Source organism: Gorilla gorilla, chromosome 4, assembly GCF_029281585.2.
Source record: "Gorilla gorilla gorilla isolate KB3781 chromosome 4, NHGRI_mGorGor1-v2.1_pri, whole genome shotgun sequence".
Classification (NCBI taxonomy): domain Eukaryota; kingdom Metazoa; phylum Chordata; class Mammalia; order Primates; family Hominidae; genus Gorilla; species Gorilla gorilla.
Genome location: NC_073228.2, coordinates 118,914,596 through 119,058,774, shown reverse-complemented (window position 1 = coordinate 119,058,774; position 144,179 = coordinate 118,914,596). Strand labels below are relative to the sequence as shown.

The following is a 144,179-nucleotide window of genomic DNA, read 5'->3' as shown; positions in this document are numbered from 1 at the left end:
GAGCATCATTCATTTATTCACTTGCTTATTTTTATGGTGTTCCTAGAAAGAATTTCCTGGACTAAAGGATTTATGCTTTAAAAATATTGGTAGTTACTGCCAAGAATTGCCATCCACAAACAGTATAGCCATTCATAAACTCAACAACAAGGTATGAGAGTGCCTGTTTCCTCATATCCTTTGTTACACTGAATTTTATCAAGCTTAAAGTTTTTTTCATTCTAGGTGGGTGAAAATGGTATTCCGTTATTGATAATGTGTGGAAATCAAGTTCTAATAAGTTTGGGGGGAGGTTAATTCTTTATATGTGCTGTATGAATTAATGCCGACTGTATGCCTTTGAGAGTGAAATCAGAATAATGTCTCTCCACTAAAGCAGGACTTAGAGCACTAGTTTTCCAAATGTGGTCTACAGATGGAAACACTAGCATCACCTGGGTACTCGTTAGAAAGTGCAGATTCTCTGGCGGTACCTTAGACCTCCTGAACTAGAAACTTTGGGGGTAGGGTTAGACATTTGTGTTTTAAACAAGCCCTCCAAGTGGTTTCAATGCACACTCAAAGTTGAGAACCAATCACTGATAGAGAAAAGGCAGCTTGGGTAGAAACAGTTGATTATTTGCAAATTTATATTTTAAAAAGATAGGATTCTTAACAGTAAGCTCTGTATAATTCAACAATGTGAACTTTACTCCTACCCCCGAAAAGCTAATATGATTTTAGTGTGTGGTAGCAGGATCGAAAACATAATAACTACTCAGATATGCGAAGAAAACATTTTCTAAAATGGATTTCATTTTTATTTACCCATATCTTTGGCTATTAAGGGATGGAGGGAGGCTAAGGAAAAGGGCCATTTGAATGTGTTAGCTAACAATCTCAGTCTCTTACGATTTCAGCAGTGTCTTTTTTTCCTGCTCCTTGCTGTCTGGGTATGTATGAGTCTTTGCAGGGCATGGGAGGGTCTCTGTTGCACACTGCTGCTCTGGTCTGGTCCCTGGACTGGTGCCTACTGAGGTGTCTGCTGCTAGTGTGGCCTTTTGAGGTGGGTTACTGTTTGCCTCTGATTTCAATTCTAAGGCCTCTTCACTCCAGTCCCAGGCCTCTTTCTATCCAATGGATCTTAGTGACTCCATCTCGGTATCCTCTGCTCTCCCCCACTTCCCCTCCCCATGCACATTTACTATCTGGCAAATGCAGAAACTCTCAGATCTTGTTTATGCCCGAACACTGTCTCCTCTTCCTATAGCTACCTCCCTTCCCACCTTAATGCTACCTGGACACTCTGGATAGATATGCCAAAAGTCTGATTCTTTTAGGACCGCACACAGCCTTTTCTAGGCTATGCCTGGAGAAGCAGGTCACAAGGCCACCCGACATTACCATGTCTAAATTTTAATTTTTAAGTTACAAATAAAACTAGCAAATTCTTATGTTCTATATTTTTAGGTTGGCAAATATATCTTCATAATGACAATTGAAAAAATAGCAAATCATATCAAATAACTGTGAATAGCACAAATTCAAAATTTACTGCATTTTCCACTCTAGGCCATGATTTGGCAGTGGCTGCTGCTGGGCTGGAGCAGAGTAGACAAAGGGAAGAGATTTCTCCCTGGCTTGTTGACTTGCCAGCCCTGGCTCCCTGCAGTCACTGGGCATATCCACAAGATAAACATATGCTTTCTCTTCTTATAGAGGGAGCAGTGGTGTGGTCCCTTCTCTCCTGCTTAGTCTTCTCTGTCCACCTGCACCCTCTCCATCTGAGCACAGGCTTCTTTTTACTCCACCCAGCCCGACTCAGGCAATCTTCACTCACAATATGTGCCCAGCCTCCAGCCCCCACCAACACCACCCTTTCGCGTGCTTTAAAGGAACCGGAAGTTAGAAGGCCAGGTTCCCATTTAGAAATCTTGGCCTTATAAAGTTCCCAGCACACTGCTGGCCCTTGTACTGCCATCCCAGAACCCCTTCCATGATTTGAGAGCTCCCTTACATTTGTGAAGGAATCCTAACCCCTTTGTCTGAGCTCCATATTACCTCCAGCTCCCCCAAACTGCTCCTTCATCATACCTTGGACCTAGGGGTCCACATACTTTGGCAGCCTAATCAAAAATGACCCAGGGAAGAAGCCCATGCAGGTTCTGTAAGTGGACTGAGATAGGGAATTCCAGTATCTCTGGTATGTGGGGCAGAGTCTAGAAAGGGGCCCCACTGATTCCTTACCTTATGGACAGAAGCACCAGAATGGCATCCTCTTAAGTGCAGGAGACCCTCTTGCCCAGATCTAAGGGCAGCACTGGCAGGCCACCAGCCTCTGTGTTCTTAGTTTCCTTCATGCCTGTCTAGACCTTGTTACTTCCACACGTATCCTCTCCTTTTCCCATCTTTCATCCTTCCCACACTTTCCAGGGGTGGGAGTAGGAGGATTTCCCCTCTTCCTTTTTCTCCATTTCCTGAGTTCTCTCTACTACTGATTTTCATTTTAATTGGAGTTTAAGAAACTTAAAAAATCCTTTCTCAAGTGACAAAGTCTGACTATGATTCTTGTTTTGCTGCAAACTCAGAAGCTGCATATTTCCTCACTTTATCCTTGCTGTAATATTCTAAACCTCTTAAGGTAAATGAATGCCTCTGATGGAATGGGAAATGCAGAGGTAAAATGCACATTCGAGTTTTTCAAATTTAGTATCCCTGCCAAAGTAATAGAAGTAGGGTAGCTAAAATGAAGAGGGTGATGATACCACTGTCCTCTGTACTGTCCGGGTACCACAATAGGTTCAAGGTGCCACACATTAAAAAGGTCAGAGAAGATCAGGCTTTCCAGGAGGGCAAGGAGAAATAGACCATATTTTTCACATTCAAATATATAAAGGTCTGTTCTCTGGAAGAAGGTTTACATTCAGTGGCAACTTTAGAATTCCTGTTTAGGAGGGGCTTAGGGGTGGCCATCAGTAAGAAAGTGAAGCTTAGAGGGCTTGCCATGAAGGTGATTTGCATATAACTGTACTTCTTATTTATTGTGTATTTGAGGTGGCTTTTGAGAGAGCAGGTGAAGATTACAGGTTAATCTTAATTGTACATCCTTCCATGGCCACACTTTGGCTTCATCAGTAACTGGACTTCTCAAAACGTTTAGCATGCACAACTAATAGTATTTGTTGAATAAAGGAATTAATAAATGAACTCATATTTAAGAACTATAAAGAACTTTGCGACATTAGAGTTGCATGAGGCCGGAATGGGTAGCCACAGCAAGTTCTCCATTGCTACTGCTGCTGCTGCTGGAGAAGGTGAGGCTCATTCTGGAAATCAGGAAAAGAGCATGAAGACTGCAGGATTGACTCACTTTTGGTTTTGGCAGGGCAATGTTTTACACACACACACACACACACACACACACACACTCACTATACAGCATCAACTCATTTCTCTAAAAAAAAAATTATATTGCTCGTTTTAAAGAAACTGCATCTGCAGAGAAAACAAATTATCCTAATGATAAGGGAAGTTTCCTTTTTCAAAAAGTCTCAGTTCATAAATGGAGAAGCAATAATGGGGTTAGAAAATAACTATCTCACAAATGCTAATAGATTTTTAGGCTACAACAATCAATGGATACTGAAACCATCAGGAGAAAGGTTGATGGAGAACTTAAAAGTGGAAGGCTCAAGCTGCCACCACCTGAATCCACTGATCAATGCTGCCATCTCTAAAAGTGACTCAAGACATTGCATGCCTCCTGCTATAATGCAATGTGAGGTACACAAGGTCATCTATAAAATATCCTTATCAAAAAGTTGAGACTGAATCTAGTCAGTCTGATAGATCTAACATCTAGATCATGGATGTCCAATCTTTGGCTTGCCAGGGCCACATTGGAGGAACTGTCTTGGCCCACACATAAAATATACTGATACTAATGATAGCTGATGACCTAGAAAAAAAAAATCTCAGTGTTTTAAGAAAGTTTATGAATTTGTGTTGAGCCACATTGAAAGTCATCCTGGGCTGCAAGCAGCTCCCAGGCTGTGGGTTTGACAAGTTTGGTCTAGATCTAATAAGTGAAATGGGAACAAGTAAAATGACACCATGAGGAAGCAATCAGCTATACCCTAAAGGCAGATATGCTAAAGACAAGTCTGGTTTTTTCAACGACTTAATGACAAAGAAATGGAGGGGAGTAAAGGTAGACTGTTCTAAAAATGTAAGAGACACAGCAGTCAAATACAACATGTTGACTTTGGGTCCTAATTTGAACCAACTTTTGAAACACTTTTGAGATAATTAAGAAAACGTAAATATGACCTAGCTATTAGGTATTAAAGAATTGTTTTTAATTGTTAGCTGCTATAGTCATTTCTATTATATAAGAAAATTTTCTCATATTTTTAGAAACATTCAGAATTTGGACTGGCATGATGTCATAGCTTTACTTCAAAGACTGTAGTGGAACTTCTACTTCCAACCAAGATGAAGTGGCAGGACTGGATTTTCCTCCCTTGTAAAAAAAAAAAAAAAGTTAAAACCTGGATTAAATACATAAACCAGTGGTTATCAAGACATTGAACATAAGGAAATGGAAAGTGATCCCAGAGAGACAGAGAAAAAATGAGGTAAGCCCTATTATTGCCCTAGCTTACTGCCTAGAGATTTTCTAGGCCATAATACAGGGCTAAGAACCCCAGATGGAGAAGGTGAAGCTAAGGGTTCTGGGAATCCAAAGTGGCTAGCGTTCACAAGGCAAAGTGTCAGGAGAAAGCTGCACAGAAAGTATATATGGATATCTGCAAGGTATCCTTTTTGAGAGTTCAGTGTGTGGGGGAAGAAGACTACCCAAGACCAGAGAGAAAAGGAACATTACCTACAGCTTACACAGGTCCAGAAATAGTTTCTGTTCCAACCAGACTGACTGGAAAACTTCCAAACTCAGAGAATTGAGTAGAACACTCCAAATGATCTTGACTCAGTGGTGGTAATAATTAGCTATTGACTAAATGCTACTCTAGTTCCACCCAATAAACCTCAAAAATAAGCCACCAAACACTCAAGCTGTTTTCAAGCAATTTAACTGCATCCCAGAACGAAGCTCAAGAATAGCTGTAGGAATACAAAAATATCCAGTATTCAACAAGGTAAAACAGTTTCTGGCATTCAGTCAAAAATTATCAGACATACAAAGTAGAAAAATATGACCCCAAATGAGGAGGGAAATCAATCAATAGAAACTGACCCAGAAATGACACAGATGTTAGTACTAGAAGACAAGGACATAAACATAGTCATTTTTCTATATTCCATATGTTTTAAAAGCTGGAAGAAAGATTGAACATGTTAAGTGGAGACATGGAAAATATGAAAAAGACCCAAATCAGACTTCTAGATGTGAAAACTATTGTGTCTGAGATTTTTAAAATACACTGATGGTATTTTCAGGATATTAGATATTGCAGAAGAAAGGGTTAGAGGAACTGAAGGCATAACAATAGAAACTATGTAAAATGAAATGGAGAGAAAAAATATTTCAAAAGTGAAAACATCAGTGAGCTACAGAACAACTTCAAGCAGCCTAGTGTACATGTAATTGGAGTTTCAAAAGAATATTCGAAATGGCTAAAATATTCCCAAATTCTATTAAAAAGTATAAGTCCACAGATCCAAGAATCCTGCAGACTCCAAGCACAAGAAACAAATTGCACAAAGCCAGTAATAAAGAGAAAATTTTAAAAACAGCCAGAGGAAAAATACCTTATGTATAGAACAAAGTATGACAGATTTCTCACCAGAAACAATGCAAGTGACAAAACAGTGGTGGAGTATCTTTAAAGTACTAAAAGAAATAAACTGTTAGCTGAGAATTCTATATCCAGTGAAGATGTCTTTTTAAATGACTACAGAATGAGAGAGAAGAAAAAAGAGATTGATGTAACAAGTATGGCAAAATATTGTTAATAGTTCTATCTGTGATCTGCATGAATGGGCAACCATTATACTATTGTCTCTGTTTCAAAACTCTGATAACTGCAAAGTTTTGAAAATATTAATTTGATTGTGTTAGAATCCAGGATCTCATCATTCTCAGTTTTACCACTTTCTTGGGTTTTACACAGGGCTGCCTCTCACACTTCTGTTAAGTGGCTGGCCACTGAAGGCATGTAAGTTTATGTAACAGCTAAAATTTTGAACTGATTATTTCTAAACATCTGTCTGCACAATGAAAGGTTAGTTTCATTAGAATCACCTAGTAAATTTATAAAACATACAGATTACAAAGCCTCACCTGTGAAGCTTTTTATTCAGAAGGCTATGGTGGAGATAGAAATTTTTTTTAAGTTCTACAGGTAATAGTGATAAGAAGCCAAGTTTAGGAATCCCTATATTAAAGAATTCATAAAGCCGTTTCTAACATGGAGAGTCCATGATCTTAAAGTGACTTCAGGCTGGTAATTATTGTACTATGTGTATTATGCATCTTAAATAGTGGTTTGAAGCAGTGTCTTTGGGAGGCAGTTAAGTTTCTGTCAAAAGTATTCTTTTCCTAGGAGGTTCATCAGTAATAGGAAGCCTGAAGATTAAAAAAAAAAAAAAAAAAAGTAAAGACCAGCAGCTCTTGACTGTCTGCTTCAGGCCTAGCTAACTAGACTACTATGTTCAATACTGGAGACGGAAGGTGTTTTTATTGAAAACAATTACAAAGTGGGGTTGGTTCAATGTTAGTTATATTGAAAACGTTTATTGATTGATTGATTGACTGAGACAGGGTCTTGCTCTGTTGCCCAGGCTGGAGTGCAGTGGTGCAATCTCATCTCACTTCAACTTTGACCTCTGAGGGTCAAGCGATCTTCTCGCCTCAGCTTCTTGAGCTGGGACCACAGGCACATGCCACAACACTGGCTAATTTTTTGTATTTTTTGTAGAGACAGGGTTTTGCCATGTTGCCCAGGCTGGTCTCGAACTCCTGGGCTCAAGCGATTCACCCACCTCATCTTCCCAAAGTGCTTGGATTGCAGACATGAGCTACCATGACCAGCCAAACGTTTATATTTTATCTCTACCTTCCTTATAGATGAAACCTTAAAAAGTAATTTCTAAATGGGAGGATTATAGTATATAAGCAGAAAAATGAGTTTCAGGAAGCACTGCTTTTAAGTCTTTTCAAACAACTTTGGATGTGAGGTACCATTGAATTCATCCTGCTCTTTGTTGCCTGTGTACCTTTGTGTTTTTTGTTATTTGTTTTTGCTTTTTAAATTGTATTTTTGTTTTATAGGTCCTGTGTGACTTATGCTTTAAAGAGGTTCTGTTTTGATGTGTTTCCAGGATTTGTTTCAAGATTTAGAGCTCCTTTTTGCAGTTCTTTTAGTGGTGGCTTGGTAGTGGCAAATTCTCTCAGCATTTGTTTGTCTGAAAAAGACTGTATCTTTCCATCATATATGATGTTTAGTTTAGTTTCGCTGGACACAAAATTCTTGGCTGATAATTGTTTTGTTCGAGGAGGCTGAAGATAGGGCCCCAATCCCTTCTAGCTTGCAGGGTTTCTGCTGAGAAATCTGTTATTAATCTGATAGGTTTTCCTTTGTAGGTTACCTGGTACTTTTGTCTCACAGCTCTTAAGATTCTTTCCTTCATCTTAACTTTAAATAACTTGATGACAATATGCCTAGGCAATGATCTTTTGCAATGAATTTCCCAGGTCTTCTTTGTGCTGCTTGAATTTGGATGTCTAGGTCTCTAGCAAGGCTGGGGAAGTTTTCCTCAATTATTCCCCCAAATATGTTTTCCCAACTTTTAGATTTCTCTTCTTCCTCAGGAACACCAATTATTCTTAGGTTTAGTCATTTAACATAATCCCAGACTTCTTGGGAGCCTTGTTCACATTTTCTTATTCTTTTCTTCTTTGTCTGTGTTGGATTGGGTTAATTCTAAGATCTTGTCTTCAAACTCCGAATTTCTTTCTTCTACTTGTTCAATTCTATTGCTGAGACTTTTTAGAGCATTTTGCATTTTTATGTGTGTCCAATATTTCCTAAAGTTTTTATTACATTTTTCTTTATGCTAAGTATTTCCTAGAACATTTCTTCCTTCACTTCTTGCATCATTTTTTGGATTTCCTTGCATTGGGCTTTGCCTTTCTCTGATGACTCCCTGATTAGCTTAATAACTAAGCTCCTGAATTCTTTTTCAGGTAAATTTTTGGTTTGGAGCCATTGCTGATGAGCTAGTGTGATTTTTGGGGGATATTAAAAAGCCTTGTTTTGCCATATTACCAGAATTGGTTTTCTAGTTCCTTCTAATTTTGATAGGCTCTGTCAGAGGGAAAGTCTAGAACTGAAGGCTGTTCAGATTCTTTTGTCCCATGGGGTGTTCCCTTGATGTAGTACTCTTCCCCTTTTCCTATGGATACAGCTTCCTGTGAGCTGAGCTGCAGTGATTGTTATCTCTCTTCTGAGTCTAGCCATGCAGCAAGTCTACCCGGCTCCAGGCTGGTACTTCAGGTTGTCTTCACAGAGTCCTGCGATATGAACCGTCTATAAGTCTCTCAGCCATAGATTCCAGCACAGTATTTGGGTGTCTCCTGGGTCCTGCAGGAGCAGTCCACTTTCTTCAGATGTTCTGTGGGTCCTCTCTGGATTTCTGGTTTGTTCTTGCAGTCGTTCTGGAGCAAAATTCATGATGAAAGCCTCTGCATGCTGCTCTGAGTCGGAGCTGCAATTTAGTCCTACCTCCCGTGTGCCATCTATTTTCACTGCAATTTATTAAGATGAAATTTTATGTAAGTCATAGGAGATTGCAAACTGGGTTATGACTGTTGAGTGTTTAATACTCATAGTATTTGTGGAAGATAATGCTTCTTCTATGCTTGTAAATTTGTAATAGCATAATGGAAGTTATCCATTAAATGTTGCTAGTCTACACAACATGTATCTGGAATGTGCTTTCCTTCAGCATTCTATGATATTATAGTTGGGGGAGAGAGAAGGTGGACAGAGGGGCATCAATGAAGATGCTTGACTGCATCAAATGCAAATGTTTTTCCCTCCAGTTCTTTTTGTTTTGTAATGCTGCATCTCATTTTATGTTTCACTATTGTCTGAAGAGGGGGCAAAAATCATCAACTGAGAAAACAACTGAAAAAAATTCTTACGGGGAATTTTTTTATTTCAAAAATTGGTTTCCTTACTAACAAACTTTAGGTAATTTAGCTTAAACTGGGCTTAAACTTCAGGAGACCTAAAGGCATTAATCTTTTCTCCTTAAACACAGTACAAAAAGAGTTTCAATACTAGATGACCCAGAGGAAAGGTATTATATTACCCAAACTTGCAAGTATTATCATACTTTTCAGTCATTGAGACAGTTCTTTCTTTTGTATTTTTTAAGTTAAGCCATCATATTAGAAAAAAATTTAAAACAGAAGAAGTACTATTGCCCAAAAGATCTCGCAGAGCTGACCCTTCTCCCATTCCCCACTTCTCTCCAGAGGCAACACCTGTAAGCAGTTTCTTTTCTAGAAATTGACCTGCAGGTACAATCTCCTATGTGTGACTATGTTCCTACACACATACTTATATACAACGTTAACCTAAAGGCCAACTGACTCCACAGAAATTCACATTTCTTTCATTTGATACAGTCTGACATTTTCCTATTCCAAATGTCTATTATAGGTTGTTAGGAAAAGTGACCAAATTAGTAATCATTGTCACAGTTTGAAAAAGGGCTAAGGAGTGACTTGGCAAAATGACTTATAATCTCATAAAAATAATTAAGCAATAATAACTGAAAGGTCATAGAACAAGAGTTTTATGTTTTAATTCTACTCCTCGTTTGTTGCCACTGCATGACAGAATCTTTGGACTTTGAGCCTTGGCAGAGTTGGACTACTGCAGAAACCACCACAGTCTGGCATGAATTAAGTCCCACTGCAGAGGTGAACTGGAGCCAAGATTTCAATCTCCAAATGATTACTACTGGGGGAAAAAGGCTCTGGGCCATGCTGACAATGAATATCAGCTGCTTTGGGTAATTGGGACTGTTTGCACTCCTCTCCCCGCAGCCAAAAAAACCAAATTGTGGTTCTTATAGTACTGACTGGATTATTTGTGCTACATTGCTTCCCCACTGTCTTCACATCATAGAACATGAAGAAAAAAATTATTGCATTTGTAGGGCACCCGCAGTAAACCCACGAGGCAACTTATAGGCAGAATTCACCATCCTGGAAGCTCTAGTTGAATCGTGTCCCAGTTCCTCTCAAGGGCTGAAGGTATGTCTTAGTATATAGAATTCATTCCAGGTAATAGAATTTGTAATTTGTAAATATTTGCTACTTAACACATGGTCTGTAGACCAACTTTATTGTAGCAGCACATCATCTGGGGTATTTTAGAAAAGCCGACGCTCAGGCCCCACCTGAGACCTATCTATGCTGCCCAGGCTGGAGTGCAGTGGCTATTCACAGGCATGATCATAGTGTAATAGAGCCTTGAACTCCTGGGCTCAAGCACTCCTCCTGCCTCAGCCTCCTGAGTAGCTGGGACTACAGGTGCAAGCCACTGTGCCCAGCTAGCATCTATATTTTAACAAGGTCCCCAAATGAGTCATATGAGCATTAAAATTTAAGAAGTGTTGGTCTACAGGGTAATGTCTACCTCCATGGCATGCTTTAAAAGGCCTTGGAGATCTACTCCCTACCTACTTTTCCAGCCTCATCTTTGGTAACTGCCTCTTTCCAACCCAATGATAGTAAAGTATCTAACACCTGAAGGCACTGTACTCTCTACCCTAGTGCCTTTGCACAGGTGGTTCTTAGCCTAGAATTAATTCTCTTTACCTGCCCTTTTGAACTCTTACTTATCGTTCAACTCTCAGTTTAAAAGTCAAGCTTCACCTGCCCCAGCAGATCTAGGCAGAGGGAGCGACCAGCCTATTATAAAGCCTTCCTTCCTCTTGCTTCCTAGTTCTGACTATGTTCTTTTATTATGGTACTTACCACATTGTACCATAATTCTGTTTATTCTCTATTTTCCCAAGCAGTCTCTGAGCTCTTGGTGTCAGTATCTTTGATTTACTCATTTTTTAATTTCTAGGAGGTAAACACAGTACATGATAGGTATGCAGTTCATACTTACTGGAGAAATCAGGTAATCTTGTTGGCCATTTCTGCTGGAAAATTACTTCCTCTTAAAAACGATAGTGTATATAATATTTATAAGTCATTTCAAAATAATTGTTTGTAGTCATCTGATTTGTGGCCAGTTTCACAAAATGCCAGAGAGCATATAAATCCATTTCTTATCACTCAGACCAGATATAAAATCAAGGTCCATCTTTTCAAAATTTAATGTATTTTAATGGTCAGTTTATATAATAAAGTGATAGCAATGAGTAACTAAACCATGTCAAAATAAGTTATGGAAGAAAACATCTTCTGATATGAACACTGTCTAATAAATTGTTGTTCAGTGCTTTTTACCCACCAAAAATGTAGATATTGGTCAGTCTTTTTTTTTTTTTTTTTTTTTTTAGATACTAAGAAGTTCTTTCTAATTCCTAGCTGGTCTATGTCCACTTTAAAAATCATGTTCTTGGCCGGGCACGATGGCTCACGCCTGTAATCCCAGCACTTTGGGAGGCCGAGGCAGGCAGATCACCTGAGGTCGGGGGTTCGAGACCAGCCTGACCAACATGAATAAACCCCATCTCTACTAAAAATACAAAAAAAATTAACCAGGCGTGGTGGCACATGCCTGTAATCCCAGCTACTCAGGAGGCTGAGGCAGGATAATCGCTTGATCCCGGGAGGCGGAGGTTGCAGTGAGCCGAGATCGCGCCATTGCACTCCAGCCTGGGCAACAAGAGCAAAACTCCATCTCAAAAAAGAAAAAAGAGGGGCATCCTACAAAATACCTGACCAGTACTCCTTAAAACTGTCACAGTCATCAAGAACAAGGAAAATCTGAAAAAGTGTCACTGCCAAGAAGAGATATGAGAATTATTTGTAACGTAGTACCCTGGATGGGATCCTGGAAAGAAAAAGGACACCAGGTAAAACCTAAGGAAATCTGAATATAGTTCATAATAATGCATCAGTATTGGCTCATTAATTGTGGCAAATTTACCATGCTAATGTAAGATGTCAATGAAAGGGGAAACTGGTGCAGAATAGTTGGGAACTCTGTACTATATTTGCAATTTTTCTGTAAATCTAAAACTTTTCTAAATTAAAAAGCTTATTTTTTTTAAAAAAGTATACACCATGTAGTAAAGTCCTGTCCTATTTGTGGGATTCTACTGTGCTGGCTAATATACCATCTTCTTTATAGAAACCTTGAACCAAACACATCCTTCTCTCCTCTGAAGAGCTTAGGGCACTTTATAGACAGGGATATATGTTTTTATTGTTTCTACTGATCCAGGTGGCAACTTTTATGATTCCTGGGTTATACAGTAATGATATCTGCCATAGGGAAGGGCTTAGTAAAGGTCACCAGAATGGCAGCATAGCTGGGTGTGGAGCCTTGTATGGTACTTGTTCCAGTGCCATTCCAGGCTGGGCAGGAAAACTGGCCAGATGAATTCAATTCCATTAAATTCAACAAATATTAACTAGCTCCTACTATGTATTGTAAGCACTGGGAAGCTATTAAGTTGGTGCAAAAGTAATTGCAGTGCAAAACTGCAATTACTTTTGCACCAACCTAATAAAACTGAAAAAGATTCTGTTTCCTGCTCAAGGACAGTGTGGTGTAATTGGGGAGAGACAAATGTATCAATAGACAATTTCAGTACAAGAAGTTATATATCACGGCAGATGTGTAAAAGGTGTTGAGGGAGCTTGGGAGGAAAGATACCTCACCAGGCAGGAGGTTAGTATTGAGCCCTAGGAAAAAAGTCCCAGCCTGAAGTGCAGGTGAATCCTGGTTAGGGGGAAATGTGTTTTAGTTCTGTAGGGGCTCTGCTATGTCTGATTTCTTAAGCCTTGAGGGCTCTTCTGAAAGGTTTACTCAATAGCAGTAGTGGGACTACTTTAAAGCCAATTTTCCTGGCAGGGCATCAATCTTACTTTCGGGAACTCAAGTTTTGTGAGAACATGAAAGCGCTTTGATATATACGAATAGCAAAATCATAGTTCAAATAACTTGGCTTACTCTTCTGTCTCTGAGGTATGAATGGGGAAGGGAGATTTGCGCCGGATTTTGTGGACTGTAAAATATGCTGGCACTCCTAGGAGGGTGGTAACCGACCTGAATTTTCTGTTTATACCTTTAGGAGTGATTAATCAGGACAATGGAGATTAATGCTATTTTCTTCTACCCTTTGATAGTAAGGCATAAGCATTTTTTTCCTTAGGCTGTGAATCAGATCTGGGAGACACTTCCTGGGCCCCTTTCCTCCCTGTGAGAAATTTAATAATCCACATTCTCATTAGATCTCTAGGTCTCAGTGTGAGGCACTGTACAAAGCCCATTTTGCAAACATGAGAGACTTTTTTCTTTTCAGTAGTAAGTCACTGCATTAGAGAAGCAATTTCCCGATATGGAGGTTCCAAATAAATTGCCTGTGCTATCTAAATGTTTTTCCATGTATTTTGAAATTATTTGCTCTCTTTCCATGCCATCCTCTGAGGGATGAAGAGCAGCCAGCTGTTGGGTCCTCTTCTCCTTCTGCTTGCTGTCAGCACCACCTCCCCTCATCCTAGGAGGTCCTTCTGTCAAAGGGAAATGCCCATGACATATCCTGAGACAGTTAACATCCTTCCTTTCATACCCACTTTCCTAAGCTAAGAAGAGTAGAGGAAGTATTTGCTTGGCTGTATTCAGCACCTTGTGTCTCACAGGCTACAATTCTTTGGTAAATTACACCACTAATTGTTTAGCCATCAGGGAAAACTGGTCTTTTATAACATTTTCCTTTTCTGAGTCTCCCTAACACAATGAAAAGGCCCTAGTGTCCAGACGAGGATTTAAAAAGTGGAGTCTAGGGATAAGTTTACAATGCTTGGGGAAGAAAAAGGATACCCCACGACTGAGAAGGCTGAGGCAGGAGGGGTGCTTGGGCCCAGGAGTTCGAGGTTACAGAACAACCTGGGTAGCTGATGCAGTGGAAGACATCACCTAAGGGATTTTATTATCTTTTGTGAGTAATGCAAGACTGGCATGTAGAATAACAAGATTCAAATATGACCACAATCAAAGGCACCTGAGCAAAGAAACACACCCAGGCCCTTCCGAGTGGTTGAGGCTTGAAAAGTAAAGGCAGATAGTGGAGAGTTTTTAAATATGAGACAAGAGTAGTGGGTGGTGGCTAGGACCATGGGGTCTCACCTGGCTCTGCCACCACCCCTCCTAGTGACTTTGAGTAAGTAGGTCACTCCACTGTTTGTGCCTCAGGGTGATTATCTCTAAAAGGCAAATACAATAGTACCTTGCAGAGTTTTGTGAGGAATAAGTAGCATGATATGAGTAAGCACTTAAAATGGTGCCTCACCTATAATGAGAGCTTAAAAAATATTAGCTGTTATCATTATTATATTAAGATGTGAACAGAGCTCACTGGGGAGTCATCCTAAAGTTAAGACCCAAAGGCTCAGAAGGCTTTTAAATAAATTAGCTGGAGGAAAAAATAGATTCCTTGAAAAAAGTCAGGAAATTTCCCTTTAAAAAACAAACAGAAAGGCTTAGTTACAACCCCCACACACCTGCTGGCAGGTGGAGCCAGTCACAACAGGAGAAGGAAGATGCCTGCAGCTTCTCAGGAGCATGGCTCAGACCTCCTCATGTCTTCTCCCACACGATTTAAATTTAGAATCCTATTCAGAGGACAATTAACCAAAGCTAAGTATACTGTAGTGCCTAGGGTCATGAACTAGAACCAAGCCAACTTGGCCTTTATCGGAACAGTGAACTTGGGGCTCCAGCTCTTGAGCCAGCAAGCAAATGACCTGTTGACTCAAGCAAGTTTCAACTTTCACCCTCATCTCAGAGCTCTGGTAAGGATTAAAACAACTCGAGTATCTTTACAGAATGACCTGTAATCTGCAAAGTGCTTTTAATTGAGAAGTATGATGTGTTATGTGTTCTGTTATGCGCTTTACCCAGGTCTTTCATCTCTGAAGAAGGCAGTGGGAAACAAATGTGATTTCTCCTCTTCATACTCCTTTTCTCATTTATTCTGCAGGTATTATATTATAGGTGGTACAAGTGAATAATAACAATAGAGGATTCATTGAGCCTTTAGTCTGTGTTGGCTACAATTCTAAGCTGTTTACATATATTAACTCATTTAATCCTTATAACAGCTCTCTGAGTCAATACTGTTATTGGGTCCATTTTTACAGATGAGTAAACTGAGGTATAGAGAAATTAGTTGCTAAAAGTCTCACAGGTATAACATGGCTATATTAGTTGTGACTAGGCTTGGTTGTATGTAAGAGAAAACTCAAATAACATGGTTTAATCAATTAATCAAGTTATAGTTTAATTGTCTCTGGAGTAAATGAAGATAGAAGGTAGGTGGTCAACAGTTGGAATGGAAGCTCCAGCATCCTTAGATTCAGGCTCTTCCCTCTTTCCTCTCCAGCCATTTTAGTGAATGACTTCTATCCTCAGGTTCTCCTCAGTAGTCCAAGATGGTGGTTGGATGCCACGTATCAGAACTGTATTTCAGTTAGAAGGAAAGGAAAGAGAGGGCCAAAAGGCTCTCCCAGAAGCTGGACATAAAAACTCCCATTGATACCTCTTTGGTCAACCCTTTCTGCAAAGAAAGCTGCAAAAGAAGTTTTCCTTTTCTTTTTAAGTTGGGCACATTTCTCAAAGTTCTGTTACAAAAACGGAGGAAAAGTGAATATTGAACCCATATACCATAAAATACAGTTCATTGGACTATAACTGTGGTGTTGGTTGGCAGGTGAAGACATAACTGTATTACTGTATTTATTTCCCACTTGGAATAGTCATTTAGAAAATATAAATAAGGTGGTGCACATAATGTTAAAAATTAGAAACTTACTAAAGCTTCCAGGTTTCCCTTAAGCACAATTTATTTATAATTAAGAAAATTCTTTAACTTCATAGTATTTAAATGGTTATTTGAGACTCTTGAATTTACGAGTAAAGGAAAGGCAAAGTGGTGTTTGGGTAAAATTATTTTTCTCCTTATTTTTATTCCGAAATTTTAATCTGAAGCTTTTCTCCCCACAAGGCATTATTCTTGGGTTTCTCTTTCAAAATGTTCAGTACTAAAGCTTTCATTTGTCTTCTAAATAAAACAAGGGAAAAAAATACTTGAATTAGATAGTTAGATAGTTTTTAGTTGGATTATAGTATACTAGATTGTGGCTAACACTTTTCTTTTGACCTCAGTTTCTCCCATTGTAAAGTAAGTATATTTATTCATTTGTTCATTTATTCATTGAGTAAACACTTTTTGGACTCAAATATGTGTTAGATATTAACACTTAATATTTGATAGTCATTTTTGTTTCATTATTAACCAAAAAATGGGATAATACGTAACAAATTATTTAAAGCTTGTTACTCTTACTCAATGAGTACTTTTACAGTTAAATAAAAAGTGTTTCTTTTCATAAGGGTAAACCAAATTTATCTTAAAAGAATACTGAAAAAGAAAGGTAAAATTCCTTTTGGAATTATAGGAAATTCAAATAGTTCAAATAAATACGTATCACACGAGAATATTTTATATTATAAATCTTTAAAGATAAGCATATTGGAAGGAAAATGTCAACAATTTTCCTTTTCAAGAGTAAACAAATGCCTTGTGAAACACAAAGTTCTCCCCTAGCAAGCTGGTGAAATGCTGAAATAGATATATTTGCAGAAAATATGCTTCTCACTTATATTAATGTATCCATATCGTTTCTCTAATGGAATATTTATAAATATTGCTACCGCATTCCAGAAATGTGTTGAGAAGAAAATCATAGTGGAAGATTCTTCTGCAATGGAAAATATAATAAAAATGTTTCCCCTGATAGCGTTCAAAACCATGCATGTCACAGTAAATGAAGAGGTATAAATTCAGAAAAAGAGCCTCAGGCTGTGGCTGGGCTGTTGTGGGTTATATTCAGTCTGCTATTAATTCTGATTACCTTCTGACCCTGGACAAGCCATTCAAACTATTGAGCTCTTCATCTTTGTTCGCCAGAGTGCACAGCCAACAGAGCTGTGGGAGGAACTTCAGAACACCTAGGAGCTGCAGAGCACCAGTCAGAGATGTGCTTAAATGTTGTGGGCATTGGGGAAAGGAGCCACAAAAGTGGTTTGAGTCCTTAAAATAGGGTATATTCACTTAAAATTACAAAAGACACAGAAGCCTCCATTTCAAATACGGATTCAGAAAAGAAATTAATGAAGTAAAGCAGAGTCTGTGAGAAGGGAAGCATCAAGAACAGCAAGACTTGGAAAAAGATAGTTCTCTAGGAGGAGAATATGGTAGTTATTTTTTTTAGGCAGAAAATCAGTTAATAAATACAATTCTCAACATACTTTCCCATTTGTGCCCTTGATTTTACTCAGAAAAATGTGATTTAAAAACAAACAAATGACCGGGCGCGGTGGCTCACGCTTGTAATCCCAGCACTTTGGGAGGCTGAGGTGGGCAGATCACGAGGTCGGGAGTTCGAGACCAGCCTGCCCAACATGGTGAAACCCCGTCTCTACTAAAAATACAAAAATTAGCCAGGCGTGGTGGCATGCACCTGTGATCCCAGCTACTCAGGAGGCTGAGGCAGGAGAATCGCTTGAACCTGGGAGGCAGAGGTTGCAGTGAGCCGAGTTCGCGCCACTGCACTCCAGCCCAGGTGACACAGTGAGACTCCATCTCAAAAAAAAAAAAAAATCATAGCTCCCCACCTTGCATTGGCTGATCAGTGTGTAATTTAGGGACAGATGAAAAGATGCCAGCCTCTCTGCCAAGAACTTGTCCTTCCTGCTTCTCAAAGTCAATGTTATTTTTATGGTGTGATGTGTATAGAATCCTTTCTTAGCACTTTTTTTCTATTCTGTGAATTTCTTCCCAGATATTTTCCTCTTTTTGGTAGAGCTAGAATAACAGTGCTCAAGCTCTACCAAATACTCAGTTTAATCAATAAGTCGGTAGCATATATTGGTGTTATTAACATTTTAAATTTCAATTTAATGGAGATAAGAGCTGTGCCTTTTATTGAGGAACCCTGGCACAACAAGATTTTTAAAATATGTGTGAGTGGCAAAATAGAAAAATAGATATGATTTATCATTTTGCTGGAGCCAATGAACTCCATGTTTGTCCATCAGACAGTAGCCAACCCTATACTAATTACTACCTCCTAATATACCCTATCTCCTCACTCACTGCCCCTAAAAGGAATACTCGAACTGAATCTGAGATCCTATAAATTATCCCTCTTCCTCTCTCTAGCTTGCCTCCCTCTACACCCACGTAACAAGCAATCTTCTAAAATAAATAAAGAACAACAGGATGATAGCTCTTAGGGTCAGCCTAATAAGAAACTTCATTATTTCTGGTTTAGAACATTTCAAAGCAACACCCAGGAACCTTCAGAATGGTAAAAAAACATTGATGCTTAGCTATGAGCCATGAGGCAGGAGGAGTAATACAAAGTGGACCTTTGCCCCAGGATGATGACTGAGGTATGACTAGAAGGTTCTTCATCCTCTCAAAGAGCAAACCTTTGTGGCAGTAACACAACCAGGCAAGATGAGAGAAGCAGATCAAAGAAACTAAAAACAGAGTAAGTGGTTAAATTATTTATGATGATGCTGCAGCTGTATTGATCAGAGGCAGATTTCTCTCTTAACCCTACTTTCCTTGTACCTATAGAAGTTGTCATCGCCCAAAGAATTTTTGACCTAATGTGAAAGTGTGGGGGTTGATGGAGAGAGAAGTGGGGGGAGGGAGTGGGTGAATAGCTAGTCAGGACCTTAGTTAAGAGAACACTGGTTATCCAATATGGTTCTACCATATCTAATGACAAACTAACTGATGATCTCCACATATCTCATTTCCTAGGAAAGAAATGGTGTATCATTTCACTGTGTACCCTGCAGGGAAATAAAGGTTCTGCCCTACCTACCAAGATCATATTGCCTTAGCATCAAAAAGCCCAATACAAAATAAAAGCTTTCAAAACACAGCATGGTATTAAAAGGACATTTGTATTTTAAAAGTCTCGTTTATTTTGTTTACTGCTGAATCTCCATTGCCAGACACTGCCAGGCACACAGTAGGTGGTGACTTATATTTAATGGACTATTTAATAAATGAATGAATAATATTGGCACATTGGGATTCCGTAGATCTAGTTGAGATTCAGGCACAGAGGGACATGAAGGCCATGTGCTCAACAGCATGTCTTAGGAGGCCACTGGCTCCTGTGATAGCCTGGGCTGGCCATCCTAGGCTTGTTCCTGGGCAAAGTCTTGCTTGCTAGAGAAATATCATCCCCTGACAATGAGGATAGCTTTAGGATATGTGCACACTGTTCTAATTCTACCATTTGAGCAACTCTAAGACAAGGAGTGATCCTTTGTTGTGACACAAACAATCCCAAGGAATTTTGTTGCTCTCTTTAAGCCAAAGATTGTGTGTAATAAATTTCTGGAGAAAACACACTGTTAAGGCTGGGCATGGAGGCTCATGCCTGTGATCCCAGCACTTTGGGAGGCCAAGGCTGGAGGATTGCTTGAGCCCAAGAGTTCAAGACCAGCCTAAGCAATATAGTGAGACCCCCTATGTCTACAAAAAAAAAAAAAAAAAGAAAAACTAGCTGGGTGTAGTGGCATGCACCTGTAGTCCCAGCTACTCAGGAAGCTGAGGTGGGAGGATGGCTTGAGCCCAGGAAGTGGAGGTTGCAGTAAGCTGTTATTGCACCACCACACTCAACCTGGGCAATAGAGCAAGACTCTGTCACAAAAAAAAAAAAAAAAAAAAAAAAGAGAGAGAGAGAAATAATCAACTTTACCTGACATTTGTAGAATACTTCATCCAATAACAGCAGAATATACACTCTTCTTAAGCACACATGGAATATCATCCAAAATAGGTGATATTCTAGGCTATGGGTTAGTAAATTACAGCCCAGGGGCCAGCTGCCTAGTTTTTTTTAAACCACTTTTAAGTGTTCAACTGAGTGACATTAATTACATTCAAAACGTTGTACAATCATTACCACTATCTATACCCAAAACTTTTTCGTCACTCCCAATGTAAACTCTATCCATTAAACAATCCATTCCAGACTCTCTCCAGCCCCTCTACTTTCTGTCTCTATGAGTTTGTCTATTCTAGATATTTCATATAAGTGAAACTATATAATATTTATCCTTTTATTTCTGGCTTATTTCACTTAGCATAATGTTTTCAATGTTCATTCATATTGTAGCATATGTTAAAACTTCATTACATGTTATGGCTGAAAAATATTCCATTATATGTATATATATTTTGTTTATCCATCTATTGAGAGATACTTGAGTTGTTTCTACCTTTTGGTTATTGTGAAAAATGTAGCAATGAGCCCTGGTGTACCAGTATCTGTTTGAGTCCCTGTTATCAAGTTGTTTGGGTATATAACTAGGAGTGGAATTGCTGAGTCATATGGTAATTCTAAGTTCTAAGAATTCTAAGAGCATTCCAATTTCTCCACGTTGTCATTAATACTTGTTATTCTCTCTGTTTTTGATTCTAGCCATTCTAGAGAGTATGAGGTAGTATCTTATTGTGGTTTTGATTTGCATTTTCCTAATGACTAATAATGTCGAGCATCTTTTCATGTGCTTATTCAGCTGCCTATTTTCATAAATAAATGTTTATTGAAACATGTCCACATTCATTTGTGTACCTATTTGTGGACCTATTGTCAATGGTCCCTTTCATCCTGTAACAGCAGAGTTGAGCAGTGATATAGTTTGGATATATGTCCCCTCCAAATTTACTGTTAAAATTTGATCCCCAATGTTGGAGGTGGGGTCCAGTGGGAGCTATTCTGGTAATGGAGGTGGATCCTTCATGAATATCTTGGTGCTGTCCTCGTGGTAATGAGTTAAGTTCTTGTTCTATTAGTTCTCATGAGAACGGATTGTTAAAATGAGCATGACACACCCCCTCCTTTCTTTCTTGCTCCCTCTTGCCATGTGACATGCCAGCTTCCCTTCACCTTCTGCCATAAGTGGAATCTTCTTGAAGCCTTACTGGAAGCATATGCTGGCACCATGCTTCCTGTAAAGTCTGCAGAACCATGAACCAAATAAACCTCTTTTCCTTATAAATTATCCAGTCCCAGGGTAATCTTTTGTAGCAACACGGACTAAGCCAAGTAGTAACAGAAATTATATGGCTTCAAGTCTAAAATGTTCGTTAATATCTTACCCTTTAAGAAAAAGTTGCTGACTTCCACATTAGACTATTAAAAAGCCTGAATACATTTAAAAACATTAAAATCATTCAAAGGATGATCTTCGCTCAGAACAGAATTGGATTAGAAATCAACACACAGAAAAATAGAAAATCTAAACTATTTGGCAATTTGAAATAATTTGGAAATTAACATATTTGTAAATAACCCATGGGTCAAAAAAATCACAATAGGAAATTTTAAAAATATTTCTAACTTAATTTTAAAAAAATCAAAAGTCATGGAATGTAGCCAAACCAATCAGTACTTAATGGTGAAAGAATGAATGCTTTTTCCCCAAGATTGGGAATAAGGCAAGGATGCCCACACTTGCTGCATGCATTCAATGGAGGTTCTCCTGGAGGTTCTAACCAGAGCAATAAGGCAGAAAAATAAAGGCATACAGATTGGAAAGGAAGAAATAAAATTGTCTTTAATTACAGATGATATTATAAGGAATCTGAAAATAAAATCTGGAATTGATAAGTGAATTTTGCCCCATTGTAAAACACAACCTTATGCAAAAATCAGTTGTGTTTCTATATAACAGTAATTTACAATCCAAGAAATGACACCAAGAAATCAATTTTATTCACAATAATATTAAAAGGAGTACCTTGCAATATGTAATACAATAAGTACAATATCTGAACATTAAAAGTGATAGAACATTGCTTGGAAAAATTAAAGAAAATCTCAATAAATGAATATTCCAATATTGTAAAACCAGATTATGAGATGGTTTTACAAATCCATAATTTAATAAAAATAACTAAGCAGTACACTGACAATTAGTGAATTTTATGGTATATAAATTGTACCTCAATAAAGCTTATTCAAAAAATAAGATTTTTTTTAAAATGACCTTTTTGAGTACAGGTATCAGTCAAATTTTAGGTTTACATTTTTGAAATAAAAACTGAGAAAATGTGAGAGTTTATTAAAAGTAAGATATTTTAGGTTTCTTCAGTCTCTAACTCTTAAAAAGCTGAACATTCTTCACAGATTTTAAATTCAAAACCTTCAAAAATACAATTTGTGTGTCACCATTAAAAAGAAAACTTGGATTGTGTATTTTGTTGATGTTATTTGTTAAAGCTATTATGTATTATGCTGGTTGCCATCAGAAGGAGAAAATAGAATGTTGTAAATCTCTATGTAATACTTATTTCAATAATTGGCATGGCAATAGAGCAGTTGAAGAATTTTCTCCATTTGATGAAAGTTGGCAATTAGCAGATTTTCCACAGCAAGGGACCCTTTAATATTGCTGGTCTTCTCAGTGTGAAAAATTCACACATCATATAATCCCTCTATTAAATATCTTCCTCTTAGGTGGGGAAGTCCCCTGTGAAGCAGCATCTGTCATGTTAATTTCATTCTTATTTTTAGAGAAATATGAATTAACATTTTTCTTAATTTTGGTTCTTTTAGGGAGTGAAGTTTTAAATTTATATGATTTTAATCTTTTTTTTAGAAGAAAGGGAAATAATAAAGCAACTTTTATTTGGTACCTATTGACAGTCTGACCCTGTGTCTTTGAAGTGAGTGCATGCATAGAATTTCAGAAGAAATTTCAATGTGGTCTTCATTTTTGTATGCCTATCTTCTTTGAAAGGTCTTTAATGCTCCAGAGTGTTCTTCACACAACGACAATAAAGAGTGGTAAATACCCCCAGGCATTGGAGTAAATAAATGCTCAGGACCCAACTTATGTTCTGTAAAACTCTTGCCTCCACCACTTTCTTGGTCTTGGGTAGGAATCTAGGCAACTGATAAGGATATTTTGCCTGGAATATTTTCTAGTAGCAAGTGATCAGGTGGACAGCCCTTTTTTAACAGCGATTTTTTCAGGGAGGAGAATGGCAGCTAATGAGGCCAGATGGCAAAGGGATCCTCAGATCAGAGATCTTAGGGTTAAGAACAGGAAGGGGTTAGAGACCATTTAGTCAAAACCAGTCATTTTATAGAAGAGAAAACTGAAGCTCTGAAAGTTGAATGGACTTACTCAAGGTTAATAGAAACTAACAACTTTCTACCCGATATCTGTCTCCTCTTCTTCCTTACTAACAAATCCTTGATTTTGTTTAGAGTGGCAATGTTCCCAGAACAAAATAATCACCTCCCCAGCCTTCCTTGGAGCTAGGGGATGCATATTACCCATTTCTCACAAAGGTGTAAGTGGAGGTCACTGGATGGGGTTGGGGGAAGCTTTTTAAGGGGAAACAAATGTCTTGTGTGCTCTTTTGTCTCTACTTTCCTCCTTCCTGCTTGTAATGCAGACATAAGATTAGCTGTTCAGCTCTAACACTGTGGTTTTTAATCAGGTGCCAGAATCCATTCTGGGTGTGAAAAAATGTTCACTTTTAGAGCAATATCTCTTTCTGGTAATCCATCAAGTGTTGCTAATGGTAGGCAAGAACCCATTTATGGATGCTACAGACCTTAGTTGAATTCTACTAGTTTTCCTATGGACGCAAAGAGTATACATGAAGTTCTACAGAACTTAAGAGGGACAAGAAGCTTCTAGCTGTATATCCAAGAAGCATTACGATTGTGTCTTGCCTCCTACAGAGCCCTAATTGTGAACATCAGCATGTTAACTTTTGCTGCTTGTTCTAAGAGGTTTTCAGCACCAGCTCATAAAGTAAAGTAACACACCGAAGCAGCAAAGTTCTGGTAGAACAACAGTTACAGAGCAACACTATTGGAGCTTTACGGAGAGGTGTGCTGAAAAAAGAAAGAAATGTGCATGCTTCTGGATTTCTGGACCAAAGTGGAGAAATTAGAAAATGACAAAAGGAAGAGGCAAAAAAGAAAACCCCCCACGTCTCATTAAGCCTGCAAAACTCTTGTACACCTGTAAAATAGGTCATTTCGACACACCACCCTGCCCACTGGTGCTGAGCGCAGCGCAAACTCTGCCAACTTGCTTAAGGAAAGTGGTTTCACGAACCTTGTAGTAAATCTTATTCGTGTCTAATCTAATTATTGCTGGCAGCTTTTTTCTTTTCTTTTCTTTTCTTTTTTAAAGAAAAAACATCAAGCCTTTAATCGCAAAGACTGCTTAGAGCAGAGTGATAGACTGGGACTGATTTTGTTCAGCCAAGTTTTCTTTTGAAGAGAAGCAAAGATTGTCAGGTATGGTCTGAGGCCATTTCAGCTGTAGCCTCCTAGGGAAGCTGCTGTTATAAAAAGAAGTATAGAAATGTGAGAAGCCTGCACTGAATGCTTTAACTCAACCAAAGAAACAAATAATTAGAAAAGTGGACTTGTGGTAACTAACGGTCAGAGTGTCCAGGAACCTGGCTGGCAATATTTTTTTTCTTTTCTTTCCTCTTCTTTTTTTTTCTTTTTTTTTTTTTGTTTTTTTTTTGTTGTTGTTGTTGTTGTTGTCGTTGTTAAAGGAAAGTTGGGTATCAAAAGGATATGGAGATACAACAGACCTTACACAGAGTGTTTAAAATACAATCCCTGTATTTGTTCTCATCTCCAAAGCGCGGGGCTTGGTCTTTATTACCTATTGGATTTCAGGAAGGCTGACTTGAGATGCGCCGTTGCCATTTCCTGGCCTTCACTTATGTATTTATTTATTTATTTTCCGGCGCTGGCAGCCAGCCCCTTTGTTGCGCCTCCTCTGTATTCGTTTCTGTCTGCCCTCGCACCTCCAGACAGTGAGATGGGGCTTTTTTCCAGATCTTCGAGCCGAGAGCCGGGGACGGCCAAGCTGCCGGCATGCGATAAAGGCCGGGGAATGTCTAGCTGGCGCCGCGCTGAGCCGAGTGCGGACCCGCTTTGTGTGCGCGTTTGTTTGTCTCCGCTGCGGTCCGAACCGCTGCCGCGACCCCCGAGGAGGCGGGGCCTCCGCGCGCCCGGCTCCGCCTGGTGAGGGTTTCACGGCCGCTGCCGCCGCCGCCGCCGCCGCCCTCGTTTGTTCCGTTAGATCGCGCAACCCCGACCGCTGCACCCAGATCCTAGCAAGCCGGGCGTGGCTGCCCGGGAGCCCTCGATGGCCTTCATTTCACCCAAGCCCGCTTCTTGCTTTCCCCGGCCCTTCCCCTCTTTTCCTGGTTAACAGCTTATGGGCGGGGAGCTCGGCAAAACTCAGACTAAAAACAGAAAAAGAGAAAAGAAAGGACAAATTCGATACACCCGCGTCGGTCCTCCAGAGTTTCTGAAGGGGTGTAAACATGTCGGAGTCTGGGGAGATGAGTGAATTTGGCTACATCATGGAATTGATAGCTAAAGGCAAGGTAAGTGATGAGGCGCGGGGCGCCGCGGCCTGGGCCCCCGACTCCGGCACTACCTGGCCCGCCACTGTGGGCGTCCGTGTCCATTCCAGTGCCTGGGAAGGGCGGGAGGCTGGAATCCAGGAGCCGCGCTCGCAGCCCGGGCGTCCCAGCAGCTGCGGAATGCAAAGTAGCCGCCTTTTCTTTATTGCGTGGCATCTCTGAAATAAGCCAAGAGGGGACTTTCGGGCGCTTTTGGGGCCAGCTGGGCAGCAATAGGGGCTCTCGGACGCCGAAGGGCGAGAGCCCAGCGTCGGAAGATGGAGAGGAGGGCGGGGCGTTGGCCAAGGGGGCGCTGCCCCACCAACCAGGGCTACTCAAACATGGTCACTTCGAGTGGGTGACCTCGCCTGCCTGGGCGCGGAGCGTGGAGGGAGGGGTCTGCCCAGCGAGTGAATAGGCTCGAAGTGTGCGATCAGGGTCAGCCCGCAGTCAGAGCGTGTGGCCGGTAAATAGGGACAGCATGTTCGTTCGCCCTGCCCTGGCCTTTTCAGGCCTCTTTCCAGGTCCTTAGCTGCTGCTGCTCCAGGCCGGGAATATTTAAAGCAGCCTTCTTTTGGTAGGGAGGGGAAGATGCTGGAGGAGCGGGATTTCAGCCCCACACCTGTCCCGGAGCCTTTAGGAACCCAGGCTGGCGCCGTCGGTGGCGCCCGCGACCACGCCCTCAGCAGGCGGGGTGGTGCCGGGCCTGAGTCAGTGCGGGAGGCTGGGCTCCGCGCTGCATCCGAGAAATTGCCAGCAGAAGCTCCCAAGTGGTTTGCAGGCGGAACGTGTCGGGAAGTACGGAGGCTGCACAGTGCACTGCCCTCCGGAACTCGCAGACGGAGAGAAGGCGGGAAAGGGCGTCAGCGTTTGCCCTCTGCGCCTGGAGCTTCGAGAAGAGGTGATGGCACAAAGGAGCACTCGACTCCCCGTGCGCGGTTAACAGAAGGAGGATGATTCTGTAGCCCTGATGTGAGCACCTGAAACCCTGCAGTCCCACAGCCCACTGACTCCAACACCGCAGATATAGCATATGGAGTAGTTTTAGATTCATGCCCGACAGTCCTAGGGCCCCAGGGCTGGGGAGCTGGTTTAATGCACTCTTAGCCTAAAAAGTCCCAAATGAACCCTACGCCTCTCTGAATTCTCTTGTTCTACCGGCACTGAATACATTCATCAGAAACAGAATACTCATTAACATTTCGAAAGTGGAGCTGTGTCTTGGGCCTCCCCTACCGTTTACAACCCCGGGCCAGAAGTACAAATGGAGAACCCTCCTTCCACTTTTCTTCCAAGCCCAGACTCCATCCTGCACCTTAAGGGGCCTTCAGCACACACTGTCCAGTATATCCGAGCTCTTTGTCGCCCCAGCAGCAGCCCCTTGACCACCCTTCGGGCCTAGGGTGCGTATTGCGGCCCACCCTTCCCTCTGAAGAATGGACCCTGAGAAGAGAAGTCCCCGAGAAAGGGCTGGCTCTGAGCAAAGAGGCAGGCAACCAGAGGAGGGCCAGAACCACGGCCTCTAAAGAGCGAGAGGTGCAGCAGGACCCCGACTGCCCAGGTCTAGGGGAATGCCTAACAGGGGCATCTATTTGGGAACGTTGAGGGGCTAGGGGGCAGGGAGGAAAAAGAACGCCTTTGGTTGAACAAAATAAATGGACTACTCTTGATAGGATGGAGAATAGGATGATCGATAGGTGAATTTTGTCCTATGGCGCTCAGATATTCTTCAAAGTAAGCCAGAATTGTATTAGTTGGCTATGCTTTCCTTCAATAGCAGACAAATCCTGAAATTCTGAGAGAATAATTTCGGGGTAGGACCCAGGGATTTGCATGTGAAGAACAGCCCAGGTGACCATGAAGCCGACTGATGGATGTCCTATGAACACGAAATGGGGAAGTAGGGCAGGACCATTAAAACTCCTTATAATCAAGTCAGGTAAACAAAAACAAAACCCTCTCAGAATACCAATGGGTTCATCACAGTATGCTCACTATAATGAAAAAACACGAACTAACTTTCTGGCTTCATTTACTGGATTTTTCTGCTCTCTCTCTCTGTCTCTCTCTTCACTAGGCTTCAGCAATGGGCCTGCAGCAAACCCATGAGCATTCCCGGTTGACTTCTAAAGGTGGAGAGGCCCGCTGTCCCTTTGAAATCTCTCAGGTTGGAAAGCAGTCTCTCCCAAGAAGAACTTAGGACAATTCCTCTCTCTGTTTTGTGGGGGTTGGAGGGGGAGAGTTGGTCAGGAGTAGCCTCCTAACCATTTCAACTTAAGCTTATTTCCTACCCACTCTCCTCAGGCTCAAATCCTGCCCCGCCCCGCAGCCCTAGCACTAGCCCATTTAAGACCCCTGTTTTGTGTGTGATTATACAGGATTTGAACACTGAATATTAACCATGGAATAGCAGACCTTTGAGACTGACTTGCTTTATTTTCCTCTGTGGGGTTAGGTTCCACTTTGTAGTTCGGGTTTGTAATGTAAAGAATAATGGGAAACTGGTCTAATTATGAGAGTTAAGAGAGCAGAGGCCTGTAGTTGGCCTGCCCTCCGCCCCACCATCCCTCAAAGTTGAGACCACTGAGTTAACCATCCTCTTAATTTCTCTCACTTCTCCCCCAGATTTGTTTCATCCTTGTACTGGACTTCTCAAACTCTGTACATAATTAAAAATACATAGCTTTACATTTTTACAAACTTAATACCTGAATATATGCTTGTTGTAAAGTATTCAAACTTCACAGAAAGTTTCACAGAGTAAAAAGTCTAAGTTCATGCCCACCTCCAATCTCATTCCTTCTCCAGTGGCAGCAGTTTGTGTGTCTATTTCAAATTAAATTAGCATACCGTTTGTTCTCTGAAATGTGGGAAGTAAGCCTTTTTTCTTAGGGTAACCTAAAACCTACAGGACAAACTGGATCAGCTTATTTACTCTATTGTGATGGCTACTTTAATATTTAAAGTACACAGTGATATCTGCCATTGTGACCTTTCTGCTCATCAAGCAATACTGCATAAGTGTAGTTAATACTTACGATCATTCTCAAGAGGCTTAAAAATGAAAATGTATTTCCTTATATTTCACTAGCAGTGAAACTTTTACCATTTCTGAAAGCTGTCTTTTCGTTTCTTTTGCAGCTAATCTCTTTGGATTAAAAGAGAGGTTTCCAAATCTGTGGTCAATATCTAAGGTTACTCAAAGCAGTATTTTCCAACTGTTTTGGTCTTTTGAAAGATTTGCCTCACTAATTTTTTTATCCCGCTTCTGGAATCATGTAATGAAGATTTGATGACAAGGAATATAGAATTCAAATTTTAGTATATCTCTTTGTATTTAGTGTATTTAGCATATTTACATTTATGTGTAAATAGCCAGAAGGTACATTCGGTTCCCATAATTTAATATTTACTGTTTAGGCACATCTAAGAAGTATAATGGTTTCAGCAAAATAAGAGAGGCTTTGTAAATCTTATATTTAATTTTGATAGAGAACTAGGCAATGATACCATTACTTGGTGAATTATTTTAACTTTGAACATCTTTGAGGCACAAAAAAATCAAGAATTTTTACAAACACAAACTTTACCTTAAAAAAAGAAGACACTTACACTCTGAAAGAATTAGTCTTGGAAAGTCCTCAAATCTAGCCTAATAAAAGGTCTTAAACATCTCCTGGGACCAAAACAAAAATACCACCAAATGATCTGTTTCAGAAGGACGAATAGATAGTTGCTCACACAACTAAAATCTAAACTGGGGTGATAATGGTAAGGTTGTGCCCACTGCATAAGTATTTTTATTTTTATTTTTATTTTTTTTTTTTTGAGACACAGTTTTACTCCGTTGCCCAGGCTGGCGTGCAGTGGTGCAATCTCAGGCTCACTGCAACCTTCACTTCTGGGTTCAAGCGATTCTCCTACCTCAGCCTCCCTAGTAGCTGGGACTACAGGCACACACCACCATGCCTGGCTAATTTTTTGTATTATTAGTAGAGACAGGGTTTCGCCATGTTGGCCAGGCTGGTCTCGAGCTCTGACCTCAAGTGATCTACCCGCCTTAGCCTCCCAAAGTGCTGAGATTACAGGGGTGAGCCACCGCATCCGGCCTACAACGTATTTTTTAAAGGTTTTTTAAATATATATATTGAAATTGGGTGAAATGTATGTGCTCTGGGGAGTAGGGAAGGCAGGCAGAAGATTTAGATTTTTGTAATATCATTTGAAAAGAGCTACTTTCATAAATATCATAATTTTCCTCTGATTTTTTTTTTACTATATTGCGCTAAAGATAATTTGAAAAAAAAAAAGGTGTCTCCTAAACTACTTTGTAAAAGGATGTTTAAATCAGATTTTTAGTGAAATTGTAAATTCTGTGTTGTATACTCACCTGTGGGCAGTGCAATAAGGATGCTGGACTGAGACCCAGGTTTGAATCCTGGCTTTTTAGTATATGGCCATGTAGTATATAGCCCATAGATTAAGCATATTACTTAATCTATGGGCGGAGGTGGAGAGGAATTTTAGTTGTTACATGTCTTCTCTTAAAAGAATTATACCTATTTCACAGGGTTACTGCAAGGGTTAAATGAATCTTTTATGCAGGTTTCCTAATACAGTTATCGACACATCGTAGGCCCTCAATAAATGAAAGCTATTACTTCTAGCTTTTATGACAACAGAGTTGGGCCTTGAGACACCTTATATCCACATTGTGATCATTAAGAAGTGGAGGTAGGGCTGACAGATAAAATACAGGATGTAGACTTGAATTTGAATTTGAGATAAATACTTTTTTTTTAAGAATATGTGCAATGTGATATTTGGAACATATACTAAAAAACTATCATGTATCTGAAATTCCAATTTAACTGGGTGTATTGTGTTCTTATTTACTAAATCTAGTAACCCTACAGGGAAGAATAATAAGATGTGGTCAACAGAGAGGGACCTGCTAGATTGCCTCAAAATATTACCAGTTTTGTTTACCTCAAGTTGGCCAGAAAACTTCTTTGCCCACTAGTTATGCAGCTAATACACTCATCATTAATGGAAAAATGTCCGTGAGAGCAGCACTGGGTTCCTCTCATCTTCCTAATTGCAAATTGTTGCTCTGGTGCTATGGTTTAGTAGATAAATGCTTACTAGATTTTGTCTTAAATAAAAGCTTAAATGGTCGAGAAGACAAAACATCAAACATCAGTGTACAAAGACTAGGTAGTTGTGTTAAACTGAGTGCTAAAAGAATTCAGAATAGAGGGAGATAATCAATGAAATCAAAGCTAATAAAGGAGGCTCCAGAAGTGCAACTTGAAAGATGAGGAGGATTTGGCCAGGTAGTGGAAATCTGAACTTGCTGGCTCTCTGGACTCCTCTCCCCTGACTTTGTTCCCATAGAAACACTTTATGACTGGTAAGCTTGGCCTGTCAGTAGCCTGAGTCAATAATTGATAGACAATACCATTCATTATCCCTTCACTGGTAACCTCCTGATACCCAGCAGTATAGGTGGTCTGTGTGCCAATCTACTGGAAAACCCTGTAATTTACTTTATTTCTGTACTTTTTATTTTCTATAAGTCCAGGTGCTCTCTTGATTTTATACCTATGGTTGCTTAATTATTAGGGGTTCCCAAAAGGGGGCAGAGTTTAGGGAATATGTGGCCATATTACCTTGTTTCTATTTCTTGTTTAGTATATACCAATAGAATGGTGGTACCCTGCCTGTCTGATCTCAGAGCAAACCAATAAATATGCACCATGGTCATTAGGACTTGACCCAGCCATGAATTTAATCTCTTGTTGGGTATTAGGAATCAATATGGAAAAAGGCCAAGTCAGCTTATGGAGTAGTATATGATTTATAGGGTAAGGGGTTTATATTTTAAATATCAAGCAATGAACATTGATTGAGGCTCTGTTTTATCAAAGCCTGAATTGTGTGTGTTTGGAGAGGGGAAACTTGACCTTTTGGACTTCATGAAGTAGATGGATGTGAGAGAGCTCATGCCCCTGTGATAGAAGAGCAATTAAGTAATACCAGAAGTAGAAAAGTAGATATCACAATGAAGGCAAGAGTATTGAAGGTCTGTGGACTTACGGGGATAAGAATAGGATAGGTTTTCTTGTTTTGCATTTTAACCCAGATTTTAAAATAAATTATTGAAAAAGGAGGTGCTAGGATACTCCAAACTGCGGAGGAATAGGCACCAAGGGATAGCATATACAATGTAAAATAGGGGAATAATGATTTTTTTAAAGTTCAGATATTTCATGCCATTCCTGCTAAAAAGCCTTCAAAAGCTGGTCAGCATCTACAAAAGCATAGAGGCCTTCCATACTTTACCAGACTTATTTTGTTACCACAGGTTTACCACCCTCTAACTCCTGCTCTTCAACACATGCGCGCGCGCGCACACACACACACACATTCAAATACACATGTCCACACACCCCCCACCCCCTTATGTTCCAATACCAAGCTGCCTGTGGTCCAGGACTGTAGCTTATTCTGCTCCTTGTGCAAATACAGGCATGAGGACAGGGCTACACATATGGAAAATCATCTGTAAATACTGAACTTATAGGCTACTGTTGTAATCTAGGCATGTGGAGAGGGGGCTTAGAGTGAGCACAGGAATCAGCTGTGAGGATGAGAAAGAACAGAATCTGATAACAAACTATGATTTAAGGCTGACCAGAGATAGACAGGGAAGAAGATAGGAAGATAAAAAGCAAGCAAACAAAACCCACCAGGATTTTAACTTGAGGAACTGGGAAGGGTCTTGGTATCCTGGGAGGCTGGGATATTTGGATGTTGAAACAGAGAAGTTGATGACTTGACACAAAGCACGACAGCCCAGGGAGACAGAAATGATCAGGGAACTGGGAAAGCAGTGGTTTAAAATGGCAGTTTTCGTATTTGTCTTCTTCCCCTCATCTTTTGTTTTTAAAAGTTTATGGATAGAAAGGATTTTTAACATTAAAAAGTTTTAGAAGTATAACATGTACATATAAGATGGAAAGATAATACAATGTGAGTGAAGAGTTAAATCTTGTATAGCTGACTCCATCCCTTACTTCTCCACAATGGTTATCATATTTTGTGCTCTATTCCAGATGCTTATTTTTGTTTGCCTATAATCAGATATACCTAGTCTTTTGGCCAGAGTGGCAGCATTCAGAATCCTTACGGTTTTGTACTTTTTTTTTTTTTTTGGGACAGAGTCTCGCTCTGTCGCCAAGGCTGGAGTGCAGTGGCACGATCTTGGCTCACTGCAACCTCTGCCTCCTGGTTTCAAGTGATTCTCCTGCCTCAGCCTCCTGAGTAGCTGGGATTACAGGCATGTGCCACCACGCTGGGCTAATTTTTGTATTTTTAGTAAAGGGGGGGTTTCACCATGTTGGCGAGGCTGGTCTCGAATTCCCGACCTCAGGTGATCCACCTGCCTCGGCCTCCCAAAGCACTGGGATTACAGGTGTGGGCCACCGCACACATTATATTTTAGAAATCCTTTCTCATCCGTACATTGATTTTAACTGCTGCATAGTATTCCATGGTATGAATATATATTATGGATGATGTTTAGTTATAAATAAGGTCTCAATAAGCTCTTTGTACATGTTTTTGTGCACGCATGCAAGTATTACAGTAGGAACATTCTTAGATGTGGAATTGCTTAGTCAAAAGGTAAAAATATTTAAAATTTTTGATAGGATTTGTAAAATGTCCCTTCAGATAAGCTGTACCAACATACGATATCACAAAAAGGTTTGAGCAAAATAAGAGAGGCTTTGTAAATCTTGTATTTTTGATAGAGAAATAGGCAATGATACCATTACTTGGTGAATTATTAAACTTTGAACATATTTGAGGCACAAAAATATTCAAAAATTTTTACAAACACAAAATTAAAACAAGAAGACACTTATACTCTGAAAGAATTAGGCTTAGAAAGTCCTCAAATCTAGACTAATATAAGGTCTTAAACATCTCATGGGACCAAAACAAAAATACCACCAAATGATCTGTTTCAGAAGGATGAATAGATAGTTGCTCACACAACTAAAACCTATGCTGGGGTGATAATGGTGAGGCTGTGCCCACTGCATAAGTATTTTTATTTTTTTGGAGACACAGTTTTGCCAAGTGTATTAACACTTGCCAAGTGTATTAACATCATGTTTGAATTTTGTGGATCAGGTAGAAAATGATAGCTCAGTGAAGTCTGATTTGCAAAATGGAAGGCCATAGCAATGTATTTTCACCAAAATATTGTCTATACAGATTTTATCTTTAATTCCTGTTAATGGAGCCTTCTAATCACTTTTACTGTGTCAACTAATAAGTTTTGGATCAAAGCAGGTGTGCGGATGTGAAATTACAGCCCAAGGGGAATTATTTAGCTCAAAGGCCAGTATGAGAAAGACTTATAATGCTTTCTAATGGTTGAGCCTTTAAATATATGTATATATATAGGCACCTAATTCACGCAGGCATTTGTTAGTCTCCTCCTGATTAGCACTTTTCAGAACCTGTGGGAAGGAAGCCTTCCCAAGTCTAGCACCTGCGGCCACGCAACGGGCATTAATCCGGATCAGAACAGCCCAGGCATTATTACCCGGCAAAGCTTTCGTCCTCTGTTCACCTCATCTGTAAATGGAGGGTATTCCATTAGAGAAAATTGCTATAGTCCCTCAGTGTTCTTAATTCTACACTCCTTATTTAGATGCCGGATTGGAGACGAGGCTACCGCTGCAGACAGGGCTGTGGGAAGACGACGGAACTTGCCACAGCGAGAGACTTCTCCCAAACAGGAAATAAAAGTGGGAAGCATTTTAAAACCTAAACGAGATGTCTCGCTACAGCTCTGTAGTCCCTACTTACCCAGCAATTTAGGGCATCTGTTCTTAAAGCCTAATACATAGGAATGAATTGTTTAGCTAGCCAGAAAGGCAGTGGCGTGATCTAATAATCCTAAATTAATTTGTTCTCCGTGTGTCCTGAAAACAACACCAGAAACACACTTGGGCCGTGGCAGGTGAAATGTGCGCCGCCAGTCCTTGAGCTGGCGCGCGCCTTAACGTTCAGCAGCACTCCCCGCGGGGGTGCGGGGGTGCCGGAGCCGCTCAGGACCCTCTGTCCTGGTCCTCAGGAAGGAAAGCGTAGGCCCGGGTGGCGGGGGGTCGCTCCCTTGCCGCGGCCTTTTAACTTCAGTCCCTGGCCAGCAGCCGGGAGAGGAATCTCCACCCTGCAGGCGGTCCCCGCGCCACTGGGCAAGAACGTGCGGTGACATCGCGACTTGGGGGTATAGAAGCAGAAAGCGGGATATGACTGCTCGATGCCCAGTCAGGGACTATTAAGTTCACCCAGGAAGTGAAGCCAGAAGAGAACTGGGACAAGCCGGGCGGGGCCAGGGAACCCCAGGCCGCGCCTGGCTGGGGACGGCGGAGAGGGCGGGCGGGGTCTCACTCTGGTCGCCTCGCGCAGCTCTGCCGTGCTCGCCCCGGCCATTCAGTGAAGGTGGCTTAGGCTCGCCCTCGCCCGCACCGTCCTGTGCTGAGCCTGGAAGCGGGGCTTCGAACCGCGAGTGAAGAAAGCGCAGTGAGAGCAAACTGAAGGGCGGAATGGCAGCGCAGGTCCAGGGGCCAGGGCGCCGGCTGCTCTGCCGAAGCGGAGCCTCCCCGCCCCGGCGCCGCCCTCGGCACCCGCCCACCGCTCCCCGCTGCCCTCACTTCCGTTCCTCAGAGCCCCCCAGCCTGGCATAGGGCGACAGGCGACTACCCGGGTGGGAGGGAGGGGCTGATGCGTAAGGGGAAGGTGGCGGCGGAGGGCGCCGAGTCCCAACCCCGTGCCACACCCACGCCCAGCCGAGTCCCGCTCAGCCTACCACTCAGACACTCGGCCTACCAGCCCCAGGCGGCCCCGCCTCTTTTGTGCGACTGGCGCTGTTGCCTGGGCAACGGCCAGGCCACGCCCTGTCCACGCCCCGCGGTGCCCCGCCCAGGTCTCTGCGCGGCGCCGTTCCCAGCCGCAGTCCGCAGGAGCCGCTGCCGCAGCCGGCAGCTGGGCGGGATTCCCGGGGTAGTCGCTGGGAGCAAAGCTCGCTTCTCCCGCGCCTCTGCTTTTACCTGCCCCGGCTTACTTCTCCCCGCGTCGATCCGCTGGCCAGGTACAGCTGACCAGCTCATCTTCCAGCTTCGGACCGAGGCTCCACGGCCGCCGCAGGGATCCGCCCACCAGACCCTGCGCTCGGTTGCCGGTGTGTTTGAGTGGAACGTGCTGCTGATGACACCTGGCAGAAGGCAGCCATGGAGGGCGATGGGTCAGACTCGCCGGTGAGTGCGGAGGGGACCGCCGCCCCCACCTCGAGGGCGGTGTGCCGATCGCGGCTCTTTCTCTTTCCTCCGCCGGGAGCCCGGAGGGAGCCTCCTTCCGAGAGAGCAAAGGCAGGCGTGTGGGGATCCCGCTTCCTCTTCCCCTTCTCCCGCCCGGGGCTAGGTTCCGCAACCCGGGGCGTCCCCTTTCTATCCCCGAGAGCCGGACGTGGGGTCCCCTGGGCCGGAGAAGAGCGCAAATCCGATGGTTGCCCACCTGAGCACCTCGGGGAATCATGGAGGGTCTCTCTAATGGAGCTCAGGCTGTAGAATTAATTAGCGTTTGGGAGTCGGGTGCGGGCAGAAAGCTGGGGCGCGTGCCTCGCGCTTGCGGGGCCGCCCTTTGTCTAGGCGTCTTGACCCCCGCGGGCCCGGCCGGCTGCCGCCGCCTGGGCCAGAGGCTCCTCCCCGGCTTCGCCTGCCCGCGGGGGGCGGGCCGGGGCCCGGCAGCTGTCAGCCTACAAGTGTTTTTGTTTAAAGGTGTCGAATGTGCAATTCTTCCGAAGTTTCTCGAGGAACTGCTTAATTGAGGGAGCCGCCACATCACACTTAATCAGTTTGTTTCTCCCTCAATGACAGATGAACTAAATTTTCTCTTGGGTAAGAAATACTTTATGTCCATTGTGATTAAAAAGTCAGATTCAAGACACTGCTTTATGTACAAGAAAATGGAAATGATTTTAGATCCTCCCCCAGTGAGAAGTAAACCTGAACTGACCGTATTTATACATAAAATGGAATGTAAGAACCTATTTTGGATATCCCGGACAAGATTTTTTTTGAATTAGGTGCCAAACCCTTTGTGAAATGAGATAGGATGTGAATATTCTGTATTCTTTGATGTGAATTGTGAGGTTTAGTTATCTTATTTCCAAATCTGTGAACAGTTGGGAGGTGATATGGCTCTTCATCACATATTTGAGTGATGCAGCAAGAGACTGCATGGAAACACCCACTGACAGTGATAAAACCAGTTGGCTCTAATGCAGTTAAATTGTCAGAGATTATTGAAGCACTTGGTGTCACTTTAGGGAGAATAGGTTAGCATACATTTTAAAATTTCATTACATTTAGTTAAGTCAATTTTAATTTTCTATGTATTTCTAGTAGCTGAAATGATTGTACAAGGTTATAAGTACTTTGAAGTTGGGCTGTCTTTAAAATTGCAGGGATGCTGACTATAGGATTCATAGATATGAAGTCTGGGATACATGGAAAAAACTACGTAGAGAAATGATGGGGAAACTGGTATGAGGTCATCAAACTTTTTTAATTGTGATGAGTCTAAAATGCTTCTCACTTAAAATAATGAAAGCCTGTAGTATTGAGAGCATTTGTAGTGGTGCTTATACACCTTTTTAAAGAGTCCCCTACATTCTTTTAATATTCTGTTATGGTTAGGCTTTGTGTCCACACCCAAATCTCATCTTGAATTGTAATCCCCAGGTGTTGAGGGAGAGACCTGGTGGGAGGTGATTGGATCATGGGGGTGGTTTCCCCCATGCTGTTTTCGTGATAGTGAATTCTCCCAATATCTGATGGTTTTATAAGGCAGTATTCTCTGTTCTTACTCTCTCTCGCCTGCTGCCATGTAAAACGTGCTTGCTTCCCTTTCTGCCATGTTTGTAAGTTTCCTGAGGCCTCTCCAGCCATGCAGAACTGTGAGTCAATTAAATCTCTTTTCTTTGTAAATTAGCCACTCTTGGGTATTTCTTTATAACACTGTGAAAATGGACTAACACAGAGAATTGGTACCAAGGTAGTGGGCACTGCTGTAAAGATACCCAACAATGTGGAAGCGACTTTGGAACTGAATAACAGGCAGAGATTGGAACAGTTTGGAGGGCTCAGAAGAAGACAGGAAGATGTGGGAAAGTTTGGAACTTCCTAGAGACTTGTTGAATGGTTTTGACCAAAATTCTGCTAGTGGTATGGACAAAGAAGTGCAGGCCAAGGTGGTCTCAGATGGAGATGAGGAACTTGTTGGAAACTGGAGTGAAGGTGACTCTTGCTATGCTTTAGCAAAGAGACTGGCAGTGTTTTGCCCCTGTCCTAGAAATTTGTGAAGCTTTGAACTTGAGAGAGATGATCTGAAATTGCAACTTACGTTTAAAAGGGAAGCGGAGCGTAAAAGTTTGGAAAATTTGCAGCCTTACCATGGAGTAGAAAGGAAAAACCTATTTTCTGGGGAGGGATTCAAGCTAGCTGCAGAAATTTGCTTAAGTAAAAAAGACTCAAATGTTAATCACCAAGACTATGGGTAAAATGTCTCCAGGGCATGTCGGAAATCTTGGCAGCAGTCCCTCCGTTTGGCAGGGCCAAACAGGTGCATTAATGAAGACAGCCCCATCACAGGCCTGGAGGCCTAGGAGAGAAAAATGGTTTAGTGGAGTGGGCCCAGGGCCCTGCTGCTGTATGCAACCTTGGTATCACAGGATCCTTAGGGTGTCACTTCACCAGCCAGAAACCTCTGTGGCAAGTGTTGCCTTTGCCCAAGTTTTGCTCAGGCCCACTGGGCTTGTTCTGCCCACTTGACCCAGCAGGCTGTGCTTGGTTTTCACTACTGGCCCAGATCCCACGGCTGCCAATGGCAAGCCAGGTGCAGAGCAGCAAGGGGTGCATGAGTGAGCGAGCACGGGGTACAGTGTGCACAGCTAGGCATGGTGGCTTTGGCGGGGCAGGCAGGTCCAGGTGCCAGTATGGGCGCCAGCTCCTTGCTGTGGCTGGAACAGGTGTACCACAAGTGGCTTCCACTACAAGCACTGTGGAACATGGTGGCACCCAGAAACTTGGAGATGCCAGGAACTGCAGAGCCACAAAGAGGATGTCACAGCCCTGGCTTGGGGAGCTCCTAAGTCCAGGCTCCCTGAAGGGCTTCAGCTCTTCTCTCCTCTCTTGTCTCCTCCTCGTCACCCATAACATGGCGAGCAGCAGGGTGTATTTAACGCAGTTTGTGTTACAGCTTGTTTAGTCCTGCCATTTGGCAGGTCCAGAGTTCCTGTACTGTGTCCAGGAAGAATGAGCTACATGGACAACTGGAGGGTGAACAAGGTGAAGAGGTACTTTATTGAGCAAAAGAATAGCTCTCAGGAGACCTGTCATGGGTAGCTGCTTTCTGCAGGCAGTTCCTCCCAACAACTGCAGCTCTCAGCAGAGAAGAGACCTGGAGTGGGTACCTCCTCTCTGCAGGCAGGTCATTTTGTCAAGTGTGCAGCCCTCAGTGGAGAGGAGACCCATGTGGGTAGCTCTTACCTGCAGGCAGGTCGTCCTATCATCTGCCAGAGTCTGGCTGAGTTTGCGGTTTTTATGGGCTTCAGAGGGGAGGAAGTTTGTGCTGATTGGCCCATGGGTGGCCATGGGTGGGCCTGGAAAATTCACTGTAAGTTTTCACTCCAGTCAGTGGAACTGGCGGCCTGGACCCTAGGCTTCAGGCTATCCCTGGCTTGAAGGTGGGGTTTCAGCAGGGACCTGTCCCTTTCCTCCCAGGAGCCTATCTCCCTCCCACTGCCGTTCATGGTGCCCAGACTGTTTTAGCTGAGGGACGCCTGCAGTACCACGTTGAGTCACCCTCAGCCCTGCCCTTGGCCTCCCTCCCACGTTCATCAGTGCCCAAAGTCCAGAGGGAGCTGAGGTGGCAGGGGGCTGGTGTGTCAGCATCTCCTGAAGCACACACACACCTGGCCAGGTCATGTCAGTGCCCGGGCTTGGCCACAGCTTTTCTCCAAAGTCAGAGTGGGCACTGGGAATGGGGAGAGGCCAAGCAGTAGGAGCAGGCACTTCTGAGCATGTGGGGGAGGAGAGGCATCCTGGGCCCCCGAGAGCATAGGAATGCCCTAGTCCACAGCTGGGTGGCTGCAATTGCACCCAGGAGCATGGGGCTCCCTCCACACCAACTCGGAAGGGAGAAGGGCTCCTGCCTGTTCCTGGGTCCCGCTGGCTCTGCAGAGCAAGCAGGTCTGGCTGTGCCTTCCCAACTGCAGCCAGCATCTTTGCAGCAGCTGCTCCAGATAGGCTGCAGCTGCCATCACTGGGACTTGGTGCCCTGTGTCCCAGCTGTTCCAGTACCAGTTGTGGCTAAAAGGGGCCAAGGTACAGTTCAGACCATTGCCTCAGAGGGTGCAAGCCTTGGTGGCTTACACATGGTGTTGGGCCTACCAGTGCACAAAAGTCAAGAGTTGAGGTTTGGAAACCTCTGCCTAGATTTCAAAGGATGTACAGAAACACCTGGATATCCAGGCAGAAGTCTGCTGCAGGGGCGAAGCTCTCATGGAGAACCTCTGCTAGGGCAGTGCAAAGGGGAAATGTGAGATATAAGCCGCCACACAGAGTCCCCACTGGGGCACTCCCTAGGGGAGCTCTGAGAAGAGGACCATGGTCCTCCAGACCTCAGAATGGTAGAGCCACCAACAGCTTTCATCATGCGCCTGGGAAACCTGCAGATACTCAATGCCAGCCATGAAAGCAGGTGGTGTGTGGGCTGTACCCACACCCCTGTGGGCAAAGCCACAGGGGTGGAGCTGCCCAAGGCCATGGCAACCCACCCTTTGGATCAGCGTACCCTGAATGAGAGACATGGAGTCAAAGGAGATCTCACTTGTGAGCTTTATGACTTAATAACTGTCCTTTTGGGTTTCAGACTTTCATGGGACCTGTAGCCCCTTTGTTTTGGCCAATTTTTCCCATTTGGAATGGGAGCATTTATCCAATGCCTGTACACCCATTGTATCCTGGAAGTAACTAACTTGCTTTTGATTCTCCAGGCCCCTAGGCAGAAGGGACTTGCCTTGTCTCAGATGAGACTTTGGACTTGGACTTTTGAGTTAATGCTGAAATGAGTTAAGACTTTGGGGGACTGTTTGGAAGCATGATTGGTTTTGAAATGTGAGGACATGAGATTTGGGAGGGGCCAGGGCCACAATGGTATGGTTAGGTTCAAATCTTATCTTGAATTGTAATCCCAAGGTGTTGAGAGAGAGACCTGGTGGGAGGCCATTGAATCACAGGGGTAGATTTTCCCCATGCTGTTCTTGTGATAGCGAATTCTCATAAGATCTGATGGTTTTGGCAGTATCCCTGCTCTTGCTCTCTCTCACCTGTCACCACGTAACACAGATCTGCTTCCCCTTCTGCCATGATTGTAAGTTTCTTGAGGACTCCCTAGCCATGTGGAACTGTGAGTCAGTTAAATCTCTTTTCTTTATAAATTACCCAGCCTCAGGTAATTTTCTTTATAGCAGTGTGAAAATGGACTAATACATACTCATAAAGTGCTTTTAAGATAATTGCTTTGATATACAGCATGAGAACCTCAGGCATTAATGAAAAATGGTCGCATTTAATGTAGAAAATTGCTGATAATTCAGCTTGTAAATAGATACCAACTAGGTTTCCATGAACATACTGACTCAGCTAGTGTTTAATAGCTCCTGTTATTTGTCAGTCACAGTGTTAATTCACTAAATAAGAATATAGTCTTACTCTTAGTGCTGTATTCAAAATTTTTATTGACATGATCTGCTTTTAGGATTTCACCGAAGTCCTAAATCAGTGCACTGGTGATGGAGATTCGAATGATGGCTTTATAATTTTTGATAAAATATCATGGTCCCCTAATATTTTACATAATTTTTCTCTTCATTTTTGCCTTTTACTATCTCATGTTCCTTCAGTTCTGGGTTATGGGTGTTGAGGGCAGTTGATGGTATCAAATTTTATTGGGGAAAAGAAATTTAAAATTTGAAAAATCATTTTCTTAATTCTTTTTGGAAAAATAAACACATGTACTTATTCAGGAGGTATAAGAATGTTAATATATTTACCCACTAAGAGCCTTTAACTTGGATTATTTTACTCTCAAGGTTACCATTAAGAATATCGAAAGGGAGCTCATTTGCCCAGCATGCAAGGAGCTGTTTACCCACCCATTGATTCTCCCTTGCCAACATAGTATCTGTCATAAATGTGTAAAAGAACTCCTGCTGACTCTTGATGATTCATTCAACGATGTGGGATCAGACAACTCCAATCAAAGCAGTCCTCGACTTCGGCTCCCCTCCCCTAGTATGGATAAAATTGACCGAATTAACAGACCAGGTATGTGTTAGAACTGTGGGCTGGGATGGTAGTGGGGGTAAGCTTATAGATATATATTCAGTGGTAACTGGAAGGAAAATTATTTTTGTCATCTTGAGAGTTAATTTTTCCAGGTGAATAAATTAAAACTGTATTTATAAAGGGGCCTCCGCCACTGTTAAAATGTCAAAATGAACTCTCGTCTTTTGATACATACTTGAAGTCGATATTGGATATTGAACATGAACTTTGTGTTAAACTCCTTATTAACTGTGTTTGTAAATCTGGGCACAGTGGCTCACACCTGTAATCCCAGCACTTTGGGAGGCCGTGTCGGGTGGATCACCTGAGGTCATGAGTTCAAGACCAGCCTGACCAACGTGGAGAAACCCCATCTCTACTAAAAATACAAAATGAGCTAGGTGTGGTGACGCGTGCCTGTAATCCCAGCTACCTGGGAGGCTGAGTCAGGAGAATTGCTTGAACCTGGGAGGCGGAGGTTGCAGTGAGCCGAGATCGTGCCATTGCACTCCAGCCTGGGCAACAAGAGTGAAACTCTGTCTCAAAAAAAAAAGCCTATGTTTGTCTTTAGGAATTATTCTGACTGTGCGATGTACTTGATACATAGAATAATGGACTACTGAAATACTAACTAGGAAAACATTCATATATGGTAATAGGAAAATAAATACTGCAGAGTTAAGGAGTGGGACTACCTAATGGCTAGTCCTAGATAACTTTTAAGGGAATTATTTTTTGTCATTTTGTCCCATCTGGTCCCATTTGAGGGTTTCATTTTCTTTATCCCTCATCTTTTTTTTTTTTGGAGACAGAGTCTCTCCCTCTCTCTCAGGCTGAAGTGCAGTGGTCCAATACTGGCTTACTGCAGCCTCCCTCTCCTGGGCTCAAGTGATCCTCCCACCTCAGCCTCCTGAGTAGCTGGGACTACAAGTGGGTGCCACCACGCCCAGTTAATTTTTGTATATTTTTGTTTCACCATGTTGCCCAGGCTGGTCTCAAACTCCTGGGCTCAAGCAGTCTGCCCACCTTGGCCCCCTAAAGTGCTGGGATTATGGGCATGAGCCACTGCGTCCATCCTCTCTATCCATTTTTGTCTATTTTTAAAAGAAGGATTTTGAACGTCATAAATAGTAGTAGAATTCTGTGGTAATGTATAGAAAATGAAATTGACGTACAGTACATATATCTTTATTACATGGCCAATGTTTAAATTGTTTCTTGTTGGGATAATGTTACTTTTTCTTCTAGACAGACATTTCAGGATTCATGTAGAACAAAATTAATTTGAAATCATTGGAGACACTGAAATTCAGGGCCAAATACTAGTACAGAAGTCAGCTGCAAGGACCAAAGTGAGTGGAAACAGCACAGTCTCATGTTAGGCATGTCCTTATGGAGGAGAGTCAGTGGTGGTCCTAAGTATCAGACTTCAGAGTGGCGCTTCCCATTTTGGGCTTTGAGGTTTCAAATTTAATCTTTTTGTCCACTCTGTCAGTGTCTCCCTTTTAAAGTATAGGAGTAAGTTTTTAATCTTGTAAAAAAAATACTTTTCAGAAATAAATCTAAGTTATATTTTAGAGAATGTTATCTTCTTTTGGTCTGTCTGTGATAGGGAGTCTCCTTGGGTGATGCTTATGTGTGCTGCATCAGAGAGTGGAGAAGAGTAGATATGCTGTTTTTAAAACATGGTTTTTTTTTTTTTAAATGGCAAAATGGCAATCACTAGTTACATGGATGATGTTTTGCACATATGGAAATTGTATGTATATACAAAAAAACAAGCAGCATCGCATCAGGCAAACAGAAAGCTCAGAGAGTATGAAGTTATAAAGGGTCATGATCATTGTGAAGTCATCACCTTTATGTTTCCTCCCTTGCTGCCAATCTGGCGCACTGAGGAGGGAAAGACAGCATCGCTTGAAATCAGTCCTACTAGATAAAACTTGATATTCTGCTGGTAGATCTTCATTGGCTAATTGGGAACCCATGCTTGATTGACCAAAGAAAACTTTTTGTATATTAATATTTAGCACAAACAAATAAAATTTTAGTTATGTACTAGATATTTCTACTTATAATTAGATTGCACTTATATACATATTTAACAAAATTCTGTAGGCTTTTAATGTTAAGATTTGGCTAGTTTTTTATGTGATTCATATGAAGAACAAGATGAATGATTTTCTGTTTTCAGGAATTTACCTGGCATGGTACTCTGTAGATGCTTAATAAATATTTGTTGAATGGATGTTGAATGAGAAACCTCTGCCACAGGATTTGTACGGAGCGTGCCACAATGGCTTATATTCAGTAATAATGGCATTTGTCTTTTGGAATATGAGCTCCTTTACACCATACATTTCACTGTCTAGATCCGAAATAGAATTACTGGGATGTTTCTCCCTCTTCTTTAGGAAGAACCCTATGAAGTTAGATTATGTCCTGAGAGGGGAAACTTAGAATGGTGGAGTTTGAGAACTTTTCTCTGTAAAGAACAATTACAGGAGATGAGAAGGGACGACTGCAGAATATGATAGTTTTCTTATGGATAGAACGAGTATGCTGGATATCTCTAGCAGAGGTTCCAGGTCAATGAGTAGATGGAATAGGAAAGCAGATTTAACTTAGCATGAAAGAAGACACACACACACACACACACACACCCCACTAAGGCTGTCCAGAAATGAAATGGGCTAAGTATATCAGACTCCTGCCACTAAATGTGTTTACATCAGGTGTCAAATTTAGATGCTGCAGGGCCAAACGGGTGCATTAATGAAGAGAGCCCCAGGCATAATAAATATAGGACTCTCCTTCATTTTAGTTTTTCGCTGTAAATATGGAGACAATAAATATTTGATTTTCCCTTTAGCTCAACTACTGTAAGAAAACCATCAGCCCAAAGTGACAGCAGCCAACTGATTTTAGGACTCCTTATTGGAGAAGTAGGGTGTGGTTTGGGACTGTGGAGACTGAAACGGATGCCTTGTTAAAGGGGGCAGTAACCACTTGGCGGTGTCAGGGTTGAAGATGCCAGATTGTCAGATTTATTGGTTTTTCACAAAAACTTGATAGTGGTTTCCATGTGAAATCTGTTTTTTAAATATTTTCAATTCAGATTATTTAAAAATACCACACCAGCTCAATAGGGCAGGACAGCCAAAACATATCTTTGGCTGTGACCCATGCAGCATTTGGGCCATCAGTATCTGAAGACTTTGTTTAAAACAATGGGTTCTGTGGCCACTGTCTGCAATATTGTGGAGGGTATTTCTGCTGTGGGTGGTAGGTTGGGCCAGTTGTTCTGTCACATGCCATATCTCCAGCACTGAAGTTCTATGCCTTATTAAATACCAGTGGCATTCGTTCATTCAACAAATATTTGAGTACCTGCTGGTTACCGGATATGGCTAAATGGTTAAGAACAATGAGCAAGATAGACCCACTTTCTTTTTTTTTTTTTTTAAAGACACACACCCCTTAGCATTGTGCAAAGCGTTATAACAGCTGTAATTACTAGAGCATAGTCCTTTATCACGAACACAAACAGATCAAGTTAACAAAGAGAGAGCACCCAAAGGGTGAGAATGCTGCAAGTGTGGAAATCATTCCTGGAGGTTTTAATGCAAATTTTAGGATTGTCCCTCACCAGTTTTAAACTAGTAGAAGTCATTGCAGTGCAAATGTGATGTTACTTGCCATCTATTTATTGGGCATTTGCATATAATTCTTTTTTTGGTAGATTCATGAGTAATATTCATTTTTTTCTGACAGCTTTCTTCTTAAGTTTTTATCCTTTAGACATTTATTTGAGACAGGGTCTCACTCTGTTTGTTACCTGGGCTGGAGTGCAATGGCTTGATCATAGCTCACTGTAACCTCTAACTCTGAGGCTCAAGTGATCCTCCTGCCTCAGCCTCCTACATACCGGAGACTAGAGGTGCATGCTACTCACTCGCACCCTGCTAATTAAAAATTTTTTTTGTGGAGATGAAGGTCTCACTTTGTTGCCTAGGCTGGTTTCAGACTCCTGGCTTCAAGCAGTCTTTGTGCCTTGGCCTTCCAAAGTGCTGGGATTACAGGCGTTATTCACCGCACCCAGTCTAGTTTTGCCACTGGTCTAATAAAGGGATTAATTAAACCCAGATTGTCCAGTATGGTAGCCACTAGCCACATGTGGCTATTAAGTGGTTGAAATGTGGCTAGTCTGAATTGAGATATGCTGTGAGTAAAAATACACAGAATAAAAAAGACTGTGAAATGATCTTTAATAATTGTTATATTGTTTATATTTTGAAATCATAGTATTTTGGATATAGTGGGTTAAATAACATTAAAATTAATTTCAGTTTTTTTAATATGGCTACTGGAAAATTTAAACTTACGTATATTGTAGTTTTGGCTCATATATTTCTTTTGGATTATTTTGCATTAGATTTTTGACAGTTTTTTTTAAAGGGTACCTTGAAAGGAGAGTAAGATTTGTGTGCATAACACAGTAGCATATTAAATTATGTACAAATAAAAGCCATATTACTGTATACTTTTGATCATAAAGTATACAGTAAGCTTTCCCCCCATTTTGTATTTTCTGGTTGTCTAAACTGAATATGTTCATTTTAGTTTTTTTTTTTTTTTTTTTTAACAGTTATTAGGGCAGTAAAAAGTCAAACAAAAGATGTTTGATTTCACTTTGTATTTGCAACATTTACATTAAGTATGATTGTTTAAAAATACAAATCTATATAGGACAAAGTATTGTCTCTTAAGTGCTGTACCCACAATGATTATAATAAGATTGCTTGATGTATGTTGTATGCTACTGGCTTCATAAATACTATGTATACCAGGAAAAACACATTTTTACTGTTAATTCAATAATTGTATTATCTTCAGGACACAGTTACCGCTTTCTCTTTTGTTAACAAGTTGTGAATCTTCTCTTTGAAATTAAATTCTAAATCCAGCTTTCTGTTCATTGTTCACAGCATCACAACGGAGATCTGTGGGGTGGAGAGGTAGAAAATGTTTTATTGCTTTTGTGGCCGCAGGCAATATAGTGTTAGATTTAAATTAAATAATCTTGTGTAAGATTCTTAAACATCAGTGGTCAAGTCTTCAGAATTGTGTAGAGAGTGAACGAATTGGGCTGAAACGACTTAAAGGTCAACAGGACTAAATTTCCAAGCAAGTTCTGATGTTTTTAAAAGAAAACACTGATTATTGGTGCTTGCATTTTGTCAGTATACATGACAAGATATTTTTGAAGAAAATGATTTATACTGCTTTTGTTTTTTGTATATGATATCTTAAAAAATCCTTTACATTTACTTAGTGAACAAAGCTTGATATTGCTACATTTAAAAGATTAAATAAGCTAATGCTTTCTTATGTATTGAAAAATTTGATTAAAGGTATTGATTATTTTTCTATTTAGTGATATCTTTGCTCGTTTTATACATATAGAGTCTTTTCTTTGTTGATGTTTTAAAGTACTTGGCATCAGAGTTTTAGCATTGAGGTCTTACCCACTTGTGGGTAAATGTAAACTCCTTTATTAGACTTTCTGAAATATTTGATTCTATGTAAAAGATGGGGCAACCTATCTTATTAAAATTTATTTTTACTCCAGTTGACCTTTAAAAATAACATTGACTGCTTTTTAATGGAATGCTGGTGATACCACCATCTATTTCATGGGAGAATACTTAACACCTGAAATTTATCCCCTTTCTGTCTTTCTCTCTTTCTTCTGCATTTCTTGATTTAAAAATCTTATAGCCACGATTAGAAGCCACGTGTAATTCTTTTTCTTACAGGTTTTTGAGAATATAAATTTTAAGTGTTGAAATTTAGTAATTAGAAGGAAAGATAGGAGCAGTTTGCTTTAAAAAAGCTACTACCCATTTTTGGTTCAGAGGGTAGTTGAGAGAAATAAATTTTACAGGGTGAAGAATGCTGATATAATACCCAAAAGGTAAATGTAACTCATAGGCATCAAATAGTCAGAATGTACCAAAAGAAGCATTAAGGTGGCAGCATAAGATATCAGGCCACTGCCAAACACCAAAAGCCCAACAGTAGTGTCCACCATTGGGAGAGGTAGTTCATGAACTGTCCAGGGATAGCGATGGGGAAGTCGCAGCCAGAATACGGGAGAGGATGCAACCGGCAGAGGTTTGGAACCTGTTAGTTATGAACTGACTCTCTTCTCTTTGTTTTGAAATACTTTATTTTCTCTTTGATATTTAAATGGGTAAACAAATGACTGAAAGCTGACTTTTTTAGGGGATTTGCTATAAACCAATTTGAAAATTTTTAGAGTCTTTATTTTAAAATTATGCTGACTTTTTAATCTACCTTCAAAGGAAAGATTTGTGGGAAAAAGAATAGATTCTGTAAGGTGCTAGTATATAATTTGCAAATATTATTGTCCCCACAGATTCAGTTTGATGTATAAAATTGCATTTCTTGGTCTACATTACTTCCTTACCTTTCCAAGCCATCATTACTTTTCTTTCTTTCTTTTATTTTTTAAATTTTTTTATTTCCGTAGTTTATTGGGGTACAGGTGGTGTTTGGTTACATGAGTAAGTTCTTCAGTGGTGATTTGTGAGATTTTGGTGCACCCATCACCCAAGCAGTATCCACTGCACCCTATTTGTAGTCTTTTGTCCCTCACCCGCTTCCCACCCTTTCTGCCTGAGTCCCCAGAGTCCATTGTGTTATTCTTATGCCTTTGCATCCTCATAGCTTAGCTCCCACTTATGAGTGAGACCATATGATGTTTGGTTTTCCATTCCTGAGTTACTTCACTAAGAATAATAGTCTCCAATCTCATCGAGGTCACTGTGAATGCCATTAATTCATTCCATTTTATGGCTGAGTAGTATTCCGTCGTGTATATATACCACAGTTTCTTCTCAATTCATAGGCATTTGGGTTTTTTCCACGTTTTTGCAACTGCTACTTGTGCTGCCATAAACATATGTGTGCAAGTATCTTTTTTTGTATAATGACTTCTTTTCCTCTGGGTAGATACCCACTAGTGGGACTGCTGGATCAAATGGTAGTTCCACTTTTAGTACTTTTTTTTTTGAGATAGAGTTTTGCTGTTGTCGCTCAGGCTGGAGTGCAATGGCGTGATCTCGGCTCACTGCAACCTCCGCCCACCAGGTTCAAGCAATTCTCCTGCCTCAGCCCCCTAAGTAGCTGGGATTACAAGTGAGCACCACCACATCTGGCTAATTTTTCTATTTTTACTAGAGACGGGGGTTTCACCATATCAGTCAGGCTGGTCTCGAACTCCTGACCTCAGGTGATCCACCCACCCCAGCCTCCCAAAATGTTGGGATTACAGGTGTGAGCCACTGTGCCTGGCCTCTACTTTTAGTTCTTTAAGGAATCTCCACACTCTTTTCTGTAGTGGCTGTACTAGTTTACATTCCCACCAGCAGTGTAGAAGTGTTCCTTGTTCACTGCATCCACGCCAACATCTACTGTTTTTTTTTATTATGGCCATTCTTGCAGGAGTAAGGTGGTATCACATTGTGGTTTTGATTTGCATCTCCTTGATCATATAGTGATACTGAGCATTTTGAAATATGTTTGTTGACCACTTGTATGTCTTCTTTTGAGAATTGTCTATTCATGTCCTTAGCTCACTTTTTGATGGGATTGTTTTTGCTTATTGATTTGTTTGAGTTCATTGTAGATTCTGGATATTAGTCCTTTGTCAGATGTATAGATTTTGAAGATTTTTTCCCACTCTGTGGGTTGTCTGTTTACTCTGCTGACTATTCCTTTTGCCATGGAAAAGCTCTTTAGTTTAATTAAGTCCCAGCAATTTGTCTTTGTTTTTATTGCATTTGCTTTTGGCTTCTTGGTCATGAACTCCTTGCCTAAGCCAAAGTCCAGAATGGTTTTTTCAGTGTTATCTTCTAGAATTTTTATAGTTTCAGGTCTTAGGTTTAAGTCTTTAATCCATCTTGAGTTGATTTTTGTATAAGGTGAGAGATGAGGATCCAGTTTCATTCTCCTACATGTGGCTAGCCAATTATCCCAGCACCATTTGTTGAAAAGGATGTCCTTTACCCACTTTTATGTTTTTGTTTGCTTTGTTGAAGATCAGTTGGCTGTAAGTATTTGGGTTATTTCTGGGTTCTCTATTCTGTTCCATTGGTCTATGTGCCTATTTTTATACCAGTACCATACTGTTTCAGTGACTATGGCCTTACAGTATAGTTTGAAATTAGGCAGTGTGATGCCTTCAGATTTGTTCTTTTTGCTTATTAGTCTTGCTTTTGCTATGCGGGCTCTTTTTTGGTTCCATATGAATTTTAGAATTTTTTTTTTAAATTTGTGATGAATGATGGTGGTATTTTGATGGGGATTGCATGGAATTTGTAGATTGCTCATGGCAGTATGGTCATTTTCACAATATTGATTCTACCTATCCGTGAGCATGGGATGTGTTTCCATTTTTTCGTGTCTTCTGTGATTTCTTTCAGCAGTGTTTTGTAGTTTTCCTTGTAGAAGTCCTTCACTTCCTTGGTTGAGTATGTTCCTAAGTTTTTTGGTTTTGGGGTTTTTTTTGCAGCTATTGTAAAGGTGGTTGAGTTATTGATTTGATTCTCAGCTTGGTCGCTGTTGGTGTACAGAAGAGCTACTGATTTGTGTGCGTTAACATTGTATCCTGAAACTTTGCTGAATTTTTTTATCCGTTTTAGGAGCTTTCTGGAGGAGGCTTTAGGGTTTTTGAGGTAAAAAATCATGTCATCAGCAAACAGTGATAGTTTGACTTCCTTTTTACCGATTTGGTTGCCCTTTATGTCTGATTGCTCTGGCTAGGACTTCCAGTACTATATTGAAGAAGGGTGGTAAGAGTGGGCATCCTTGTCTTGTTCCAGTTATCAGAAGAAATGCTTTCAACTCTTCCCCATTCAGTATTATGTTGGCTGTGGGTTTGTCATAGATGGGTTTTATTATATTGAGGTATGTTCCTTGTATGCTGATTTTGCTGAGAGTTTTAATCATAAAGGGATGCTAGATTTTGTCAAATGCCTTTTTAGCATCTATTGAGATGAGCATGTGATTTTTGTTTTTTATTCTGTTTATGTGGTGTATCACATTTATTGACTTGCATATGTTAAACCATCCCTGCATCCCTGGTGTGAAACCCACTTGATCATGGTGGATTATCTTTTTGATATGTTGTTGGATTTAGTTAGCTAGTATTTTGTTAAGGATTTTAGCTTCTGTGTTCATCAGGGATATTGGTCCGTAGTTTATTTTTATGTTTATTTTTGAGACGGAGTTTTGCTCTTTGTTGCCCAGGCTGAAGTGCAGTGGTGCGATCTCGGCTCACTGCAACCTGTGCCTTCCCGGTTCAAGCGATTCTCCTGTCTCAGCCTCCTGAGTAGCTGAGATTACAGGTTCACGCCACCACACCTGGCTAATTATTTTTTTAAACAGTGTTTTGCTCTTGTTGCCCAGGCTGAAGTGCAACAGCACGATCTTGGTTCACCACAACCTCCGCCTCCCAGGTTCAGGCGATTCTCATGCCTCAGCCTCCCGAGTAGCTGGGATTACAGGCATGCGCCACCATGCCTGGCTAATTTTTTTTTTTTGTATTTTTAGTAGAGACGAGGTTTCTTCCTTGTTGGTCAGGCTGGTGTCCAACTCCTGACCTCAGGGGATCTGCCTGCCTCAGCCTTCCAAAGTGCTGGGATTACAATCATGAGCCACCACGTCCAGCCTGGTCTGTAGTTTTCTTTTGTTATGTCCTTTCCTGGTTTTGGTATTAGGGTGATACTGGCTTCATAGAATGAGTTAGGGAGGGTTCCTCTTTGTCTATCTCATGGAATAGTGTCAATATGATTAGTACCGATTGTTCTTTGAATGTCTGGTCGAATTCTGCTGTGAATCCATCTGGTCCTGGACTTTTTTTGTTGATAATTTTTAAATTACCATTTCAATCTTGGTGCTTGTTACTAGTCTGTTCAGGGTATCTAATTCTTCCTGATTTAAGCTAAGAAGGTTGTATCTTTCCAATAATTTATCTGTCTTTTCTAGGTTTTCTGGTTTATGCACGTAAAGGTAGTCATAGCAGCCTTGAATGATCTTTTGTATTTCTGTGGTGTCAGTTGTAATATCTCCTGATTCATTTCTTATTGAGCTTATTTGGATTTTCTCTCTTCTTAGTTAATTTTGCTAATGGTGTATCAATTTTATTTGTCTTTGAAGAATCAGCTTTTTGTTTGATTTATCTTTTGTGGGTTTTTTTTTTCATTTGTTTCAATTTCATTTAGTTCTGCTCTGATCTTGCTTATTTCCTTTCTTCTGCTAGGTTTGGGTTTGGTTTGTTCTTGCTTTTCTGGTTTCTAGAGGGTTGTCCTTAGATTGTCTCTTGGTGCTCTTTCAGACTTCTTGATGTAGGCGTTTAGGGCTGTGAACTTTCATCTTAGCACTGCCTTTGCTGTGTTCCAGAGGTTTTGATAGGTTGTGTCACTACTGTCATGCAGCTTGAAGAATTTTTAAATTTCATCTTAATTTCATTTTTTTTTTGACCCTGTGCTCATTCAGGAGCAGGTTATTTAATTTCCATGTATTTGCATGGTTTTGAAGTTTCCTTGTGGAGTTGATTTCCAGTTTTATTCCACTGTGGTCTGACAGAGTGCTTGATATAATTTCAATATTTTTAAATTTATTGAGGCTCATTTTGTGGCCTATGATATGGTCTGTCTTGGAGAAAGTTCCATGTGCTGTTGAATAGAATGTGTATTCTGTGGTTGTTGGATGGAATGTTGTGCATGTAACTGTTAGGTCCATTTGTTCCAAGGAATAGTTTAAATCCATTGTTTCTGGCCGGGTATGGTGGCCCGGCACTTTGGGAGGCCAAGGTGGGAGGATCACCTGAGGTCAGGAGTTCGAGACCAGCCTGGACAACATGGTGAAACCCTGTCTCTGCTAAAAGTACAAAAATTAGCTGGGCCTGGTGGCACCCACCGGTAATCCCAGCTACTCGGGAGGCTGAGGCAGGAGAATCTCTTGAACCCACGAGGTGGAGATTGCAGTGAGCTGAGATCATGCCACTGCACTCCAGCCTGGGTGACAGAGCATGACTCCATCTCAAAGAAAAAAAAAATCATTGTTTCTTTGTTGGCTTTCTGTCTTGATGACCTGTGTAGGGCTGTCAGTGGTGTATTGATACCTCCCAGTATTACTGTGTTGCTGTCTATCTCATTTCTTAGGTCCGTTAGTAATTGTTTTATAAATTTGGGAGCCCCTGTGTTAGGTATATATATGTTTAGGATTGTGATATTTTCCTGTTGGACAAGGCCTTTTATCATTATTTAATGTCCTTCTTTGTCTTTTTAAACTGGTTTGCTTTAAAGTTTGTTTTGTCTGATATAAGAATACCTACTCCTGCTGGCTTTTGGTGTCCATTCACATGAAATGTCTTTTTCCACCCCTTTACCTTAAGTTTTTGTGAATCCTTATGTGTTAGGTGAGTCTCTTGAAGGCAGCAGATAGTTGGTTGGTGAATTCTTACTTATTCTGCAATTCTTTGTCTTTTTTTAAGTGGAGCATTTAAGCCATTTACATTCAGTTGGTATGGAGATATGAGGTACCATTTCATTCACTGTGCTATTTTTTTGCATGTATACTTTGTTTTTTTTTTTGTTTTGTTTTTTGTTTTTTAAATCTTATTTTTGTTTTATAGGTCCTGTGTGTTTTATGCTTTAAAGAGGTTCTGTTTTGATGCGTTTCCAGGATTTGTTTCAAGATTTAGAGCTCCTTTTAGCAGTTCTTTTAGAGGAGGCTTGGTAGTGGTGACATCTCTCAGTATTTGTTTGTCTGAAAAAGACTCTTATCTTTCCTTCACAAATGAAGCTTAGTTTTGCTGCATATAAAATTCTTGGCTGATAATTTTTTTTAGGAGGCTGAAGATAGGGCCCCAATCCCTTCTAGCCTGTAGGGTTTCTGCTGAGAAATCTGCTGTTAATCTGATAGGTTTTCCCTAGGTTACCTGGTACTTTTGTGTCACAGCTCTTAAGATTCTTTCCTTTGTCTTAACTGGTAACCTGACGACAGTGTTCCTAGGCAGTGATCTTTTTGCGATGAATTTCCCAGGTGTTCTTTGTGCTTTTTGTATTTGGATATCTAGGTCTCTAGCAAGGCTGGGGAAGTTTTCCTCGATTATTCCCCCAAATATGTTTTCCAAACTGTTAGATTTCTCTTCTTCCTCAGGAACACTGATTATTCTTAGGGTGAGTCATTTAACGTAATCCCAGGCTTCTTGGAGGCTTTGTTCATATTTTCTTATTCTTTCTTCTTTGTCTTTGTTGGATTGGGTTAGTTCGAAGACTTTGTCTTCGAGCTCTGAATTTCTTTCTTCTACTTGTTCAATTCTGTTACTAAGACTTTGCAGAGCATTTTGCATTTCTATTAGTGTGTCCAGTATTCCTGAAGTTTTCATTGTTTTTTATTTATGCTATCTATTTCCTTGAACATTTCTTCCTTCACTTCTTGTATCATTTTTTGAATTGCCTTACATTGGGCTTTGCCTTTTTCTGGTGTCTCCTCGATTAGCTTAGTAACCTCCTGGATTCTTTTTCAGGTAAATCAAGGATTTCTTCTTGTTTGGGTCCCTTGCTGGTGACCTAGTGTGATTTTTGCTGGTGTTAACCTTGTTTTGCATTATTACCAGAGGTGATTTCCTAGTTCCTTCCCATTTCGGTAGGCTCTGTCAGAGGAAATGTTAGGGCTCAAGGTTGCTGTTCAGTTCCTTTTGTCCCACGGGTTGTTTTTGATGTAGTACTCTTCCCAATTTCCTATGGATGTGCCTTCCTGGGAGTTGAGTTGTAGTGATTGTTCTCTCTTCTGGATCTATCCACCCAGCAAGTATACCAGGCTCTGGGCTGGTATTGGGTGTTGTCTGCCCAGAGTCCTGTGATGTGAACCATCTTTGGGTCTTTCAGCCATGGATAACACCAGCACCTGTTCTGATGGAGGTGGCAGGCAGTGAAATGGACTCTTTGAGGCTTCTTAGCTTTGGTGGTTTAATGCACTATTTTTGTGCTGGTTGGCCTCCTGCCAGGAGGTGGCACTTTCCAAAGAGCATCAACTGTGGTGGTATGGGGAGGAACAGGCAGTGGGCAGGGCCCTAGAACTCCCAAGATTATATGCCCTTTGTCTTCAGTTACCAGGGTAGGTAGGGAAAGACCACTGGGTGGGGGCAGGGTGAGGTGTGTCTGAGCTCAGACTCTCCTTGAGCAGCTCTTGCTACAGCTGCTGCGGGGATTGGGGGATGAGGTTTCCAGGTCAATGGAGTTATGTTCCTAGGAGGATTATGGCCACCTCTGCTGTGTCATGGAGGTTGTCAGCGAAGTGAAGGAAAGCCGGCAGTCACAGGCCTCACCCAGCTCCCACACAGTCCGAAGGGCTAGTCCCACTTCCACTGTGCCCCCAACAACAGGACCAAGTTTGTTTCCAGGCAGTGGGTGAGCAGGGCTGAGAACTTGCCCCAGTCTACCCGCCTCCCAGCTGCAAAAGCAAGTATGGCTTTACTTCTCCCGCCTGTGGAGTCTGCACACTGGATTTACACCCTCCCCCAAGTTCTGGCCAGGAGGCTTCTCCATCAGTTCAAATTGTTACAAACTTTAGCTGGAGGTTTCCTTATCCCTGTGTCCTTTTCCCAGAGCCTCTGGCCGTTCTCCGGAAGGACCCCTGTGAGGCCAGGCAAAAACGACTTGATGGGGGCCCGGTGAGCTTCCAGGGGTTTTCCCACTGCTTCCTCTACCCTTGTATTTCACTCAGCTCTCTAAATTGACTCAGCTCCAGGTAAGGTCAAAATCTCCCGTTATCCAGGTCTTCAGTTTCCCCAGCAGAGGTGTGTTCAGGGGCAGACAATCTCCCTTTCCCACTTCCACAGTTTGGGCCCTCGCAGTATTTAGCGTGTCTCCCAGGTCCTGTAGGAGCAGTCTGCTTCCTGCAGGGGGTCTGTGGGTCCTCTCAGCTTTCCTATTTCTGTAGTCATTCTGGAGCAAAATTTCACAGTGCTAGCCTCCACATGCTGCTCTGTCAGAGCTGCAATGTAGTCCTTCCTCTAGTTATAGTCCTTCAATCTAGTTCGTGATGATCCCTCTGTTTTTGTTTTTCATTGTCTAATGCAATTGAGCAATACTATGCTATAGAACTTTCTACTATAATGGAAATGTTCAACCGTGTGTCATATAATATGGTAGCCATTAGCTACATGTGTCTCTGGAGAATTTGAAATATGGCTATGGTAACCAAATAAATGAATATTAAATTTTATTTAATTTTAATTAAATTTTAAAAGTCACATGCGGCTAATGGCTACTGTATCAGATGACACAGCCATGGAAAGTAGAAAGTTGACTCTTCCATTTTGTTCTTAATTCCATTGCCTTGATTTTTTCATTAAGGATATTACTTCCCAGAATATCCTAAGATTCTCATTTTCTTTATTGCTCTGAACATCTACTGTTTGTTTTTATGAAAACAATGAAAGAAATATAAGACAGATGAAATAAAAGTTCTTTAGCATTTGTAAGAAATATTTAAGCACATTGGGCCAGGCGCGGTGGCTGAAGCCTGTAATCCCAGCACTTTGGGAGGCCGAGGCGGGTGGATCACGAGGTCAGGAGATCGAGACCATCCTGGCTAACATGGTGAAACCCCATCTCTACTAAAAAATACAAAAAATTAGCTGGGCGTGGTGGCGGGCACCTGTAGTCCCAGCTACTCGGGAGGCTGAGGCAGGAGAATGGGGTGAACCCGGGAGGCGGAGCTTGCAGTGAGCCGAGATCGCGCCACTGCACTCCAGCCTGGATGACAGAGCAAGACTCCATCTCAAAAAAAAGAGCTTTCAAGATCTGTTTAGAAAGATAGCCAAGGTATCTATTTGAATGAGTTGTGAAAAATTACATGTCTTAATTTAATGTCTGATTTAAGTTTAGCGTTTCACACCTTTTTTTTTTTTTTACACTGTAAAAACACATTAGCAGAGGTATACAGAAAAGGGATGAAACTTTTTTTTTTTTTTTTTTTTTCAAATTTCTGAGGACCCAATTCTGGGTGTCACCAGCATACATGTTAAAGCTTGATTTTGTTGTCATTATTTACTTTTCATTATCCCATTACTTTAATTGGTCATAATCTTCATAAAACCAAAAATAACTCATTTTTTTAACACTTTTGAGATTTTCTATTTATCTAAATTTTCATCACCTATTTCATGTGTGGAAACCTGCAATTATATATGAATTTCTATTTGTTTAAACTTGACCACTGCACCATACCATTTCCAGAATTGTTTGGCTTGTTTTCTTTCCTAAATGAAATTTTCATTGGCATGTGATTTAAAAGTAGCTTTGCTGCTTATTTCATGATATGCCTGCTGTGGTGTGAAAGAGTTTGGATTGTATTGCATGCTTTTAGAATTATTACCTGAATATATTTTAGGATTTTCAAATTTTTATGGGGCAGCTTTTTTGTATGCATTAATGTTTAAAAATGTAAAGGTTAAAATATCTTTAAATGAAGATATTAAAAATATTCTGCATGTTTGTTGTATAAGTAGATGTTGGGGCCCAATACCATATAGCATGCTATTAACATCACTTCCGATAAGTAATATTACGGGCTGGTTGCTAAATTTTACCTGAACTGATATCATGTCAGACATCTTTTAAGATATTCTTTTGAGTGATGACAGTTATATGCAAAGGGTATATTGATGTAGCTGTTTAAAGACCTTTTGTAATGTGGTATACCAAATTCAGCCATTCATTTTTGGTATTGGATACATGTTAGTATGAAAGAAGGTGTAGGTTAAGAAGTTTGTGTTTATGTTAAGGGAGTTATTTTTGGGGCAACTAAGACTACATACTCTTAAGAACAGATTTACGGCCGGGCGCGGTGGCTCACGCCTGTAATCCCAGCACTTTGGGAAGCCAAGACAGGTGGATCATGAGTCAGGAGTTCAAGACCAGCCTGGCCAAGATGGTGAAACCCCATCTCTACTAAAAATATAAAAATTAGCTAGGTGTGGTGGTGGGCGCCTGTAATCCCAGCTACTCGGCAGGCTGAGGCAGAGAATTGCTTGAACCCGGGAGGCAGAGGTTGCAGTGAGCCGAGATCACACTCCAGCCTAGGCGACAGAGTGAGACTCCATCTAAAAAAAAAAAAAAAGAAAAAAAGAACAGATTTACAAATGAGGGAATGTGGTATGCATGCACCTGTGGTAAATGGACAACCCTGGATTCCTGTGAACCAGTGGGTAAGGACTGTCATGCATTGGTTTCTTGATTTATTAAAATTGGGATAATACTGAACAAAAATGTGATGTTTAAGGTCATTCATTGTTTTATATATGTTGTAAAATTATTTATAGTGTTTTTGGGGTAACTTTTGGCTTACTGAGTTAAGTAATCTTAATGATTCTTTGTTTCAGGTCGTAAGAAGATATTAAATGGTTGGTCCCTCTTAAAAAACACTAAATTATAGGTCTATGAATGAATTTTTCACTCTTCTATAGATTGCCCTCAATTAACTAATGATCTTCCCTACTGAATTTTTCCAGACAAAACAATACTACGTGGGAAAGCTTCTATTGTAGTGTTGTTAAAAATTTTGTGGTCACATCACATATTCTTTTGAAAATCTGATAAAAGCTGTGGGTTTTTACCAGTAAATATGTATATGTATATAGATGGAATATTTTGTGCACAATTTCAAATAGTTCATGGATCTGCCTGGGCCTCTTCATGGGCTTTGTGCTAGGGACCCCTGCTCTTTTATGTATTGATTCATTTCCTGTCAGTCAGCAAAGACTGTTCTTTTAAATGTCTTTGGATATGGTGTATAAAAGTAACTATAAATGCTAATTATATAATTCTAAAAGATCTTAACCCCATGTAGTATTGTATTACGTGTTTTATCTTTATATCTATGTTTGATTTAATATGGGTTCTATGTGGGTTTACTATAGAATACTTTCCTTTTTGATTTGCTAACTATTTGATTTGATAACTTGGGCTTGTCTTTTGTATACTAAGGAAAAATTTTTAAAAACATTTTCACAATACAAATTTCACGTGGAGCCACTTCGGATATTGTTTTTGTGATACATTTGTGGATATGTCTCTAAGACATGACTCCTCTTTTCTTCATTCTAATCATTTTCCTACAGCTGTAACTAAACAAAGACTTACTAATTACACAGGCTGGAAGCGCAATTCATTGACCCCGAGGACAACTGTTTTCCCTTGCCCTGGCTGTGAGCATGATGTGGATCTTGGAGAACGAGGAATCAATGGTCTGTTTCGAAACTTCACTTTGGAAACTATTGTGGAAAGATATCGTCAAGCAGCTAGGGCAGCCACAGCCATTATGTGTGACCTTTGTAAACCACCACCTCAAGAATCCACAAAAAGCTGCATGGACTGTAGTGCGAGTTACTGCAATGAATGCTTCAAAATTCATCATCCTTGGGGTACTATAAAAGCTCAACATGAGTATGTTGGTCCAACTACTAACTTTAGACCCAAGGTAAGTGAAGTTTTTATTAAGTTAGAATGTTATTTTAACTTAATGTTATGAAACTTTTATGTACTTAATGTTATGAAATAAATTATTAAGTCTAGAACTTGACAGAAAGGAAATAACTTTAAAAGCAGGTATAAGAACTTAAGGCCTAGTTGGCTGGAGTTACTTACTATGGGGCTAAACATCCCCACCAAAGGAGGGCAATATTGTGGTTTATTCTATTACAATCCAGTGTGATATAATACAATAAATGCATGTTTGTAATGATAACTCTGATTAAAGAAAGGTTATCTCAGATATACTCTAAGATTGAAATGGTTAAAGTTAAAAAGCTTTTTTGTGCTTTAGTGTCATAAATCCATAATTGCTTAAAAGGTTTGACTGCGAAACATATTTTTGTTGCATTTGGCTAAAATTGTACAATGAATAAAAGTAATTACAGCCTAATATTTTGTAGTTTGTGATATAATGGTTATATGTTATCTGAAGTAGAATTTGCATTTCTTATACATTCTGAGTAATTTCTTTAATATTGCTCAAAAGAAGTTTATGTATTGTTTGCCCTGCTGTGTGCCTGGAAAGAAACTGATCTTTTGATATCTTCACTTCTTTCTGATGTATATAGATTTTAAAAACCTATGGTTGAGTTTTTCGAAGTTCTTACTCCTTATAACTTAGTGACTTGTGTAGGAAAATCTACTTGCATTTTTAAGTGTAAAACCTTTAATTTGTAATAAAAAATGGGGAAAAAAATCTCAAAAGTGTTTTTGAAACTGTGAGCTATTTCTTATATTAAATAGTAAAGGATTGGTAGATTAAGGCAAAAAGAATCTGTGCTATCACATTTTGAATGACCTTTCTCAAACTGTGTCAGTCTGGCAGTAGATTCATCAGATAGCTTTTAATCCTGTATTATGTTCCTCATTTTAAATGCTCAAGACCATCAATTTTTAAAAATATGTGACTTCAACCTGATGTTTCTATTTACAAATATAATAAAAGATTGATAAAAGAACACCAAAGAAACATGGATAGGTTATACTGAGAAACATTTCATTTGTCAAGTAGTTAGTGCTACTCAATATAGTAAAATTCTAAAACGGTGTCCAAAATGGTATAGGCAAATGCTATGGAATATTTGCCTATAATGTTGAGTTCTTTTGATCATTTCTTGCAGATGGACAAACTTTGTATTTTATTTTAAATGTAATGGCTTAGGGGATGTAGAAACTTGGACATGCTGAAAAACTTGAAACCTTTTCCGATTGTTTTTCTCCTGAACCTATATATTGGTGTTAGGACTTTCTATATTGTACTTTTTGTTCATTCCTTTTAAATGTCTATAAGTTACAAAATTAGCTGGGCATGGTGGCACATGCCTGTGATCCCAGCTTCTTGGGAGGCTGAGGCAGGAAAATTGCTTGAACCCAGGAGGTGGAGGTTGCAGTGAGCGGAGGCTGCAGTGAGCCAAGATTGCACCACTGCACTCTAGCGTGGGCGACAGAGCGAGACTCCGTCTCAAAATAAATAAATAAATAAATAAATAAATAAATAAATAAATAAATGTCTGTAAGTTATCAGACAAGTTACAATTGCTTAAAATCTAATCTATTGGAATCTTTAACAACTTTTGATTTTATTAACATACTAACTCAAAGGAATCTCCCCTTTCTTTCAAATGAAAACAGTTATTTTACATGAAATTTTATGTTATTTGATAGCTTTTAATCCTCTATGATAATAGTTTACAAAGTAAATAAAAAGGTAGACAATCAAATCAGAAAAACAGTTCCAAATTTGGTCAGTGCATTTATAATTAATTTGTAAAAGGAAACACATCTAGAAGCTTATAAAGCTTTCTGAGACTCTTTTAGCAACAGATTTCTGTTACTGAGGCCATGAGTCTCATAAATTGTTATGGTACTTCATTAAAAATATTGACTTTAATCATTAAGAATTGCCTCATCAGTGTGGTCAGATGGCCTTTCTAACTTGGTTAAGTGTTCATTCCATTTGAATCTGATAGGAATGAAACTCTAACTTAACAAGTTTTGGAGAAATAACATCTACATATTATGACAAGATCAGGCATGTTCAGAGGGGTATGGCCGTAGACAACATCTACATATTAATCATTTGAACCCTCAAATTCAAAAATAGTAATTCCGATATAGAGAATTTTCATGTGATGTATCAACCATTTTTCTTTTTACATTCATATTCACTTAAATGGCTTTATTTAGTGATTTTATAAGGCAAATCTTTGTATTTTGGTAATTTGTTAGATTACTTGAAACCTAGATCCTTAATCACACTTTTATTCTTTACTCAATAGATTTTAATGTGCCCAGAACATGAAACAGAGAGAATAAACATGTACTGTGAATTATGTAGGAGGCCAGTTTGCCATCTATGTAAGTTGGGTGGTAATCATGCCAACCACCGTGTAACCACTATGAGCAGTGCCTACAAAACCTTAAAGGTAGGACTTATTTTTGGAACAGAATTTTGATTCTTCGTAACTTTACTTTATGCCTTTAACTTTTCATTTATAAAATCATGGTGTGTTATATGGTCTCTTTTGTACTAAAATGAGTTAAAGTGTTACTTAGTGATCTACTAATATTAGGTTGTTAGTATTTCTGATCAACAATTATTTGTGGTACTGATAAGGCCCGGCATATATTGACACCTATGTTGTATTAGCTCTGAATTCTGAGGGAAGAGAAGGATGAAGGACACTTCATCATGATACCCGAATGAGCCTAATGTCTATGATAATGGATGTATACATAGGATTGACATACTTTAAAGGGTTGTGGCTGTTTTAAGACACTTGATTCTTATTTCTTGCCTGTAGAGTTACTATTTTGTTCATTCTGGTGGCACGCTTACCATTTAAAACTGAATTACTTCCGTGGCTCACACCTGTAATCCCAGCTCTTTGGGAGGCCAAGGCGGGCGGATCACGAGGTCAGGAGATCGAGACCATCCTGGCTAACACGGTGAAACCCCATCTCTACTAAAAATACAAAAAAAAAATTATCTGGGCATGGTGGCGGGCACCTGTAGTCCCAGCTACTCAAGAGGCTGAGGCAGGAGAATGGTGTGAACCCAGGAGGCGGAGCTTGCAGTGAGCTGAGATCGCGCCACTGCACTCCAGCCTGGGTGACAGAGTGAGACTCTGTCTGAAAAACAAACAAAAAAAACCCTGAATTACTTCCTTTCTGTTAGTTTTATTGTTGATGTTTAAAACTTTCAAATTTCATAATCAACAACAAAGCAGGCAGCAGTACACTACTATCTTTTTGTTTTATTCTTTTTCCCTTTAAACAATATTTGTAAAAGAAATCATCTATGTACCTACTACCCATTTTTTTCTTTCCTCTGTTTAACAGTATGTGTATGCATTTTTTTGCCTCTGTCTAATTGCGTATATGCAAACTTTTGTGTTTTGCATTTTATATTTATGTTGTGCTCTATCTTCTCTGCACATACGAAATACAAGTATAATTGTATAATTGTTCTTGCCTACTAATTCTCTCATCTGTTTCACTACTAGGTCAGTTTTGATTTTTTTTTTAAATTAAAGTTTATATTTCTCTGCTACCTTGCATGCCTGGTAATTTTTGATTGGCTGCCAGCTATTGGATAGTTTTGTATTCCTACAAATGCTATTTTCTTTGAGTATGTGATTAAGTTACTTGGAAACGTTTGGGTCTTTTGTGAGGCAGGACAGAACAGCATTTAATTTTAAGGGCTAATTTTATCTGAGTATTGAAGTAAAAGCCTTTGATTACTCTTTTCAATGCCCTGTGAATTTTGAGATTTGTTTTTTTTTTTTTTTTTTTTTTTTGTCTGGCTGGTGGGGAACAGGCACTCTTTCCAGCCTTGTGTAAGCTCCTGGGATTGTTTCCTTGAACCTGTAGGGTGATTCTTTGCCTGGGCTTGGACAGTTTCCTCACACACAAGAGTTGATGAGGACTGCTGAATATGTAAGGGAGACTGTTTGTGTCTCTGGAGTTCTTTCTCTTTACAACAGTCTCTTCTTAGGTACATACCTTACAACCTATGGTACATACCTTACAACCTATGGTACATGCCTTACAACCTATGGCCTCCTTGGACTCAGCTGCATCTCCCCAGGGTTCTTGGTTTACCCTCAGGAGACTCTGATATACACGAGTGTTTGAGAACCACTGATCTAGAGGAAAGCTTCTGAGCAGTTTTGAAGTCCCTGAGAAATTAACCTCTGATTAGTTCCTAAAGAACTGGGGTCCTGATTTATCTAAAGGAGTTAAGAGGTAGCCTTGTCTTTTTACATTTTAATCTTCAATGCCTATTTTCAGTGTGTGGTACATATACTTTTTGGAGACCTGTGAATAAATGGACATCCTGATTCTTGGTTAAAACTGATCTAGTCTTTTAAAACAAACTGGCTAGATTTGAGGGGACTATTATGACTGGAGCTGTCTCAGATAAAAGCTATTCTCAGATAAACGTATAGTTGGCCAGATACTTTGAGCATTAAAACTCAGAGAGTGTGGTGTTTTTACATCCTGTGTCCGAATTCTGCCATCTATTCTTCTCTGGTCCTTACCTCTTTGAGTCAACTAACTTATCTTTTCCTATCTTGTAGTTCTAATGTAAGCTGCTATCATACAACTAAGCCTTACTTCAATTTAAATGGCCAAATTTATCTTATTGCTACCCTAGTTAAAAAAGAGTACCACCACTTTGCACCTAGTACTTCTGATCTCCACATAGGCCCGTTAGGGATGGTATTATTCGAATTGCCATTTTACTTTCAGCTTGGTGCTGAGACGTACCTCTCAGCCTGTGGAATAGTGTTTAGTGTTTAACAGTGCCCTCTTGTTGAGCACCCTTTTCGTTTCAAGTCATCGGTGGTAATTGAGCCTGAAATGCTCCGATTGGCCTTTAAAAGCTACAGCTTGAAAGGTGTTTTCTGGATGTTCTTATTCTTATTTAGACTCTCAATACATTTTTCTGTTACAACTTTTTACCCCATGGTGTTTCGGGGCTTTTGTGTTTTGGTTTTTGTGTATTTCAGAGTAGGTTTTCTGGGCAAGATCAGGGATCTCACCAAAACTTATGATGGTATTTCTGTGGGAAAGAAACTATACTTATTTAAAAAGGTCTTCCTTACAGACAGATTATTCAATGAGCTCTGGAAATTGCCTGTTTTTATAAAACTGTATTTTCATTATTGTGTAATTATTTAATAGGCTGGGATGAACTGTCAATATTATTTTGGAAGTCTCTTTGTTGCTACTCCTATTGTGTATAGGTGTGTGTGCGTGTGCACGTGGGTGTTTGTGAGAGTAAATTATAAAATCTGAAGACAAAACTATTTGAATTGCTGTTCTTCCATTTACTTAGAAGCCTTAGGAGCAGGAGCTCTAGGAATGATAATGAAACAAAAAAAAATGTACTATTTTTATATTCAGAAGTTTTGACTAATTTAACCATTATTACCTTGTTCTTTTTTCCAACTGATTCTAATCTTTCATACATCCTTTGGCCCTCTGTGCCTAAGGCCATTAACTGTTTACTCCGGGTTAATAATGATAATTGCCATAGTTGATTTTATTATCTGTTTATCAGAGGCTGTAGAAGAGGATGAGTCCTGTGTAATTAAAAAAAAATTCTGCACAGTCTTTGCTAAACTCCCGTTTTATCCATTTGTGTTATGAATATGTTTCAACAGGAAAAGCTTTCAAAGGATATTGATTACCTTATTGGTAAGGAAAGCCAGGTGAAGAGTCAAATATCTGAACTAAACTTGTTAATGAAAGAAACAGAGGTAAGTGATAAACTAGCTTGCATATTTTAAATTATTGTTATTTTATCTAGACATTCATTCATTTGTTCATAAAATCCTGAGAGTATTATATGAGCTGGGAATACAAAGTTGTGTTAGATTTCACCCCTGCTTTTCTGGGGCTATGGAAACATGTAAAAAATGAATTATAATGTTGTGTGGTCACTTCTGTGATAGAGCTAGTGCTTAAATGATATTGGAATACAGAGGGAAAAAATGACTATTTGTGTGGCAACTAACAAGATCTCAAAAGTATTTAATAGTAACATAAGGGAAATGATAGGTTTTACTTATTTTTATTATATTTTTAAAAATTAATAGATCACTTTTGGAAAATGCGCTGTATGCAGATTGGGCAAGGTTTATTTTAAATTCCCGGTATTCCTGAGTGTATACCCTATATATGTTCCCCAAAAGACGTATATTAGAATGTTGGTGGCTGCCTTGTTTGTAATTGTCACAAAGTGGGATCTACCCACATGCCCATTAACAGTAGAATAAAAATAGCAATAAGAATGAATGATCTGCAGCTGCACACAGCAGGTAGATTAATCTTGCAATAATGTTGAAAGGAAGGTGCCAGATACAAAGGAATACGTACTATGTGATTACATTTCTAAAAAGTACCAAAAAAGGTGAAACTAGATGATGTTGTTAGAGTTGAGGAGGGGTAGGTTAGTGTCTGGAAAGGTTATATGGAGGCTTCTGGGATACTGGTAATGTTCTTTTATCTAATCTGGATTTTCTGTTGGATGCTGGTTATATTGAGTGTGTGGGTAAAGATTCATTAGTCTTTATACTTACATGTACATTTTTCCATTTGTGTATTATGTTTCAATAAAAAATTAGAAAAGATAACAGCATTTTAAAAATAATAGTAAAAGGGGATTGGATTGGGTTGTTTTAAAAGTCCAGATATTCTTCACTGACTTTGTTGTACACTTGTTTTTCTTCTCCATTTGAAACAAAGTTGAGCCATTACTCCTGATTTTTAGTAATTAAATATAAAAATATCCCAGCTAGTATGACACTGTTACTTGAAGAAATTTTTTTCCAATATAGGTTGAAATTATTGAGAAATCACGTAAATTAACACCACTACCAGCAGTGCTTTTGTTTTTAATATTATTTTCCTGATCTTTACTGATTCACCACCGTCAGTCAGTCATTTTTCCATGCAGTTTGGGGTTTTCTTTTTCATATTTTTGTTGGATTAAGTGACAGACTGTCTCAACACAAAGCAGATGATCACCTTAGTAGGTTGCTTCAAGTGTTGCATCTTTGGTCATTTTATTAATAGCCTTGTTTGTTGGTCCTCTCAGTCCTGCTGCTCTTCACTTCTGAAATAAAGACCCAGAGTCCATTTTGGGGTTTGTCATCAATAGGTTAAAAATTGAGGAACTTAGGTGTCAAGTATTCACATAGACACTGATTCCTTGGGATAGTGGGGACATTACTGAGTTGTTTTGTATCATTTGCCTAAGTTGTATCTGTAGGCTTATCAATAAGAATTTTTTGTACGCTAGATAACTTGCCTCCATTCTCGACATTTACTTAGTGATGATGGTGACACTGTCTTTTTTATCTGTAATTTTACTTAGCTGGAAAAAATCTATCTATAATGATATTTCTGAGTTGAATGTTGTGATTTGTCAGTGAAATACTATCGAAATGTTACTACCTTCTGCTCCTTCTCTTTTAAAAATATGTGGCTGTCAGGGTTAGGAAACAGAAGATCTGGAAAAAATTTCCTTTCATTATAGGTGTTGGCTGGAAGCCAATGGATAATGCACAGTATGCTTCTGCCATATATTGTCAGCTTTTAAGAATGTTCTTAGCCAGGCTTTATGGCTCACGCCTGTAATCTCAGCACTTTGGGAGGCCGAGGCGGGCGGATCACAAGGTCAGGAGTTCGAGACCAGCCTGGCCAACATGGTAAAACCCTGTCTGTACTAAAGATACAAAAAAATTAGCCTGGCGTGGTGGTGAACACCTGTAATCCCAGCTACTCGGGAGGCTGAGGCAGGAGAATTGCTTGAACCCGGGAGGCAGAGGTTGCAGTGAGCCAAGATCACTCCATTGCACTCTAGCCTAGGTGACAGGGCAAGACTCCGTTTCAAAAAAAAAAAAAAAAAGCCAGGCGCGGTGGCTCACACCTGTAATCCCAGCACTTTGAGAGGCCGAGGCAGGCAGATCACGAGGTCAGGAGATGGAGACCATCCTGGCTAACACGGTGAAACCCCGTCTCTACTAAAAATAGAAAAAAAAAATTAGTAGGGTGTGGTGGCGGGCGCCTGTAGTCCCAGCTACTCGGGAGGCTGAGGCAGGAGAATGGCGTGAACCCAGGAGGTGGAGCTTGCAGTGAGCCGAGATCGCGCCACTGCACTCCAGCCTGGGCGACAGAGCGAGACTCTGTCTCAAAAAAAAAGAATGTTCTTGAAGACTTTTTTTCTGTTGGCTGCTGTCTGTGAGTCTGTTATAATAAGTGCTTAGGAGTGTTTGCCAGTCTTCTCAAAATCATGAGCTCTGATTTTATAGGAATTCAGAATGTTTAACAAACACTAGGGTCATTTTATGACAGTTTGTATGAATGTTTATTTACAGTATGTGACATTGTGGTATATACTTTATGTAAATAACCTTTTAAAATCTCTTCACAAAACCCTAAATGGTTTTTCTTATCCCCTATTTTCAGAAGAGAAAAACAGAAAGAGAAGTGAAATGATTAGCATATGGTCGCACAGCTAAGTCAGGATTTAATTATAATTATATTAAAGTGAAGAGGATACTTTTATTTTTATATCTTAGTAAAGAATGTCATATTTTAGAGTTTTGTGGCTAAAAACTTTTTTAGGCCAGGCGCGGTGGCTCATGCTTGTAATCCCAACACTTTGGGAGGCCGAGGCGAGTTGATCACGATGTCAGGAGATCAAGACCATCCTAGCTAACACTGCAAAACCCCATCTCTACTAAAAATATGGAAAAAAAGCTGGGCGTGGTGGCATGTGCCTGTAGTCCCAGCTACTTGGGAGGCTGAGGCAGGAGAATCACTTGAACCCAGAAGGCGGAGGTTACAGTGAGCCGAGATTGCGCCACTGCACTCCAGTCTGTGCGACAGAGTGAGACTCTGTCTCAAAAAAACAAAAACAATTTTTTAAAAAGTTGGAGTAGCGTAGAAAGGGTGAAAACATTTCTGAATTTGAAATGAATTCAAAGTTCTGGAATTGTGTTTTCCTGTTTTTGTTTAAATCAGTTCATTTCTCCTTCATATTCCTTTATATACCAGTGAAAGATTGTTCTCTTATTTAATTGACTAAATTGTTTATTGCCAGACTTTGGAGATGAAAAACTTAAGGAAGTACAATATTATAAAATTACAAAGTAAATCTGAATAAAAGTTGTCAATTGTTCTTTGCTAAGTGTATTTGATGCCAAAATATTGTTCTGAAAATTTCAGAGTTAGATAAAACTTCTTTTCTTTATAATGTCTAGGTTGGTTTTATCAAATTTTGATAATGCTGTCATCACATAGATGAAATGTAATTATGTAGAACTTTGTGGAAAGCCATTTGGGTTTAGCAGAAGAGGCTATTCTTTGTTTTATCTTAGTGTAATGGAGATACTGTTTTTTCATAGTGTAATGGAGAGAGGGCTAAAGAAGAAGCAATTACACATTTTGAAAAGCTCTTTGAAGTTCTGGAAGAGAGGAAATCATCTGTTTTGAAGGCAATTGACTCCTCTAAGAAACTAAGATTAGACAAATTTCAGACTCAAATGGAAGAGTACCAGGGACTTCTAGAGAACAGTGGACTTGTGGGATATGCTCAAGAAGTGCTAAAGGAGACAGATCAGTCTTGCTTTGTGCAGACAGCAAAGCAGCTCCACCTCAGGTATTCTCTTTTACTTCTAACTTTAGAACCTATTGAGCAATGTTATTAAATGCTGCCGTGTATTCTCACTTTAGCTCTGAGTGGTCCATAATGCTGTGTTAATGTGAGGTACATCTTGCCTCATTCTTAACTTTAATTTTGAGTGAAGTGTGGGTTTTATTTTGTTAATCATGTTGCAGATATTTAGTCTGATTTGACTTCTTAAAGAAACATTTTTATATAAAATATCTGTCTGCAGAATACAGAAAGCCACAGAATCTTTGAAGAGCTTTAGACCTGCAGCTCAGACTTCTTTTGAAGACTATGTTGTTAATACCTCTAAACAAACAGAACTTCTTGGAGAATTATCCTTTTTCTCTAGCGGTAAGTCTTAATGAAGGCAAAAACCTCATTCTTTTTGTCTGAATTTATATTGTGTGGAAGAAAACACAAGTTCTCTTAAATTTGACATTATAAAGCAGCATCTCACGTGCCCAGGACTATCACAGCATCCTGAAATCATATCCTATTTATGTTTTTAAAACTATATTTTTATGCACAAAAACTATGTTCCATTAGTTTGTGTGTTTTTAAACATTGCATAAATAGCATTATGTTGTATGTATTTTTGTAAATTGCTTTTTAGAAAATTAACATAAATACTTCGTAAATATATGGAATTTTGGATTAAAGCAATATTTTAACTGTTTACGGTATTTCATAAGTAAATAAATCATTTTCCTACTAAGAGACTTTTTTTTCCATTTTTTTCCTCTTTTATGAGCAACGCTGTATCGCACATCCTTGTCAGAATTTTTTGGGCAAGTGTATGTGAGTTTCTTGGACAGAAGCCTAGGAATGGAATCTGCAGGCTGTTTACATTGCTGTATTAGTTTGCTTGAGCTGCAGTGACAAAAGTACCATAGACTGAGTGACTCAAACAGATTCATTTTCTTACATTTCTGGAGCCTAGAAGTCAGCGATCAAGGTGTTGGCAGGGTTGATTTCTTCTGAACCTCTCTTCTTGGTTGATAAATGATAAATGGCTGTCTTCTCCCTGTGTCTTCACATGGTCCTCTGTTTGTGTGTGTGTGTGAGAGATCTAATCTCCTCTTTTTATAAGGACACCAGTCATATTGGAGTAGGGCCCATTCTAATGACCTGATTTTAATTTAATTTCCTCTTTAAAGACCCTATTTTAAAATACAGTCACATTCTAAGGTACGTACTGGGGGTTAGGACTTCAACATGTGAATTTCCAGGGGCGAGGGGTGGGGTCTGGGGGACTGGGGAAGGATGCAATTCAGTCCATGACACTTGCTTATGTTTGTATTTTGCTACTCCCTAGCAGGGAGGTCTTCCTTGCCTTTTTTTCTTCTTCTCACCTCATTCCTCTCCCTAAGATTTCTCTTCTAGTGATGGTGAACACTAGAAAGATATATTTATAGTATAATTACTTTATAGGTGCAGATTTGTAGATTTGTACATTAATACAAGGAAATTTGTCTTGTTAAAAGTTTAAAACTCTGAAGGATTACTGTGACCTCCTTTTCAAATCTGTACCTGAATCTGATACTTACTTATGACCATCTTATTTTTTCAAATAGATATTTGTCATCACTTAAAATGCTGATTGTCTTTCATACGCTATACTGTGTTTCGAAAATGTATGCTTGAATAGTATATATACAAATAGATATTTGCTTACTTGTGAGTCCTAGGTCCTCCCTCCCTGTGGATCCCAAAATGGTTGCTGGAAAGGTGAGGTCGAGGGTGGGTTATCCTGGGTTATACCATTGTATAGCAAGGAACCAATAAAACAGGTGGATGAGAATGGGATAGTAGTCACCTAGCTTCTGGCTGATGGATCTTCCCCTCATTTTCTGCTACATGCATTTTTTTTTTTTTTTAGTAAGCTATGTTTCAAAAAAAGAAAGAAAAAGAGTATGGGATAGGTGACATACTATTTGTTAATCTGTAACTTTTTTTTTTAATTTTAAAATGTATTTTGAATAACTTTCCAGATCTCATTATGGCTGCATAACATTCAGTTGTATAAATGCAGCATACACAGACATGCTTGTACATTGGGGAATAAGGAGAGGAAAGAGACTTCTGCTTATTATTCATGTCCTTCTCTGTGATTTGTCATAAATGTGTGTGTGTAGCTTTTATAGCGTATTGTTCTTAGCATATGATTCCAGCAGTTAAGCTTGGGAATTGGCTCTATAGAAAGGACTATGCATATGAATAAAGATTTAGATTCATTTTATTTTTAGTGAAAAACCAGAAACCTGTTTCCGAAACTAAACAGTTAAATGTTGATATATCCATGTAGGTAGTATACCATTGAGGGGGAAAATACTGGCAAGATCTATACAAAAAGGTTATAGTAATTACCTTTGAGTTAGTTAAAATCTTTTAATGTGTATTTTTCAGTTTCTGATTTCCTTACAAAAATATGTACCATGATTTTATTTAGAAAAATTAATTTGCTTTGCAACTCTACAGAATAAACTATGCAAAGAAATGATAAAATATTCATTGAGAGGCCGGGCACAGTGGCTCATGCCTGTAATCCCAGCACTTTGGGAGACCAAGGCAGGCAGATCATGAGGTCAGGAGATCGAGAACATCCTGGCTAACATGGTGAAACCCTGTTTCTACTAAAAATACAAAAAATTAGCCAGGTGTGGTAGCACGCACCTGTAATCCCAGCTACTTGGGAGGCTGAGGCGGGAGAATCGCTTGAACCTGGGAGACGGGGGTTGAAGTGAGCTGAGATCATGCCACTGCACTCCAGCCTTGGCAACAGAGCAACACTCCATCTTAAAAAAAAAAAATTCATTGAGAGTTTGATATTCTTACCAGGCTTAGATTTTAAAATATTAAAATAATGGTTTGTTTAGGGGAGGACATAGGTAAAAAAATTTCAAGTCCTGGGCTGTTATTCAGTAGGTAGAAGGCATGTGGTTAAAAAAAATTTACTTGTGGCTTTGAGTCAGTTTTTGTCTTTTTTACTCTTCTTTCTCCTTTCAGTTACGAATATAGATATACCTTTTAAATATAAAAAAATATAAAAAATATTTAATGTATTTAATTTTTGTGCTTTCTTATATATAGTATTATAAATTTAGAAAAGTATTGGACAGTATAGAAATCATTAAATACTGTTTATATGTCATTTTATTGAGGACAAACACTGGTTTTCAAATGTCAGTATTTTAATGTTGTTTTCTATTTCATAATTCTTTCAGGCATAGATGTGCCAGAGATCAATGAGGAACAAAGCAAAGTTTATAACAGTGCCTTGATAAATTGGCACCATCCAGAAAAGGATAAAGCTGATAGCTATGTTCTTGAATATCGGAAAATCAATAGAGATGATGAAATGTCATGGAATGAGATAGAAGTGTGTGGAACAAGTAAAATAATTCAAGACTTGGAAAACAGTAGTACCTATGCTTTCAGAGTAAGAGCTTACAAGGGTTCAATCTGTAGTCCTTGCAGCAGAGAATTGATTCTTCATACTCCTCCAGCTCCAGGTATGGTGAATATCAGGAATAAAAAAAGCGTAGAGTTGCAAGAGACCTTGATAAAATAAACTAGTCAGTATCTCCATGTAGACCTGCACTGAAACCAGCTCTTGTTTTTAAAAGACTCCAGAAAAGTAGCTTCTATCCCAGCTGGGCTTTAGAAATGAACTGAGTACTTGAATTTTTACCTTGTAGGCTGAGAACAGGATTAGGTTTTAACTGATGTCAGATAGAGAAAAACATGGAAGGAAGAAATTTGGGTGAGCAGAGCTAGTAAGTTGGGATTTAAATAGCATAAATGCTACTTTAAAAGTTTTAAATATATAATTCTGTATTTTTGGTTTATGGAAATCTCTAAAACATAATTTTTAAAATTTATTGGTCTAATATCCTAAAATATAATTTTGATTTAACCTAATTCTGATTTGTCTGGATTTTTTATCTAACTTGGCACTTCTCAGCCTGTGGGATGGAAGCCATATATTAGAACCACATGAATAGCTTTTCCTCCCACGCTAAAAGCTCCTTATGCCCAGTCATCGCCCCCTCCCTTCCCAAGTTAAAAACCACTGATGCTACATATAGAGTGCCTAAAGATTTTTATAGAATGTGAATGACTTTAAAGGTTCGTTGATGTTCACTATGATGTCTCCATGAACAAGGGATATTTAGAACCAAAATTGTGCTCAGCCTGGTTAGCAGGAAAACATTTTCCCCTTTCAGTCACTGCCTCAGAGATACCTTTAATTGGATTTTAGGTCCACTGTCCCTTGCCTCTTTTTAGTGTCTTATGTGCCCATATTTTCTTCACTCTCCCCTTTCTTTCCTTTTTTGTTCAAACTAGAAAAGCACAATTTGTTTTTCATGCACATTGTAACTTTCAAAAATTGGAATACAAACATATAAGATTGGCTAAAATTATATTTCTTAAATTTTAATCAAATCCAATAGAGAGTTTTGGGATGAATTTCCAGGTGTTAAGTAAGTATTTTATGGTTTATGCTATTTCCGCTTCCTTTTCTAGTCTTTCTGCCTGAAAGTGGAAGAAAAACCTGGACATAACTGCTGTTTTCAGTCACATAGTGGAGGGGAAGGGAGGAGAGGAAGTGTTAACAGTTGTCTTCCTTTTTATGAGAGAAGATACGTGACTAGGGTGACCCTTTAAATTTATTTTGCAAACTGGGAGGCTTTTGAGATTGAGAGCAAGCACAAATAATCATGCCAGGAAAAGAGGCATTAGCAGGAAGAATGGTCAGCTCACATGTGGGTAATGGCTGTAGTTTGCTAGCAGCCTTTTTTTTTTTTTGGAGGTGGAGTCTGGCTCTGTCACCCAGGCTGGAGTGCAGTGGCACCATCTTAGCTCACTAGCTCACTGCAACCTCTGTCTCCTGGGTTCAAGCAATTTTTCTGCCTCAGCTTCCTGAGTAGTAGCTGGGATTACAGATGCAGACCAGCATGCCTGGCTAATTTTTGTGTTTTTAGTAGAGCCAGGTTTCACCATGTTGGCCAGGCTGGTGTGACACTCCTGACCTCAAGTGATCCACCCACCTCGGCATCCCAAAGTGCTGGAATTATAGGCGTGAGCCACCAGGCCCAGCTGCTAGCAGCCTGTTTAAAAAAAAATAATAATATATATATATATATATATATATATATATATATATATATATATATATACACACACACATATATAGAGAGAGAGAGATGGGGTCTCACTGTGTTGCCTTTGCTGGCCTCAAACTCCTGAACTCAAGTAATCCTCCTATCTCCCATGTAGCTAGGACTAAAGGTGTGCACTGTGATGCCTGGGGGTCATTTTTTAAATTGTGGTGTAATAAAGATAAAATGTATTATCTTAACAGTTTTTAAGTATACAGCTCATTGGCATTAAGTACATTTACAGTATTGTTTAAATATCACCACTTTTACCTCCTTAACTTTCATTATTCTAAACTGAAACCCTGTACCCATTAAACAGTTACTCCTATTTCCCCTCTCCCCAGAGGCTGGTAGCTTTGATTCTAATTTCTGTCTCTGTGAATGTGCCTATTCTAGGTATCTCATATAACTGGAATAATGCATTATTTGTCCTTTTACATCTGGCTTATTTATCCATGTTGTAGCATGTATCCAAATTTATCCATGTTGTAGCATGTATCGAAATTTATCCATACATGTAGCATGTATCATACATGTTGTAGCATGTATCCAAATGTATGTATCCAAATTTATCCATGTTGTAGCGTGTATACAAATGTATGTATCCAAATTTATCCATGTTGTAGCATGTATCCAAATCTTTCCTTTTTAAGGCTGAATAATATTCCATTGTATGTATGTATATACCACATTTTCTTTATTCATCTGTTGATGGACTTTCTGTTGTTTCCCCATTGGCTAGCAGCCAATGTTATGCTTAATATATTTGAGTTGATATAGACTTATGGGAGTGGTATCATCATTCTGCAGATGAAGATATTAAAGTTTGGATCAAACTCTAGTTGAATGCTTGAGCAGGATTCAAACCCAGGTCTCTCTCAACCCAAAAGCTGTGTTTTTGTTTTTGTTTTTTTACACTGTCCCATGTTTCTTATGTCTGCCATGTTGGTTGATACAGAAAAAGCTTTATTAAAATAGCTAAAATGACCCAAATTAACAAAACTTAACAATAAGAAAATATAGAGCTATTTATGAAAATATACAACTCTTTATTATTTTTTATCTTTAATAAAGATAAGAGAACAAATTCAGTAGTGTGAAATACCTGTGATAGATTTGCTATCTGTATTCCAAAGAGCTGTTTTTATAAATTTTCACGTATATTTAAAATATTTTCATCTGCTTTATGAGATTTCTGAAGATTTTTAGGTAGAGAATATACTGGGTAAGATATATTGCTAAGTTGGGTTTTGATTTGTCATACTTGTCTGGGGTAGTGTGACACCTCCTTCCCGCTTCCTGTCTCTCTTCAGTAATTTCTGTAAGAAAACCTATCAGATTTAACAAACTAGAGCAATGATAATTTTTAGCCTGATATTAATTTTAAGCTCCATTTAGTTTTCAGCTTCCTCTTTGATGAAAAATGTGGCTATAATAATGAACACCTCCTGCTGAACTTGAAGAGAGACCGTGTAGAGAGTAGAGCTGGATTTAATCTTCTGCTTGCTGCAGAACGCATCCAAGTGGGTTATTACACAAGCTTAGACTACATCATTGGAGATACTGGCATTACAAAAGGAAAACACTTCTGGGCCTTCCGTGTGGAACCGTATTCATACCTGGTAAAAGTGGGAGTTGCTTCTAGCGATAAACTACAAGAATGGCTCCGTTCTCCCCGGGATGCAGTTAGTCCAAGGTAGGTTTTCGTATTGATCTAGAACTTGATAATTTTTTAAAAGTAAGTCTGAAAATAGATTTGGCTTTGTTACATTTGGAGTATACATTTCTTATTTCTTAGATTCTAGTATTTTGGCTGTGGCTTGATTGAGAAAAGGAGCCGGGTATTCTTGTAATCACACATTGAATAAGGAGAGTTAGCAGTTACTTTTTAATATCATGAGGAAATCCGTTTTGGATATCTCTTAATTGTGATATAGCTTCACAGTTTTAAATTTTGAAAGTCTTTAACATGTTACCTAAATTATGTCATAAAAATTACCCACGTATATAATACAATGCGTTACTTCACAATTAAGTTGTTCTTTTCTTTTTTTTTTTTTTTTTGAGACGGAGTCTCGCTCTGTCGCCCAGGCTGGAGTGCAGTGGCGCGATCTCGGCTCACTGCAAGCTCCACCTCCTGGGTTCACGCCATTCTCGTGCCTCAGCCTCCCGAGTAGCTGGGACTACAGGTGCCCGCCACCACGCCGGGCTAATTTTTAGTATTTTTAGTAGAGACGGGGTTTCACCGTGTTAGCCAGGATGGTCTCGATCTCCTGACCTCGTGATCCACCCGCCTCGGCCTCCCAAAGTGCTGGGATTACAGGCGTGAGCCACCGCGCCCGGCCTTAAGTTGTTCTTTTCTTATGGGACACAGTTTCTTTAAACTTTGCCGTAAGTCCTTTTCAAAATTGGGTCATGGTAGACATATTTCCACAGCAAAGACTTCCAGTTTCTTAAGAGATTGACTAATGAAGATTGTACAGTTCAGTTCTTTTAGATGGAATAAGGTCAGCTAGCTTTGAAAAATAATTTTTGACCACTCATGTGAACAGTATCCCAGCTTAACAATCTGAATGATAGGAAAAGCTTTTTGCAGAAAGATGAAAAATTTATATAGTGCTGAAAATTGTAACAGTAAAACATAGTGACATGTCCACTTGATAGAAAATTAGTACTAATGTTTAAAAAGTTCATAACATGAGAAATATTAGAAGTGGAGAAACCTAATAAACATTGTTGATGCAGTATTATCCAAAATATATAAAAAGCAACATAGGCATATTGAAAAAAATGGGGAACATGTTTCAAAATTTTATGTAAGTTTTTTATTGTTTTATGATAAAGGTGAAAAAGCTTCATAATCTTTGTTTGCTTCATACATCCATGATGAAATCCCAACCAGGAAATAGAGTTCTTAGGATGAGAATGAAACATGCTTTTTTCTCTTGCATTATTTTACAGTGCTCATATATTTCACTTAGCCCGGTAATCCTTGGTTTAGGGCATACATCTTATCTTTGTATTTTCTTTTCTTTTTTGAGACGGAGTTTTGCTCTTGTTGACCAGGCTGGAGTGCAATGGCGCGATATTGGATCACCGCAACCTCTGCCTCCCGGGTTCAAGCGATTCTTCTGCCTCAGCCTCCCAAATAGCTGGGATTATAGGCATGCACCACCACACCCGGCTAATTTTTTTTAGTAGAGATGGGGTTTCTCCATGTTGGTCAGGCTGGTCTCTAATTCCCGACCTCAGGTGATCCACCTGCCTCAGCCTCCCAAAGTGCTGGGATTACAGGCGTGAGCCACCGCACCTGGCCTGTAGTTTCTTATACATTTATGTATTAGCTTAGCAGCAGGAATATGTTCTGAGAAATATATTGCAAGGCAATTTCATTGTTGCGAGAACATCACAGAGTGTTCTTACACAAACTTAGATGGAATAGTCTCCTACACCCTTAGGCTATGTGGAACAGTCTTTGGTCCTAGAATACAAACCTGTACAGCATGTACTGTAATACTGTAGGCAATTTTAATGCAACAGTAAGTATTTGTGTATCTAAACATAGAAAAGGTACAATAAAAATAAGTTATAAAAGATAAAAAATTGTATACTTGTATAGGGTACTTACCATGAATGGAGCTTGCAGGACTGGAAGTTCTCTGGGTGCATCCATGAGTGAATTTGAAGGCCTAGGACATTGCTGCACTCTACTGTAAACTTTACAAACACACTATATACACTTAGGCTGCACTAAATTTACTTAAATGTGTTCTTCTTTAAGAAATTAACCTTAGCTTTATAAACTTTCAATTTTTTAAAAAACTTTTTAACTCTCTTGTAGGAACACTTAGCTTAAAACACAAACACATTGTACATCTATATACCTTTTTTTTTTTTTTGAGATGGAGTTTCGCTCTTGTTGCCCAGGCTGGAGTACAATGGCATGATCTCGGCTCACCACAATCTCCACCTCCTGGGTTCAAGCAATTCTCCTGCCTCAGCCTCCCGACGAGCTGGGATTACAGGCATGCGCCACCACGCCCAGCTAATTTTGTATTTTTAGTAGAGTTGAAATTTCCCCATGTTGGTCAGGCTGGTCCCGACCTCAGGTGATCCACCCTCCTCAGCCTTCCAAAGTGCTGGGATTACAGACGTGAGCTACCACTCCTGGCCCCCCCAATTTTTTTTATAGCCTTGTTCTACAAGTTTTTTTTTAAAATTTTTTAAATTTTTAACATTTTAAGCATTTTTGTTAAAAATGAAGACACAAACATAATAGCCTATCCAGGGTCAACATCATCAATATCATCGTCTTCCACTTCCACGTCTTGTCCCACTGGAAGGTCTTCTGGGGCAGTAACATGCATGGAGCTGTCATTTCCTAGGATAACAGTGCCGCCTTCTGGAAAACCTCCTTAAAGGGCCTGCCTGAGGCTGTTTTACAGTTAACATTTTTTTAAATAAGTAGAAGGAGTAAGTCTACAATAACAATAAAAGCATTGTATAATAAATACATGAGCCAGTAACAGTCACTTATTAAATATTACATAATGTACATAATTGTATGTGTTACACTTTTATGTAACAACTTTAAGCAGTGTTTACACCAGTATCACCACAAACATGTAATGGGTTACACTACAGCCTTATAGTGGCTACCACGTCACTAAGCTATAGGAATGAATGAATGAATGAATGAATTTATTTATTTATTTAAGACAGGGTCTCGCTCTGTTGCTGGGACTGCAGTGCAGTGGCGCTATCTCGGTCCACTGCAACTTCTGCTTCCTGGGTTCAAGTGATTCTTATGCCTCAGCCTCCTGAGTAGCTGAGACTACAAGCGTACACCACCATGCCTGGCTAATTTTTGGATTTTTAGTAGAGATAGGGTTTTGTCATGTTGGCCAGGTTGGTCTGGAACTCCTGGCCTCAAGTGGTCCTCCTGCCTTGGCCTCCCAGAGTGCTGGGATTACAGGCATGAGCCACTGCGCCCAACTGAAATATTTTAGTTTCATTATAATCTTACGGGACCACTGTGGTATATGAGGTCTGTTGTTCACTGAAATGTTATGTGGTACATGATTATACATGATTGTGTGCTATAAAAATTTAACATTTGACCAGTTATCACTGCCCGCTCCCTCACTTTTTGGAAGGCTAAAATTATCAATGATTTTCTAGGGTTTCACTTGTGTATATAACTAAAGCAGTGTTTAATGACAGGGAATTTGGGGCTGAGTCTGTGGTATAATTCTAAATTGCAATGTGTCATTTTTATGTTTTTGATTTGGTTTTAATAGAAAGCTTTTGATGTAAAAATTATTTTAACTTTACATCAATGTATATTATCCTGTGAAAATGTTTTGAAGATACTTAGATCTATGGTTGAAGATACAGATACTTTGTATTATGTTTCAGATATGAGCAAGACAGTGGGCATGACAGTGGAAGTGAGGATGCCTGTTTTGATTCTTCACAACCATTTACCTTAGTTACTATAGGCATGAAGAAATTTTTTATACCCAAGTCACCTACTTCTTCTAATGAACCTGAAAATAGAGTTCTCCCTATGCCAACAAGCATTGGGATTTTCCTTGACTATGATAAAGGCAAAGTAAATTTCTATGATATGGATCAGATGAAATGCCTTTATGAGCGCCAAGTGGACTGTTCACATACACTGTATCCAGCATTTGCATTAATGGGCAGTGGAGGAATTCAGCTTGAAGAACCCATCACAGCAAAATATCTGGAATACCAAGAGGACATGTAGTTGAAACATCTGATGTGACTCAGGATAAAAACTGTAAACAAAGCAATGCCTTAGCGTTAACCTTCGTAACTAATTACATATCGCTGAGTGTTCTGTCACCCCACTTGTGTTTGAGTATGATTCTTCTTGAAATACAGAAAATCTAAACAGCCTTGTGTCTTCATGTCATTGTTCTGCCTTTCACAAATGATGAAAGTGAAGATGTTCTTTCCAAGTTAATACTGAAGTGGTTAACTTTGCAACTGGACTGTCTTTTACTTTATGTACAGGATATCTAATTTATTTCTGTCAGCTGGTGTTGCTGACACTTTCCTTATGGTGGGGGGGATACAAAAGTATTTATTATGATTCTCTTCTGTTTGACTTTTCATTTTTATATCATGTTTATGTCCTAAGAGAAGATGTTTTTTAAATGCCTTATGGATAGGAATTAGTGCTAAGCAATGTGTCTTGCATTTGTTTTCAATAGGAAAACAAAGTTCTAGATAGGTTAAAAGAAAAACACCATAAAAGTGGTAGTATATTTAAGTGGAAAATTATGTATTTTAAAGTGTGTAACTATTAAAAATATATTGCCTGGAAAAGGAATACTACTGTTTTGTTTTGTTAAGACCACAAACTGTATTGTTAAGGACATTTTAAGAGTCTGCTTAGCCATAACACTCATTTAACAGCATGGGTAGTAAGCATGGTTTCTTGCAGAAAACACAAAGTTCTCAGCTAGCACATTAAACTCCTCACTTTATATACTTTTTTTCAGAGAAATTTATCTTCAGTTTTTCTTATTCTGTGAAAATATTTGTTCTTATATCAAAGAATTATTTTTCAGATATATTGGTAAAGATGGACTGATATTAAAGTCATATTTATTCTTTTAGCTACTGTGTTTTGTGATTTTCATTTTTGGCCCAATTATTACATATCAGGTTTTCCTGGTTTATATTTACATGTTTGAAAAGTTCATTATATATTTTAGTAGCGTTACATATGTTATAAATTTTTATAACATTTAAATGTTCACTTATGTGGCATTTTCTGTTTCTCATTGATAATAAGCATTTCTAATATAAGCCAGTAAAAATACAAATTTAATTACTTAGAAATGATAACTAAGATCACAATGACTGTGTACCCTTTAAAATATCTTTTAATTTGAGCAATTACATTCTGTCTAAATTGTGTGTCTGTTTTTGAAAGGTGTTGCTTTCAAGTAGGTGGTTTTTATTTAAAGTACTTATTTTTTTGAGGTTAAAATATTCAGAAACTACTTTTATGCATTGTAGCAGTAATCATTTATGGAATGCTTTTGACATGTTTTAACAGGGTAACCAAAACTTTTAGGCCTGTTTTTTTTGGTTGTCCTTGTTGTTATATTTTTAATGGAAATCTGTTACTCAGGCTGGTAGCATTAAATTAGCTTTTTACCCTCAACTCAAGTAGCAAATATCATGGAGAACTTCAGTGTTTAGCAGGCTGTTAATTTCCCATCTATGAATAGCACTTTATGATGTAGGCTAAACTAAGCAAATAATGCAGCGTTATGTGGATCATTGTGCAATAAAGCTGCTGAAGTCACATTTGTGGTTGATACTCAAGCCTTGTACAAGCACATATCATGTAGACATTTTTAAATATGAAGCTTTAACAGGAATAGGATAGCCGTTTCAAACCTTGTACAATTGTAAATAAATTGTTTAGCTGTGTTTCTTTCATTTTTAATAAAAAATTAAAAAGAATTCATGTGTAATTATTCAGATCTGCATTCCAGGAATTTTTAGTATGTTTACATGAAAAGTTGAAACAAACTGATTATGAAAAGATGATTAGCTGTACATATTAACTCAGAGCTACAGTTTTATATGAAATCATTTTGAACATTTATTTATTAGCTTAATTTCTGTGAAAGTGATTATTAGAGAAGCTTAACATAAAACTTCAATTGTTTCATATATTAAATTTTTTTAATATAAAACAATATAAAATTTTATTTTTTTATTACATAAGCTAATAATAATAGTGCAAGTTTGTTCTTTTATCCCCAAAGGAAAAATATGGTAAAAGTTATATCTTGACTAAGGATCTGAGGGTCAACATTTTAATACCAAAATGCTGTGTTTATAATTAATACATTCAAAATATACTCATCTTTAAACCAAATGGTATATACTATAAGACATCAGAAAGTATCTGCTAAATAGTACAATATAGTAACCACCTTGTAACACTGTACTTAATATAGCCCAATTTTATAAAATACTGTAAATAGTTCTACCGTCTAAGCAATTCTAGATTTTATTTTTCCCTTTGTGCAACAAATCAGAATGCATGATTATAGAGTGCTAAAAGCTCTTGGAGATACTTTGCCAGGCATCTTTGAGGAGAAATTTTAGAGAATCAACGACACTTGATTAAGCATTTATGAACCATAAGTTTTTCTTCTGCTCTCCTGTGGAAAAAAACAAACATAAAATAAAACAACAAACCATATTGGCAATTGCATATGTTTATAAACATTCCATTATTTTTTTTTGTTTTAATTATCTTTTAAGATGAAATAATCTGTCCGTGGGCTAGAGCAGCAAGTTTATGCAAAAGAATATGAAAACATCCTTCCTTCTAGTAGAATATGTATCCATAGTGCATGATGTCCACTGAAGTTTGTAATATTTTTACATGCAATGTTACTATTGCAATTATTAACAACCTATAATGTTTTGCACATAGTAGGCTTTCAAATGCTGTTAGGATTCAACATGGGACATAAAGCCTCAGAATGGAACCAGATTCCCTAGGGTTTCAGTATTTGATTTCTAGATGACTAGAAGACTGCCCTGGTGTAATCTATGTGTTTTGGAATTTTTTTATGGTGACGAACAAAGTAAACATTTGACCTGGAAATCACTGGAAATATTCGAACCAAACAAAAGAGTAATAAAAAGTAAACCTATCCTTAACTTTAAAACCAAGCATGGGTTCTTCTGGTTGATGGGTGTATAGTTGAGAAAGCATTTTTCTCCAGAATTATTCAGTTTCACTGACAGGGAAGTATTTTTTGGCACAATAACCAATTATTGAATGATTTTATTTTATTATACTTTAAGTTCTATGGTACATATGCACAACATGCAGGTTTGTTACATATATTTACATGTGTCATGTTGGTGTACTGCACCCGTTAACTCGTCATTTACGTTATGTATATCTCCTAATGCTATCCCTCTCCCCTCCCCCCCACCCCACAACAGGCCCCGGTATGTGATGTTCCCCACCCTGTGTCCAAGTGTTCTCATTGTGCACTTCCCACCTATGAGTGAGAACATGCGGTGTTTGGTTTTCTGTCCTTGCGATAGTTTGCTCAGAATGATGGATTCCAGCTTCATCCATGTCCCTACAAAGGACATGAACTCATCCTTTTTTTATGGCTGCATAGTATTCCATGGTGTATATGTGCCACATTTTCTTTATCCAGTCTATCATTGATGGACATTTGGGTTGGTTCCCAGTCCTTGCTATTGTGAATAGTGCCGCAATAAACATACGTGTGCATGTGTCTTTATAGTAGCATGATTTATAATCCTTTGGGTTTATGCCCAATAATGGGATGGCTGGGTCAAATGGTATTTCTGGTTCTAGATCCTTGAGGAATCGCCACACTGTCTTCCACAGTGGTTGAACTAGTTTACACTCCCACCAACAGTGTAAAAGTGTTCCTATTTCTCCACATCCTCTCCAGCACCTGTTGTTTCCTGACTTTTTAATGATTGCCATTCTAACTGGTGTGAGATGGTATCTCATTGTGGTTTTTATTCGCATTTCTCTGATGGCCAGTGATGATGAGCATTTTTTCATGTGTCTGTTGGCCGCATAAATGTCTTCTTTTGAGAAGTGTCTGTTCATATCCTTTGCCCACTTTTTGATGAGGTTGTTTGATTTTTTCTTGTAAATTTGTTTAAGTTCTTTGTAGATTCTGGATATTAACCCTTTGTCAGGTGGGTAGATTGTAAAAATTTTCTCCCATTCTGTAGGCTGCCTGTTCACTCTGATGGTAGTTTCTTTTGCTGTGCAGTAGCTCTTTAGTTTACTTAGATCCCATTAGTCAATTTTGGCTTTTGTTGCCATTGCTTTTGGTGTTTAAGTCATGAAGTCCTCACCCATGCCTGCATCCTGAATGGTATTGCCTAGGTTTTCTTCTAGGGTTTTTATGGTTTTAGGTCTAACATTTAAGTCTTTAATCCATCTTGAATTAATTTTTGTATAAGGTGTAAGGAAGGGATCCAGTTTCAGCTTTCTACATATGGCTAGCCAGTTTTCACAACACCATTTGTTAAATAGGGAATCCTTTCCCCATTTCTTGTTTTTGTCAGGTTTGTCAAAGATCAGATGGTTGTAGATGTGTGGTATTATTTCCAAGGACTCTATTCTGTTCCATTGGTCTATGTCTCTGTTTTGGTACCAGTACCATGTTGTTTTTGTTACTGTAGCCTTGTAGTGTAGTTTGAAGTCAGGTAGCATGATGCCTCCAGCTTTGTTCTTTTGGCTTGGGATTGTCTTGGCAATGTGGGCTCCTTTTTGGTTCCATATGAACTTTAAAGTAGTTTTTTCCAATTCTCTGAAGAAAGTCATTGGTAGCTTGATGGGGATGGCATTGAATCTATAAATTACCTTGGGTGGTATGGCCATTTTCACAATATTTATTCTTCCTATCCATGACAATGGAATGTCCTTCCATTTGTTTCTGTCCTCTTTTATTTCGTTGAGCAGTGGTTTGTAGTTCTCCTTGAAGAGGTCCTTCACATCCCTTGTAAGTTGGATTCCTAGGTATTTTATTCTCTTTGAAGCAATTGTGAATGGGAGTTCACTCCTGATTTGGCTCTCTGTCTGTTAATGGTGTATAGGAATGCTTGTGATTTTTGCACATTGATTTTGTATCCTGAGACTTTGCTGAAGATGCTTATCAGCTTAAGGAGATTTTGGGCTGAGATGATGGGGTTTTCTAAATATACAATCATGTCATCTGCAAACAGGGACAATTTGACTTCCTCTTTTCCTAATTGAATACCCTTTATTTCTTTCTTCTGCCTGATTGCCCTGGCCAGAACTTCCAACGCTATGTTGATTAGGAGTGGTGAGAGAGGGCATCCCTGTCTTGTGCCAGGTTTCAAAGGGAATGCTTCCAGTTTTTGCCCATTCAGTATGATATTGGCTGTGGGTTTGTCATAAATAGCTCTTATTTTGAGATACATCCCATCAATACCTAGTTTATTGAGAGTTTTTAGCATGAAGCGCTGTTGAGTTTTGTAAAAGGCCTTTTCTGCATCTATTGAGATAATTGTGGTTTTTGTCTTTGGTTCTGTTTATACAATGGATTATGTTTATTGATTTACGTATGTTGAACTGGCCTTGCATCCCAGGGATGAAGCTAGCTTGACCGTGGTGGATAGGCTTTTCTATGTGCTGCTGGATTCGGTTTGCCAGTATTTTATCGAGGATTTTTGCATCGATGTTCAACAGGAATATTGGTCTAAAATTCTCTTTTTTTGTTGTTTCTGCCAGGCTTTGGTATCAGGATGATGCTGGCCTCATAAAATGAATTAGGGAGGATTCTCTCTTTTTCTGTTGATTGGAATAGTTTCAGAAGGAATGGTACCAGTTCCTCTTTGTACCTCTGGTAGAATTCAGCTGTGAATCCGTCTGGTTCTGGACTTTTTTTGGTTGGTAGGCTATTAATTATTGCCTCAATTTCAGAACCTGTTATTAGCCTATTCAGAGATTCAACTTCTTCCTGGTTTAGTTTTGGGAGGGTGTATGTGTCCAGGAATTTATCCATTTCTTCTAGATTTTCTAGTTTATTTGCATAGAGGTGTTTATAGTATTCTCTGATGGTAGTTTGTATTTCTGTGGGATCGGTGATGATATCCCCTTTATCATTTTTTATTGCATCTATTTGATTCTTCTCTCTTTTCTTCTTTATTAGTCTTGCCTAGCAGTCTATCAATTTTGTAGATGTTTTCAAAAAACCAGCTCCTGGATTCATTGATTTTTTGACGCGTGTTTTGTGTCTCCATCTCCTTCAGTTCTGCTCTGATGTTAGTTATTTCTTGCCTTCTGCTAGCTTTTGAATGTGTTTTCTCTTCCTTCTCTAGTTCTTTTAATTGTGACAGTATGCTGTCAATTTTAGATCTTTCCTGCTTTCTCTTGTGGGCATTTAGTGCTATAAATTTCCCTCTACACACTGCTTTGAATATGTCCTAGAGATGCTGGTATGTTGTGTCTTTGTTCTCATTGGTTTCGAAGAACATCTTTATTTCCGCCTTCATTTCATTATGTACCCAGTAGTCATTCAGGAGCAGGTTGTTCAGTTTCCATGTAGCTGAGAGGTTTTGAGTGAGTTTCTCAATCCTGAGTTCTAGTTTCATTGCACTGTGGTCTGAGAGACAGTTTGTTATGATTTCTGTTCTTTTACATTTGCTGAGGAGTGCTTTACTTCCAACTATGTGGTCGATTTTGGAGTAAGTGTGATGTGGTGCTGAGAAGAATGTATATTCTGTTGATTTGGGGTGAAGAGTCCTGTAGATGTCTATTAGGCCCTCTTGGTGCAGAGCTGAGTTCAATTCCTGGATATCCTTGTTAACTTTCTGTCTTGTTGATTTGTCTAATGTTGACAGTGGGGTGTTAAAGTCTTCCATTATTATTGTGTGGTAGTCTAAGTCTCTTTGTAGGTCTTTAAGGGCTTGCTTTATGAATCTGGGTGTTCCTGTATTGGGTGCATATATATTTAGGATAGTTAGCTCTTCTTGTTGTATTGATCCCTTTACCTTTATGTAATGTGTTTTGATGTTTGTTGGTTTAAAGTCTGTTTTATCTGAGACTAGGATTGCAACCCCTGCCTTTTTTTGTTTTCCATTTGCTTGGTAGATCTTCCTCCATCCCTTTATTTTGAGCCTATGTGTGTATGTCTGCATGTGAGATAGGTCTCCTGAATACAGCACACTGATGGGTCTTGACTCTTTATCCAATTTGCCAGTCTGTGTCTTTTAATTGGAGCATTTACCTCATTTACATTAAAGGTTAATATTGTTATGTGTGAATTTGATCCTGTCATTATGATGTTAGCTGGTTATTTTGCTCGTTAGTTGATGCAGTTTCTTCCTAGCCTCCATGGTCTTTACAATTTGGCATGTTTTTGCAGTGGCTGGTACCAGTTGTTGCTTTCCATGTTTAGTGCTTCCTTCAGGAGCTCTTGTAAGGCAGGCCTGGTGGTGACAAAATCTCTCAGCATTTGCTTGTCTGTAAAGGATTTTATTTCTCTTCCACTTATGAAGCTTAGTTTGGCTGGATATGAAATTCTGGGCTGAAAATTCTTTTCTTTAAGAATGTTGAATATTGGCCCCCACTTTCTTCTGGCTTGTAGAGTTTCTGCTGAGAGATCTGCTGTTAGTTTGACGGGCTTCCCTTTGTGGGTAACCCGACCTTTCTCTCTGGCTGCCCTTAACATTTTTTCCTCCATTTCAACTTTGGTGAATCTGACAATTATGTGTCTTGGAGTTGCTCTTCTCGAGGAGTATCTTTGTGGTGTTCTCTGTATTTCCTGAATTTGAATGTTGGCCTGCCTTGCTAGGTTGTGAAAGTTCTCCTGGATAATATCCTGAAGAGTGTTTTCCAACTGGGTTCCATTCTCCCCATCACTTTCAGTTACACCAATCAGATGTAGATTTGGTCTTTTCACATAGTCCCATATTTCTTGGAGGCTTTATTCATTTCTTTTTACTTTTTTCTCTAAACTTCTCTTCTTGCTTCATTTCATTCCTTTGCTCTTCAGTCACTGATAGCCTTTCTTCCACTTGATTGAATTGGCTACTGAAGCTTGTGCATGCATCACGTAGTTCTTGTGCTATGGTTTTCAGCTCCATCAGGTCATTTAAAGACTTCTCTACACTGTTTATTCTAGTTAGCCATTCATCTACTCTTTTTTCAAGGTTTTTAGCTTCTTTGCGATGGGTTCGAACATCCTCCTTTAGCTCGGAGCAGTTTGTTATTACCGATCGTCTGAAGCCTTCTTCTTTGAACTCATTAAAGTCATTGTCCGTCCAGCTTTGTTCCATTGCTGGCGAGGATCTGTGTTCCTTTGGAGGAGAAGAGGCGCTCTGATTTTTAGAATTTTCAGCTTTTCTGCTCTGGTTTCTTCCCATCTTTGTGGTTTTATCTACCTTTGGTCTTTGATGATGGTGATGTACAGATGGGTTTTTGGTGTGGATCCCCTTTCTGTTAGTTTTCATTCTAACAGTCAGGACCCTCAGCTGCAGGTCTGTTGGAGTTTTCTGGCGGTCCACTCCAGACCCTCTTTTCCTGGGTATCACCAGCAGAGGCTGCAGAACTGCAAATGTTGCTGTCTGATCCTTCCTCTGGAAGCTTTGTCTCAGAGGGGCACCCTGCCATATGCAGTGTCAGTCGTCCCCTACTGGGAAGTTTCTCCCAGTTAGGCTACTCAGGGGTCAGGGACCCACTTGAGGAGGCGGTCTGTCCATTCTCATATCTCAAACTCCATGCTGGGAGAACCACTACTCTCTTCAAAGCTGTCAGACAGGGACGTTTAAGAAGTTTCTGCTGCCGTTTGTTCAGCTATGCCCTGACCCCATAGGTGGAGTCTACACGGGCAGGCAGGCCTCCTTGAGCTGTGGTGGGCTCCACCCAGTTTGAGCTTCCTGGCCACTTTGTTTACCTACTCAAGCCTCAGCAATGGTGGAAGCCCATCCCCCAGCCTCACTGCCACATCACAGTTCCAACTCAGACTGCTGTGCTAGCAGTGAGCAAGGCTCCGTGGGTGTGGGACCCTCTGAGCCATGCACGGGATATAATCTCCTGGTGTGCCATTTGCTAAGGCCGTTGGAAAAGCACAGTATTAGGGTGGGAGTGTCCCGTTTTTCCAGATACGGTCTGTCACGGCTTCCCTTTGCTAGAAAAGGGAATTCCCCAACCCCTTGCACTTTCTGGGTGAGGCGATGCCCTGCCTTGCTATGTGGGATGCACGCACTGTCTAACAAGCCCCTGTGAAATGAACCCGGTACCTCAGTTGGAAATGCAGAAATCACCCGTCTTCTTCGTCACTCACGCTGGGAGCTGCAGACTGGAGCAGTTCCTATTTAGCCATCTTTGAACCTCCCTGGTTTATTCTATTAAATTGTTTAATATTTCTTTTCTGATACATAATAGATCAGGTTTTGACCAGATGAGCAGTCCTTTGTTCACATTCATACTCTTTGATCTGTGATTCTGGTAGTTGTGGTGGGTTGTGGATCACAGTGAATCTTTACTAATGCTTGATGGGTCTTAAAGTTTTTTCTTTCAAGGCTATCCCTATGATCCTTGATAATAACTTAATTGTTATGTGCACAGTTGCTCTCTTGAAAGTAATATGAGTCAGAGCTTTCTCCTTTTGGGGACTGAACACAATCTGGGCCTGTTAAATCTTTTGCCACAGCCCATAATCTGATTAGACCCTGGAAGTGTGTCTCATGGAAATATAATCAATTGTATTGCTACAGTATTATAGGCAAGAATACTCTTAAGAAAGAAATTATGTTCTACCAGAGAGATTTGCATTCATTTTAAAGGAGTTTTATCTGCTTGTTTATGGGAATATCCTAAAATTAGAGTTTTTCTTGAGACTCTTTTGCTTTAAAAATAAACTTGAAGATATTTCATTTTGTTAAGTTTAATTTGGAACTATTTCATTCATTTCACAAAAAGTTTTTAACTGCTGCTGTTTATAAAGTATAGTGCTGTGTAGTGGGCACAAAGTGAAGAAGACAGCCCTGCTAGGTTCCTGTTTTCATGGAGTTTACCTTCTAGCAAGGAGAGATGATAAACACAGGGAAGGGGCTACAGACTGCTGGAGGTGGGAATTGGCATTAGATTTGGTGGTGAGGGTAACCCCTCTAAGGAAGATGTTGTAAATTTGACACCTGATGGCTAAGGAACTGCCGTGCATAATATGTGTGAAAAAGGTTTTAGGCTGGTGAATTGTTCAGGGTTCTGGCAGGAAATAGAACTCACCAGATATGATTCAAAGGAAAAGTTCATGAAAGAATTGCCTAACAATATGGGCAGTGGTAAAGAAGCAGCAAGCACTGGTGAGACACTTAAGACTAGCAACAGCCTGGAGCCATTATTGCCTCTGTAGCAGTAATGTGGGAATAAGGACAAGAGGAAAATATTGTGTTTCTTGGATCTCAGAGTTAGAAGATTAAGGAAAGATTTCCTGGCAGAAGCTGAGGTCTCCATGAAAGGCAGCTATTGCCAGAGATGTGATGCCATCCTCCACCTGTTCTACTGGTGCTGTTTATTGGCCAAACCCAACTGGAAGCCAGCCAAAAAGGGCTCTCTAGTGATGCAGACAGCAGGATTTATCTTCCTGGGGGAGAGAAGGGGAAGAATATGTGTGGTGGTGGCTGAGGGGGTGTTATAAGTTGGAAAATGGACATTGTGCTGACTGCTTAAATGAGGGTATTTATAATGTTCCAAGATGTTAGGACAACTTAAAAGGAACTTTTGAAGACTTGGAAAGCTATTGCAGCTTTTTGTTTCAGCTTTCTGGTATTTCTGTTCCCAGTTGGCCATTCCATGCTGAGATAATCTGTGAGACTAATGGAGTTGCTGCTTCTCTTGAATTTATACCTCTTATCTGCGGTCTTCTCTTTGCAATAGAGAAGAATAATTGTTACAGTTAAAAAAAAAGAGTATCCTTAAAGTGCTGGTTAGACTCTGACCTGAAAGATTGTACAATATTGTCAAAATACAAATAAGTTGAAATATGCCATATGTGAATTATAGACTATAGTCTGAATACCTATGGATAACTTAAAAATCCTTCAGAATAAAATTCTTCTTTTTCCCTAGATTCCTTTTTTTAACCTATCTGAAGTCAGTAGTTGGCTTATTTCTTTTTATTTATTTTTGTAATTTCAACTTTTATTTGCAATTTGGGGGTAGGTGTAAAGGTTTGTTACATGGGTATGTTGTGTGATGCTAAAGTTTGTGATATGAATGATCTCGTCACCCAGACAGTGAGCATAGTACCCAACAAATTTTCATCCCTTGTCCCCTCCCACCCTCTCTTCTTTATTAGTCCCCAGTGTCTGTTGTTGCTATCTTTATGTCCATGAGTACCCAATATTTAGCTCCCACTTGTGAGAACATGCAGTAGTTTTCTGTTCTTGTGTTATTTCACTTAAGATAATGGCTTCCAGCTGCATCCATATTGCTGCAAAGGGAATGATTTTGTTCTTTTTTATGGTTGCATAGTATTCCATGGTGTATATGTACCATATTTTCTTTATCCAATCCACTGTTGATTGGCATCTATGTTGATTCCATGTCTTTGCTGTTGTGAATAGTGCTGTGGTCAACATATGTGTGCATGTGACTTTTTAATAGAATCATTTATTTTCTTTTGACCATATATCCAGTAATGAGATTACTGAGTCAAATGTAGCTAAGTTCTTTGAGAAATCTCCAAACTATTTTCTTCAGTGGCTGAACTAATTTACATTCCTACCAACAGTGTTTAAGCGTTTCCTTTTCTCCGCAGCCTAGCCAGCATCTGTTATTTTTGGACTTTTTAATAGCCATTCTGACTGCTTTGAAATGGTATCACATCATGGTTTCTGATTTGCATTTCTCTGATGAATAGTGATGTTGAGCCTTTTTTCATATGTTTATTGGTTGCTTGTATGTCTTCTTTTGAGAAGTATCTGTTTATGTCTTTTGCCCATGTTTTTAATGAGGTTATTTGTTTTTTGCTCATTCAATTACATTTCTTATAGATTCTGGATATTAGAATTCTATCAGATGCATAGTTTGCAGATATTTTCTTCCAACATGTAGGTTTTCTGTTGACTCTGTTGATAGTTTCTCTTGCTGTGCAGAAGCTCTTTATTAGGTCCCATTTTTCACTTTTGTTTTTGTTGCAATTGCTTTGGAGAATACAGTCATAATTTTTTTCCCAAGGCCAGTATCCAGAGTGGTGTTTCCTAGGTTTTCTTCTATAGTTCTTACTGTTTGAGGTCTTACATTTAAATCTTTAATCCATCTTGCATTAATTTTTGTATATGGTAAAAGGGGAATGGTTTCATTCTTTGCATATAGCTAGTTATCCCAGCACCATTTATTGAATAGGGAGTCCTTTCCTCATTGATCATTTCTGTAAACTCTGTCAAAGATCAGATGGCTGTAGGTGTGTGGCTTTATTTCTGGCTTCTCTATTCTGTTCCATTGGCCTATGTGTCTAGTTTTGTACCAGTACCATGCTGTTTTGGTTACTGAAGATTTATAGTATAGTAAGAGGTCAGGTAAAATGATGCCTCTGGCTTTGTTATTTTTGCCTAGGATTCCTTTGGCTATTTGGGCTCTTTTTGGTTCCATATGAATTTTACTTTATTTTATTTTATTTTATTTTATTTGCAGTTGCAAGATTTAATAGAGTGAAGACAGAGATCCCATACAAAGGGAGGGGACCCAAAGAGAGTAGCCATTGCTGGCTCGAATGCCTGGGTTTATATCCCGATCATTGTCCCTCCTGCTGTGCTCTCAGGTGATAGATGATGGCTATTTCTTTACCTCCTGTTTTTGCCTAATTAGCATTTTAGTGAGCTCTCTGATTGGTCGGGTGTGATGATGTCAGGGACAAAAACTTCCTGCCTTTTTAATGACTGTTATAGATCCCCTTTATTGTCCTTTGTTTAGACCAGATGACAGAAATCTCATGACTATTACACCCTCTGTAAAAAATGCTAAGTGTACCCTTCCCAAAAAGAAACACTGCCTGTAACCAAATATTCCTGTAACTATGCACCAACCTTGTATAAATATTCCTGTAACTATGCACCAAACTTGTATAAATAATGTAATAATCCTGCTAAAAACTCCTCTGTCTCTGCCTACATAAATGAACCTTAACTTCTCTATTGTAGATCGCTGACTCCATTCCTTCGGAGTTGGTGGTTCCAGATGAGTCATCCTCGTACATTTTGCTTGAATAAACCTTTAAATTAGATTTTCACCCTTTTGATTATTTTAGGTTAACATATTTGGTCAGGGGATTTAATATTGGATAAAATTTGAGAGTTTCAAGGTGCTGCATAACACTTTGTTATTTGGATTATTTATACCCTAGATTGTCCTTGCATTTCTTAAGCAAAGCATATCTGTACTATGTGGAAGTATTTGTAGTCCAGAAATTATTTTCCTAGTAAAATTTCTTGTGTTACCAATTCTGCCTGTAGCTTTTACATGCAAGTATTTAAATTCCTTTTTGGAGTACACCTTAAGTGCCTTAAAGTCGTTGGGTGATAGGGAATTCTAAAAACTTCTTAAAAAGTTGTGACGGTGGCCAGGCACAGTGGCTCATATATGTAATCCCAGCACTTTGGGAAGCCGAGGTGGGTGGATCACTTGAGGTCAGGAGTTCGAGACCAGCCTGGCCAACATGGTGAAACCCCGTCTCTACTAAAAATACAAAAATTAGCCAGGCGTGGTGGTGTGCACCTGTAATACCAGCTACTTGGGAGGCTGAGGCAGGAGAATCACTTGAACCCGGGAGGCAGAGGTTGCAGTGAGCTGAGATCACACCACTGCATTCCAGGCTAGGCGACAGAGGGAGACTCTGTCTCAAAAAAAAAAAAAGGTTGTGAAGGTTAGCACATTGTAGTATATGTCTAAAAGGTTGATCTCAGTAGTATACAGGTTTTAAGGAAGGGAGAGGATTCCATGAGCAAATAAGTTTGGGATGATATTCAGCTAGGCAAATTAGATATTTCTTTTAGTTTTGACTGCAGGAATTCTTACAGCATTTAGTGTCCATTTGGCTTTAAATCTAACAGAACAGTCCATGGAACACATTGTGGAAATATAACAGTAGTAGTGGTTACTACACTGGTAGTCAGGCACCCAAGACCCCAGTGGATGCTTGAAACTGTGAATAGCACTGCCATCAGTTTGAAAACATTCAAATGATATGTTTGAATGTCGGACATGAATTCATACCTAAGTGTTTTGAATTTATATCTGAGCTTTGTTTCTTAATAGTTGTGGGACCTTACACATGTTATTAACCCCTGAGCTCCATCTTAACTGTAAAATAGTTCTAGTGCTATATACTTTAGGTAAATTAGATAATGTGTACAAAGCATTGTGTTGTGGATACTAGGTAGTCACTATACAGTGGCTTCACATAAATATTCTGTTTTCAAATAGCATTTCTGGAGCTGGGTGCAGTAGTACCTGCCTGTAATCCTTGCTATTCAGGAGGCTAAGATGGGAGGATTCCTTGAGCCCAGGAATTTGAGACCAGCCTAGGCAACATAGAAAGACCCTGTTTCAAAAATAAATAGCATTTCTGAAAATGAGATGTAACCCCCATAAGATAGCTTTTTACAAATGATTATATATTTGAATAGAAAGTTGGGCTAGGGAAATCGTCAGTATATTCAATGGCTATTATTAGTTTATCATGACCAAAACCAAAATGGAGTGATATGAATAATTAATTTGAGGTAAAATTTAATCCATCAGGTAAAAATTAAATCCTGTTTTCTGACAGATCAAGATACTATGATCCAGGTGTGTTTTTAATATTACATAACAATGAACAAGAGCTCATAAAATGCAAAAGAAAAGGATTTATAGAATCTGTGTCAAGTATTAGTATCTAAAGTAAACTTAGCTCATGACAGATTTCTCTAGTGGCTCCTAGAAACTGCTGATAGTCTTGTGAGTTAAAAAGCAGCATGTACTACAGAGCAGTGCTTTTCAAACATTAACATGCATAGAGATCATCTGGGATTCTTGTTAAAATGCAAATATGATTCAGTTGGCCTGAGGCAGGCTCGAGAGTCTGCATTTCTAACAAGCTCCATCCAGGTGAAGCTGGGCTTTATAAACCAGAAATGTTGCTCTGCGCATGTGTGAAGGGGGAGCCAGAATAGGAGGTATGGGAACATACACTTTAGTTTACTAGGAAAAAAAATTTTTTTGGAGACGGAGTTTCGCTCTCGTTGCACAGGCTGGAGTGCAATGGTGAGATCTCGGCTCACCGCAACCTCCGCCTCCTGGGTTCAAGCGATTCTCCTGCCTCAGCCTCCTGAGTAGCTGGGATTATAGCCATGCACCACCACGCCTGGCTAATTTTTGTATTTTTAATAGAGTCGGGTTTCTCCATGTTGGTCAGACTGGTCTTGCACTCCCGACCTCAGGTGATCTGCCTGCCTCAGCCTCCCAAAGTGCTGGGATTACAGGCATGAGCCACCGCGCCTGGCCTACTCGGAAAATTAAGTGGATCAACTGAAATGAAAACTGTCATCTGAGGTAGCCCTCGTGATATTTATAGGTAAGGCCAAAGTTGTTTCTTAAGCTTTGAATCGGCTTGGATTTTTGGGCAAACATTTAATTGACTCTCCTAAGATACTGTGTCATACAGCATAAGGGAGAGAGTTTCGACTTCTCAAATTAAGTGCAGGGATTATAAATCACCTCAACTGTGTAAAACAAACTAAGCAATCTCGGCATGGATCTTCCAGAATGTGTCTGAATAGAATTTAAGTGATTCTGACCCTTTTTCTTTGATGGTACTAGAATGAGTCAATTGCAGAATACATCCACAATTAGCTGAAAGATTTGTTAGGGTTTTTTTTTTTTTTGGTTGTTGTTGTTTTTTAAAGGCAGGCTCTTAAAAAAACTCTTTGCCCAAGCTGGAGTGCAATGGCTGTTCACAAGTGCTATCATGACGTCCTTCAATCTCAAACTTCTGGGCTTAAGCGATCCTTCTCCCTCAGTCTGTAGCTGGGATTATAGGCCTGTGCTATTGTGCCCAGTTTAGGATTTATTATTTCAAAAGTTTACTATTTGTTGAGTCCTGTATTCCAGGAACTGTGCAAATTGCTTTTTGTAGATCTTATTTTAATTCTCATATCTTAAGTGTATCATTTTACCCATTTTACAGGTGAGGAGACTGAGGATCAAAGGGGTTAATAACCTGTCTAGGGTCTCAAAGGTTATAAGTGGGATTTGAATCCGAAATTTATCCCAAAATCTAAACTTTGAACAATTATCCAACCTTCCTACTAAAACCATTTAAATATTGAGGAATGTTTGCTAAATATAACAGTAATAATAATTGGAAAAATTGTTTCTACCATTAACTCTTAGAAGAAAAGATTTAGATGACTGCATGGGATTTCATTGTTGGATAATTAGGTTTTTTAGAATTTGTTCTTATAAATAATACTTTAAAGAATGTCCTTGGTATAGGAGTTTCAAAGTGGCTACTCTAGGAGGAATATGTCTGTATATGTTTTGTTTCCTCACCTGTAAATGGGAAAAATACTTACCTTGTTAAAAAAAAAAAAAAAAAAAGCATGAATTTGAATGCCTTTCTACTTTCCAGCAGGACATGCCCTCTTCAGCATCAGGCTCACGTCATGCCTTTGTTACTTGCTCTGCCTCTGAAAGCCTGATTTTCAAACTCACACAGAGTTTGAAGAGATGTGCAGTAGTTCCCCCTTATCCTCAGGACGATATGGTCCGAGACCCCCAGTGTTTGCCTGAAACTACGAATAGCGCTGCCATCAGTTGGAAAACATTTCTGTTCTGTTCACATCTTTCACAAACTTACTGCCTTTTTCATGTTAACTAAGCACTTATTACTCACTGTGGCTGTAACTTCTGCAGTTTGAATTGCAACAGCAAAACTAGCACTGTTTTCTTTTTCCTTCTTCACAGCATCATAGATTTGTTCTTACTGTAGATCTTAGCAACCTCAGCATACAATTTTTTTCATTCCTTATAAAATCGAGAGCTGTCACCTTTTTACTTAAGGGAAGCACTTTACAACTTTTCTTTGGTATATCTGAATTGCCAGCATCACTAATCTTGCTCTTTGGAGCCATTATTATGTAAAATAAGGGTTACTTGAATATAAGCACTGTAATACCTTAACAGTTGATCTGATTACAGAGATGGCTCCTAAGTGACTAAGGGTGTGTAGTGTCTACAGAGTGGAAATGCTGGACAAAGGGATGATTCAGTCCTGGGTGGGAAAAAGAGGAATGACAGAAGATTTCATCTCGCTACTTAGAATGGCAAGCAATTTAAAACGTATGAATTTTTTATTTCTGGATTTTTCCACTTATTTTCAGACTGAAGACCATGAGTAACTTCAGTTGTGGAAAGTGAAACCACAGATAATGGGGACTACTCCTTAGCTAACTGGGAAAATGAGAAATTCTCCATCTTTTCAGTAGCTGTAGTAGACTTAAGCATTTTCAAAGGAAACTTGTAAAGTGGTAATGCAGATGAATTGACAAGGAGCCTGGTGATCAGAAGTCATCTTCATGGGCCATTTTCAGATTTAGATGATTCATTCTAAAATGGGTGGAGTTACTGGATTCTAGCTAGGAAAAACCCCGTTATCTACAAGGTGTAGAATTGTTCTCAGTAGCACCTTGTCCACCATTAGTAGAGATGTGCAGCACTTTGGTGACAGTGCCCCCAAATCTGTCATAATTATCAGCTTAGTTTATTACACTCTTCACTGTTTTCCTTTGCACTAACATAGAAATTAATTAAGAATGGATTTTATTGTGTGAGTAGTCTAACTTGAAGTCTGTTTGATATAATTTGCCTAAGTTCCCCAAAGATATTTTGCTTTATCAATTTTTTTTTTTTTTTTTTTGGAAACAAGATCTCACTTCGTCACCCAGGCTGCAGTGCAGTGGCATGATCTCAGTTCACTGCAGCCTTGACCTCCTGGGCTTAAGCGATCCTACCACCCTAGTCCTCCAAAAAGCTGGGACTATAAGCATGCACCACCATGCTCAGCTAGTATTTTTGTATTTTTTGTAGAGATGGGGTTTCGCCACATTGCCCAGGCTGGTCTGGAACTCTTGAGGTCAAGTGATCTGCATGCCTTGGCCTCCCAAAGTGCTGGGATTAAAGGTGTGAGCCACCATGCCTGGCCTGCTTTGTCGGTTTTAATTTAACCAAGAGCCACAAGAATCTCTCTCCAGAATTATTATTTATTTTACTTCCAGAATCCAGGTAAGAAAGAGAGAATTAAGTAGGCATAAAAGCCTTCAAGGCAGGTTTGAGCCTGTCCACAATTTGTGTAGTTTGAGAACTAAAATTATGTAATGCTTTAAAAGGTTGTTTATGAAACTACAAAGGTTTTCAGTCTATACTGACCTTCTTATTTCTGTATCCCAGCATTCCACTTCATTCCATTTCTATTGATTTAGGGTCAATAGAAATGTAAGAAGCATTGATTTCAAAGAAGTAATCACATTGAACATTGTCCAAACTATTTTGTTAATGGAGCTAAGTGAAATAAAGTTTAATTATGTAAATGAATTATGTTAGTTCCTAAATTAATCTAGAAATTAAATTCACTCATTTAGACTCAATGTATGACTTTTTACCATTCTTACATTATGATAATCAATTACTTGGCCCTTTTCCCCCAATTGACAATTTTACTAAAGATATTTTTAAGTATTTGCAATCTAGAATCCCTGTGAGTAAGGTCATTAGATGACCTTTGACATTTGGATGGTTGTTAACTTGGATCTAGACATCTGAGGAATCTAAAGTAGCCTTAGTAGAAAAGATGGATGCAGTATGACAGGGTAACTCAGACTGAAGGATTAGGTTCCTACATGTGCTGTTAACATATTAACTGAAATTAGGCTGACTACCCTCATCTCCTTTACTAAGAGATTAGATTTCAAATATGAGGAAATCTGATATTTAAAGAACAGATCTCTTATAAACAGATGACAGATGAGTTAAGTCTTTAGAGGAAGATTAGAGAATCTGGATTTTTGCATTTTTCTCATCTTGACGTTCTGTGAGAGAGTTTTAGTCATTTCACACCATCTGTGTTTGTTTTTGGAGTTTTAGGATTTCATAATTCCAGTATATTAACTAATGCCACCAACATTGTGGACCCCTCACTCTTGGATGATCCCAGTCCCTTGGATGCTCTTATCTTTGCACTTGCCTTCACCTATTTGCCAACTGCTCTACAATTTAATGTTTCCAGCCTCGACCTCTCCTCTGAGCCCCAAGGCCATTTATGTAACCACCAACTTTGCATGGACACTTGGATGTCTCAATGGTGCCTTAAAATGAAACTTATTTCCGAGGGCTCTTGACCTTTCCTCTCAGCCAGGCAATTCATTTAAAAGAAAATTTTATTTCAATAGCTTTTGGGGTACAAGTGGTTTTTGGTTACATGGATGACTTACATAGTGGTACATTCTAAGATTTTAGTGTACATGTCACCTGAGTTGTATATGTTGTACCCAATATGTAGTTTTTTATTTCACACCCTACTTCCCACTCTTCTCCTTCTGAATCTCCAAAGTCCATTGTATCACTGTATACCATTGCATATTCATAGCTTAGCTGCCACTTGTGAAAATATATGCTATGTGGTTTTCCATTTCTGAGTTATTTTACTTAGAACAATGGCCTCCAGCTCCATCCAAACTGCTTTAAAAGATATTATTTCATTCCTTTTTATGGCTGAGTAATGTTCCGTTGTGTGTATATTGTATGTGTGTGTGTATTGTATATAACACACATTTTCTTTATCTACTTATTGGTTGATTGGTATTTAGGTGGGTTCCATATCTTTGCAAGTGTGAATTGGGCTGCAATACACATAAGTGTACATGTGTAATTTTCATATAATGACTTCTTTTGCTTTGGGTTGATACCCAGCAGTGAAGTTGCTGGATCGAATGGTAGATCTACTTTTAATTCTTTAAGGAATCTGTATACGGTTTTTCATAGAGTTCATACTAATTTACATTCTCCCTAGCAGTGTGTTTCCCTTTCACCACATTCATGCCAACGTCTATTGTTTTTTGACTTTTTAATGCCATTCTTGCAGGAGTAAGGTCGTATCGAATGATGGTTTTAATTTTCAGGCAATTTGTTGTTAAAAGAAGGGCTATTAAAAATCTTCTAAGAGTTAGAATAGTGGGTTGAAAAGATAATTTTGATAGAGGGTCATTTTGGTATCCTCAGTCGCTCATCAAAGTACATCAGAAAATTGTGTCAGCAATTTGCCATACCACTTCTGAAAGTCTAAAGAATAACAGCTTCTATGGTAGATTATCTCCTCTCCCCCACCTCATCAGTGTCATTTAAATTCTGGCTTAATTGCTCCCCTAGATTTTGCCAGCTTTGCATTTGGCATTCTTTTTGAATCCACTCTTTAGGGATTGTGGTGCAACATGGAGAACTTTGACGCAAGCTAGACTTGAACTCAAATTGCAGCTCCACTATATTTATTAAGGAATAACCTTGGCAGCTTCATAACCCCTCAGAGCCTTGGTTTCCTCATTTGTAAAATGGGAAAAATACCTTTCTTGGGGGATTTCTGCAGATTAGATTAAATAATGTATGCCTGGCATAAAAGTACTCAGTGAATGTTAATTCCCTCCCACCTTTTCTTTTCTTTTCTTTTCTTTTCTTTTCTTTTCTTTTCTTTTCTTTTCTTTTCTTTTCTTTTCTTTTCTCACCCAGGCTGGAATGCAGTGGTACGATCTTGGCTCACTGCAACCTCCACCTCCCGGGTTCAAGCAATTCTCGTGCCTCAGCCTCCCTAGTAGCTGGGACTACAAGAGTGTACCACCACACCCAGCTAATTTTTTTGTATTTTACTAGAGATGGGATTTCACCATGTTGCCCAGGCTGGTCTTGAACTCCTGAGCTCAGGCAATCCACCCACCTCTGCCTCCCAAAGTGGTAGGATTACAGGCGTGAGCCACTGCACCCAGCCCCCCTCCTGCCTTTTCAAACTGAGAATAAACTTCACAAGGCTGCGATTCCTCTAGAAGCCCTTGAGTTTCTTTATAATTCTCTCACAGGATGGAATTTACTTGTTGGTGCCTACCAATAATATGAACATTTCCTTTGACCTTGTTAGATTTGAAGAGTGTTTCCCTGTTTTTTGTTTTTTTTGTTCTCTGGTGGTAAGTGTTCTGTTAATATGGATTATGCCCAAAGCAACAACAAAAAAATACATTTTTCTAGTAATTTAACAATTTTATTTTTTGAACTACACCAATATATTGGATTAGATGATTAAAAATTTGCCCTTTGATTGTTGTGTTGCTTCTATTGACAATTACCTTGGAGCTGCTTTTTGAGGTGCATGCTCTTGGTAGCTTGCTTGGCATGGTTTCTGGCATATAATAATTGCTCAGCAAATGCCAGGTCTGATTAGCCTATGGTACAACTATCGTCATGTCAATATTAATGACTAAATTATAATGACTCTTAACCATAGACTGGGAGTTCCCAGAATTATCAGACATATCCTCAGGACTGGATATGCTTGTGTCCTTGCACAATCACCCCTGACCACCTTTGTTGTCAGTGACACCAGAAAAATGCTGCATTCCTTGCTGGGCTCAGCTACTCTGCACTGTAGCTTTTAGCAGAGTGCAGCTGGTCCTCTCTCCAGCTATTGTCATATTTGACTATCTGGGTCCTGAGTCATTGCTGCTTGTGTCCAGGCTTAAGACAATCCTTCAGTTGGGGTTAGCAGGGAAGGAAATAGAAGAAATGTATTACATATTCCTCTTTCTCCTCCCCCCACCCTCAAGCCAACCATCCGTTTACTTCCCTCCTTAGATTTTCAAAAGTCTAAAAGCCTCTGTATTCATTTCCTAGGGCTACTGTAATAAAGTACCACAAATTGGGTGGCTTAAAATGACAGAAATTTATCTAAATCAGGCTGTCAGCAGAGCCATATTCTCTCTGAAATCTGTAGGGGAAGGATTCTTTTTTGCTTCTTCTAGCTTCTGGTAGCCCCAGGTGTTCTTTAGCTTGTGGCAGCATCACTCCAGTCACATGGCCCTCTTTTCTCTGTGTCTCTACATCATCTTCCCTCTGTGTACATCTATATCAGTGTCCATATTTCCCCCGCCTCCTTTTTTTTTTTTTTTATAAGGACACCAGTCAGTGGATTAGGGCCCACTCTAATGAACTCATTTAACTTGTTTACCTTGGTAAAGGTCCTATTTCTAAATAAGGTCACATTCTCTGGTACTAGGGGTTAGGACCTCATCATATCTTTTGTGGGGATCCATTATTCAACCCACAATAGCCCTCTTTTAACTCAGGGGCTCCTGACAACCTCATTCTCTAACATCTATATTTGGAATCTTTACTTGAGCTCTGTAGGGATATTTGCATGGACAGGTAGAAGACTAAAACAATGATAAAGTGTTAACAGATTTTTTTAAATGATGACTCTCATTAAGACTTAGGCAGCTTAACAGTGGGGCGTGATGGCTCATGCTTGTAATCCCAGCACTTTGGGAGGATAAGGTGGGCAGATCACCTGAGGTCAGGAGTTTGAGACCAGCCTGGCTTCATGGTGAAACCCTGTTTCTACTAAAAATACAAAAAATTAGCTAAACATGGTGGCACACACCAGTAATCCCAGCTACTTGGGAGGCTGAGGCAGGAGAATCGCTTGAACCCGGGAGGCGGAGGTTGCAGTGATCCGAGATGGCGCCATTGCACTCCAGCTCAGGCGACAAGAGTGAAACTCTATCTCAAAAAAAAAAAAAAAAAAAAGAAGACTTAGGCAGCTTAAATTTTCCTCTTAAAGTTTTCTAGTAATCTGTTTTCCTCCAGAAGTCTCTTAAGAATCCCAAAATGAGTTACTTTGGCTTGAAAACCAATACTAGTTCACTCATGTAAATGCCACTGCATTTAACAGACTAAAAGAGTACACAGAATTTACATGTGTAAATCATCTTGGAACATACCATGGCTTTCTGATCGAAGCTCATGTTACCAGGTAAGTTTCAAATGTCTCTATAGTCATAAGTAGGAATACACTATCTCGAAAGACTTTGTCTTGCTCCATGAGTAGAATGCTAGGAGGTCACTCCAAATCCTTATTCCTTCAGTGTAGATGATTCTTCCTAGTAGTAGTTTGTGTCTAGAGTGGTGAGGGTCCAAGCAACCATGCCTTTCCAGTTACTAAGTGAGGAAGTGGAAATCTCAGCATTTACTACTCTTTGAAATCTTGAGAAGGATTTTGGTTTCAAATAAAATAGCTGAATATTCTTTCAAAATGATATTATCAAGTTTAGAGCGACTTCACCTCACTCCATCCAACTCAGTGGAGAAACCTGAGCCTAGTGGAAAAATTGCAGCACAAAAATATACATTAAATTGATTTGTAGGGAAAAAGTCACACTGAAGAGGTAGAGCATTTCTTTTGGCTGGTAAACATATTTTGTATACCATGTATCAAAGCTGTAAACATAGTAAGACAACTCATACAATAAAGAACAAAAGAGTATATCACAAAAGAGGAAATTCAAAAGACCAATAAACATTCAGAGATATGCAAAATAAGATCACATTGAGATAGCAACACACCAGAGTGGCAAAAATTTTAAAGTCGGACAATGCCAAGTATTTGGAAGAATTTGGATCAATAGGAACTCATACATTGGTGGTAGGAGTATAGATTGATACAGCCATTTTTGGAAAATAGTTTATTACCTTGTAAATTTGAAGATTTGCATACCCAGTGTGATGGTTAATACTGAATGTCAACTTGATTGAAGGATGCAAAGTATTGATCCTGGGTATGTCTTTGAGGGTATTGTCAAAGGAGATTAACATTTGAGTCAGTGGGCTGGGAAAGACAGAACAACACTTAATAATCGGTGGGCACCATCTAATCAACTGCCAGCAAATCTAATAAGGTAGGCAGAAAAATGTGAAAAGGCAAGACTGGCCTAGCCTCCCAGCCTACATCTTTCTCCCGTGCTGGATGCTTCCTGCTCTTGAACATTGGACTCCAAGTTCTTCAGTTTTGGGACTCGAACTGGCTTCTTTGCTCCTCAGCTTGCAGATGGTCTATTGTTGGACCTTGTGATCCTGTTAGTTAATACTATGTAATAAACTCCCCTTTATATCTATATATCTATCCTATTAGTTTTGTCCCTGTAGAGAACCCTGACTGATACACCCAGTGACCCAACAATTCTACTCAAATGTATATGTCGCAGGGAATTTCATACTATATTATTTAGAAATGTATTTGTAGGTACAAAAAATATTTGAAAAGCCCAATTACCATAAAAGTCAAAATAGTGTGACTGGGCGCGGTGGCACATGCCTGTAATCCTAGCTACTCAGGAGGCTGAGGCAGGAGAATCGCTTGAACCCAAGAGGCAAAGGTTGCGGTGAGCTGAGATGGTGCCATTGCACTCCAGCCTGGGCAACAAGAACAAAACTCCATCTCAAAAAAAAAAAAAAAAAAAAAAAAGAAAATAAAAGAAAAGTCAAAATATTGTTATTTCTAGGGATGAGAAAGAAAGCTGTGTCTGGGAAGCAACTAACTGGGGAATATCTTCTGAGATGCTGGTAATTTCTTAATCTGGGTGATGATTATACGAGTGTTCACTGTAATTTATTCCTTAAAGTATGTATTTGTTTTTGTGTGTTTTCCTCTGTGTAATATTTCATAAAAATAGCTAATGCAATAGACTTTTACTTTATTTTATTTTATTTTTTTCTGAGATGGAGTCTTGCTCTGTCACCCAGGCTGGAGTGCAATGGCACGATCTCAGCTCACTGCAACCTCTGCCTCCTGGGTTGAAGCAATTCTCCTGCCTCAGCCTCCCGAGTAGCTGGGATACAGGTGCCTGCCACCACGCCAGGCTAATTTTTGTATTTTTAGTAGAGATGGGGTTTCACCATGTTGGCCAGGCTGGTCTTGAACTCCTGACCTTGTGATCTGATTGCCTCGGCCTCATAAAGTACTGTGATTACAGGCATGAGCCACTGTGCCTGGCCACTTGATTTTATTTTTATGTGCTTATTCTGGAGCATAAGTGAGAGGAAGTTGCCTATGGGACTTTGGAAAGATAATATGGCAACCGTTCTCACTGGGACTATAAGTGCACATGTGACATTGGTAACCACGGGGCTGTTCATTGTACCAGGACATCCTGGTAGTGGCTTAGGCAATAAAGACACCTGGGTTCAGTTTCTCCTTTTTTTCCCTTTACTACTATATAACATGGGAAACCTAGAATTAGGCGGTTTCCCCAACGGTGAAATAGGGCTCAGATGAGCCACCTCATAGGACTGTAGTGATTAAATGAGGACTAAAATCAGATAACGCATGAAAGGCATTTTTACCACCAGGGCCTCAGTCTGCACCTGTAGTGGTTTTGTGTGAATTAGAGAGGCACCTCCTCCTGCAAGACACTGCTGGGCTTGAAGGTACACAGCTTGGAGAACAGACAAAGCCACTGTCAATTTAAAAAGGTACACCTTCCAGGCAGAGGCAATAAGTGGGTTTTGGGTCCCTGTCTCATTCTGCTGAGCTGAGTACTGCTGTGGTAAATTGCAGAACCATGTAGCAGCCTTGACATTAGGCATATAGTAAATGTTTAATGTAGTTGCCATGATATGGATCCAAATTCCTATCCACTCAAAAGATGAGCTATATACTAGGAAGCAGATGAACTTAAAATATACAGAGCCTCAATTTTTCCTGTTGGAGAAGTTTAACTTTTTGTACCAGCCTGAGGAATCATTTTCTGTTGATTCTGTTGTGTTTTTAAATACAACTTGACTGGAAAGAACAGTTTCCTCATCTTCAAAACAGGAGTTGAGCTGGAACTACAGTTTATGTAACTTGCTGGCAGGAAGCCCAAGGATGCTTCAGGATAGCAAAACAAAATGATTGGGAAGCGGGGTTGGGGTGTGGCTGCTGCTGAATGGGTGAGGCCAGAGGTCTCCTCTCTCACCCGCTCCAGCTAAGAACATTACCTTTTAAGTTTTTTTTTAAAATTTGAGATTCTGTGTGAGAGTTCACTTGAAGATGAAATTTCACTAGACCCTACTTTCGGAAGTCCCTGTGCTCTAGCATTCTCTGTCTCTTAAGACTTCTGGATGATAGCATAATATAGAGATTAACATGTGAGTTTTGGTGTCAGACTCTGTTCTACTCACTTATCCATTCAACTGAAATGACCTTGAGCAAGTTATTGGTTCACGGAATTTATGTTGCTGTGAAGGTAAAATGAGTAACATGTTTAGCAGAAAAATAAGTGCTCTGGTATTGATGCAAAAACAGACACATAAACCAATGGAACAAATAGAGAGCCCAGAAATAAAGCTGCATCCCCGCCACCAACTAATCTTCAACAAAGTTGACAAAACAAGTAATGAGAAAAAGACTCCCTATTCTATAAATGGTGCTGGGATAACTGGCTAGCCATGTGCAGAAGATTGAAGCTGGACCCCCTCCTTACACTATATACAAAAATCCACTAAAGATGGATTAAATACTTAAATATAAAACCAAAAACTATAAAAACCCTGGATGATAACCTGGCAAATACCATTCCGGACAATGGCCCTGGCAAAGAATTCATGACAAAGATGACAGAAGCAATTGCAACAAAACCAAAGATTGACAAATGGACCTAATTAAACTAAAGAGTTTCTGCACAGCAAAAGAAACTATTAACAGAGTAAATAAACAGACTACCTACAGAATGGGAGAAAGCATTTGTGAAATATGCATCTGACAAAGGTCTAATATCCAGAATCTATGTGGAACTTAAACAAATTAAGAAAAAAAAACCATTAAAAAGTAGACAAAGGACATGAACAAAAGACATACGTGGCCAATAAGCATATGAAAAAATGCTCAACATGACTAATCATTAGGGAAATGCAAATTGAAACCACAATGAGATACCATTTCATACCAGCCATTTTTAATAACGGCTATTATTAAAAAGTAAAAAAAAAAATAACAGATGCTAGTAAAGTTACAGAGAAAAGGGATCACTTACAAACTGCTGGTGGGAATGGTTCAACCATTATGGAAAGCAGTGTGGGCTATTCTTCAAAGTACTTGGAACTACCATTTACTGCTAATGGAATTACCATTAGCAGTTCCATCACTGGGTATATACCCAAAGGAATACAAACCGTTCTACTGTAAAGACACACGCACACCTATGTTCATCACAGCACTATTCACAATAGCAAAGACATGGAATCAACCTGAATGCCCATCAATGGTAGACTGGATAAAGAAATTGTGATACATATATGCCATGGAATACTGCACAGCCATAGAAAACAATAAGATCATGTCCTTTGCAGCAACATGGATGGAGCTGGACGCGATTATCATAAGTGAATTTAGGAACGGAAAACCAAATACTACATGTTCTCACTTATAAGTGGGAGCTAAACACTGAGTACACATGGACACTAAGAAGGGACAACAGGCACCAGGGCCTACTTGAGGGTGGAGGGTGGGAGGAGGGAGGATAAAAAAACTACCACTGGGTCCTGTGCCTACTACCTGAGTGACTAAATAATCTGTGCACCAAATTTCCATGACACGCAATTTATCTATATAACAAACCTGCATGTGTACCCCTGAACCTATAATAAAAGTTTTTAAAAAAAGAAAAACAAATGCTCAAAAAATGTTAATTTTGAGAAGTGGACAAATCCCTCTATCATAAACTATGACTTTCCATAAACCTCATAGTTACTCTCCCAAGACAGTTTTCCCAAAGAGCAATCTGACTTTGTTGAGTGGTTTGTTAGGTAACCTGTATATAGGCAATTTTAGATATGAGAGAGGGCCTTTAACTCTGGAAAAATATACAATCTTTCCCAAGCATTTGGGAAGTAGAAAGACTGTTTTCATGCTTTTCCCTAATGAAGCTTAATTAACAAATTTTCTATCCTCCCTCATTCCCTACCACTGAATTAGTCTATGTCTAATCAAGTCTAGAAATGTCAAGGAAATTACCTCTCCCTTTTTAAATTCGGCATCTGGGTGAAATTAACTCTTGAATAAAAATAGTTTTGATTTGATGGCTGGTTGATAGGCAATGACAACAGAGGCTATGAGAGTTTTGGGCTCTGCTTACAGAATCATTCACATGGAAAATGACAAGCTGTAACTGCCCAGGTAAAAATCAGAATTCAGCAACTACTGTTGAGAGTTTTCAAAAACAACTGGAGAGCAAGTTTTCCACAGCCCCCAAGTGAATTTCGGATGGCATTTTATTTTATGTCCTCTTTGGATTCTTTAACTGAGAAATCCCCTAGTTAGGAGGAAAAAAGCAACAACAAAAATGTGTTAGGCATGTGCAAGTGGAGAGTTGATTCTAAGTGAGGATATTGCCCCCTAGTGCTGAAATGTAGCCCAACCAGGAGCACCCCCACAAAGCACAGCTGAATACGGTTATGCAAAAGTCTCAAATTATTCATCTGATTTGACTTATTTGTGGATGCTCAAAAGAATTAACATATTAGACAGTGTTAGGCAATCTGCAGCTAACAATAACTCTTGCCCGTTTGAGTACCAGTTGGAAAACTTCCAGGGACTGTGATCTTATGTAAGTATAAGATAGAGGTGATGACACTTTTAGAAGTAGCAGCTCATTTTGGTGAAGAGTTTTGGTTCATGAAGATTTTCTTTCACATTTGTGGTAAGTGGTTAATAATTTTACTGTTTGAATCTTGCCAATAGGATTTATAGCCAATTGTCTTTCATGAAAGATAAGCTTGTTATACCTTTTATATAACTTGTATTAAGCATTGCTAGTATTAAATTCTGTATACAACGTCAGGATATTGAATTCAGTTTTTTAAATTTGGCCAACATGTGAGTTTGTCTTAGATATCAGGCAAACGGCTTATTTGGGTTTTGTTATCAGGGAGAGAAAGTTAAAATGGCTTCTTCATCTCACAACCTGTGTTGGTCAGGGGCCAACTAGGAGACAAAAACCACACAGTAATTTGAAAAGGAAAAGCTAAAGTATTAACTATGACCAAGGATTCGAATAACAGGGAATTGGCTGCTAAGAAGTAAAGAGAATGTTAAAGAATACAGAAATAGCAGTTACAGGGAACAGCCACTGTCCCTGGCACTGACAGAGAGAACCAACAAAGGTGCAAATTTCAAAAAAACATCCCCAAACCCCACCACCTCTACCGCCTGTCAGGTCTCCTGGCTGAGATCCAGACCTCCGTGGAGAGGGTGTGGGTGTGGCCATGGTGCTAAGATGCCAGGATGGTGACACTCCTTAGAAATGCTAAGGGAGGCTGGGTGCTGTGTCTCATGCCCGTAATCCCAGCACTTTCTGAGGCCAAGGTGGGTGGACCACTTGAGGTCAGGAGTTCAAGACTAGCCTGGCCAAAATGGCAAAACCTTGTCTCTACTAAAAGTACAAAAATTAGGCCGGGCACAGTGGCTCATGCCTGTAATCCCAGCACTTTGGGAGGCCAAGACAGGTGGATCATGAGGTCAGGAGTTCGAGACCAGCCTGGCCAACATGGTGAAAACCCGTCTCTACTAAAAAAATACAAAAATTAGCCAGGCATGGTGGCGTGCGCCTGTAATCACAGCTATTCAGGAGTATGAGGCAGGAGAATCGCTCAAACCTGTGGGGCAGAAGTTGCAGTGAGCTGAGATCATGCCACTACACTCCAGCCTGGGCGACAGAGCAAGACTCTGTCTCAAAAAAAAGGAACTGAAAGTACAAAAATTAGCTGAGCATGTTGGCAGGTGCCTGTGATTCCAGCTACTCAGGAGGTCGAGGCAGGAGAGTTGCTTGAACCCGGGAGGTGGAGGTTGCAGTGAGCTGAAATTGTGCCACTTCACTCCAGCCTAAGTGACAGAGCGAGGCTCCATCTCAAAAAAAAAAAAAAAAGAGAAGATAAAAAAAAAGAAAAGAAAGAAATGCTAAGGGAGCTGTTCAGAGAGAGGTATTGTGCCTTAGGGCCAAAGTGGGTGTCAGAGAAAGCTGCCTACAGGGAACTGCTATAGACTGTGTGCTGCCAGTTGCCTGCTGCCACATGCTGTATGAGCCAAAAGTGGTGGAAGCTGCGTGCTTCGGAAGCCTACTGAGAGGAGCACACCAGAATCTGAAAAGCCATGCTTTTCCCTCCTCCTGTGTTCCTTCCATGTGCTCTGCTGACAAAGCTTAACAATGTGCCAGCTGGCAAAAGGAAGATACAGGTTCTTTCTCTTTTATTATGGAGCAGGCAATGAAGAATGGATTTGGACCCCAGTCAATAAATGAATAACTGTACAGGATATTTTAAATATTTTTCAGTATTGGAAACATGCCTTTTTTTTTTTTGATACGGGCTTGCTCTGTTGCCGAGGCTAGAATGCAGTGGCATGATCATGACTCATTGCAGCCTCCATCTCCTAGGCTCAAGCCATTCTCCCGCTTAAGCCTCCTGAGTAGCTGGGGCTGCAGGGATGCACCACCAAGCCCAGCTAATTTTTATAGTTTTTGCAGAGATGGGGTTGTGCCATTTTTCCCAGGCTATTCTTTTCTAATGCAAGCACTTATCGCTATAAATTTATCTAAGCACTGCTTTAGCTGCATCCCACACATTTTAACATGTTGAGTTTGATTTTCACTCAGTTAAAAATGTTTTCTAATTTTCCTTGTAATTTCTTTTTACCCATGTGCTACTTAGAAGTGATTTCCTTAATTACCAACTACTTGAAGATTTTCCAGTGTCTTTCTTTTATTGTTTCTAGTTTATTTCTGTTGTGATAAGAGAAGACTCTATATGACTTTATTCTTATGTATACTGAGACTTGTTTTATCATGCTGAATATGATTTATCTTGACGAATGTTTCATGTTCATTTAAAAAGAATGTTGCTGGGTGAAGTGTACTACAAATTTCAACTATGTCAGGTTAGTTGATGATGGTGTTCACATCCTTATATCCTTGCTGAGTTTTTATCTGCTTATTCTGTGAATTACTGAGAGGGGAGCATTGAAATCTTCAAGTTATGATTTGGATTAGTTTATTTTTCCTTCCAATATTCTCAGCACTATGCAACCTCAGAAAATGCAAGTTCTGATTCAGGAGGTTTAGGGTAGATTCTAATAGACTGCATTTCCAACAAGCTCCTTGGTAATGCTGTGCTGTTGCTGATTCCCTGATTACATTTTGAGTAGCAACACTCAAATCTACTATTTTACAATTTCCTTGATGAGAAGAACTGCTTAGTTATTAAAATACAAATTATTGGGCCTCATTGCAGGCAGGCCAAATCAGCATTTCCAGGGAAGGGCCCTGGAAAGCTGGATGTCCGATCAATATCTGTCAATTTATATCAGGTAAGTTTTGGGTGGGTGGGAAAATTGAGCGTGTAGGGGGATAACTATCAGCTTAGTTCTTACAAGCTTAGTTATTTTCTTGATCATTCAGCTACCAGCTTTCCTTTGGCACAGAAATATTCTCAGTTAAGCACACATTTTCTTTGTTTGCTTTGGATATTCTAAAAATCGTCTATTTTTCTGTGATGTATTTGTGTAGACCATGAAGGTAGGTAGGCAAGGCCAAACTTAACTTAGGTTTAGTCTGCCCATCTGAAATTTGGAGTCCAAACAATTCTCCTTTTGCTCTAATAGTGTATGTAATTGTGACACGAGTCAGAGAAATCCAAATGCCCACATCAACAGTTGTCAAAGTACAGTCCTTAGAGGCTGGTTGGGCTACTGGGGAAACCAGGATGCATGAGGCCCAATTGACTTTAAAACTGCTTTTGTCTCTGGCAAATAATGAGTGTTCCTGTAAGATTTTAATTGAATAGGCTCTTCTACTAAAACCAGATACCAACAAAAATAACAATAGGTATAACTTTTAAGACCTGTGCCCTAGCTGATTAAAATACAATTTCTGATGAACCTCCCATTCTCTCTCATGTCCACACGAGATTAGAATGTAAGGCAGGCACCAGGAGAAACTCTTGAGATACAGGTTCTTTGGTGATGCTCAGTGGCATTTGGTCTATTTTCCAAGCTCCCAACTCCCTTACTATAAATCATGGAAAACTCCACAAGATGTGAAAACCAAATATCTCATATTCCAGAACAACTGATAATAACTATTCTATATGAAAGTGACCATGAGTCATATAATATACCCTGTTAAACACAAAATAAATGTATCCCCAACTCAACTTGCCCTTAGCCAGATTCCAAAATTGTCCTTGGCCACACCAGTGCCTTTTAACAGAAGGGAAGTCAAAGTGAAAAGACAAATTTAATAGAAGTCTTAGTTTTACCTCTGTAAATTTTACAAAAACATATGAACATGTGAATATCTTGCTAGTGCCCTTTCTGGAAATTTTGATGCTCCTGTGTAAGTGAGGGGCCTTGAAATTAAGCTTCATTAGCCTTATGGTAAATCCAGCTCTGGCCACTAATTCACCAAAATGTTTCCAGGTGCAGGTTGCCAATTCCAGTGGTCACATCTTGGTCCTCCTTTTACTCCAATTCTATCAGCATTGGGTTATGACCTTCTTATGGAAACACCTTTTCTCTTGATTTCCACAGCTTCCTATTCTCCTGGGTTTTTCCTATTTCATAGGCTGTTCCTTCTCTGTCTACTCTGTGTGCCTCAGGGCTCAGTATTTGGGCCAAGAGAAAGTGAGCATTTGCACTCACTCTCTCATGATCTCATCTAGCCCTATTATTGTACATATTGGTTATAAAAATATACCTTTCAAATTTATACCTCTGTCCTGGACGTCTCCCAAGGCTTGAGACGTGTAATTTATCTGCCCACTCACTACCACACTTGGATGTCTAATGGGAATCTCAAAGTAATTGTGTTCAAAATGAAACCCAATTCCAAAACTATCTTCCCATTTTAGCAAATGCTTCCATTCAGTAGGTCAGTCTACAGCCTAGGAGTCACCTCTTGATTTCTCTTTGCCTCTCATGTCACATAGGTCCATGAACAAGTGCATCAGTACTACCTTCAGAAAGTCTGAGTCTGACCATTTCCCCACTTTCCAACACAGCTGCTGTCATTCTAGACCATCACTATTTCTTGCCTGAACTCTTGTAATGGCTTCCATTCTGGTTCTGTGTTTCTCCCCTTGTCCCATTATAACTTTTCTTCATCCTCTGCTCAGAATCTTCCAATGCTTCCAGTCACATTTAGAACATAATTCAAAGTCTTATCAGGACTTGGAAGGCTGCCATACTGTGGTCCCCAGGCCAGCAGGATCAGTATCACTTGGGAACTTGATAGAAATGCAGATTCCCAGGCCCCACCTATTGAGGCAGAAACTCTAGGGGTAGCCAGCAAAATGAGTTTTCACACACAGGGTATGCTAGTGAGACTGAGACAGGCTAAAATTTGAGAAACACAGTCCTATTACCTGTCCCATAGCTGGTTCTCTGACCTCCTCTCCTACCAGTCTTCCTCACTCATGGATATCCTGACTCACTGGCCTGGCTGTTCCTGGAACAGGTCAGATGAACTCCTCAGAGCTTTTGCACTTATGGTGCCTTAGCCTAAACTCTTCCCTCAGCCCTGTGGATGGCTGACTCCTTTGCTTCAGGTAGGCCTCTTGCTCAAGTGTCTTCTCCTCAGAGAGGCTTTCCCTGGTCACCCTTTCCAAAATCACACCACTTTTCCTTGTTTTTCTTCATAGCCCATGCTGCTGTTACCGGGGTGTCCTTGTTCTTAGAGCTCCCAAGATGGTGGTGGGCTGCTTCCAAGATGGTGGTGGGCTGCTTCCAAGATGGTGGTGGGCTGCTTCCAAGATGGTGGTGGGCTGCTTCCAAGATGGTGGCAAACCTCTTGTTCTCTGACTGGGGTTCTTGGCCTCATGGATTCCAAAGAATGGAATCTTGGGCCATGCAGTGAGTGTTATAGCTCTATTCAGCTCGATTAGGACAAACCCCAGGCAGGAACAATGGGGAGCCTCTAGCCCAATTGGGAGTGGCAATGGGTGCCGCCTCGCTGGATCAGAAGTGCAGCAGACACCCTGCCAGATCCGGAGGGGTGGAAGTCAGTGGTGGCATCTGTGACGATGGCAATCAGCAGTGGTGGACGGCGAGCGAAAGCTTAGTTCGAACCGGAAGAAACATGGACCAGAGAGTGTGCAGTTGCAAGATTTAATAGAGTGAAAACAGAGCTCCCATACAATGGGAGGGGACTCAAAGGGGATTGCCATTGCCGTTGCTGGCTGGAATGCCTGGGTTTGTATCCCGATCATTGTCCCTCCCCTGTGCTCTCAGGTGATAGATGATTGGCTGTTTCGTTACCTCCTGCTTTAGTCTAATTAGCATTTTAGTGAGCTGTCTTTACTACCTGATTGGTCGAGTGTGAGCTAAGTTGGAAGCCCTGTGTTTCAAGGTAGTTGTGGTCACCTTCCCAGCTAGGCTTAGGGATTCTTAGTTGGCCTAGGAAATCCAGCTAGTCCTGTCTCTCAGTCCCCCCTCTCAACAGGAAAACCCAAGTGCTGTTGGGGAGGTTGGCTGATGACCGCTTTAAGTGCTTTCTGCTGAATTGGGGCATAGTAGGGGTTGTGCAGTTGAGATTTCCTCGGGAGGGTGTGCCTTTGATGTTGTCAACATTGGAGCATGGGCTAGCAGGCCAGTCCAAGGGTCCATGGTAGATTTTAGTCATGGACTGCATCTGGGGCTCCATTTGAAGAACCATCTGTAGCTTTACAGCTTTGATTCTGGAAGAGACAAACTTAACAAGGAGGTTAAAAATGCAGGGTCCAAAGTAACAATCTTATAGCTGCTAGAGGTCCTAAGAAGGGGAGAATGCAGAACATCCATTGGCTGAGGAGGCCCCAGGGTCTGGTGTTTTGAAGCTCCTCTGCTCTATGTTGTATTCGATCTTTAATTTCTTTAACTTTCTTGGTGATGATTCCAGATTGATTAACATCATAACAGCATTATTCCCTAAAAATAAACAGGTTCCCCCTCTTTTGGTGGTTAGCAAGTCTAAAGTGCTTCGATTTTGAAGGACTTCTGCTGCTAGGGAGTTAAGTTGATCTTGCAAGGTGACCAGTGAGTTGGTGACCCATTCCATGTCACCATTTAGTTCTTGAGATAGTTTATAGTAGAACTGAGTAGAGGTTGTGATACCGCCAATGCCAGTACCTAGTCTGCCTAGCACTCCTGTTCCAATAACAAAAGCAAGAATGGGTATTCTTTTGTTGTGGGGCTTAGGTATGACACAATTGTATAAATCTTGTTCAGTGTAGATGGTCATAGGGAGCACTAAGAATGAGAGGAAGCACATAGATTCTGAAAAGCCATTTAAACAATGATAGGCTGAGGTACTACAGACAAAAAAATATTCCTGAAGGTAGGCAGACCATTTGTGTGGGAGGAATTACCCACCTGATGCATTGGGAGTTGGTTGTGTCTATAGTGTTGCTAAATTTTACACAGGTGAGGTTTGAGGTATGGGTTATCTCCAGATTGGAAACAAGAGGTCCTACTAAAACAGAAGTGGTGTTTATTTCTGTGCTGAAGTTGCTCCATTATTCAGGTACAGGGATTGAAATGTATGACCTGAAGTGCAGGGGGAGGCACATCCAACAGTTAGTAGGGTTTTGGGATGAGGGTAAGCCAGCATAGGCTGGCTTCATTCCTCACTGAGGGCCTTGGTGCCTTTGGATAATTTTAGCCCTAAGTATTTAAACTGCTGTGAGCAGAGCTGAGCCTTTGGTTTGGAAACTTTGTAGCCACAGGTGGTGAGGAAGTTTAAGAGTGCTGGTGTGGCTCGATGGCACAAGGTTTCTGAACGGGTGGCTAAAAGCAAATCATCCACATACCGAAGGGCAAGAGTGCCCAGGTATAAGAACTGGCTCAAATCTTGGGCTAATGGCCGGCCAAATAGATGGGGGCTATCCCTGAACCCTTAGGGTAAAACAGTCCTGGTGAGTTGAGACACTGGGTTCAAAGGATCCTCAAAAGCAAACAAGAATTGAGAGTCAGGATGTACAGGGATTCAGAAAAAGGCATCCTTAAGGTCCAGGACTGTAAACCACTCTGCTTCCTCTGTTATTTGGGAAAGCAGAGTATAAGGGTTAGGTACAGCTGGGTATAGAGGGACAATGGCCTCATTGATAATCCCGAGATCTTGCTCTAACCTTCACTATCTGTTGGGTTTCTGTACTCCTAAAACTGGAGTACTGCAGGGGCTACTGCATGGTTTTACTAGGCCTTGGGCTTTTAGGTCCTTAATCTTTTGGTGTCCTTGTTGGGCCTTGGGTCTAAGGGGGTACTGCCTTTGGTAGGGAAAGGAGGCGGAATTCTTTGGTTTAACTTGAACAGGACAGGCATTCTTTGCTTGTCCATATTGTCCTTCTGTTGCCCAGACTTAATTCCTTCCTCAAGCAGGGGACAACAAACAGGTGTTCCTTCTCCTACGGGTGTATAATGGCCCCTGCTTTTGCTAGAATGTCTCTCCCTAACAAGGGAGTGGGGTTTTCAGGCATAATTAGAAAAGCATGTGCAAAGAGTAAAGTTCCCCAGTCACAACTTAGTGGCTGGGAGAAGTATCTGGTGACTGGCTGTCCTAGGACCCCTCGGATAGTGACAGATCTGGAGGACAGTTGTCCAGGACAGAAGAATAAGACTGAGAAGGCTGCGCCAGTGTCCAGGAGACAGTTAACCTCCTGGCCCTCAATAATCAAGCATACCCAGGGCTCTGTGAGGCTGATGGCATGGGCTGGTGCTTGCCCTGGGCACCCTCAGTCCTGCTGCTGGGTCATCTGGTTAGTGGCTTCTGGCTCAGAGGACCTTTGTCCCCTGGGACAGTGGGCGTTCCAGTGATTCCCTTGACATAAGGGCAAGGGGCATGGACAAGGGGGCAGCTTACTTCTACTTGGACAATCTTTTTTAAAGTGTCCTTGTAGACCGCACTGGAAGCAAGCCCTATTAGGCATTCGATTTGCCCAGCTTTTCCCTTTTCCAGAGCCTCTGAAGTCCACTTGCCTGAGGGCCATGACTAAAGCGGTGGCCTTTTTTTTTAATCCTGTTTGTCCCATTCTGCCTGCTCCTCCTGATCTCTATCATAAAAAACCAAGGTTGCCAAGTTCAATAGGGTTTCTAAGTTTTGCTCTGGGCCTAAGGCGGACTTTTGAAGTTTTTTTCTAATGTCTGTAGCTGACTGAGTGATAAACTTATCCCTTAAGATTAGTTGGCCTTCAATAGAGTCAGGTGACAGAGAGGTACGCTTTTTCAATGCCTCCCCTAGTCTCTCCAGAAAGGCAGTGGGATTTTCTTCCTTTCCCTGTGTTATAGTGGACATCACTGAATAAATCATAGGCTTCTTCCTAGTTTTCCTTAGTCCTTCTAGCACTCAAGTTAGCAAATGTCTGTGCCACCAATCTCCATGTTCTGATTCTGTGTCGCAAAGAGAATCTACACTGGGAACTGCCTGCTGGCCTGTGGGGAATCATTCTCTTTCCTCTGTTGTCATCCTATCATTGACCTGACTGAGATACCAGAGATCACTTAACTCTCAGGCTGCAGTTATGGCAGCACTTCTCTCATTTGGGGTTAGTGTCTGATTTAGCAGTAGCATTATATTTCTCCGTATCAGATCAAAGGATTGTCCTAACCCTTGTAAAACATCAATATAGCAATCAGGATTATCTGAGAATTTATCTAGATCTATTTTAATTTGCTTTAATTCTGAGAGAGAAAAAAGTACATGCACTTTGGGCTGAAATCTCCTCCTCCCTCCACTTGGAGGTGTCATAATCGGGGAATATTGGCACACTTTGGTTCATTGTTTACCCCTTTGTCTATCTCCTTTTGGACAATTTGGGTTGAAGGGGGGTCCTTGTTAGTTGGGAAGGAGTTGGGGGGACGCTGGGGTGGGGAGGTAGACTCTGAGGGCTTCCTGTAGGACATAAATCACACTTTTTACATAATTGCAAATTGTCCTCTTAACGAAAAGAAAGTTTGTACTTATGGCACTTTATTCCATTTGCCTTCTTTTCTACAAAAGGGGTCTAGCTGTAAGATGGTGTTATAATTTATACCTCCCTCAGAAGGCCAGGTTTCTCCCCCTTGAAGAGGATATCGTGGCCACGCGGTACTGGGGAAGAATATAAGTCATTTCTTTCTCAGCGTCTGAGTGTCAAATTGGTCCTAATTCTCCAGAATACATCTTAGGGGCATTTTTGCCTTGAGGGGAATATTTCCCATCTGAAAAAAAGAACATAGGGATGCCAGCACCCCTAGTCATTTTCCAGTGAGCATTAGTCCTAGAGCGTCCTCCATGGTCCTAATGCTTATTCCTTTCCAGGGTGTGTAACCACCTATGGACCTCTGCTTATCGAATTAGTTATGCTCGCCGATATAGCAGTCCTGCACCTGTTTTCCCACATTTCTTGACCACAGAGAAAAGGGTCTGGGCTGCTGGATTCTAGTGGTCCTTTACCAGCGTGCCCAACATTGCCTTTGTGCTCAGGGGTGAGTCCTAGAGCTGGGCTGTGTTCTGAGTATTTCATAACAACCCAGTTGCCTCATCAAGACGCATTCCCACAAACAACAGCTCTTATGCAAATTCATTTCAGAGAAGGTGTGGGTAACTTTTTGAGTCAGGATTGAGATAGAGTTTTTTGATTCTATCTGTACTTTAAGGCTTGGCTGAATGCAACCAGCTCGCATGTTTGAGCAGACCAATTATTAGGCAGCTTTCCTAACTCTGCTTCTACAAGAGTTTCCCTCAATTACTGAATACCCATTGTGTGTTTTTTTGTTGTTGTTTTGTGTTTTGTTTTGTTTTTTTTTTCAATCGCCTGGGAGGAACCATCTATCATCCTGTCCTGAAGGGGGTTCCTCCTAGTTCTGGTCAGACCTTTGTATGGTAATCAAGATTTCAATCCCCTGTTAGGAAATCTGCTTGGTTAAGGGAATTTTCAGTGGTTAATGTTAAATTATCTTTTTGTCTTTTTTTTTTTTTTTTTTAACAGAATAGCTCTATACTTTAAGATTTTTGAGTTAGTAAGCTGCCCTTTTTGCTTTTTTTTGACTTAGGGTAGTTCTGAACTGTGAGGTGTATTCACAATGAGGTTTCCTCCAAAGACTAATTTTCTACTTTCTTCTGTTAGCAAAGCAGTTGCTACTACTGGGATCTCTCTCTTTCTCTCTTTGACATTCTCTCTCTCTCTCTTTGGCTCCCTCTTTTTCTCTCTCTCTCTCCTCTCTCTCTCTCCTTCCCTTTTCTTTGTAGATGGATTTTGGGAACACAGTGGAAGGACGTTCACTCATTGTCTCCATTTACCACTATAGGAATATGTGCCTCCATTTTAATTTACTCAATTTGCTTTCATCCTGATCTATTATGTCGTCAATAACCCAGTTCCAGTTAAAATACTGGGTTGTCAGTTCTAAGGCCCTGGCCAAGAAGCCAATGCTTGGAGATTGTATTGTGCAGGGGGGAGTAGGGGGTAAGCTGGGTAGAAAATGGGGGAGGAGAGCATCTACACAAAGGGAGAGCAATCCTCCTAGCCATTTACAAACTTGGGGCCCTGACAAGGGTGGTGGGGAATGGGTCTCACACAACTGCCCATGTCGAGAGCTGTATATCTAAATTGGGAGGGGCACCAGGGACAAGACTCCCTGGGTTCATAGCCTAGATGCCTAAGGATGCAGCATCAAGCTTCCCTAGATCCCTTTGGAGATACAACTTGCTCTAATGCTTGGGAGAGGAAGTGAAAGTCTGAAGCATTAGTACCTAGGAGGCAGGGATCAGAGGAAGTAGATTCAGAGGTAAGGAGAATTTTGGGGCTACACTTTCAAGAAAGTAATGTTCAGGATCCAGGAGGTATGAGTCAGAAGGAAAGGTAGGGGCACACGCATGGGCGACTGTTGAGTAGAGACTTCTGGCTGTTCCATGATCTCAACCGACTAATGACGGGAGTTCGGGATGACAGATTTCTGCCCCTAGTTGGCCCTTGGCTTCCCCAGGAAAATTGAAAGCAGAAGCTGGTTCCAGGCAGATCAACGTTCCCAACCCAGAAGGGTTGGGGGTTGTTAGAAAGCCCTTTCCCAGACAGCCTCACACCTAAGTCTTAAGTCTGGTGGCCACGCTAATCATTTTTTTAACTGGCTGACAGGTGCCCAGTATTTTCCTCCATTCTAAGGAAGAATAGGAAGAATAGCAAGTGAAAGTGGTCCAGTATTACTCACTGCTTTGGAGAGTCCCTTCATGGTTGCCAAAATATTACTGGGGTGTCCTTGCTCCTAGAGCTCCCAAAGTGTTGGTGGGCCACTTCCAAGATGGCAGCAAGCCTCTTGTTCTCTGACCTGAGGTTCTTGGCCTCACGGATTTCAAGGAATGGAATCTTGGGCCATGCGGTGAGTGTTATGGCTCTATTCAGCTTGATTAGGATGAACCCTGGGTGCTTAGCCCATGCAGGAGCAACGATGAGCTTCTAACCCGATTGGGAGTGGCAATGAGTGCCGCCTTGCTGGATCAGAAGTGCAGCAGACACCCTGCCAGATCTGGAGGGGTGGAAGTCAGCAGCAGCAACGACAGCAATCAGCAGTGGTGGATGGTGAGGAAAAGCTCAATTTGAACCGGAATAAACACAGACCAGAGAGTGTGCAGTTGCAAGATTTAATAGAGTGAAAACAGAGCTCCCATACAGTGGGAGGGGACCCTAAGGGGGTTGACATTGCTGGCTGGAATGCCTGGGGTTATATCCCAATCATTATCCGTCCCCCTCTGCTCTCAGGTGATAGATGATTGGCTATTTCTTTACCTCCTGTTTTAGCCCAATTAGCCTTTTAGTGAGCTGTCTTTACTACCTGATTGGTCAGGTGTGAGCCAAGTTGCAAGCCCTGTGTTTCAAGGTAGATGTGGTCACCTTCCCAGGTAGGCTTAGGGATTCTTAGTTGGCCTAGGAAATCCAGCTAGTCCTGTCTCTCACTGCCAGCTGCCATGTTGTATGTCTTCATTATCAATCTAAACTCCATGAGGTTAGGGATTTGGTTTGTCCCCCTCTAGTCCATCTCCCATGCTCAGAACACTGTCTAGCACATAGCATGAGCTCAGTAAGTACCTGTTTCATGAATTACTGTACTGGTGCTATTTAAGTAGTGGAGAAGCCACTTTTTACTTCCCTCCCCCCTTTCCCCAGTAAAGCTCGCCCAAGTATTTCTTGCTCCTTTATTCAATTGACCTTTATAGATCTTGGCCAAGTTTAGGTGCATTTTTTCCCCCATATTTGTGAATCTGAGAGTACAGTGCAGAAGGGGAAGGGCTCCAGCTGTAGTGTCAGCAGGCTTTTCTTTTTACTTTGCTGTCTGGCTCTGCCTCAGTTGCTGACTTTGAGCATAGGTTTGAGCTCTATAAGTACCAGTTCCTACATTTGTAAAACAGGGATAATTATTCTCGTACCCAAAATAAAGGTGAATTGAGGATTAAATGCATGAAAGTCACTTTCATAGTGCCTGACACTGGTAAGTGCTAAAGAAATGTTAGTTTTCTTTGGAACTTAATGACCTTATGGCTAGGCATGGGGGCTCATGCCTGTAATCTCAGCACTTTGGGAGGCTGATGCAGGAGGATCTCTTGAGTCCAAGAGTTTGAGACAAGCCTGGGCAACATAAGGAGAGTCCCATCTCTATTAAAAAAAAAAATTAGCCAGGCAAGGTGGCATGCCTGTAGTCTCAGCTTCTCAGAGGGGTGAGATGGAAGAATTGCTTGAGCCTGGGAGCCTGAGGCAGCAGTGAGTGGTGATCCTGCCACTGCACTCCAGCCTGGGCAACAGAGCTCCCTGTCTCAGGAAAAAAAAAAAAAAAATTTGTGATCTTGCTTTCTAAACTATGGAGATATCCCCAGAAAGTAATGAGAATGACCTGAATATCTGGTTTGCTGGGAGGTGGTTTAGAAGGGGGGGGGAACCTCATCTGCTTAGAAAGCTCATTTCAAAGCAGTATTACAAAGCAATTCTTTTTCTGAGGTATTCAGCATCTGGTGGCTTTGCAAGCTTTTAGCTTTTTATTTTATTTTCTCAGAAAAATATTTGTGCTTTTCTTGAGCTGCTGATTCACCTGTGACCAACTCTTTTTGTTGTGAAAACCCAGCAAGATATGCAAATGCAGAGAAGGCAGGCAGTGGCTGCAGGGAAGTTGGAAGTCCACTGCTGGGGCAATTATTCATCTTGGGGGAAACTCCTTTGAAATGGTGCATTTGTGGCCAGGCGTGGTGGCTCAAGTCTGTAATCCCAGCAATTTGGGAGGCTGAGGCAGGTGGATAACCAGAGGTCAGGAGTTCCAGACCAGCCTGGCCAACATGGTGAAACCCCGTCTCTACTAAAAATACAAAAATTAGCCAGGCATGGTGGTGGGCCCCTGTAATCCCGGCTACTTGGGAGGCTGAGGCAGGAGAATTGCTTGAACCTGTGAGCAGGAGGTTGCAGTGAGCTGAGCCAGCGCCATCGCACTCCACCCTGGGCAACAGAGCAAATATCTGTCTCAACAACAACAACAACAACAACAACAACAACAACAACAACAACAACAAAGGTGCATTTGTGAAATTCTGAAGAAGCCCTGAAGGCTGAGGCAGTGAGTGCGAGGATATCTGCTAAGAAGTCAATGTCTGCAACCCTGTGTCTTTGCCAGTACCTTCTAAGCCAGCAAGTTACACCTTAGCGAGCACCTGCTCTAGAATCTATGCAGGTTTCCTTGTCAGTTCTCTCCCTTTCAGATGTCCCTGTGTGATGTGTGTGCCTGGGAGATATGTTGACCTTGGTACAACTAGAATGGTTAGAAATATGTATTTGCCTCCTCCCAGGTTTCCCCTTTTTAGGGTTCTCACCTCATTTTCTAGTCTCAATTCTCTTTCCACTGGGGCCTTGAAAGGATAGTTGGAAATGACTTTAGGCTGATATCCTTGTCCTTATTAGCATAAGAAACCAAAGGCGTTTGAGATCTTAACGAATTAAATTTCAAAGGCTGAATTTCAGAGGAGGAAATGAGAGGAATTATCTCCACTGGAGCCTTTCTAGGGCCCCTCAAATTACAGTATTGGTAGCTATCTCCCTCTGTGTAGCTATCAGTCCTTGAGAAATGCAAGGTATTGAATTGATTTCCTTTGCTCTTAGTTCAATCTGTTTTTGTTGTTTTTATTTTTATCATAATAATGCTTTCATATTATATTTTGTGATTACTTCTGAGCTTACCACAAAACAAAAACCATACAAACATTATAAAATTGTCAAAACATTAGCTTTATTAAAGACAGAGCTGTTATTGAATGATTCTCCTATTATTTATTTCCCCTGTAGCTTGCTAGATCTTTGTTAACTTTAAGGAAGCCCCAGAACACAGGGTTATAAGTTGTTCTATATTTTAAATGTGCCAATTCAGCCCCAATATAACACTTTCCTTTCCTCATTTTGCTCAGTGTAAAAACATGGAAATGAAGCCATGCTTTTCCTGGATTTCTCTACAGTTTCTAGCAGTTCTACTGTCACTGACAAATGCTGACTCCTTTTTACCAGTAGAGTATTTAAATTTTCCTCCTAAGTCAGCATAGAGTTCCAGATATCTACTGAGAGCTGACAATCCTGTTCAGGGCAAATATGTTGGTGAAGCTGATGAATAAAGATTATTCACCATCTGTCTTCTTTTTTTATTAAGAATATTAACCCTTTGTCATATATATTGCAAGATTTTTTTCCCCCAGTTTCTTGTTTAGCTCTTGAATTTTTCTTTTTTTGAGATTAAGGTGTCCCTGTGTTGCCTAGGCTCGTCTCTTATCTCCTGGGCTCAAATGATCCTCCTGCCTCAGCATCCCAAATAGCTGGGATTACAGGAGCACACCACCACACCCAGCTCTGACTTTCTTTTTTGTAGTATAGTTCCCCCCAAATGCTTTATACTTTTATATGGTAAATAGTTAAATCTTTTTCATTTATGGTCTGGCCATTGGCGTATGCTAATCTGTTTTTTCTCAGTAAAAGGAAAATTTCCAATGCCAGAGGCCATATAAGGTCATTCTTATGGCTTAGTCACTTTCAGCCCCCTTGGACTCAGAAGACAGGTTATACTTAATTGTAGTTTGTGGGGTACAGGGTTTTGCTACTGAATATCCCAACCTGTAAGTCAAGCTTTTCTTCCAAACCAGGATTAATTTATGAGCATTGCATATTGCTAGTCTGGCTTCTCCAATCTAGGTTTTCTGCAGCCACAGCCAGAATCAGCTGAGCTTTCCCATCCTTTGTGAGTAAATGAGCAGCTTTTACTGAAAATAATTACTGAAGATAATTGGCAGTACTGAGGATGGTGGTGATCTTGCTGCAACCAGCAGATCTGTGTGACTGCTGAGAACAATGCTGCGCACAAAAGTCCAAACATAACAGGGAGTAATGTCACGCTTATCTCACTTGAACCCTGGGCACTTTAACACTCTAATTTCTCCCTCCTTAAAAAATGTTTTTCCTCAGCCCCAACAAAGTGATGATCATCCCTGTATATTTCCATCCCAAGGATCTCTTTTTACTTACTTGTAGTTGTAATTAGAATAGACAAACAATTGTTTTTCAGTTAATATTGTAAACCATGCGTCTTTCTGTATTTCTATGTAATATTTTCATTGGCCACATATTATTCTGTTAGTTGGAAAATATGATAATTTTCTTTGTCTTTTTATCTTAGCCTGGGTTTCCCCCAAAAGTAGACTTTAGTCAAGGATTTGGGTGTAAGAAGTTGAATAGGAAGGTAATCCCAGGATGCGGTGGGTGAAAGTGGGGAAGTGAGCCAGGAAAAGGAAGAAAGCCATTGAGGCTGCACTAATAATGGGTTACTTTTGAGGGTGACTGGAGCTCAGTCTTATTAAGATCCTTCTAAGAAACTGTGGAAAATAATCCCAACATTTCCCACCAAGAGGTGAGAAAGCTGGGTCATTATCAATTTCAACTCTAGTTGACAGTCTCTGAGACATTAACTCCCTGGTGCTTCCATCCTGCCCCATGTGTGAGCCAAGCATAGTCCTGGGCTGGAGAGTGCCCGTGGGCTGAGAGGCACAGGAAGCCAGTGGACAGTAAAGGAGTTGTCTTCAGATGACCTCCGGGGTGTGTCAAGGGGATACGGGCAGGGCATGAGTGCATCTTTCACAGCACGTCCTTTGTGTTGCTTATTAACGTGCCCATGTTAAGTTCACTCTGTCACTAATTCTTTAAAATGGCCTTAATCATACCCCTGATGAAAGGATGTAACAGCAGGGTGGTTGGTGGGATGCTGCTGCAGTTGTTCCCAGGCTGTGGGGATATTCATCCTCTCCTTCATAGAATGTTCATTCTGGAATCCCCTCCTCTTTAGTTAATGTTTCTACTGGTCTAGGTTGCTCACCTAATGGGATGATCAGACCTTCTTCCCTGTTGAGTCTGGCTCCCTGGTGATCTTGCACTTGGAAGGCTATGGAAGCATTAACGGGCACCCCAGTGATCCACTGACATTCTCCCTGCTCCCACTATATAGCAGCAACTATGTCTCCTCATCATAGTCCTCATCAGTTATGCCTGCTAGTCTATTATCTTCTATAGAGGATCCCCAGATGATCAGGAAGCAGGGGTAACTTTAGATTTAGTAGAACTCTGTTGTGTATATTCCATGCCCGTAGACTAAAATTTCTAACCCTGCAGAACCTAAAGTGGTAAGGAGAGGAATCCCAACATACGTAAGTGGTTCACTGGAAGTGATGGTGAGAGGGGTTGTCCATTTGGGCTTGGCCCAAATCTTGGTCCATTTGGGCTGTTATAACAAAATACCACACACTGGGTGGCTTACAGACCACAGAAATGCATTTCTCACGGTTCTGGGGGCTGGAAATCTGAGATCATGTTACCAGCATAATTGAGTTCTGGCAAAGGCCTTCTTCTGGTTGCAGACTGCAACTTCTACTGTAAACTTGCATGTTGGAAGAAATGATCTAGGTTTCTTGGGCCTTTTTTTTTTTTTATAAGGGCACTAATCCAATTCATAAAGGTGCCACTCTCATGACCTAATCACTTTCCAAAGGCCCCCACCTCCTAATACCATCAACTTAGGCTTTAAGATTTCAACATAAGAGTTTTTGGGGGACAAAAACATTCAGACCATATCAGGGGTTATTCCTACTCATACCCCTTCATTTCTAGTCCTATGTATTTTAACTACTCAGGACACTAACCACATAATGTCTGTTGATTCAATGTTTATATCTTATCTTGAAGGACTACACCTCAACTGGGTGACATTCCCAAGCTGGAACAATAGCTGTGTCTTTAACAGGTTATTCCAATGTTCTATCACACTGGCAGCCTTCTGGTTGGAGTGGTAAATGATAGGACCAGTGGATCCTGTGAACATGTGCCCATTGTTGCATTGTTATAAAGTGGGTCCCTTAGTCCAAGTAGATGTTATATAGGACCTCTTACTGGTAAGTCACATACTCTATGAACCCTCCAATAATCATGTTGATATAGGCAGTATAGGCAAAGAAGGCAAATGTTACCTGGACTACACATCCGTCCCAGTAAAGATGAATCACTGCTTCTCTAGTGTGTAAGGAAATCAACTTGTCACCAAGTGATTTATTGGCTTCCTTGAGGGAATGTATGCCATATTTAGGGCTCAGTATTTGTTTCTTTCCCCTCCCTCCCTCCCTCCCTCTCTCCCTGTCTCTCCCTCCTTCCCTTCACTCCTGTCTTATTCTGTTGCCCAGGCTAGAAAGCAGTGAAGCAGTGGTGCAATCACCACTCACTGCAGCCTTGACCTCCCAGGCTTCCCAGTAGGTGTGACCACAAGTGTGCCACCACACACAACTGGTTTTTACTTTTTTGTAGTGATGGGGTTTCCCTATGTTGCCCAGGCTGGTCTTGAACTCACAGGTTCAAGCATTCCTTCTGCCTTAGCCTCCCAAAGTGTGGGGATTACAGGCATGAGCCATTGTGCCTGTCTTAGTTTCTTTTTAAAATTTTTATTAAAAAAATAATTGTTTATTCTTGAGACAGGGTCTCGCTCTGTTGCCCAGACTAGAGTGCAGTGTGGCACAATCATAGCTCACTGTAGCCCTGAACTCCTGGACTCAAGTGACCTTCCTGCCTCAGCCTCCTGAGTAGCTGAGACTACAGGCATGAAACACCATGCCTGGCTAATTTTTTTGTAGAAATGGGGTCTCACTGTGTTTCTCAGGCTGGTCTCAAATTCCTAGCATCAAGTAATCCTCCTGCCTTGGCCTCCCAAAGTGCTGGGGTTACAGATGTGAGCACTGCACCTGGCTAGTATTGGTTTCTGATACTGATATTTAGCAGTGGTAGTAACTAGAGTATTCTTGATAAGAAGGGCCTGTGCTATCAGGCTTTGGCATAGCTTCCATCCCTGCCACCATGATTACTCTAGTCACAACTTACTGTGAAAACACTGGAGTGCCTGAGAACAGAGGCTGACTACCAACACAGGATGAGTCTTCCTGTGTAACCCCTCTGTGATGAATGATCTGGTAGACACTGACCTGAATCACAAAGATACATACATGTGCTCCTTCTCCAGACTTCCTTGATCCTATCTTTCAATATTTCTCCCTTTCTTTTTTCAGGCCCTGACCAGCCAACAGAGCTGTTTACCACTTCCCAGGAGTTCTTGAATATCTCTGCCTCTGGCCACTTTTTCCTCCCCCCAACAGTTAATGACTACATGCCCTGCTCAAAGCTCTTTTACTGGGAGAGCTTTATTTTTTCTCTCTCCACCAGCTGATCTTAGGAAATCCCTCACAAGGTCATAGGTAAGAACTAAGGAAGCAGCAAGAGTGCAAGAGTTTGGCAACTTAGCATCTGGGTCACCCTTCTGTGTAACTTAGTTGTGTCTGCCAGACCTCCTTAGGCCTAATCTTAAATGTAGTGGTGTGTTGGACAGGAAGCCAAGGTACAACATTCATCAGAGTGGTGAGCAGAGGAGTAAGCTCAAAATCTGTCCTTTCATTCCAAGCTCTTGGCCTCCATTTTAAAATCAAATCAAATTGACCAGGCACAGTGGCTGATGCCTGTAATCCTAGCACTTTGGGAGGCCAAGGTGGGCAGATTGCCTGAGCTCAAGAGTTCAAGACCAGCCTGGGCAACATGGTGAAACCCCATCTCTACTAAAAATATACACACAAGAAATTAGCTAGGTGTAGTGGTGCATGCTTGTAGTCCCAGCTACTTGGGAGGCTAACACACAAGAATTGCTTGAACCCGGGATTGGAGGTTGCAGTGAGCCAAGATCATGCCACTGCACTCCAGCCTGGGTGACAGAGCAAGAATCTGTCTCAAAAAAAAAAAAAAAATCAAATCAATAATGGGCATCTGTCAGCTGCCTAGATACGCTAGCATGGCAGACGTTCTTAAAGACTTGGATGTCAGGCTTGCTGGGGAGAACTTGGAGAACCCCCAAATACCCATGGGTAACTGGGAATGTTGGCCATGCTTCAGACTATCTTCTTTTCACAGGGAACCTTAGCCATTGTGTGAGGCTGGGAAAAGTCCTGAAGCAACTAAGAATTTCTGGCTGGGGCACACCCTGGTGTTATTCAAAGGCTTCTGGACTGGACCCAGCCTCTGACAGGCTGCCCAGGTGTTGTTGAAGGATCTCCAGCTATCCTGTCACAAAACTTTCCTTCTTTTTCTATCTGTGGTTGCTTTGTCTCTTATTCTCTCTGTGTATTGAATATGTGTGAGTTTTTATAGCCGAGGGAAGTAATCCTATTAGGCAAGATCAGGAAATGCTGTAGTAACCGGGGATATAGCTCGGGACAATACCACTGCACTCTTCTAGGAACAGAGGTCTTCCCTTTCCCCCATAGTGAGGTCATTTGCTACTATTCCTCTGGTGAGTACGTGGTATTTCTAAGCCAAGAGCCCGCCTAATGGAAATTTAAATCCTCTTTATAAGACACATTGCTGGTCCTCTGCTGAACACTGCAGCTTCCCAATTTTTCCTTTTTGCACCTTTCTATTGGAAACCAGGCTTTATACTGCTTCTGTGAACAGGAAAGTTCTGCCTTCAACAATTAGGAGTAAGATGTCCTCTGCAGCCAAATTTTAGTCCCGATACTGTCCCATTAGCAGGAAAATCGCCATTAGGTCCCCATGTCCCTTTAAGACACCTATTCTGTCACTGATTAAGACAGTACTTAATTAGTAAGGGGATTTTAAGTCCAGAAGTTAAACAGAACCATTTTTCTAAGGGTAAATGCTTTAGCATGGGCCATAATAGCAGGCAATCTATCACATTCCCTCCATTAAGGGAGATTTGCCTTTTATATTGTCTTTGCCAAGGTCTTTTTTTTTTTTTTTTTTTTTTTTTTTTTTTGAGGGAGGCACACAGGTCACACAAGTCTAGGAAGTCAAAGGGAAATCACAGGCAGATGACTAGAGCTACTTGGGTGACTGTGACTAGCCCAATAGCTTAGTATCTCTGTTGCCATGGCTTGGAGGGTCATGCCTACAACCATGGGTGGCACATTTAACAGGGTGCCAGGAACCAAGGAGGAAAAAACAGTCAGGGAGGATGCTCCCACTATCTTCTTCTCTACCCTGGGTCACACACAGAAAGGAAGGAGACTTCAGGGACACCTTCTTCTCACTTCTCTTTCTAGATGGGTAGCAGATCATCTTCAGCATGCACTCACCTGGAGTGTATTCTAAAGCACTGGGACTCCTTTGACCCTGAGACTTTGAATAAAAATTGCCTCATATTCTGTTGCACAGGGCATGGCCTTCTTACCATCTTGGGGACAGACAAAGCTGGCCTGCTGCGGGAAGCCTTGATTTTAATATTATCCAACAATTAGATCTTTTCTGTAGACAGAAGGGCAAATGGTCTGAGGTCTCCTATGTACAGGCTTTCTTTGCCCTGCAACACAACCCAAACCTTTACAAGCTTTGCACAATGGACCTAGTTCTCTTAGCAGCCATGGCAGGCAAACCCACAGGGAATAGTTCCCCAGAGCTAAAGCAGATTCCAGAGGAGCCATCTGAGGCAGCTGTTGAATGTCCCAACCCTCCTAGTCCCCCTCATCCAGAACCCCCTCCAGTCATACCATCAGCTCCTCCAGCTCTACCATCTCCAGTATTACCCACTTTCCCCACTTTTTACCTCTGCAGGAAATGCCTGATGGAAATGGTGCCATGAGGATTCATGTTACCCTCTCATTACAGGACCTTAAGCAAATAAGGGGAGACTTAGGCCAATTTTCTGATGACCCCGATAGGTATATAGAAACTTTCCAAAATTTAACTCAGGTGTTTGACCTCACATGGAGGGATGTTACGTTGCTCCTAGGTCAGACCCTTACTGCAGCTGAAAAGCAGGCAGTTCTGCAGGCAGCAGAAAAATGTGACGATGAGCAACATGTCTCCTATAGCAGACCAAAGAGAAAAAAGGGGATAGGAAAGGTGAAGAAGTAATGGAAACTCCATTCCCACTAGGAAGAGAAGCAGTTCTGGTAGACAACCCTGATTGGAACCCCAATAAATCAGTAGATGAATGGAAAAGGAAGCACTTTTTAATATGCATACTAGAGGCTTATGAAAAACCAGGGCCAAACCTGTTAATTAAGCTGTCCATGATAGACTAAAAACCAGATGAGAATCCTACAGCCTTTATGGAAAGGCTGAGAAAGGCACTAATAAAACATACTTCTTTATCCCCCAATTCAGTCGAGGGGCAGCTCATCCTGAAGGACAAGTTTATTACATAGGCAGCTCCCAATATTAGAAGGAAACTACAGAAGCAAGCTATAGGACCAGATAGCACCCTAGAAAACCTCCTGAGAATAGCCGCTTAGGCCTTTTGCAGTAGTGATCAGGAGGAGGCCCAAGAAAAGGAGACGAAACCAAGAGAAGGACAGAGGCTGTAGTAGCAGCATTGCAAGCTTGCAAAGTCCAGGATCCCCAGGGCGCATCCACTAGCTGTTATCAACATCACAAGTCAGTGCATTTTAAGAGGGAATGCCCAAGCAGAAAGAAGCCACCTCGACCCTGTCCAGCCTGTGGCAGAGACCACTGGAGAATCAAACTGCCCCTGGAGATAGAGATCACTGGGTTCAGAACCAGTCTTACAGATGGTCCAGCAGGACTGAGAGGTGCCAGGGCTTGAACCCCTAGCTCCAGCAGCTCAGACTGCCATTACAGCACAGGATCTCCGGGTGATTCTGGAAATTGAAGGAAGGAAGGTAGATCTCTTTCTGGATACTGGAGCTGGTCCCTCTCTTCTCCTCTTGAATCCACGCCTCCCCTCTTCCCATAGCATGACTGTAAGTGGTGTCTCAGGAAAAACTCTAATCCAATATTTTTCTCAACCCCTTAGCTGCAGATGAGGGGGGTACCTATTATTTACACATGTCTTTTTAATCATGCCTGAAAGTCCCACTCCTTTATCAGGTAGAGATATTCTAGCTCGCATGGGGGCCAGCATCCGTATAGCCCCAAGACAAACTCTTTGTCTCTCCCTGATGGAAGCTAATATTAATCAAGAAGTGTGGGCAACTCAAGGAAGAATAGGTTGAGCTATAACCTCTAGGCCAGTCCAGATCCATCTTCTTTTCCTAACCAGAGACAATATCCCCTAAGGCCAGAGGCTAGGAAAGGGCTAGAAGGCATTATTAATAACCTAAAGATGCAGGACCTCCTCAAACCCTGTAATAGCCCATGCAACACCCCAACGTTAGGAGTACAGAAACCCAATGGGGAATGGAGACTAGTTCAGGACCTCTGCTTTATTAATGAAGCTGTAGTTCCAATCCATCCAGTGGTCCCTAATCCCTATACCTGTTAACTGAAATACCTGAGGGAACTAAATGGTTTACAGTGCTAGATTTAAAGGATGTCTTTTTCTGCATACCATTACATCCTGATTTTCAATACCTGTTTGCCTTCAAAAATCCCTCCAGCCAGACTGCCAAGTTAACATGGATGGCGCTGCCTCAGGCAGTTTGAGATAGTCCTCATCTGTTTGGACAAGCACTGTCAAAAGATCTCTCTGAGTTTTCCCACCCTTAAGTTATGGTCTTGCAGTACATTTATGATATTCTGTTCTGTTTCCCAACTGAGGAAGCATCTCAGGAAGTCACTGAAGCTCTTCTTAACTTCTTAACTAGCAGACGATGTAAGGTTTCAAAATTCAAGGCCCAGCTTTGCAAAACCTCAGTGAAGTACCTAGGTTTAGTGCTGTTAGAGGGGACCAGAGCCTTAGGGGAAGAAAGGATTCAGCCTATTTTCTGCTTCCCCCTCCCCAAAACCCTCAAGCAACTGTGAGGATTTTTGGGCATTACAGGATTTTGTAGACTATGGATACCTGGGTATGGTGAAATAGCTTGTTTGTTATAAAACCTCATAAAAGAAACTCAGGGAGCTAAAACTCATCTTTTAACCTGGGAACCTAATGGTCAAAAGGCCTTTGACCAGCTAAAACAAACCTTGCTTAAGGCACCAACTCTCAGCCTTCCTGTAGGAAAGACCTTCAATCTGTATGTATCAAAAAGTAAGGGAATGGCCCTGGAAATTTTAACACAGGCCTGAGGACCAACTCAACAACCAGCGGGTTATCTAAGTAAGGAACTTGATTTGGTGGCTAAAGAATGACCAGCATGCCTCTGAAACATTGCCTCAGTGGCCCTACTGGTCCCAGAAGCCTCCAAATTAACCCTGGAAAATGATTTAACTGTTTATACCCCACATAACATGGCAGGACTACTGTACTGTAGGGGAAGCCTTTGGCTAACAGATATCTGACTCATTAAATATCAGGCCCTGCTGTTAAAGGGTTCCAACATCACATTAAAAACTTGTTCTCACCTAAATCCAGCCATCTTCCTCCCCAAGGAAACTGGGGAACCTGAACATGACTGTGAACAGGTCATAATACAGACCTATGCAGCCAGGAAAGATCTCAGGGAAACTCCCCTAGAGAACTCACTCTGGACCTTCTTCACAGATGGGAGGTCTTCTGTAGAACAGAGAATCTGCAAGGCAGGATATGCAGTAGTCACTCTAAATGACATCATTGAAAGTGCTTCTCTCTCTCCAGGCATAAACTCTCAATTAGCTGAGCTAATAGCCCTTAAAAGAGCCCTTGAATTAAGCAAAGGAAAGGTAGCTAACATTTACACTGACTCCAAGTATGCTTTCCTGGTTCTCCATGCTCATGCTGCCATTTGGAAGGAAAGACATTTTCTTACCTCTAATGGATCTCCTATAAAATATCACTAGGAAATTAACAGGTTATTATCCTCAGTCTTCCTTCCATGAGAAATAGCTGTGATGCATCATATGGGACATCAAAACGGAACAGATGAAGTAGCTGAAAGAAATAGATAAGCTGATCAGTCAAGTAAGTCAGTGGCAAGGAAGTCTCAGGACATCAACACACTTCAAATCCCTCTAATCTGGGGAGGCTCCATAAAAGAAATTAAGCTTCAGTACTTCCCTAGAGAAATAGAATGGGTCAGTTCTCAAGGGTATACTTTTCAGCCCTCAGGATATCTATAGTCAGAGAATGGCAAACTTCACTTCCCAGCCTCCAGCCAATGGAAAGTCCTTAAAATCCTTCACCAAACTTTTCACTTGGGAAAGGATAAAACTTATCAATGTGCCCAGAGATTGTTTTCAGGAGAGAACCTACTAGAAACATTCGAACAAGTTGTTAATGCTGGTGATTCTGTTTCAAAATAATCCCCTGAATAGGCGATTCCTTCCTCCTCAAACCCAAAGAATAGGAAGTTATCCATGGGAAGACTGGCAGATAGACTTCACCCACATGCCAAAGATGAAGGGCATTCAATACCTCCTGGTATAGGTAGATACTTTCACTAATTGAGTAGAAGCATTTGCATGCTGCACAGAAAAAGCCTCTGAGGTAATAAAAGTGTTAGTTAATGAAATAACTCCCTGCTTTGGCCTACCTAAGTACCTTCAAAGTGACAATGGCTCTGTGTTTAAGGCAGCTGTCACACAAGGGGTCTCAAAAGCACTAGACATAGAATATCATCTACGTTGTGCTTGGAGACCCCAGTCTGCAGGAAATGTAGAGAAAACTAATGATATTATCAAGAGACACCTCAGAAAATTATCCCAAGAAATTCACCTTCCTTGGGCCACTCTTCTTCCTAAGGCCTTGCTGCAAATAAGAAATACCCCTTCAAAAGTAGGTCTTAGCCCTTTTGAGATGCTGTATGGACAGGCTTTCCTTACCAATGATTTTCTATTAGATCAGAAAACCTCTGAGTTAGTTAAGCATGTAACCTCTCTGGCTCATCTCTAACAGGAATTAGCACCATTAGCAAAAGTCCAACCCCAGGAAATAGGACCACCTCTAACCCAGGAGATTTGGTACTGGTAAAGGCTCTCCCTTCTCTCTCTCCTTCCCTAAGCCCAAGCTGGGAAGGGCCTTACGTTGTTCTTCTTTCAACCCCCTCAGCAATAACATTTACAGGAATAGACTCCTGGATACATTGCACTCAAGTCAAAGCCTAGGGAGCTGAGGGAACAACCCCTGACAGCCCACAGGAACATCCTGAATATCAATGTGAAGAAATAGGAGACCTTAAGCTGAAAATCATAAAAGAGAAGTCACTGAGTGAGAACTACTCATCTTACTCATTTCCACCCATACCTCACCAAATACTTTTTGTCATTTCTACCTCTTCTTTCAAGATTCACTGCCAAATATTAGAATTTCTTTTTGAGGCATATTTGCAAGGACATTTGTAATTATCCATGGAGTTACATCTGTAACTTCATAGAACTCTAAAGAGAAATTCTATATCTTGGCAAATAACAATTTTAGATGGAAAATACTTACTATGCTATCCTTGTGGGAATTGTTATACTCACTCTACTATTTGCAGTAGGAACATGGTATGGGAGCACTTTCAGCTGGGCAAGTAACTCCTCTCAGAAAAACAGTCTGCCCCCAGTGCCAAAGAACACTCTCCCACAAGATAAGCTTCACACTCTCAGGCTGGGAAAAGTTGACTGGATAACAGCAAATGCCTCGGCTAATTTTTGTATTTTTAGTAGAGATGAGGTTTCACCATGTTGGTCAGGCTGGTCACGAACTCCTGATCTCAGATGACCCACCTGCTTCAGCTTCCCAAAGTGCTGGGATTACAAGTGTGAGCCACCACACCCAGCCACCTCCCTCTGCTTTAAAAGCAGCAGGGAAGGACCATAGTTGGGAGATCTCAAATATTGTAAAATCATACTTGTAATTGCTGATAGTTCAAAGATTTGGGGAGGAAAGTGCAGTAAAGGTGATCTAAAAGGATCAGAAGCCATAGTGGGGGGCTTTCAGAATCTAGCCTCTCCTTCTGGTTGGAAGTCCCAATAGAAATGGCACACTCTAACTAAGTACCTTGACTATAATGTAAAGAATAACACACGGGCCTTTCCAAACATGCCCCGTCATGGAATTCCAGACCCTTGTATGATGTTTGCTAATAGTAGCAGCCTACAAATTTGTGGGCAAACCGCAAATATCTGGACCGACAGCCCTTGCCACAAGGATCATCTTAGATATTGGCCAGGACATATTATGTCTGTAATTTTTTGAAACCCCATTTGTCAGGTGGACCCTTCTCTCTTGGCATGTCCAGTTCCAAACGGCATCGAAAATGACTGTCCTGAATATTGATATCCTTAGCCATATCCAAGGATGCCCCTATTATATGTAAAGAGGGGAAACTTTTAAGATATGAGAAAAAACTGCTGGTGTCTCTCACAAGCCGCAACTTAGAACCATCCCTTCAAAAAACAGGGCTATATTTTCTTTGTGGCTCCTGACTACACTTAATCCTCCCCAGGCCTTGGAAGAGAATGTGTACTATAGTAACAGTAGTTCCTGAATTATTTTATTTTATTTTTTTATTACACTTTAAGTTCTGGGATACATGTGCAGAATGTGCAGGTTTGCTGCATAGGCATACACGTGCCATGGTGGTTTGCTACACCCAGCAACCCCTCATCTACATTAGGTATTTCTCCTAATGCTATCCCTCCCCTAGCCCCCCACCCCCCAACAGGCCCTGGTGTGTGATGTTCCCCTCCTTGTGTCCATGTGTTCTTATTGTTCAACTCCCACTTATGAGTGGGAACATGCAGTGTTTGGTTTTCTGTTCCTGTGTTAGTTTGCTGAGAATGATGGTTTCCAGCTTCATCTATGTCCCTGCAAAGGACATGAGCTCATCCTTTTTTATGGCTGCATAGTATTCTATGGTGTATATGTCCCACATTTTCTTTATCCAGTTTATCATTGATGGGCATTTGGGTTGATTCCAAGTCTTTGCTATTGTGAACAGTGCTACAATAAACATATGTGTGCATGTGTCTTTATAGTAGAATGATTTATAATCCTTAGGGTGTTTGGCATTGCTGGGTCAAATGGTACTTCTGGTTCTAAATCCTTGAGGAATCACCACACTGTCTTCCACAGTGGTTGAACTAATTTACACTCCCACCAACAGTGTAAAAGTGTTCCTATTTCTCCATATCCTCTCCAGCATCTGTTGTTTCCTGACTTTCTAGTGATCGTCATTCTAACTGGTTTGAGATGGTATCTCATTGTGGTTTTGATTTGCATTTCTCTAATGACCAGTAATGATGACCTTTTTTTCATATGTTTGTTGGCTACATAAATGTCTTCTATTGAGAAGTGTCTGTTCATAGCCTTTGCCCACTTTTTGATGGAGTTGATTTGTTTTTTTTTTCTTGTAAATTTGTTTAAGTTCTCTGTAGATTCTGGATATTAGCCATTTGTCAGATGGATAAATTGCAAATATGTTCTCCCATTCTGTATGTTGCCTGTTCACTCTGATGATAGTTTCTTTTGCTGTGCAGAAGCTCTTTAGTTCAATTAGATCCCATTTGTCAATTTTGGCTTTGCTTGCCATTGCTTTTGGTGTTTTAGTCATAAAGTTCTTGCCTATGTCTATGTCCTGAATGGTATTGCCTAGGTTTTCTTCTAGGGTTTTTATGGTTTTAGGTCTGACATTTAAGTCTTTAATCCATCTTGAGTTAATTTTTGTATAAGGTGTAAGGAAGGGGTCCAGCTTCAGTTTTCTGCATATGGCTAGCCAGTTTTCCCAACACCATTTGTTAAATAGGGAATCCTTTCCCCATTGCTTGTTTTTGTCAGGTTTGTCAAAGATCAGATGGTTGTAAATGTGTGGCATTATTTCTGTGGCCTCTGTTCTGTTCCATTGGTCTATATATGTGTTTTGGTACCAGTACTATGCTGTTTTGGTTACCGTAGACTTGTAGTATAGTTTGAAGTAAAGTAGCGTGATGCCTCCAGCTTTGTTCTTTTTTCTTAGGATTGTCTTGGCTATACGGCCTCTTTTTTTTGGTTCCATATGAAATTTAAAGTATTTTTTTCCAATTCTGTGAAGAAAGTCAGTGGTAGCTTGATGGGGATAGCATTGAATCTATAAATTCCTTTGGGCACTATGGCCATTTTCACGATATTGATTCTTCCTATCCATGAGCATGGAATATTTTTCCATTTGTTTATGTCTTCTCTTATTTCCTTGAGCAGTGGTTTGTAGTTCTTATTGAAGAGGTCCTTCACATCCCTTGTAAGTTGTATTCCTAGGTATTTTATTCTCTTTGAAGCAATTGTGAATGGGAGTTCACTCATGATCTGGCTCTCTGTTTGCTTATTATTGGTGTATAGGAAAGCTTGTGATTTTTACACATTGACTTTGTATCCTGAGACTTTGCTGAAGTTGCTTATCAGCTTAAGGAGATTTTGGGCTGAGAATATGGGGTTTTCTAAATATACAATCATGTCATCTGCAAACAGAGACAATTTTACTTCCTCTCTTCCTATTTGAATGCCCTTTATTCTTTCTCTTGCCTGATTGCCCTGGCCAGAACTTCTAATACTATGCTGAATAGGAGTGGTGAGAGAAGGCATCCTTGTCTGGTGCCAGTTTTCAAAGGGAATGCTTCCAGCTTTTGCCCATTCAGTTTGATGTTGGATGTAGGTTTGTCATAAGTAGCTGTTATTATTTTGAGATATGTTCCATCAATACCTGGTTTATTGATAGTTTTTTAGCATGAAGGAGTGTTGAATTTTATCGAAGGCCTTTTCTGCATCTATTGAAATAATCATGTGGTTTTTGTCATTGGTTCTGTTTATGTGATGGATTACATTTATTTATTTGCCTCTGTTAAACCAGCCTTGCATACCAGGGATGTAGCTGACTTGATCATGGTGGATACACTTTTTGATGGGCTGCTGGATTTGATTTGCCAGTATTTTATTGAGGATTTTCACATCAATGTTCATCGGGGATCTTGGCCTGAGATTTTCTTTTTTTGTTGTGTCTCTGCCAGGTTTTGGTATCAGGATGATTCTGGCCTCATAAAATGAGGTAGGGAAGAATCACTCTTTTTCTATTGTTTGTTGTAGTTTCAGAAGGAATGATACCAGCTCCTCTTTGTACCTCTGGTAGATTTCAGCTGTGAATTTGTTTGGTAATGGGCTTTTTTTTTTTGTTGGTAGGCTATTAATTACTGCCTCAATTTCAGAACTTGTTATTGGCCTATTCAGGGATTTGACTTCTTCCTGGGTTGTTCTTGGGAGTGTGCATGTGTCCAGGAACTTATCCATTTCTTCTAGATTTTCTAGTTTATTTGCACAGAGGTTTTTATAGTATTCTCTGATGGTAGTTTTTATTTCTGTGGGATCAGTGGTGATATCCCCTTATTTTTTTATTGTGTCTATTTGATTCTTTTCTCTTTTCTTCTTTATTAATCTGGCTAGCCATCTGTCTATTTTGTTAATCTTTTCAAAAAGATGTTCCATGTCTCTAGCTCCTTCACTTCTGCTCTGATCTTAGTTAGCTCTTGTCTTCTGCTAACTTTTGAATTTGTTTGCTCTTGCTTCTCTAGTTTTTTTAATTGTGATGTTAGGGTGTCATATTTAGATCTTTGCTGCTTTCTCCTGTGGGCATTTATTGCTATGAAGTTCCCTCTAAATGACTTATTATTTTTAAATTCTACTGAGATGGCAGCATCATCTGGGGACATCCCTATCTTAGGTTCTTTTCTAGAAACTGCACTATCTTGAATACACTGGACAAAGATCTATCATTTCTATGCCTTCATATGAAGATCTAGCTGAAATGGAAGACTGGGGAGGGCATGCACATCACAATCCCATCTTAGAAAAATAATGCGTGGGAAATTCTGTAGCCAGAAGTCTATTCTGGTTTGCTGGCATTCCTCCCCTTAAAAGATTGGTACTTAATATTTCTATTGTGATGCAACAAGGTTGGAAGGCAACTGTAGGAGCCATAGAGTCACAACAGTAATCTGTAGACGCTTTAGCTTCAGCAGTAGTACCAAATAGACAAGCCTTAGATGTTCTTACAGCTGAAGTAGGAGGTACCTGTGCACTTTTAAATGAAACATGCTGCTTCTGGATTAACACCTCTAGTCAAGTAGAGGAAAACCTACAGGTACTTAACGATCACATCGAAATCATTGACAGGCTAAGAGAAAATGCAGGCTTCAGCCCCGGGTGGCTACAATCCCTCTTTAATGAATTCCAGTCTTCTTCATGGAATTGGTTAGCTCCTGTATTAAGCCCCCTCTTGCTTACATGTCTTGTATTAAGACACTTGGACCTTGTATACTCAAATTGTTTCCTCTTGCCTAGAAGCAATCAAACTCCAAGTGGTGCTGCAAACAGAACCATGCATGGAAAAGCCATTCTTTTGAGGACCCTTAGATCGACCCCAGGAGGAACCCTAGCTGTTGTTTCCCACTTGATGCCCCTTTTCAGCAGGAAGTAGCCAGAAAGAGTTGCCGTTCAAAACCCCCTAACAGCAGTTAGGCTGACATCTCCTGAGGGAGAAAATATTACAGGAGTTATTAAGAAATTATTTTAGGCAGCTAGAGAGAGTAAGAGAGTCCTTGGTAAGGCTTTTTGTTTAATAAAAACAGTCCCCAAAGCATTTCTTTTCTAACAGAAAGCAGCCTGAAAAACCAGATCTGCAAGCATTGATATGCAAATGCTGGTGGCTAAAAGCCAGGTACACCCAATATGGTGGTTCCCTCCACTTTTTCTTTGTTGCCACGTATGCAGGACATCATGGTGACCAGCCAAGTAGAGGCCACATGTGCAGGACATCATGGTGACCCGTCAGGTAGCCACATTTGCATATTAAAAGGCCGGGGTGGGAGGGCCAGTTCTTTCACAGGCTATGTGAATGACACACCTGGTCAAACCAATCCCCTGGGCCCTGTGTAAGTCAGACACTGCTTCCTCCAGCCTCCCAACATAACTGACTGCTTTCTGCAACACATGGAGTTTTTTGTTCAGAGCCCTCCTCCCTCTGTATGGGAGTGCTGTTTTCTTCTTTCTTGCCTATTAAACTTTCTGCTGTTTCATCCACTCCACATGTGTTCTTGTCACCAAGGACCCTGGGTGTTTCTCCAGACAATGGAGCTGTATCAGTAGCATTTCCCTTCTGCTGGGCATTTATGTTGTGGCTGCCTGACCTTGGCATTTAGTGATCTGGCCATACCCAGCTTCTGAATGGGTAGCCCTGGTCACGTGGTCTTGTGATTTTTCTGCAGTCCACCATTTAGTCTCTAGCAACATGTTAGAACATGCTTCTCAAATGGTGAATAACGGTTTGTGTTGCTGTGATGTTTTATCTCCCACTGGGCTTTTTGGGAGACTCCATATAATAAGTTGTTTATTTGAGAGTTGGTGGCCAGAAGTACTATGAGATAGTGGGGTAGTAAGGCAGGCAAGGAAAACCATCAATGAATGATAGACAACCAGACCTCCATCCTGCTGACATGGTATTTGGGACATAGCTGTAATTGTCCCATTGAGGGGCAGGAAGCTCAGGGTATTTATCTACCAACTCTCCTCCTTCATTGGGTCATTAACTCCTTGGCCCTTTGGCCTGTTGTACACAATAGGCAGACACACTCCTATGGCCAGATGACCTCCTCAGGCATAGGGATGCCAGAAGTCAGCAGCAGGGTGGGCTGAGGTTATAAGCACAGGTCACCCATAGCATCTGCTTTATACTTCTGTATTTCTACAAACTCCTACTGCTTTTAATAATGAATAAACAGTCCTGCCTCAGAAGGGAGTTAGAAGAGGCACAGGTCATGTTACAGTAGAAACAGCAGAACCAAAATGTTTCTTGGATACCTACAGTATGGAAACTAAATTTCACTATGTTCCCCAAATTCCCAGAAATACCCATAATATTGAGATTTTTCTCAGGTCAGGATACTAAGGAAATTAGTTGGCGGTGTTATTAGATGATTTGGAGATAAGTGCTTCGGTGTGCATGTCAAATTCCATAGTAAGGTGCTCTATATGCTTGATTTATTTGGTCTTAATGGGAATGTATTACGTGTAGTATTTTGCTAGAAAGCATGTTTTTGGTGTGTGAGATATGGAGGTTCATCAAAACCAAAACCTTGCCCCTCTGTAGGGAATAAATGTCTTAAAGATGAGTTCTGAAACTAGCAGAAGAAAGTGGTCAATGCTGCGTACATATTTCTCTTCTAAGCTCTGAGTGTCTTTGTGAATTGTCTTGTTTGCTACTGCTGAGTGGTTTGCAAATCTGAGCATTTTCCTCAGGCAGGAGTTTTTTCATTGGTTTAAGCTAGAGAAAGGTGAGTAAAGCTGAAGTGTAATTGCTTCTGGATGGCGGGAGCAAGAGAATTATAAAATACTGGGCTGTTGATCAACTCCCCCTACTTCTGCTCATGCCCTTGTCTTCCCTGCCAAGCATCAAACTGTCAGATGCTCTCCTTTAAGGGTGATATATTGTCAGAGAAGGCATTGTTTTCCCTACAAAGTCATTGGTTGTAGATTTCATTTCTGGCTCTGTAGCAATGGGTTATACCTGGGTTCCAACTACTCTATCTCTAGACCTTCAACCAATTCTTTTTTCTCTAGTCGCACGCCCTACCCCTGCCTTTGATGTCAGATGCCTTTAGATGAACAGGATCTCAAGGACCTGTTTCACATGCTTCTTAGCAGCACTGCTATCTGTGGGCAGTGAGGTAAAAATGCCATCACTCTGTACAGTCTACCCTTACTCAAGTTTCTGCAAATGAGTTTAAATCCCTTGCCTGCTGTTGTGTCCTCTCACATTCTCTTTGTCCTTGTGAGTAATATATTTTTTATTTTGTTGTTGTCGTTTTGAGTGTCAGGAGGGGAAGGAAATGATTATGTGTGGTCAATTTGTTATGATTAACTTGAAATTCATCTGCACTTTAAACAGAGAAGAGGTCATACAATCTAAAATTTTTCTAAAACCCATGAGGCATTTTTTTTGCAGTTTCTGACAAGTGAGAAGGAAGGAAAATCAGAAGGACTGGTCAGTTTTTCTTCCTTATTGTCATCTTTTCTCAAGATGTACAGAAAGCTGGGGCACAAAATTAAAGCTTGAAAAAGAGTCATTTTGGAAGGGATTGCTATTTGTGAGATGTTTATGATGTGAGGATGTGGATATAAGACATTGAAATCAAATTTGCATGACATGCTTTTGATATGTTTAATATTTTTAGAAATTTATAATTTTATATGAGCTAGGCAAAGATATCATTTTTTAGAAAACCTTTCAGTTTGAAGGTCAGTAAAAATGTTAACGTAAGGGTTTAGTTTAGGCTTTTACATTTGATTGGTGTTTGTTCAATTGGGCTCACAGATTCAAGATCCAGGGAAAGAGAAAGAAGATGCTTTATTGTGCACTTTGTCCACAGCCCTACTGCTGTGGGCCCTGTGTTCTTGATGATGTCTGCTGTCAGACTGAGCTGGGAAGTTCCTCTTTGGCTGTCTTTAGGAATTTTCTCTGGGAAGTTCAAATTTGCTCCTTCTCTCTGATGCTATTCTTTTTGTGCATTTTCTTCTTTTTATTTCTTAAAAAATCCCAAACTCTTCTATTCTCCCAGCTTTATTGAGGTATGATTGACAAATAAAAATTGTATATATTTAAGGTGTACAAGGTGATATCTGATATACACATACCTTGTGAAAAGATTACCACAATCAAGCTAATTAACATATCCATCACCTCACTGGTGTGTGTGTGGTAAGAACACTTGAGATCTACTCATTTAGCAAATTTCAAGTATACAAAACAGTATTATTAACTATTGTCACTATGCTGTACACTAGGTCTCCAGAAGTTATTCATCCTGTAGTTTCTTAACAGAAGGAGATCTTTTGCCAATGAGGGGCATAAAGACCATTGATTTGTTCATAGTCTGTTTTCAAGAAGAAACAGATGTTAACAGTGCCTTAGAGGAGAAAGCCTCCTTTGACTGCTTCCAGTCTTTCTGTAGGTGTCTGGCAGATCTGGGCCTTGAGAGATCTAAAACTACAAACTAAGGGCTAGAATATTTAGCAGAGGCATCGTGTTCAATTCTTGTCATTCCTTTTCTGTCTTTGCTCCTGGATTCTTGCTCCTGTTTCTTGCCAGTAGGTGGCAAGCTAGGCCTGGGAAAAACAGCAAGAACTTGAGGGTTGTGTGGAGTTGGTTTTGATCTTGCAGGGTTATTGTATGGGACTGTGAAGAATTCCCTGAAAGAAACAAAGGGTTTACTTGTAGGAATCTCCTCAGGCTAGATAGAGGGTCATCTTAGTATTAATTTTAAAAAAGATACGTGCATATTTATGCCTGACACATATATAAACATACACTAATACACCTTTATTATGAAAATGTTATTAGCTCATGCATGTTAACTGTTCTAGGCATCCAGTTCATGACATGGGGTTCCAGACAGATCTACAAAAGAGAGGGTTGATTGCGTTGATGGAGTCCCAGACTGATGGAACTGTGGAAGGGTTGACTGGGC

The 144,179-nt window shown here is 40.3% G+C and overlaps 1 protein-coding gene and 1 pseudogene across 8 annotated transcripts; one reads left to right on the top strand and one right to left on the bottom strand.

The window, feature by feature from the left end:
- The first annotated feature begins 25,158 nt into the window (after positions 1 to 25,158).
- Positions 25,159 to 80,565, top strand: TRIM36 (tripartite motif containing 36). Of its 8 annotated transcripts, none has more exons than XM_004042369.4 (10): positions 25,194 to 25,671; positions 41,924 to 42,158; positions 59,413 to 59,738; positions 62,071 to 62,217; positions 65,464 to 65,559; positions 69,214 to 69,467; positions 69,706 to 69,830; positions 72,704 to 72,991; positions 76,040 to 76,337; positions 80,060 to 80,565. In XM_004042369.4, the coding sequence occupies exons 1-10, from the start codon at positions 25,609 to 25,611 to the stop codon at positions 80,412 to 80,414; spliced, it is 2,187 nt and encodes a 728-aa protein (XP_004042417.2). In that variant the 5' UTR covers positions 25,194 to 25,608; the 3' UTR covers positions 80,415 to 80,565. The 8 variants fall into 8 exon arrangements, with proteins under 8 accessions (XP_018884060.1, XP_018884059.1, XP_004042417.2 ...); XM_019028508.4 differs by having other exon boundaries at positions 25,303 to 25,671; positions 59,380 to 59,738; XM_004042368.5 differs by lacking the exon at positions 25,194 to 25,671 and adding an exon at positions 34,786 to 36,026.
- A 36,757-nt stretch (positions 80,566 to 117,322) lies between these two features.
- LOC129533553 (uncharacterized) lies at positions 117,323 to 118,509 on the bottom strand (annotated as a pseudogene).
- Positions 118,510 to 144,179: the final 25,670 nt, after the last annotated feature.

Bases quoted from the DNA above. Each gene is read 5' to 3' on its own strand.
- TRIM36 (XM_019028508.4), top strand. From the start codon at position 25,609: ATGTCGGAGTCTGGGGAGATGAGTGAATTTGGCTACATCATGGAATTG. The intron at 42,159-59,379 runs GTATGTGTTAGA...ATTTTCCTACAG, and splicing joins TGACCGAATTAACAGACCAG to CTGTAACTAAACAAAGACTT. The intron at 62,218-65,463 runs GTAGGACTTATT...ATGTTTCAACAG, and splicing joins GTGCCTACAAAACCTTAAAG to GAAAAGCTTTCAAAGGATAT.